This window comes from Biomphalaria glabrata, chromosome 3, assembly GCF_947242115.1.
Source record: "Biomphalaria glabrata chromosome 3, xgBioGlab47.1, whole genome shotgun sequence".
NCBI classification, from domain to species: domain Eukaryota; kingdom Metazoa; phylum Mollusca; class Gastropoda; family Planorbidae; genus Biomphalaria; species Biomphalaria glabrata.
This window is the reverse complement of record NC_074713.1, coordinates 26,553,228-26,662,630: the sequence shown is the minus strand read 5'-3', so window position 1 is coordinate 26,662,630 and position 109,403 is coordinate 26,553,228. Positions and strand designations below refer to the sequence as shown.

The 109,403-nt window shown below is 36.3% G+C and overlaps 3 protein-coding genes across 4 annotated transcripts; 2 read left to right on the top strand and 1 right to left on the bottom strand.

Moving 5' to 3' along the window:
* Positions 1-10,390: 10,390 nt before the first annotated feature.
* On the top strand, positions 10,391-24,583 carry LOC106057079 (uncharacterized). Its single transcript, XM_056024274.1, has 11 exons — positions 10,391-10,409; positions 14,106-14,190; positions 14,657-14,793; positions 16,260-16,417; positions 17,255-17,361; positions 18,101-18,253; positions 18,525-18,632; positions 19,260-19,496; positions 20,489-20,563; positions 20,748-20,828; positions 21,181-24,583. Exons 1-11 carry the CDS (start codon positions 10,407-10,409, stop codon positions 22,389-22,391), a joined length of 2,355 nt encoding a protein of 784 aa, XP_055880249.1. The 5' UTR covers positions 10,391-10,406; the 3' UTR covers positions 22,392-24,583.
* Positions 24,584-26,410: 1,827 nt separating this feature from the next.
* LOC106057078 (spastin-like) lies at positions 26,411-42,422 on the top strand. Of its 2 annotated transcripts, XM_013214125.2 has the most exons (15): positions 26,411-26,861; positions 28,470-28,553; positions 30,150-30,233; positions 31,318-31,524; positions 32,447-32,628; positions 33,253-33,379; positions 33,651-33,715; positions 33,994-34,068; positions 34,191-34,262; positions 35,181-35,256; positions 35,416-35,507; positions 37,164-37,243; positions 37,779-37,901; positions 38,838-38,949; positions 39,051-42,422. In XM_013214125.2, the coding sequence occupies exons 1-15, from the start codon at positions 26,468-26,470 to the stop codon at positions 39,171-39,173; spliced, it is 1,896 nt and encodes a 631-aa protein (XP_013069579.2). In that variant the 5' UTR covers positions 26,411-26,467; the 3' UTR covers positions 39,174-42,422. The 2 variants fall into 2 exon arrangements, with proteins under 2 accessions (XP_013069579.2, XP_013069581.2); XM_013214127.2 differs by lacking the exon at positions 31,318-31,524.
* A 9,187-nt stretch (positions 42,423-51,609) lies between these two features.
* Positions 51,610-104,736, bottom strand: LOC106057077 (carbohydrate sulfotransferase 5-like). The gene is made up of 9 exons (XM_056024273.1): positions 104,487-104,736; positions 67,653-67,753; positions 67,119-67,190; positions 63,129-63,247; positions 60,954-61,042; positions 59,691-59,906; positions 58,248-58,495; positions 57,375-57,536; positions 51,610-53,275 (listed from the first exon to the last, which is right to left on the bottom strand). Exons 1-9 carry the CDS (start codon positions 104,495-104,497, stop codon positions 53,067-53,069), a joined length of 1,227 nt encoding a protein of 408 aa, XP_055880248.1. The 5' UTR covers positions 104,498-104,736; the 3' UTR covers positions 51,610-53,066.
* Between the last annotated feature and the right edge of the window lie 4,667 nt (positions 104,737-109,403).

Sequence of the window (109,403 nt, the reverse complement as noted above, 5' to 3'; positions counted from 1 at the left end):
TGTTAAGGAAGATTTTGATTTTAAACCCCCCTCTAAAATTTACGACAAACCCCCTCTTCAATATAAAAAAAAGCTAATTACGCACTCAAAATGTTATGAGCGTAGCTAAATGGGTTTTGACTCAGTTTTGAGTTTAAACCCCACTTCAGCGGGGTTTGAAGGTAAAAAATACCTCTTTAATAATAAAAACAAAGCAAATTATACACTCAAAATGTTATGAGTGTAGTCAAAGGGTTTTGAGTTTAAACTCCCAAGTGGAGTTTGAAGCTAAAAAGTACCTCTTCAATATAAATAAAAGCAAATTACTCACTCTAAAATCTATGAGCGTAGCCAAAGGGGTTTTGAGTTTAAACCCCCCCCCCTCAGGGGGGTTTGAGGATAAAAAATACACCTTCAGTGTAAGAAAAAAAAAGCAAAAATTACGCACTCAAAATGCTATGAGCGTTGCCAAAAGGGGTTTTGAGTTTAAACCCCCATTCAGAGGGGTTTGATGCTAAAAATACCTCTTCAATATAAAAAAAAAAGCAAATTACATACTAAAATTATTTGAGCGTAGCCAATCCAATCGGGGGTTTTGAGTTTAAACCCCTGTTCTACAGATGGCTTTTTTTTTAAAGTTTAAAACCCCTCCAGATGGTTTCGAGTTTAAGATCCCCCTACAGAGCATTTTGAGGTGAAAACCCCCCAACAGATGATTTTGACGATAAAACTTCTCTTTTCGATATAAAATCTAAAGCAAACTACAGTCACTTAATTCCAAGGCGTATTCAAGAGAGGTTACACATTTTTAACCAGTGGCAGGGCTCCATTAATAAACTGCAGTGAATAGTCATCTGCCGAAATTGAAAAACACTAAATGTGGCTCAATAAAGATGGCTAAGACAGATTTTAGGAGTCAGATATAGAGATCGGGTCTAAATCAAGGAAATCCTATGCCGAACTGGGAGTCGACCCCTTAGTAAGATTGTGAGAGAGCGATGCATGAGGTTTGCGGGACATGTTCTCCGTCAAAATGAATTACGCATAAGAAGAGTTGCAATGATATCCTAGTACAACTTGACGCCACTCATTCATGGAGGTCCTCATGGCAGGTGGGAAGAGCCTTCAGACATTACCAGTGACAGATTTTTATGGAAACAGCTTGACGTCAAATGCTCCGAACGGCGCGGGAGGATCTAAGTCAGTAAGAATAGCACATTAGGTTTTTGAAATAAAACTTTTTAATAGCAGGAAAATGCAGTGTAGATACCTCAGAATATGCATTTTGTTGGCTTTCAATACCAGAAATAGTGAAAATCTTGGCTACGCCTATGCAGTGTCCGCCACAACCTCTAGCAGAGCCAAGTTATCTGTAAAGTAGTCTTCCAGTTTATGCTCATTATAGAGCGGAGGCATCTTTGATGGAATCGTTCCAGGAGCCATAGATGCCTTCTATAGAGCACCCAGGTCTCAGAATCTTACAAAAAGTGTGGTGAGAACCACAACTTTATAGGCTTTTTTTTTTTTTTTTTTTTGTAGCCACAGAGAGAGAAAGAGAGAGAAAGAGAGAGAGAGATGAAATTAAAATTTTACATATGGCGCTATTATCAACCAATCTTCGCATTTTGCTTTTACAGGTATTCTTCTTTTTCTAGCCAGCTTTTCGCTGCTGAGCTGTGAAATCTTATGCAGACGGTGACAAGGAAAAATAGTGTGCTGTTGGTTATGTTGGGCTGTTGTAGTGGTAGTAGGGTCTGTCTAAGGTGGATTAGGAAGGGGCATTTAAAGAGAATATGGTTTATGGTTTCATAAGGGTGGGCGCAGTGTCTTCAAAGGGGTAGGTGTGTGAGATTTGTTTTGTTAAGATGGTAATTTAACGGAGGCATGTGTCCTGTTCTAAGTTGGAAGATTGTAGATTGCTCTTTGTGGGGGAGGAAGTTAATACTCCTCTTTGTAATTGTTGAATAACTTTGACCTTATGGTAAGGTAGTTAGCTGGTCTATCTGGTTGTTCCATAGATGATCCAGCCTTTAATAGTTTATCGGCCTTTTCATTTCCCACGATGCCAATGTGTCCAGGGATCCAATGTTCTGTGATGTTGATATTCAAGTTTGACATTATCTGATGGATGATCACAACTAGTGTAGTCAACTCTCTTGGGCTGTTTGAGGAGCCGGTGTTAAGTTCTTGCAGAGTGGATTGTGAGTCTGTAAAGACAAAAATATCTGATGTTGATTGCACTCCTTCATACACTTTGTTCGAGGCAATCTGGTTGTATGGCATGCAATTCAGACACCATATACAGACGGGCAGCCTGCACAAACAGAATAGCGGCTTTCTACGCAAAAAGAGGTCAAGCCTCCGGGCTCCAAAATGATGGCAAAGTCTGGTATTCACTTCAATCTATTACGATGGTCCCGCCTACTCTCATTCCCTACTGCCATGAAGGAGATTTTAGCTAGGGAAGGGAATCGAACCCATCTTTTAAAGTTCCGGTTCGGTTCGGTCAGATTTAAGTTCGGATTCGGTTCGAGGTTATGAAATTAGGTAATAGCAAAAACTATGTATGTACATGTAATAATGTTCAATTCAATTTTTTTAGATAAAACAGTGATGCCAAACCTTACTCAGAAATTTCTGACACTCATGTCGCGGACCACATAACAGAAATGATACAAAATATATTAAATAAAAAATAAATAATTTTATTAAAACCCGTGGATAGAGTACTTAGACCATAAATTCATGGGACGTAGGAATTTTATCCGAAACCAACTTCTTAAAATCCCGCTGCATAGATGTGGCACCATGTCGAATCACTAAATCTAGGCGTTAGTCTGTGAGGCGAAGAAGTAACATTCCGCCCATTTGCACTGCTAAATGATGAGTTGCGATGTCGTTGAGAAGGCGCTTATGTCAGATTATACATGCGAAATCAACTTGTTTTTCTTGTAGTTTCTTATGTCAGCTTATACATGCGAAATCAACTTGTTTTTCTTGTAGTTTCTTATGTCAGCTTATACATGCGAAATCAACTTGTTTTTCTTGTAGTTTCTTATGTCAGCTTATACATGCGAAATCAACTTGTTTTTCTTGTAGTTTCTTATGTCAGCTTATACATGCGAAATCAACTTGTTTTTCTTGTAGTTTCTTATGTCAGATTATACATGCGAAATTAACTTGTTTTTCTTGTAGTTTCTTATGTCAGCTTATACATGCGAAATTAACTTGTTTTTCTTGTAGTTTCTTATGTCAGCTTATACATGCGAAATCAACTTGTTTTTCTTGTAGTTTCTTATGTCAGCTTATACATGCGAAATTAACTTGTTTTTCTTGTAGTTTCTTATGTCAGCTTATACATGCGAAATCAACTTGTTTTTCTTGTAGTTTCTTATGTCAGATTATACATGCGAAATCAACTTGTTTTTCTTGTAGTTTCTTATGTCAGCTTATACATGCGAAATTAACTTGTTTTTCTTGTAGTTTCTTATGTCAGCTTATACATGCGAAATCAACTTGTTTTTCTTGTAGTTTCTTATGTCAGCTTATACATGCGAAATCAACTTGTTTTTCTTGTAGTTTCTTATGTCAGCTTATACATGCGAAATCAACTTGTTTTTCTTGTAGTTTCTTATGTCAGATTATACATGCGAAATTAACTTGTTTTTCTTGTAGTTTCTTATGTCAGCTTATACATGCGAAATTAACTTGTTTTTCTTGTAGTTTCTTATGTCAGCTTATACATGCGAAATCAACTTGTTTTTCTTGTAGTTTCTTATGTCAGCTTATACATGCGAAATCAACTTGTTTTTCTTGTAGTTTCTTATGTCAGCTTATACATGCGAAATCAACTTGTTTTTCTTGTAGTTTCTTATGTCAGCTTATACATGCGAAATTAACTTGTTTTTCTTGTAGTTTCTTATGTCAGCTTATACATGCGAAATTAACTTGTTTTTCTTGTAGTTTCTTATGTCAGCTTATACATGCGAAATCAACTTGTTTTTCTTGTAGTTTCTTATGTCAGCTTATACATGCGAAATTAACTTGTTTTTCTTGTAGTTTCTTATGTCAGCTTATACATGCGAAATTAACTTGTTTTTCTTGTAGTTTCTTATGTCAGCTTATACATGCGAAATCAACTTGTTTTTCTTGTAGTTTCTTATGTCAGCTTATACATGCGAAATCAACTTGTTTTTCTTGTAGTTTCTTATGTCAGCTTATACATGCGAAATCAACTTGTTTTTCTTGTAGTTTCTTATGTCAGCTTATACATGCGAAATCAACTTGTTTTTCTTGTAGTTTCTTATGTCAGCTTATACATGCGAAATTAACTTGTTTTTCTTGTAGTTTCTTATGTCAGCTTATACATGCGAAATTAACTTGTTTTTCTTGTAGTTTCTTATGTCAGCTTATACATGCGAAATTAACTTGTTTTTCTTGTAGTTTCTTATGTCAGCTTATACATGCGAAATCAACTTGTTTTTCTTGTAGTTTCTTATGTCAGCTTATACATGCGAAATCAACTTGTTTTTCTTGTAGTTTCTTATGTCAGCTTATACATGCGAAATCAACTTGTTTTTCTTGTAGTTTCTTATGTCAGCTTATACATGCGAAATCAACTTGTTTTTCTTGTAGTTTCTTATGTCAGCTTATACATGCGAAATTAACTTGTTTTTCTTGTAGTTTCTTATGTCAGCTTATACATGCGAAATCAACTTGTTTTTCTTGTAGTTTCTTATGTCAGCTTATACATGCGAAATCAACTTGTTTTTCTTGTAGTTTCTTATGTCAGCTTATACATGCGAAATCAACTTGTTTTTCTTGTAGTTTCTTATGTCAGCTTATACATGCGAAATTAACTTGTTTTTCTTGTAGTTTCTTATGTCAGCTTATACATGCGAAATTAACTTGTTTTTCTTGTAGTTTCTTATGTCAGCTTATACATGCGAAATCAACTTGTTTTTCTTGTAGTTTCTTATGTCAGCTTATACATGCGAAATCAACTTGTTTTTCTTGTAGTTTCTTATGTCAGCTTATACATGCGAAATCAACTTGTTTTTCTTGTAGTTTCTTATGTCAGCTTATACATGCGAAATCAACTTGTTTTTCTTGTAGTTTCTTATGATCTCATTTAGATATGATGTGATGTCATTAAAAAGCTAAATCCATAACCATGAGGCACTTGTTTTCATTTCTCCATCATAAAAATACCAGTTTCATGTCTCAACAAGAATTCATTAGAACCTTTCCTCTACTTCACCAGCCAGCCCCCCCCCCCCCCCCCCCCGCACTTCACTGTAAAACAAAACGTCTTCATATTCGGACTTTATTTCTGTCAGAAAATTCTTTAAAATTTTGTAGTTCAACGCTTAACATGTTATAAAATTTACAGTGCTGAACACATCATCACATGGTACTTGATTCAAAACATAGACATATTTTGTCTAATAATTCTTGGCTGCCTTTTCGCGATGAGATCCAGCCATACTTCGGGTGGTATCAGTAGTCACTCCCATTAATATTTCCCAAAGAATAAAAACATCCTCCATGATGTCTGTAACTTTGTTTGAACAAGTCTTTCCCAGTGGGGGGGGGGGGCACACTCTTTAAAGCAGCTAGATCTATCTCTTCTGTGATTTAAAAATTGCTTTTGGTACCGCTAATAAGTAGCAAGAGTTGAGCGGTATCTGATATGTAAACAGTATGAACTCTGCTGCTCTATCACTTCATTTCTCTTAGTTTTAAATTAAGATTTTTATTTGTCATACAAAAAAGGGTGGTGGTTTCAACTGCATTCTTATTTTCATTTGACACATTTCTTTTAGCGCCCTCGAAACATGGCTTCATTTCATGACTTAACATTTGAGCAACTCTGTAGCCTATTTTTATCGCTGACTCATTTTCTTGTCCCTTCTTGCTAAATATTCGCGTGAATCCTCAATTCTCTAGACGTAACTTAGAGATGTTATCTTCGCGGCTCATACTACTAATGCCGTCATACTTGATTATGTTTTTTTTTTTCATAATGCTGTTTAACGTTACGTTTTATAGAAACAGCCACAAACAGCTCTATACAAATCAAACCTGTTGGCTTATTTTCATGCTCCACATTAAAGGTAAAGATCTGTCCAACTTTTCCTGGTACTGTCTACATTCAGAGTCTACTTTTCGAATCTCCCATTTCACGAACGTACAAATACTAAATGGTACGACGGCACCCATCGTGTGGATACCAAAGGAGGAAAGATGCACCCACAAGATGTCAAGGACACGGCCAGACCAAGAAAGCAGAATGTTCCAAGTATTTAGAATGACTGTCAAATCACGTCGCTGAAAACTTTTTTTTTCTTACTAAACCTTGATTCAGTTCGGTTAAGGTAAGGACAGTTCGTTCGGTTCAGTTCGTACTAAACCTTGATTCAGTTCGGTTAAGGTAAGGACAGTTCGTTCGGTTCAGTTCGTACTAAACCTTGATTCAGTTCGGTTAAGGTAAGGACAGTTCGTTCGGTTCAGTTCGTACTAAACCTTGATTCAGTTCGGTTAAGGTAAGGACAGTTCGTTCGGTTCAGTTCTTACTAAACCTTGATTCAGTTCGGTTAAGGTAAGGACAGTTCGTTCGGTTCAGTTCGTACTAAACCTTGATTCAGTTCGGTTAAGGTAAGGACAGTTCGTTCGGTTCAGTTCGTACTAAACCTTGATTCAGTTCGGTTAAGGTAAGGACAGTTCGTTCGGTTCAGTTCGTACTGATCAGTTTTAAAGATCGGGTTCGGTTCGGTCGTAAACTAAATGGAGTTCGGTTCGGGTTCGTTTCCCATCTCTAATTTTGGCTAACTTGACATGGATAATGCTGAACGAAGGTCCAAAAAAGTCAAGTCATTAAAGCTTTTTAGTATAATTTTAAAGGAGGGCGCAAATTATGCTACTGTGGTCACTAGAACAGACCTTTTTAAACGCAGTACAAATATCAGAACGCAAATATAACAATTTGTTAAGTCTCACTGTCTCCCCCAACCTTTTCCGGTATACACACTATAGAAGTTCTTGTGTAAGTGTTGCTAGTTTAGCCTTTCTATCGATTTAGAAACGCGTAATCAAGCTGGAAAAGGGGGGGGGGGGGTAAGTGAGCGGAAACGAGTCGAGAATTAAGTGTCTCCGGTCGACTGCGTGTGTGCTGCGTGCACAAGAGAGGACGTGGCGCTGTATCAAGAAACCGACATTTGGCGTGTCGCAATCTGCTAAAAATAGATCATTCCTACCTAAAAAAAAAAACAAAAAGTCTGAACCTGAAAGGATAGGCTGCAGTGTGCTACACAGTACCGCGCCATGTTACGTAAACACATTCATATGTGCAAACTTTGTCACAACATAGAACTTGTGTACGTTTGGGATGCTAAGCGTGGCAGGTCGAGACCGTTAGTCACGGATTGTTTCGTCGTGCAAAATGCATGTGGACATGGCCGGCCTTAGATAATTGGATGCCCTAGGCCCTAGACGAAATGAATGTGGTTGCCACAAATGAAATAGAAAATTACAAAATAAACAGCGACAAATTAAAATTACGCAATGTATACCTATAGTGTACTTCAACAATAATATTAGGAACAAGTTTCGCTATTTCTTCTCTAAAAAAGACAAATTGTTTATTGTCCTGTACGAGGCCCCCACCAATCGGAGGCCCTAGGCGGCTGCCTAATTTACATGCCTAAGGTCGGCCTTATCTATCTTATATGATACAGACGTTATTTAAAAAAAAAAAGATGATTACGTCCTACGCGTCATGCATTTAGTCATGCATATTAACCAATGACTTAAATTCTGCCAAGTCACTGGTTTTCCTGGCTAGCTCAGGCAACCCATTCCATGCCCTAATAGCGCTAGGGAAGAAAGAGCATTTGTACAAATTTGTCCTAGCATATGGAACGAGAAGTGTGCCTATAGCTTTGTATCTTTCTGAGTGTTTTATTCACTTTGTTTTTGTATTTGAAGATTATGGTTCAGTGTTATATGTATGATTGCCACTTTACTTTCAAGTCTTCTATCCTGAAGGCTTTCTAAATTTAGTGATTTTACTAAAGGTGTTACTCTAGTCAAATGTGAATATTCGTTTGTTATGAATCTCACTGCTCTATTTTGTGTCTGTTCCAGTTTCTTAATGCTTTCTTGAGTTGAGGGGTCCCAAACAGAAGATGCATATTCTGTTATTGGCCTAACCAAGGTTAAATAACATGTTAGTTTTATTTGATTTATAGAAATTTCTTTTAATAAACCCTAATGCTTTGTTTGAGTTTTTGAAAAAAAAATCGCCCCCCTTCCTTTTCAAAAGTTCTGGATTCGCTAGTGGTGGTGTGGCATACTATCACTGGCGGATCCAGGCTGGGAGGGCAGTAGGGTCGATCGCCCCCCCCCCTCGTCCACCCCTCCGCCCTTCCCACCTACACCCCGTGAGTGGGGGGGGGGGCGCGGTCCTACGTTTATTTAGAAATCATAGCTTAAGAACAAATTTAGTTGAATTACTATATAATTTTATATTATGTCGCTACACTTCTGATATCTTAGCCGATTCTGTGAGGTGGGTGGGGGGGCGATTGCTTCTACTGCCCTCCCCACTCTAGCCCTCTGAGTAGGGGGGTGGTCCTATTTTTATGGAGAAATCATAATTTGTTAACAAAATTAATTGAATATCTATATAATATAAGCTACATATTGATGTTTTTAACTCATTTGTATATTATGTCGCACACACACTCTGATCTCAAATTTTATCATTAGTAAATATAAATTGAAAAAGGGTTGTACCAGGTGGGAGGAGCGATACATACAATCACTTTCCGCCGATCGGACATACCAATATTTTTTTCCTTTTTGTATTTTAGTTAAGAAACTACAAAATTTAAAAAATAAGGTCACTGATATAATTTATATTTGCTATAAATTAAATTATTATATCGAAGAATTCGTTAATGCCAAATGCAATCATTAGCAGAAACTATAAAAAGGAGCGAAGATTAACGTTTTCTTTCTACCGCCCTCTTCCTTTCCAGATGAAAACATGACGTTTTAAAACACAATAGTCAAATATGGCTAGAGAGTTTATATAATTGCACACGAATTTATCTTAGTTATTTTAAGAAAGACTTTGCTTTGGAAAATTTATAATTCATATGAAATTTTCCGGTGTAAGAGTAACGATTGAGATGTTTTCTAAACCCAAATATTATTTTCCTAATCACCTTTTTCCAACCTTTACTCATACGAATATTTTTCTATTGTATAAAAAAAAAATTGGGACCATAACTCACAATTTATACTTGAATCCTAAAAATGCAAACAAATTAGGGTAGAATCTAATTGGTCCTTTTATATATGCTGTAAGCGCGTTTATGTTTAGGGCTAGGGTTTACTGGGCGTTAGGGTTAGGGTTTGGAAAAAAAATCACCCCCCCCACTCCAAAGTTCTGGATCCGCTAGTGCATAATATATAAATGGGTTGAAATATCAATAAGTAGGGGAACGACATAATATAAAGATTAGTAACGATAAATATATTAATAAGTAGCTTTCATCATATAGAAAAGTAACTAATTATCTTAACAACCAGACCACCCCCACCCACACTTGAAACTTAAGGGACGGGGTGAGGATTTATGGTATCGCCCTCTCCCACCCCACCACATACCAGAAGGGGAACGACATAATATTAATTAAGATTGTCAAAATATCAATAAGTAGCTTTTATCATATAGATCAGGGGTGGGCAAATTAAGACACGCGGGCCACATGCGGCCCGCCGGAGTGTTTTATGCGGCCCGCGGACACCTACTGAAATCAGATGTGTTCACAATATATACCTATAAAAATGCAAATATATTAAAAATAATTCTAAATATCTCTATAAATATTGAAACTGTCCCAATATAAACAATTTCAAGTAAATGAAGGTTAAGCTAATTGGCTCTACTTCAATACACTCAGTCAAAGACACAATCTCAGGCCAGTATTTATTCAATGCTATGAAGTACTGTGTTGAGTGTTGGGTATTGTTGTAACTCTAGGTTAGGCACTCAACGAAAAGGCAGGCAACTCAACACAGTTTAACAATAAATAAATAGTTGTGTTTATTCACTAGGGCAAATACATAACATCCTTCAGCTTCCTCAGAGTCTTACTACTAAGTATACCAGTCCTTTGCTACTTAACCTGAATGTGGACCAACGACAGCCTTCCCCGCTTCGCTCCAGGTCCCTACTACAACCTTCTGGCAGCACAAACGTTGGCCTCTTAGTTTCCCAAACATTCAGACTCTTCACAATCCCTGATGCACTGTTCTTCTCTCCATTCTAGTGTCTTCCTGTTTACGTTCAACAGTGCGCTAGTGCGCATCTCAATCACTGGTGCAAGGCAGGGTTACAACAGTATGATTGGAAGAAGATGGTAAGTGCAACAACTGATGGAACTCGATCTGTGACTGAGAAAAACTTTTTTTTTTTTAAATAAAGAATATCTTAACCATAAACTCTAAACAGGAAAGTTAGCACAAAGCTGCAGAAAATATTTATTTATCATTGGGTTACATTCTCTCGTAGCCCATGTTATTAGAGCTAGGGGGTCTTAAACACAGGCAGTTCCGAAAGTACTTGAATATTTAGAAACCAAACATTCCGATATATCCGCTGACTTAGAATAAAAAATCTCAAATAAGAAATTCTTATGTTCCTTGAAGGACATTGACTGCGACTTTGTTATTAATATTTCTAATGAAGAGTGTGAGACAGAGTTCATGTTTTTTCTTGGCAGCCATTGCAATGAGTTGTTTGCATATGAAATATTAGTGCATGTTAAATCTTTTCAAACAAGGTTTCAAATTTCTTCATGCAAGCAAGTGAAAACAGATTTAGTCATTTTTAGTCATTTTCCTTTGCTGAAAGGTGAAACTATTTCTACTGAAATGGTTAAAAGTATAAGACTGATTTAGATTCCTTAATCTCGGAATTTATAAAAGCAAATTTTAAGATGTCAAGAACCAGTTTTCAATACCATCAGCTCACCATTTAGCGCAGAAGCTGATTCAGATCCAGAGAACATAACTCCATGCAAATTATAACCTGAAAGGGATGTTCCAGTCAGTTCTTCCAAGAGAGTTTAATGGGTGCCAGAAGCTGTATTTCCACACTTTAAAACAAGAAGTTGCTGCTAAGCTTTCACATTATTTGGGTACACATACATCTGTGTAATTTGACAGCAGTCACGAGGATAACAATTAGTAAGCTAGTTCCACAGTTCCGGAACATTAGAACGAGTGTAAACAGCTAAATACTTAACATTATGTACAACTGTACATTTGTGGTGAAATGTGATGTAAAAAGACAATAGCAATTAAAAAAAAAAAATGTAAAATTAGTTTCAGAAATTGTTAACTCTTGTTGTAATTTCTCAATTAGGAGTGTGAAAAAAATAGTAAATGTATAATACATGAGCTATAAGTATATATACTCCTTCTTCCCTAGTGCTATTAGAGCATGGAATGGGTTGCCTGAGCTAGCCAGGAAAACCAGTGACTTGGCAGAATTTAAGTCATTGGTTAATATGCATGACTAAATGCATGACGCGTAGGACGTAATCATCTTCTTTTTTGAAGTAACGTCTGTATTATATAAGATAAGATAAGATATATATAACAATATAATAATATATATGCGGCCCCCCATTCTCAATTTTATTTTTTTTAATACGACCCTCGATACGAAAAGGTTGCCCACCCATGATAGATATTTAGCTAATTATGTTAACAAACTGTGATTTCTGTAAAAAAAAAAATGGATCGCCCCCCCCCCCAAAGGGTCGGGAGGGGGGCGGAATTGATGCAATCGTCCCATCCCACCTCACCAAATCGGCCAACATATTCAAGGGAAGGGGCGATATAATCCAAAAATAGGTTAAAATATAAATAATTAGTAGGCCTATATATTATTATTAACATAAGTAGGCTATTGAATTCGTATATAAATTGTATGATTTCTCTACTAAAATTCGGGTAGATCTACTCATTACGTTGTATATAGTAAATGGCGAATTTGGAGTTATCAATGGCCTAATACAGTGATGCCTAAATACGGCCACAATCGGCCGCCGAAAGGGCACAAAGTGTAGAAAATCGCCCCCCCCCCCCCCCAAAAAAAAAAGAAAAGTGTATCTTTCCCTATCTCTCACTTAATCTCTGATGGATTTGTATTAATTCCTGACAACATAATTATCACAGATAATTGAATTTAAAATTTAAAAAAAAAAAAAAAAAAAAAAAAAAAAGATTAGGCTACCCTTTCAAAGCCGCGAGCCTGTTAGCGTGAGAGCAACGATTGGTCAAGGTTATCATCTGGGAGGTATCTCTTTATAAATATGGGGAGGGGTTAGTGACTAAAACAATTACCCAGTTAGGATACATAGAAATGTGAAGCTTAGTTCTGAATCAGTGATCGATGCATGCATGTTACGTATATATCAAGGTGCAGCACTAGGTACCAAATATTGAATGAGAAAATGGAGAATTGAATATAGCAAACACAAAACCAAATCGATTTAAATATATTTTTAAAATTAGTATTAATAGTATTAGTAGTTTTTGCCAGTTCCTGCCCTTTGCCACCCATATATATTCGATCACATGACCCACAAAACGATCAAGATGCATTTTAGTTGGCGCTGCACAAATTGTTATTTAAATTAAAAAACAAATTTCTTTCCCCGCTGTATAGGTAAATGAGGTTAATAGATCTTGAATGTATTGATTTGAGAAGTTATGGCTATATGATGATGCTGGACTCTGACGTGGCTTTACTATGACGTGTATGCGATAAGGTTTCTATGTTCCCCCTCCCTTCATTTCATGTACTTGAAACAGACCTACAGAAACATGGGGCTGTTGAGTTAGATTTTAGTTAACTCTCGCTTCTTTTGGGTTTTCCCCCTTCTTTTTAGTGAGTAGCCAATGAAAATTTGCGGAACTAGTTGGAGCTGCCGTAGCCTGACGGGAATTTGACGTTTTCTAAATTTAGACGCGTTCTTGAGGAAAAACCCGAGGTCCAGCCATTTTGAGGACTGAAGAAATTACATCTCTGATTTTGAAAACTGACTTTCCCGACAGTAATTTTAAGATAAAATCTTGCTCCGCCTAAGGCTCATAACATTGTTATAGAAGTTGTTCTCACCTAAAAGTGGATTTAATTTCAAAGAAATGAAGCGAATTCGGGTAAGGTTTTAGTCTAGATCTAGATAGATGTCAAGGACAGTGTCACTAAAACTGGTTAAACTAATAACACATTAACAGTACAGTGTAAGTTAAGGACTAAGGCGGAATGCCCAATACCAGCCAATAGACCAATGCTCAAAGTATCGGGCGTTGCCGTTGGAAATAGGAGTTACTCGATGTTATTTGTATTTATTTTTAATAAATGCACCCAAAACATTTTAATGATTAATTTGAATTACAATTTTAATGAATAGATTTAGAATTTTTTTTTAGATCTATTACTCATTTACATTAGACTAGAAGACTAGAAATAGATCTATAATCTATTTTCTATATGAATATGATTTATGAATATGATAATAATAACTTATACTTATATTATAGATCTAGATCTATTAATCTATCCTAAATTATCAGTCAATAATAGTTAAATTAAAATAAATCTAGTCTAGAAAATAGATCAAGACTTAATTATTGCACAGCTAAGCTATGAGTATGATCTTGTAACATTCTTCTTCTTGTTCTAGATAATCATTAAATTATCTAGATTTTATAGATTCTTGATTATATTTATAGACTGAGAAATAGTCAAATAGATTAGATTCTAGAGATCTGAGTCTAGTCTTATCTCTAGAAAAATCTAGATGATTTACTATAATTTTTTAAATATACCATTTACTTTGTTATGATTTTAGTATATCTAGAATCTAGATCTAGAATATTGTATTTCTAAGAATATCTAGTAGACAGGGAATATAGAATATAGATAAAGATATCTAGTATCTAGTCTAGATATAATGTCTCTAATTTGTGATCCAAATCCAGGAAAGGCCCTCATTTAATAAGACTTAAAAAAAAATTATTTCGTTATTATACTTTTATAGGCTAACCCTACTCGGAATATAGCTACTAAGGCCAAGGTGATGAAAAAAGAAAATTATCATGAAGATGTATATAAAACAAATGAAGGTAAGAAAGTTTGGACATAAATCACAATGATTATTGTTTCAAGTGTATAATAAACTCTTTCAGTGCGGCATTACTCTCAGGGAATAACTTCTGTGGCACTGGTGAGTGTGTCATTACTCTCAAGGAGTAATTTAGTATATATATATATTTATTTCACTATCTTTTTAATGTTCACATTTTCTCTTTTTTTTTTTTTTTTTTTTCTGGACGTGAGAGTGATTGTTTTTTGTTTTGGTAGTAAATTGGATTTAGGACCAACACATTTAAACAAAAAGATAATAACATTGTGTTAGAGATTTCCCTTTTTAGTATAGATTTTCAAGTAGGTTTTTGAACAAGACTAGCTCATTGAAATATACTCTCCGCTAACAAAATTGTGTTCATTTCTTCTTCTTTACTATTACATAAAAGAAAAAAAAAGATTATATTTATACTTTAAATAAGTATTAAAATTTTCTTTTTAAAGTAACCAGCATATACCAGAATTCAGCTCAGCGGCCATCAGTTGAAATCACATCTTGCATCAGTTACCAAAAGTTTCGATACAGTGGTGAAAATAGACCTGGAAAAAAGTATCAAGAAAAAGAGTTCATGACCTTAAAGGTAAAAGTGTTACTTTTTTTTTTTTTTTTTACTTAATCTTTTGTAACTTGTTTTCTGTGATTTATCTTTTACTCTATAATAAATTTTTCATATCAAAATAAATTTAAAAATCTAGGTTTGATGCCGACTCTTGATTCCAGCAATTCAATTCTGGGATATTTCATGCCTTACCATGACTAAATCTTTTAAAGGCAGTTGCCCTTAAATTGTTTATAATGAATGAGTTTTACAATGAACATGTAGCTGTGTGTATGTGATTCTTAAGTAGCTCTGGCATTTGGTAAACATTTATTATAGTGCATAAATGTGCATAGAATTTTCTGATAATGCTTGTTTACTTTTAAAAAATGTCTATAAAATTGTTTCAAATTAAAAGTGTGAATTTAACATGCATCAAGTTTGGGGTTCTAACTCCAAATAATTTTACTCCAGAGTTTTGTTTGCTGAGCTAAGTGCAACACAGAAATCTTCTCCCCCAATTGTTCCACAAAAGTGCATATTGCACTGAGCATGCTAAACATGAAAGTTGCATAGATATAAAAGCAATTTAAAAAAAAAAAATCTCACATCTTGTCACATATACATGTACAACTATAGAACCATATAATGTGCAATAAGGCTCAAACTTTGAAGTCAAACTAATTTAACCTTTTTTTTTAAAACACAAATTGTGCAAAACCTTCATATTAGTTTAATGTCATTGAGGCTTCAGTTGAAATCTCTAGATGCCTAGTACTATCATCACAATCAAGGCATTCTACTTTCTACATGTCTCTTCTGTTCCTCTTTTTGATAATTCTCTACTTCACTCTAAATCCCCCATCTCAGGAGCTCTTTCGTTATTTTTTTAAATAGCATACATATATTATATATTCAGGGTTTCCACGGCCTCCTGAATCCTGAAATTTCAGGATGTCCTGGAGAGCTCATGGAATTTTAAAAAAAAAAAGTCCTGGAAACTAAAACTAAAACAGAAAGAGTTAGAAACTCCTTTATCCCACTTTCGGTAAGAGTATTATAAGGTCATCTGTCGTCATTGAGAAGTACATAGAATACATAGAAGTCTAATTCATAAAGCACTGGTTGTGAGTGTGTATGTGTTTCATGTGTGAATTGTTCATATTTGCATCAATATTGTTATTGTTACAGTAGTTGTAGTCAAACTGAATTTCCATATGACTGGACCAATAAAGATCTTTTCTAAATCTCCTGGAATTTTAAAATATCTCATTGAAGTTTAAAAAAACAGTATTAAAAAAAATTTAATACCATTGCAGCAGACAGGTCGACGCAGAAATAAATTCGAAATTGGAATTTCATTTTGACTTTTGTGCAGAAACCCTGTATATTATTATACTATTGAAATATTCCCAAAACAAAAAGTAATATGCACTCACCCCATAATGTCAAAGACATTGAACTGATGAATGTAGTACAATAAACAATAAATTTTATTCCATTTCCAGCTCAGTAATTTGTCTGACAAAGTTGTTCGTGTTGTCATAATTTGTACTGATGCTGACAACCGTGAGCTGATTCATCCTAACGGACTAGTGGGTAAAGATTGTCATGATGGGATATATGATAAAGAATACGCTGTAACCAAACCAAGCTTTCCCATAAAGTAAGGAATTTTAATTCTTTCTTGTTATTTAATGAATTTGAACTAATTTTTCTCTAAAATACTTTTTTTATTTTTTTACAAAGCAACTCACTCTGTCTATCGTAAACATTTTTGCACATTATTTCTCTCACACCCATTCTCTGATCAAATTGAAACTTTACACAATTATTTGTTGTACCTAACAAAACATGAACCAATAAAAAAATTAAGCAATTAATAAATTTAAGGTAATAAATTATTTTGTTTGGTCTCGAAAAATGGAAAAAAATGCTACTATTGAAGAGATGTTGCTGTATATTTGGAGTTATTTCTCTTATTACGTTTTGTGAAAGTTTTTTCTTTCCCTTCCCATTCTTGAATCAAGTTGAAATGTTGCAAAATTATTCATAGTCGATGACAATACATGAATCACTAAAAAAAATTAACCAATTAATAAATCAATAAATGGTAATAAATTAATTTTTTTTAAATAGAAAAAAGGGAGCATATTCCTGCATTATTGAGATATATGGCAGTTCTTCTCCTTAGATAAGCTTTGTTTTGTTTTTTTAAAGTTTTGATTTGATTATTCATGTTTTTGACATATTGATGCACTGCTCTAATTAGCACTTGGGAAGAAGGAGCATTTGTACACATTTTTCCTATCAAGGAATGTGCCTAAATATCTTTGTTGTCTTTTTGAGTACTTAATTAGGTTTTGTAATTTGAAGATATACAAATAATGTTGATTGGGTTCAAAATCTGCCTTTACACAGTGCCCTTAAAACCTTGATCACTTTGTGGGATCAAATTATAATGCAATAATATTTTTGGACTTTTTTTTGTTTACACTTGTAGAATACCTTACTTAAGAACAGAAAGAATCAAAACCAAAAAAAATGAACATGCCAAGATTCAAAAGGTCCTCAGTGAAAGAGCTTCACATCTGCCATCTCCTTACAAAGGTGAATTTCAATATAAGCTAAATGATATTTTATTAAAATATGTCAACATAAAAAGTTTACTGTTTTTCTTAGTGTTCTGTTATACTGCTTTTATGATTTGAATTACTATTTGCCTTTCTGTACTTGAAAAGTAACCTAGTTATATGTATAAAACCGAGATCAATAAGAGAAAAATCCTCTGTGGTGAAAATATCAACCTATCCCCCACCAACGGACTGTACTCGACTCAATTTCAGAATCTTTAAAGAGGTTTTCTTACCTGGCGAAAAAAAAAAAAGTTAAATAGTTTATTGGCTATTAGAAACAAATGGTGACCACGTTTTATCAAGAAAAAGATCAATTCAACTGTAAATACAATTCAAATACAATATTTGATAAACATCTTTTGTTGTACATGAATAGTCCTAATGATTTTATGAATGAAATTTGAAATTCACAAATCCAATATAATTATCCAATATCTAAAATAAGGATTTTTTTTTATCTGACCATGTTTTACTTCATTACTGAGTGTATTTTAGGCTTTATTTGAATTGTTAGGAAGAAGTAAATCCCCCTCCACTATTTTCCTGAAATAAATATTTTAATAGCTACAAAATAAACTTCTACATAAATACTTCCCACAAAATAAAGTGTAAAAGAATTCAAGATTTTTCTTATAAATAACCTTTTTCCTGTCATTATTAGCTGGATTGCAGAGAGTATAGAGTTAATATTTTTAAAATTTTCTTTTTTTTAGAACGCTGCTTATCCCAGTGCACAGACAAGTACACTTCATCCCGAAAGTTTGACACCACCAAAGTGTGTCTGGGTGTTATAGTGACAGTACAAAGCCACCAGGGACCTTTCAATGGATCACTTCATGCCATTAGTCATGTGGTCAGAAATGCCAGTAAGTGTATTTTGACATAATTGCTTTCTGTAATTTTAAAAAACTATAATTTGTTTGTCACATCCAATCATGTTTTAGTTTTTGACACAATAGACAGTAAATATGAAGGATGAAATCTAATGACAGGTGCTGCATCTTAAGGCATAGGATGATAAACTTACTTTTTTGCCTTTGTTTTCATAGTTATTGAATTGATATTTTTTCTTGATAAAACTTGATCATCTTTTGTTTCTAATAGCCATGACATCGTTTAACCTTTTTTATTTCTCAGGTGAGAAAACATCTTTAAAAATTCTGAAATTGAGTCAAGATGTAGTGTCTGTTGGTGGAGGACAGGTTGATATTTTCACCACGGAAGATGGTCCTCTTATTGAACCAGGTTTTTTTTTTTTTTTTTTTTTTTTTGAGTTTATTAATTTACTTCATAAGGGGTTTCCAGCTCTGATGTTATAATTTCAAAGAGGCCAATGGGGAGTCTTGTATCCTTAAATAAAAGTTTACTGTAAAACATATAATTGTCATTGATGACCTTAATATTGTGACATTAGCTTGCGCTTGGAAAAAGGTCCATGACCACTGTAATAAATATTAACATCTTAAACCCTTTGTCAGTCACATTGTCTTTCCTATTTGATTTACAAAGTTCAGGTGCTCTAGTTAATGCACAAGAATTACTGCAATAATACTTAAATATAGACAAATATTATTGTATTTGTATATGTGGGAAGCGTGGTCAAGAGGCTAAGTGCGTTTGAACTTGGCTTGGCTACCTATGAAAGGGGCTCGAGGTTCAACGTCTGACTCAGGCAGAGTTGTGTTTACTGAGTGCCTAAAGGCAGCACAGAAAACCTTCTCCCAGATAACACTCCCACCCCCCCCCCACCCCAAATATTAACTGGTCTTCAAATGAGATTGGACCATAGCACTCTGAGCATGCTATAAGCATGAAAGTAGCGCTATATAAAAGCCATAATTTATTTATTTTTTAATTTTTTTTTTCTTCCAGAAAAGTACATGATCTATGTCAGTGCCCCACTGTATACTGATACTAGTGCTCAATGGGAGTCAGAGAGACATTGCCCTACCAAAGATGAGATTCTCTACAAAAGAATCATTACATACAGTGTGCCAGCCTATGAGCCTAACCCTAGTTTAGATCAGCCCATTGAGGCTTTACTTCACCTGGAATGTCCACAAAGCAACCAGTACTGCAGCTATGTTTTTCACTATGGACCTAATGGAGGTATAAATTCTTAGCTTCAAAACATGAAGTTGATCTGGACAGGGAGTAATGTAGTCACCCATTTCAATAGAAAACTAAGATTTGTAACTGCTAAAAATAAGCTGACTTAACTTTCTCTCAAATTGTGTCAGATACCTAGTGTTTTGTTCCAAAATTTAATTTGGTTGATTTATGTCTGTGGCATTTTATGTCTTGAGTGATGATCTTTGTAACTTGTTGCGTGACTAAAGAGGCCAATCCTTGATACACAGCTGCGGGCACAGGTTGGGCATCTGTAATCACCAGGCGCTGTTGTACTTTCACCCTTCTTTCTACTGCTGTTGTGTATGGCATCTGCAATCCAGACCCTTCCTTTATGGTCAATATCTATATGGATCCATCCAGTGCCACTTTTTCCAATCTGTTAGTGTTGATTTTGTCTGTTGTTAATGTAGAGCTTTGGCAAAGGTTTCTGTATGTTCTGGATTTTTTGTTTTCTCCTTGATGTAATTTGAACAATTGAAGAGTTTTTGTGTATTAAGAAATTATGTTCATGATAAATGCTATTCTTTTGGTGGTCTGGCCACAAATACTGTGAATAAGAAATAATTTGGATTTGTATAATTAACATGTCCATGAATGAACATCTTAAGTTAATTTAAAATATTTTTTAAAAGTTAAAAGTGGCAAAAGCTTCCTTTCAAATAGTTTCCTAAACCGCTTTTTGTAAAAGGTTCATTCCAAAGGAATTCCCTTTGCTGCTTTTTTCAAAAGCTTTCTTTATAAGGACTTCATTATGCTGTTTTTTGTCAGACAGGATCAAGATAATTTTTGTTTAAGGAATGTTTGACTACATTATGAAAGAGTGGGCACAAATCTTAATAATTATTTTAATTGATTTTGGCAACAGACAATACACTATTATCAATACAATCAAGCACATAATTTCAATGTGGGCTTTAAAAGTTAAGAACTGTTAGTAACTCAGAAATGTTTTGTGCAAATATTTACAGGAATCATCATCGAGGACCAATCCTACAATAATAAATTTTATGACCATCAGGATATTAAACCATCAAAACTCAGATGTAAGTTGGCTACCTTCACATGCATCATTGATAGTTTGAAATCTATTATTTAAATTATTTTTTTTCTATATTCAAGTTTGTATTTTCTTAATGACTATATTTTGTTGAAAAAAAAAATGTTCTTGCTCTGCTACATTCAATTAACTATTCTTTAAAATTTTGGCTACAACTCAATTTCTTACAGTGAATCGAGATGTGTTTGAAAGTGATGCTAACATTGATACCATAAAAGCAAACCTGAAATCAAAATTGACATCTAGACAAGGTAGTGTGACTTGTTTTTAACATTTAAAAAAATTCTTTTTGCCTGTAAATAAATTTGAATTATTTGTTCTTAGGACTGAAGATAAACTATTTTAACTCTTCCAATTGCAACAAAAATTATAAAATTGTTTTGCTTTATTTTCTATTATTGATGCATTACTTTATCTTACAATAATATATAATAATGTTTTGGAAACAATTTAGTCTGGAAATTGAGGTTTGATTGAAAGTTCATTTAGGTAGAATAAATAACATATTTCTTTGTTGTACAATATTGATACTTATTAATACTATCTTTGTTGTACAATATTGATACTTATTAATACTATCTTTTTTCTGATGCCTTTTTTTAGAACAAATCTATATTGAAACACAGAGCGAATCTCAAACAGAGGGCAATCACTATATCATTCAAGATTCACAGAATTTTAATTCTCAGCACTCTGTTTTAATCCGCCATCAGGACCCCCAGACAGGAGAGAGCTCCTACCTACTTGACATGGATGCCAGCAGGGGCTTGAGCAATGGCATAAACAATGGCCAGCAATACAACATGCAACAATATTCACTTGAGAGAGTCAGTGAAAGTGATGCAGGCATAAAAATGGTGAGTGGTAAACAGACATCCTTTCCATCCTCCCCTGACATGGAAGTGGTTGCTACAGGCTTTTCTGAAGCTGTTCCGCCCAATACAACTGTACTGATTTACACCACCAATGGAGGATATCCTGAACATGGGGAGCAGGTGGTCATCCAGGAGCTCTCAGAGGAAGATTCTGTTGCAAGCTCTTCTAACATAGTCACAGATGAAGGGGTTGAAGTAAGAAATTCTCCGCCTAATACAGCTCACAATGGCCAGTCAGAACAAGTTGTCCGCCGAGAATCCATTACAGAGAAAACGATAAGTAGCAAAGAGAAAACTCAGCCTACGAATGGCACCAGTGCTGACAAATCTGAAAGGAATGCGAGTCAAAGTGTCTCAGACCATGTGATTCATGACTCAGATCGTCCAGTTGTGGCCAGAGGGTCCTACAGTGCCAGTAATGTTCATACAGGCGCTTCCACCGACAAGCCAGTGACTGACAGGCTCAGTCCTGTGCACACGTCGTCTCCATCAACCATTCCCCCCCTTCGAAGGATGCTCATCCATCACCCCAGCAAACTGTCTAGTGCCTCTGCCTGGGAGGTTGGCACTGAAGAAGACCAGTCAGAGTCTTATGATCTGATTAACTATGGCTATAGCAAGAAAGAGATCCTGGTCAAGCAAGAACAGTCTCAACCTGAGTCCCAGAAAAACAACCCTGGGACAGCTTACCAGCACCAGTACATCCCTAGCAAGCAGATTCATATTGTTGAAAACAGCAATAGCATTTCCAATAAAAATGTGACCAGGGAAGCAGAGGGTGGCAATAAACAAGACTCTAATGGTGGTCAGAAATTGGCCTCAATGGATTTCAATCTACAACAGGCCCTGGTAGAAAACTTGCCAACAATGAAGGTCATTGAACTGGCAGAAATCATAGAAAGAGGACTCCCTTCTACAACAGAACAGGTGGATGCTTGAAATTATTCTAGGAACCTTTATTGGTATGAACAAACATCAACATAAAAAACAAAAGAATTCACAATGTGCTGGAAACTTTTCCTTTAACATTAGTAATAAATGGTAAACTTATCAGACTCAGATATTTACAAATGATACAATTGACAAGTTATCTTTTTCTCCTTTTTTTTTAATCATGGTGCAAGCTAGTTGTTGAGTACAAGTGGGAATGTTACTTGTTAAGTACTACTGTGCAAACTTGTCATTTTATGGTACTATTTAGTATAGATGTGATATTATACATCTGAAGGATTTGTTTTTCTTACTTATGTTTTCCTGTGATGACCATTTTTAACTGTGAAACTATCTAAATCTAACTATGTATCATATATGTTACTTTCACATTTTTAACATTATTTTGAATGATCAATAGGACAAGAAGAATGTATTTAAATATATGTTTTATTCATATCTGTTGTGCCATTTATGTTGATGGTGTTTATAAATAATCATAGATTTTTTAAAATGCAGAAAACAAAGATTGGATAACTGTTTCTGGTGAGAATATTTTTGTAAGTTTTGTAGTGCCTGCTTGGCACAACTTGTTGCTGTTTAGCATTTTGAAAGTGGACTTTTCTGAGCTGAGCTTGGACAGTTATAATTTTCTAGTTTGTCTTTTTCTCCACAAATTATCTTAGCATAGGAACTGTCTTTTTCTCCAAACCCATGGACTAGGACATATTTTATGTTAAGTCTACACACTTTTTGTCTACATATATATATATATATATATATATAATATATATATATATATATATATATATATATATATATATATATATATATATATATATATATATATATGCTAAGTTGTTTCAGATTATAGTTTGAACCTTGATTTGACAAAACACATCTAGTTTATAAATAAAGTTACAATTAATAGTTACAAGTGTTGACATTAACATTTTCAGATGTAAGCCACATTTTCATTTATAAAGATGGTTGTTGCTACTTGATTGATATGAATGGTAACCTTTTCTTATTACCTTCTGTTTTGCTTGTAATTGTATATTAATTTTACTTCAAATCTCCCTGCATGTATATCTTCAATGCTCAATTCCAGTAAGGCTACTTGGAATGCACATTTAATGTGCTGACTGGCCTCATTCTGCGCTGTGTTTCTCATCCTATGTTATTTAGAGCCTGTACAACAAATCTTGAAAGTCATGCACTGAAGAAAATATCTGTGTTATGTCTCCTGGAAAACATTTTTTTTTTTTTTACATTCATAACCTTAATGAATAATGGAGCTGTTCTGCGAAGCACTGGTACTGTTGAAATACAATGCCTAAAATACATCTTTTAATCCTTTAAGGACCAATATTCATTTCCATACTTGCCTAATAGAAAGTGAATGTGCTGCTTAAAATGAGGCATTCAGTGTAGGAGAATTCCTTTCACAGAATGTTCTTTTTAAACTTGTATATACTGGCCAGATTTATGTTCTTTTTAAACTTGTATATACTGGCCAGATTTGTTCTGAACTATTCTGAACTTTTCAATAGGACCTCAGATTTGTATGAGACATTAAGTTTGACATTTTGTCTTGCATTCAGGCAATATATTTTTGTGTTAAATAAATAGATTTATCATTTATATATATATCTAGAATGAAATAAAATATATTGATATTTGGCTGTACCCAAATTTTTATTGCCCTGATTTTTCTTTGTTTTTTATAGTTCTTTTTGACATTTCTGAGGGTGAACCAACCAACTCTTGAATAAGCTACACACAATGTTTGAATTGTATGCATACATGTACGCAGCTATGACACAGAAAGAAATGGCTTTGTATGATTTAGTTATGCATATCTCCTAAATGAATGCTACCTCTTTACACATGCTCATTATTGTTCATGTCTAAGTTGTTAAAGTTGTACGTTTTTTTGTTGAACATTGAATGTTTCAGCATTCAGTATTTGTTTTGTTTATTTCAGTGTTTTAGTTGTATAGAAGATAATAGTTCACTTCCTATCCCATGCAGCTCATAGTGTTCTCACTCTCATTGGTTCATCTCAATTGATTGCAATAGAAGCTGTCTGTTGTTACATATATATATATATGCTATGTGTTGATAAAATAGTTGAACATTGTTTGTGTACATAAGTTGATATACTTTTGATTTTGACATATTAAAATTTAAACAAAATTCTTTCTAGTCACTCGTGTTTAAATTTGTATTTTTATTTCTTAAAATATCAAGACATTGGAAATAATTTATTTTGTTTAGAATTCTAAACCGTGTTTATTGCATTTGATTGTAGTTGTAACTAGATAGACCTACGGACAAAACAAAGCTTCAAATCTTAATCTTATAACTTATTTAAATGCGAATATATTTACTGTTGATTGGAATATTATACTTAAAGTCACACTACTTTAACTTTTGAATTGGCCTACTCATGATACTACTGCTGCACTGGTTTGTGTGAACTTTTTTTTTTTTTTTTTTTCATCTCTCATCTGATAAGCTGTGGGACATTGTTTAATTGGGTTTCGGGACTCATATCATTTTTTTTATTGAAAGTAAAAAAAATGTTACATATATAAATGATTAAATTACAGATATTGTCAAGACAGTGAATGACAAAATGAAGGATGGATATTAACATTCACCACGGAGTTCTGAGAATTTTATAAGATGAGAAAATCGTTCTTAAGGCTAAATATGCAATCGTTGCCTTCTTGGATGTCTCTGTCCTGTAACAAAAAAACACCACCACCTTTTTGGTTCAAGACTGAGAGGAGGGGCGCGAACGGGTACTGTCTCCCTTCAATTTACTAGATCCAGTTATCGACTTATATCCTAAGAATTAATTATCACGAGTTCATTATCTGTGAAGATCTGCTTCAATTCATTCGGTGACGATTTGCTTGGGGTGAAAAAAAAAGGTGGGGGTGGCTTTATACGAAACACGAGGTTAGTTGGCCTCCTTCAGTCGTAGAACGACTATGGTTCATCTCGCGCACTTCGTGACTGTGGAGCCCGATTTTGGAGAGACTCTCGAATCCCGTCCACAAATATCGCAGGTTAAAAAAGTTTGTTTGTAAAATGTTTTACATGTTTCGGATGTTCCTACAGAGTTGATAGTTTACTTCCTATTAGTCCAAACCTCCCGCAGGATGACGGGGGATGGGAGCGGGCAGGATTTGAACCCTCGACCATCGATAAATCCGAACGACAGTCCAGCGCACAAACCGCACGACCAGGCAGGTTAAGGTGGCTTTTGCTTCGGTAGCAGCTGGCCATTTTTCATAATGTATTTTTTTCTTCATGAGCTGAGACCCATGTTCTATCACTGTCCATAGCTTTCTTGGTCACTGTCTCTCTCCATCTGGTGCGGTCTAGAGCTAGATCTATGTCTTCCCAATTGTCAGTATTGATGTTCACTGGTTGAGGTCCAGTTTTATTACATCTATGTAACACGAGGTGTATAATATCAATAAGTAGCATATATTATTTAGAAATTTAGCTAAATCTTTATTTCATAAGTCTCGTCACCAAGAAGACTCTTGTATTTATTCATAGAAACAAAATCTATTGTATAAAGATTAATCTCTATAGTCTAATAGTCTATAGTCATAAGTCTAGGTATAGTTAACCGAGTTTCTATTATTCACTGTTTTTTTTATTCACCGAAGGAAATTAATAATTTTACATAGACTTAGAGATCTAGATCTTGAATCTAGATCTATTAATCTATAGATCTAGAATAATCTAGATTTTCCATTAGATCTAACGTTTCCAACTATTCTCTTTAGATTTTAGTTTAACCTTATTCTAGATCTATATAATAGTATATATTCCTTGAGATTTAGATCTAGGCTCTACGTTTAGTCACTCTAGAATCTGGATCTGTATAGATCTGAATCATTTTAGACTGGTCCGAATTTTTCATTTTTATTTGCTATTACGTAATCAGCTATACTTAGTAACGGGTTTCTCCTTTTGGACGAATCACCAGGCTATTGATCAAGAATCCCCTTCCCGTCAGTCCGTGCCATTGCTATGTAACATGGCGGATGGTTTAGATTATGCATCGCAAGGGACCCGGAGGACCGCGTCCTCCCTGGAAGAAAAAGGCAGAGAATAAAAATAAAATTGTGAAGAAAACCATATCAGTACACCATAGAAACCTTCGTTTATTCGCAACGCCTATCCTGGTCATCTTTGTACTTGTCCGCTCGTTAGCATATCAGTTTTTCTTAGCAATTGTTCTCATAAGTCAATACAGCAGACGAGCAATACGATACAGTTGGCCACCAAAAGCCCGATGTATCGAAGCGGCACCACCAGTTATGTCAAACTATGGCAGAGCGAAGAGTCCAGTTGGTCCTGGAGAACCGGCTTTGGCAAACCAAAAGAAATATCACAGAAAAGCATTTGAATACATTTCAAAAGCGTTGAAAATAGATGAGGAAGATGGAGGTAGTCTATATATAATAATATATAATATTATATATATATTAATTATTATATTATAATCATAGTCATAGTCTATACTTATAATACTATCGTAACTATGTCTATAGTCACTCTATAGTCTATATTATAGTTACAAGTAGTATACTCATAAGTATAGTATCTGTATAGTCTATATTATATATTACCATTATTATATATAATATTATATTATTATATTTATTATTATATAGATCTAGATCTATAACTTAGGCTTAGTCTTATTAAACTTATTATTATTATTAAAAACTTATTTTTATATAATTATTATAATATAATAAACGTATAAACCCTTAGCCTTAGAATCTAGAGTCGAGTTATGTAGAGTCTAGTCTTAGACTTAGACTATAGAATAATAGATCTACTATCTTAGTATCTAGATCTTAGTTGGATCTATAAATACATCTAAATCTAAGAGATCTAGATTTGATAAATCTATTATTTAAATGTTAATTGTTAACTATTCTTAAAGCCCAGTAACTTAATACATACACTACACATAGTCTAGACATCTATGTCTATGTATACTAGAGTAAAGATGCCTTATGCCTTATGCGAACAACCCCCCTTTTAGTATACCATAATGAACATCTCACCATATTTTTATCAATTCAATGCATCTTTATTTTGATGATTATTACAGAAATGCTGTGGTAGTACTGTGCATGATCAATTTTTCTAATTTTTAAGTCATTTAGTTTTGTATTCCTAGATGCAAGATTGTTTTTCTACTAGTACACTGGCATGTTTATTTGACCTCATGCACATGAATAGGGGTGCTTCCAGCACTAAGGCTACTCTATAGCCACATGGTGCATTTGCCAAGAAAGACCTAGTCTAGATCTATATATTTGACTTCAGGATTGTAAGGACATTTATATTACACTTCCGGTATATTCCATTATACCTATTCAGAGTTATAGGTGTTGTTCGATAAGTATACCATTTTAGAAAATGCTACAACATCAAACAACAATCTCCTTTTGAGTGTTCATGTATTTTTATGCAATGTTTTCTTTAAAGCAAAAATTAATGTAATTAGTAAATAGTTATTATCTAAAAGACAACAAAACACACAACCAATTTATAAATACATGCTTATTAAACATTATTTTTTTTATAAATGGAATTTTTTTTTTTACATAATTACTGCCATTTTACTGTTTGAAACGGCTTTGAAAGAAAAACAACAACTTTTGAATCTATGAGTGTGGGGTATTTGGGGCAGATACTGTGTGGGGGCTATTATGTTTATGTGATCATTACTTACTTGGGTATCATGTGCCATGATATGGCCAACACTTTGAGACTAACGGTATTAACTACTTCGTTCACTTTAATCAACTAACGTCAGGCACCCATTAATTAAATGAATTATGAGCCCAAAATAATAATAATTAAAAAACAACAAAACAACTTAGCATTGTTTAAATTTGTTAAATCATAATTCTAAAATGTTCTCTATTCTTTGAAGATCTATTTTTAAGTTTTTTACCAGTAATGAAGCATATAGGCATATTGATGTAGTTACTCTCTTAATGATTTCTTTCCTTTTTGTTTTATCTTCTACAACAGCCAGGAAAGATATAGCCATTGAACTTTACAACAAAGGCATAACAGAACTGGAAAAAGGCATTGCAGTAGAAGTTGAAGGACAAGGTAAATAATTATGTATTAACTACATTTTGACCTCCCTCAAACACACAGATGGTTGGAAGGTGTGAAGGGTGATACAAATAAGTAGAAGCACTTTAATTACAAATATTATTAAAAACCAGGGGATGAAGAAAAGAGAGGTTGTTAATGAGCATAATTATTCTTTTGATGCTAGTGGACCCAAAAGCCTTTTATTTAGCATTGTACCAGAGATCATTAATACCATCCATGCAGCATTATTTGTATTTTCAGGACAGACAGTATCAGTAGATTCTGGAATAGCTTTCTACAGATCTATGCTAAGTTCTAGGTTCTGAGTCAGTCAGACTTGTTTCTTCCATCTGAAATTGCAACCTTGAAAACTCGGAAAGCCATTGACAGACCTGCCTACCGTTATGCAAAATGCGTATTCGTTACGCAAAATCTCCCAAAAATGACCGTCAGTACGCAAATACGCATTTAACCCATCGCGTTATGCATTTCGTATCCTTTTTTTTCCCTCTCTTGACTAGCTTACAAGCGGTCACGGAGGTCACGCTAAGCCGTCCTGTTGGGGGACAGAAAATGTGGGGGAACACATTGTGTCCAGATCTATACGTTGATTGGTTCTTAAATGCAATTAGATTTAGTCTAGAAATGAAGAACGCGAGAGTGAGGGAGTGGCGGGTTGGTACCAGGTTGGTACCGTCATTTAGCTGATACACCAACATGACTTTTTTTTTTTTTTTTGTAAGTTCATTAGTAGAAATTAATTATAATGTTGAATCCCTGATTCCCGTATTCATTTGTATAGAAAAAAATATCGAAGTGCTATCAATTCAAAACCCATTGAGTGACATTGTAGATATCTAATCTAGATCTGGATTCTAGATCTAGAATCTAGATAACTTGTTATACAGGAATAGATCTAGCTAGACATTATGACTCATTACTTTATGTCATGATTCTCTACATTACTCTACAATCTAGATCCAATTTAGTTTTAGTATGATTTAGATTGACTAGATCTAGATCGATAACATCTACTACCATCTAGTCTAGATCTAGACTAGATTCTTAGTCTTAGAATAGAATAGATCAAGGATGAAGGTAGGCCTACGAAAGTTTGGAGTAGACCTACGTTTGTAGCGGATCCACAGCATCGGTAACACTCTTGAGCTCAGATCTAGAGTAGATTATATTCATTATATAGGTGTTGTTCACATAAAATAGGCCAATGCTGCCTGGTAGCTTTCAACTAATTTGAATCAGGTTTATGTCCTTAGAGGAATTCCAAATGCTCAAGTAATCTGGTAGCACATAAGTCACACTGACAGATCCTATATGTGGTGGAGACCTGAACAAGCTTTTATAGTTTAGTGCAGGACAGGCTGTTGCTCCTTCAGTTCCTATTAGGCTTGGTTCAGGTTATACTTTTACTTCTGAGCAGAGGAAGAGGAAACTGTCCAAGTTCATTATGTTTGTCCTATACTTTCCAAATGGCTATTCATTAGGCTAGAGAAGCTACTTGCTGTTTTTAAATTTGTTGTATTGTGTGAATGTATATTTTTTTTTTAAATGTGTATTTTTATTGGTTACTGCTATGTGTATTTTGAAAAGGGGAAACTTATGACAGGGCCCGTCGGCTGAAAGAGAAGATGCAAACAAACCTTGCTATGGTCAAAGAGAGGCTAGAGATATTGGGTAACTTTCTTTGTTGTCTAGTCCTAGGTTCATTAATATTGTACTTTGTTAAGTGTACTATTACAACTTAATATTACTTGTATGAATTCATATTGTCTAAATAATGCTTCCCTACTAATAATTTACATAGTATTACATACATCTAGCTTTCATTTCTACTGTGCTAGAACTTAAGTTTTAAGCATAACAGTTAGATGCTCATTTATAATTTTTTTTTTCATGAAAACTAGTGCCAAAAAACATGCTGTTTCCTAATTTACAATCAGTATGTTAAATTCATTACAAAACATTTTTTATCATCAGAATATGTTTTAAAATAAGTAAGTTTGAATAAATTTGTAACTACACATCTTGTTGATTTAATAAAAATACAAGTAAATTCATAAATTTCAATAGATATTCAAGTAAATTATTGATTAGATGTCCAACTTTATTTTAAAAGTTTAAGAAGAACACATTAATTATAGTGATTCTCATGTAACTGTGAAAAATGATTAAAAAAAATATTTTTGTTTTGTTTTGAATGTCCCTTATTCTGTTTTGTAGATTGCATGTCTATACAAGTATATGTTGGGGTGGAGTTGTATATTTGGTTGGGTTGTACATATGGCGAGATGAAATAGAAATCAACTGGATTTTATTTTTTAATATTTCTATTAAAAATATGGATACATTGAAGAATTTTCTAAAATGTGTAAAAAAGAAATAATGAAAATTTAGTCAATATAACCATATAATAAGAAATAATTACATTTTATATAATTTTAAAAATAATTTTATAGAAAAACTTCCTTTGACAAGCCATTGAATATTTAGAAGATATAAGCAAAACAATAATGATTCTTAATTCATTATAACCAATAAATTCATTTGTGTTAACTTAACCCTGATACATTTGTGTGTAAAATATTATTAACTAATTGCACCCTTTTTATGTTTTTATTTTTACATTTCACTCTGAGTCAATTTATTTTTAAAAGTTATTGCTATTTGTTTGCTTCAGTATGTATTAAGTTGATTAGAGTATATTGTATGCTTTTTTTTTTGTTTTTGTTTTCTTATGTCCTTTTGTTACTGTAAACAGAGAACCTTTTATCCAAATTGGCCTTGGAGAATTGTCTAAGCTCTGAAAGAAAATACTCACAAACTGATATTGGTAAAATAGGTTCACCTGTTGATGTCAGGTCACCTTCAAATGTCGGTCATAATGCCCTCAAAGATTTACCTTCTTGCAGCAAAACATTGTCTAAATATTCCGGTGAAAGACCAGGGACAAGTGATGTGTCTGAAGGTAGATTGCATGCTTCTTTGCCTTGTTTAATGTAGCTGTAATTGATGTACAGTGAATACTTTTGTTCTTTAGAAGTTTTGTATAGTAAGAGTTAGGCAGCTGTAAAACCTCTTGAATAGTTGGTGATAACAAGAGACAATCTAGTAGTAGTAGTTCAGAACATTTCTTTGTATTATATTCTCACTGCTGTTCAATTTATTGAAATCTTAAATGAAACAAAAAGTATCATGTTTGGCAGCTTAATTACTCAAGGAATTGTTGTAGAGGAAACCTTTTTTTTTTTTTTAGATTTTCTTTGTATCATTCAAATAAAGTTATGACACTGACTAGACTGTAATTGAGACTTTGGACTGGTAAGCTTAATATCAGTGCAGCTTGTTTGCTTTTTATTTTTTTAACTTTTAATGTAATGTGACTAGTGGATCTTAAACCATTCATCCTATTGTTTTCTTTTAGAAATTGGGCATCTGCATTTCTAAATCTTAAAAGGAAATAATATACCAGATATTATCTTATAGTGTATGGGTTATAGCTTAATGTGGGTATTTTTTTAATATTACTTTTTAGTTTTTAGTGTATGAAAAAGGGGAGATTACAAGTAGATGTTTATTTTATGACATAAGCCAGATAGTATGGAGACATAAATAAAACTAATTTTGCCTGGTCACTGAGACACTCCTCCAATAATAGAAAATTATGCAGAGCATTAAAAAAATTAAATTGTAACTACATTTTTATTTTTAAATAATAATTAATTACCCAGTTATGGTTTTGACTAAAAATACTCAACTAATCTACCTTATGTTCCACTAGATTATAAAGTATGTCAAATGGTATCTGAATGTAGATGATTAAGAATCAGAGGTCACATTATTTTGAATTCATCATATGCTGAATCTTATTGTAATTGTATTGAATATAGTGGCCCCTAAAGCCTGCAAAGCAAAAATGGCCATTAACAGAGGTGGTGGTTCTGGAGCAATCCCTTCAAGAGTTAGCAGTGCCACACCCAGGGAGAGAAAATCTTCAACATCATCTACTCCAGGGTCTTCCCCTGGAACTAGGCGACGACCAACTCATTTGAGACAAGCTTCACAACCTGATGTAAGCATATATCATCTTCAAATAGTTAACTTAAGTTAACAGAATCTAATCCTTAGGTTACCCAGTATTTCAAATGTGCCATAAAAATGTAAAAAGTACACTTGAAGAGTTATCTGAACCCTTTATAGGTCCTAAAGGCAGTAAAGTAGCATTCATACTTTCCTTCAGCTTCCATTTTTACCAGCTGACACATAATGCTCATAATATGAGCTTGTTGACTTGTAGTCTAAACATTCAGTATTTCAGTTTAAAAAAATCTTGAGTTACCACAAGCTGTAAAGTGCTTGGCTTCTGAACTGGGGGCCCTTGGTTTGAGTTCTCGTGAACACTGGGATTTTCTACTTCGGAATCTTTGGGCGCCTGAGTCCAGCCAGCTCTAATGGGTACCTGACATTAGTTAGGGAAAAGTAAAGGTGGTTGGTCATTGTGCTGGCCACATGACACCCTTGTTAACCATAGGCCACAGAAACAGATGACCTTTACATCATCTGCCCTATCTGAAAGGGGAACTTTACTTTACTGACCACACTTAAAACCATTGTGTTCCAGCTTTAAGGTAATGTCTTCTTAAATGTTTTTAATGCTAATATACTTATGAACATTTATTATCATCTGTCTAATTAGATTCGAACCCTAGCTCAGCAGAGAGACTTGAGCAACATCAAACTGAAAAATGTTGATAAGAAATTAGCTGATGTGATTTTGGGTGAAATATTGGACAGTGGACAAGAAATTCTGTTCTCAGATATTGGTAAGCCAGCTAATGGTGTCTTTACTATGGATGTTGTTTTTTTTTTTTTAGTTCTGAATGAGGGTTCTCATGAAATCCAGTTTGGAGGAAACAACATCTTGTAATCCTGACTATTTATAGTTATAGGTTATTAAAGCATGCCCAGGAAATTTTTATATTATCAAATTATAGGATGCTGAATTAATTTGTTTGAAATAACTTTATTTAGGTACTATTCTCACCATTCAAAATTAAATATATCAAGTATCAATTTTCACTTTTTTTTTGTCAGCTGGTCAGGAAACAGCTAAGCAAGCATTGCAGGAAATAGTTATATTACCTGCACTCAGACCAGAGGTTTGTGATCCATCATACTTTTGTTTTTCTTACTAACATGTCCAAAAATAAAAGATTTTTTTAACAAGTAAATTGGCAAACATTTCTTGTAGGAAAAACAAATCAAACTATTATTCCAGCTTAAAACTTAAACCCAATATATTGGTGAGGGGGGTGGGGGTAAATCCAAGGGGATTATACTATTATAAAGTCCATTAAAGCATATTACATTTGTTTGACTTAGCTTTTTGTTTTCATAGTGAACTATCTCTTGAGTGAACCCATGTTTCTTGTTCCAGTTGTTCACAGGGTTGAGAGCACCTGCCAGAGGTCTACTTTTATTTGGTCCTCCAGGGAATGGCAAAACTCTTTTGGTGAGCTTGACAATACATCATTTTGTCTTACCCTTAGTATAGTTTACTATGTATATATTATGTAGAGAATGTTAACTCTAGATACTTCATTGAGTGGATAACAAATGTAAATGTACTTTCAGGCCAAAGCTGTGGCTCATGAGTCTAAATCAGTTTTCTTCAACATTAGTGCATCCAGTCTCACTTCCAAATGGGTAACTGATATTGGCTTACTTGTAGTGTAAAGTATATTATGACAATATATTTATGTAGATAACATTGCAAAAACCATTTTAAACACGTGTGTGGATACCTTTGATGAGTTCATTTAGTGTAACATGTAGAATCAGATTCTGACTAACATGATGAAAGGTAGGGGAGAGAGCTAGGTTACCACTCATGAGCGTTCTGGACAAAAAGAATTCAGTGATAAAATCTATTCAGGATGTAGTGGTAGGGTAAATGCTTGAATATAAATATCTCAACCTTTTTCAACACATTTTAACAGCTCACCCCTTAATATCCTTAACAGAACTAGCAGCCCCTTATCATCTAAATTGAGCTGGCACTTTTCCATATTAGTGCTTGAGCAGATAAGAAGAGTAATAACTAATTTGTCTGTCACAATCGATCACACAAAAGCTGTTCAACTCAGCAAATAAAAGCTGAATAGAAGAAAAAGAATTTCTCTTAGTCTTAAGATTTGCTTTGAAAAAAAAAATGTTTTGATATATGCATTTGTCATCACCACGCTAAATGCTTAGCAATGCTCCTTGACTTTTGTGGACTCATCCCCCAGTCTTCTCTCAAAATTATTTGGGCCTTTTTCATACATGTCTTAATGTTATAGAACACTTGCTTTCAAATGCTTAACTACTTTTAAGAACATTTAAAACAACTTTTTCAAAATTACCTACATTAAGTTGACAATTTTTTAAATTTTTCTTTATTATTTAGGTAAAAACTTAACCTTTCTATGTGTGCTTTTCTTTTGTTTCTTATGGTTTATAAGCTTAAAGTATGCTTAATAATTGTGTTATATACATTAAATTATTATCATTATTATATGCTGTGGATTAATGAAATAAATATTAATAGTCTTCACCTATGAAATGACTGTGTGCATTTTTCAGGTCGGTGAAGGGGAGAAACTTGTAAGGACACTATTTACAGCAGCCAGACAACTTCAACCTTCCATTATTTTTATTGGTACTATTTTGTTACTTTTTTTTTTTTGGGGGGGGGGGGGGGGGGATCTGTATCATGTACTTTTGAAAAAGTTTAATAATTTTAAATGTATTCAACTATTGTGATAAAAATAAGTTAGGATCTTTTCCCTAATCTACGTTGACTAATTGTGTCCACCAGATGAAATAGACTCTTTGCTTTGTGAGAGAAGGGAAGGAGAGAATGATGCAAGTCGAAGGTTGAAGACAGAATTTTTAGTACAGTTTGATGGTGTAAGTCCAATAGTTTTCACTTTTAAAACACATTGTTTATCAGTCTTACATGTGAGTAGCACTAATTATACTTTCAGTGCCAGGCTAGTGTAATGTCTAACATGGGTCTTGAATTGTTTTTGATCACAAGATTGATTGAATGCGTCTTACTGTGTCATATTATTACTAATGTTGAGTTCATATTAACCAACAGACAATCTAAACATATACAAGATTGAAGTAACTGTGAACAGACTACAAATCAACTTTTGAAGCTTCAATTTAATGATTCAATTCAGAATGGGAACGACCCACTATCAGTCACTAACGTTATAGATGTTACCTCTATAAAAGCCTAGCATCAACTATTTCTTATCTTTACCTAAACTACAGTCTGACTTTGAATTAATCTTGTCATATTTGTGTGTTCACTGTCTTATCTCTATTTGTGTGTTCACTGTCTTATCTCTAAAATACAGTCTCACTTTGAATTAATCTTGTCATATTTGTGTGTTCACTGCAGTCACCTAAGGTGTGTCTCAACAGTAGGCAAACTGTTTCACTTTACAGTGTATTTATTTTTGACTACTAACTAAGTGTATTTTATAATTTTCCCTATAACTTTTACTACACAACATTTTGCATTTGTACATTGTTAGGAAGTCAAAAAATAAAGTTGAAAAAAAAATTTTGTTTTTATACATCTAGAATAACTGCTACCTAGATTTGTGGGATGCACTTTGGACTACCATTAGAATGGCCTTGAATTCTAACTCAGCATTTTGGGCTAGGATAGATAATCTTTCTTTCATGTGTTATTCAATAGCTGGTACATGTAAAAAGCTCAACATGCTTTAGATCAATGATTGTACTTACATGACTTAGTGCCCCTGACAACTAGTTATATTTTACCAAGAAGAGGTGGGGGTCATTTAGTGGTTTCTTTAATATTATTTGACTTAAGCCTTCAAAATGTACTTATATTCTTTGAATTTGATAAATGATTTAAAATAAAAACATATTTGAGGGTATTGCCTTGAAACTTTTTTCAAAGTAATCCTTACCTTTTTTTTTTTTTGAAAAGTGGTAAATTAGGTACCTGCCCAGGTAAAAATTGTTTTATGCCACATCTGAAGTAGTTAAGTGATTTGAAGAAATTTAGAAAAAAAAAATCATTAAAAAAAAATTGCCTTCTTAAAATTTTTAATTAATGTTAAAAATCATCCATACTTGGATCTCAGAAGAAGATAGGGTAATTATGTCTGTGACTAAGCAATTTGTATTTTTTTATAAAAGGTTGAGGACCCATAGTCAAATCATTATGGAAATTCTAGATTTCAATTTAATGGTTTGACAGATTGGTGCCAGTAAATTGCCATAACCTATGTTATACAGAAATAAATCAAGATTGTATACTTTGTCATTTTAAGAATAAATACCTAAGCTGATTTTTAAGTTTTTTTTTCAAATATCAGATGTCGCTAGGTAAATTGATAAAAAGAAAGTATATGAAGAGCCTTTTCTTTTTCAGATGATGAAGCTAGAGAAGGCATTCTTATCCTTAGCTTTTTTTTTTCCAGCCAAATGTTTGAATAATATTGGCAAAAAATGTCATTTAATAAGTTGACCAGAAAATTGTATACTATCTTTCAATATATGTTTTTATTACGTATTCAGGTGTCCAGCAGTTCTGAAGACAGAATTTTAGTGATGGGTGCAACCAATAGACCACAGGAACTGGATGATGCAGTTTTACGGTTAGTTTTGTCAACATTTTTTTTGACTTGTAAACTAATTAAATAAGGACATTACTACAAGTCTCATTTTAGTTGCACCAACAGATTTACAGCAAAATTGTTTAAGTCACATTGGTTTGCTACAAGTAAGTAATACAAGTTTCTATTATCAATAAGAAACTTAGTGATTCTTTTCATTCTTTGATTAACTTGTTGTTTTTTTTTAAATCCAAAAATGGAAATCTTTAATAAGTTACCTAGAAGTTGGTTTAAAACATTTAGTTTTTCTTCATTAAACAAATGACTATTAATCATATGTAAAAGTAAATTTGTATGCAATAGCTTTTTTCAAAATGTAAAACTTGTGTTTAGTTTTAAATTCAATTTGGTGGTTTTTATCTCCTTTTTTATCTCTGCTTTACGTTTGAACCACCAGTTATTTGTTAGTGTATTTACATTGATCCTATAGCACACCTACTTGAGCCTTTTGTTGTTTCTTCTTTTTTGAAAATATTTGTGTATTTAGTTCTTTCATTCTAGTCATTATTTGTTTCAGTCGTTTTCCAAAGAGGGTGTATGTGACAATGCCAGATTTACAAACAAGGCGTGTCATGTTAGCTCATCTTTTATCAAAACATGGAAGTCCATTGAATCAAAAAGAACTGGATACACTGGCCAAGTCAGTCATTTAATTACACTGTTATATTTTGTGGCAAATTATATTTATGTGTAGTCGATCCTCAAATTATAAATAGTCTTAATGTAAATGTGCTAAACTTATTTGGTACATTATGTGAATATGTTATTCTTACAGTTTCATACAACTTTTTACAAAGCTTATATCAACTCACTCTGTCTGACTGGTAAAAAGTTAATATAGCCTACATTATTTTTCCATCTAATTTCGGATCAAGCTGAAATTTCGCACAATTATTTCTTTTACCTGACAAAACAAAGTCAATAAAAAAATTAACCAATTATTTAATTAAATATTGGTAATTAATTATTTTGTTTGGTATCTCAAACAAGGGAAAGAAATTGTACTTGACTGATGTGGTGGTATAAGTTTAATTAGTTCCCTTTATACTTTTTTAGGATACAGCTTTAAAGTGTAAAGCTAACATCTATATATAACTATAAAACCTTCTATTTTCATAATTGATTTGTTTGTAAAGTGGTTTGTGTATTGGCTTGTGGAGGCTTTAGCCCTCCAGTTCAAATTCAGATTTTTTACCTTTTTTTTAATAAATGCACTTAAAAAGTGATTACCCAGATTAGCCCTTTTTTTTCTTCCCCTACCCCTTTCCAACTGGTCTAGACAAGTGATAAGATCATGGCGCATTGAGAAAGATAAAAGCATGAAATTGTGCTAAACAAAAACAAATTTATTATTGTTTGTCTAGATCTATTATAAATTTAAATACCTGACTGATCCTAACTAATTGATACAACTAGGCTTAATTTAAGCTTTTTTTTTTAGGAGTATTTTTTATGTTTCTCTTGTTTCTCACTCTATTTATCCTAAAGTACCACTGTTAAGTTAAACAACCCAATCTTTTCATGGTTGAATAAAATAAAATACTCAAAGAATAATAATTTTGTTTGTTGTGTGCAGGCAGACAGAGGGTTATTCTGGCAGTGATATGAATGCTTTGGCTAAAGATGCAGCTCTAGGGCCCATCAGGGAGTTGAGTCTTCATGAAGTAAAATCTATGGATGCAAACAAGGTACCTGTGACTTATTGTGAGATCAAAGTCAATTTAATTGCTGCTTGTTTTGAAATGAAAACTTCGAATAGGCAACAAAGTTCTTTCTCCTTTTGTTCCAGGTTCGACCTATACAAGCTTCAGATTTTAGGGAATCATTAAAGCGTATACGTCGTAGCGTGCCACTGGAGTCACTTGGCCGATATGAGGAGTGGAATCGAACATATGGGGATATAACAACATAGTCATTCTTTAGTCTTCAAGCCTAAAATTTGCATATTTTTTTATACAATAACCCTAGAAAGTTTGGGGATGTGTTCGTTGTACAAAAAGGGAATAAGCAATAGGAAGGTCATTGTTTGACTAAGTATTTATTGTAAAATGTTGCAGAATGAGAAATGTATCATCTGACTAGAAAGCTTATGATTTTCTTTGACTAAATGTGATTTCTTTTCTCATGTGAATATATTGTTTTGTCTTCAGGTGATAATTTATTGTTTTCTGTGTTTTTTACCACCACTTCTAGACCACATCATTGCCTCAAGCACCAACTGCATGCAGTGTTCTATCAACATCCATACATTGTGCTTTGAGCAATGAGAGTGCTTGAAACCAGTCTTTCAGTTGATATGTTCCAGTGATGAAATAAACCATTCAAGTTCTCATTCCAATCCATAATTATTTTGAACACATTGTTGCTCTGAAGTCATTGATCTTTTTAAATTTTTTTTTTTTTTTCATTACCCGGTTTTTGGCCCATGCATGAAACTAATTTAATTGTAACCACGGAAACAGTCGTACTAGATTTTATCTGCTTACTGCTTATAAATGATTTATGAAGATTTAACTGACAACAGCAGTTCAACCAGTAAAGTGGGACAGTGTTACAAATGACTATTAACATTGATATATATTGTAAGAGCTATATTTATATATTTTGAAGCATCACTTCCATTTATGTGCAACAGCTAATTTCACTAACATTTGAGAGGGTTCTCAGTATTGATTTGATTTGTTTCTGTTTTAGTTTCTACTCAACAGCTAAGTGCTGATTGGACTTCATCCCAGTGTCACAGTTATCTCTTCCAACAATCTGGGGACTTCTGTATTCATTAGTGTTCCCCTTGGTTTCCTTTACCAAAGACACTATGATAAGTCCTATGAATTGGACATTGGCAGCTTTTTTTTTTGTTACATTTTTTTTAACACTTATACTGCTATATAATATATGTAACTTTTCCAGTGCATTGCAGCTATTGCATTTTTGCCAGCTTATTGCAGCTATTGTCCAAAAGCTCAAATATCATTTTGTGTAAAAATTTACTCTTCCTTTCATTTTAGTCTATGGAAAAATGTCTTGTCAGTGGCATTGGTGGACAAAATAAAACAGTTCAATCATTTTATGTACAGAAACAGTCAAAAGGCTGAGTTGGAGTCACATTAGAGGAACTTTTTCTCACTGTGGTGAAATCATGTTTGTTTTGAGAAATTTTTTTTTAATATAGGGTTTAGTCTTTTATTTTGTTCTGTGGTACATTGCAGTGCTAATTGTATTTGCTTCACGCACAGGATTCAGATGTTTTATTCTTGTTCTCAGACATTTTTCAGTTCTTTGAAGAAACTTGCAGTCATAAGATTAAAGTCAAATATTGACTGCTACTGTGTATGGTACTAAGTTGAATTAAGCTCAATTGAAAATCTTTTTTTTTATTCTTAATACCAAAGCTTCTATAAGTAGTTTAGGCATTTCTAAGAGGTAATATGTTTGAATAGATTTTCCATTTTATGTTTTCATACACTATACACAAGTTCAAAAAACAGTGTAGTTTTTGTGCAAGGTTTTTGCTTTATTTAACACTCGATTAATTTGTTTGTTTGTTTTTTACACTGTCTTGTGGCCAAATCAAATAAGCTAACAAATTAGGATATTTATCTATTGGTTTATCATAAAAAATAGCTTATTGAGGTTGACTTGAAAAAAATATTCATTTTGAATCATACATTCACCTGCCATCTGTCTATATTTATTTACATTGTAAGCAGCCATTTTTCTTGTAAGAAACACATAGAGCCAGCAGACATTGTTGACATTGCCTTGAACTGGGAGGTTAGCTTGAGAGTTTCAGATGCAGATGTCAAACAGTGTTTAATTGACAAACTTATAAGTTTCTAGGAAATACATTTTTGTTAGTTTAATTTGCTGCTAGTATAAATTGAAAGTTTGCCTATGGCTGGTTCATTTTTTAAAAACTTTTTTTTTGATTTGGCATCTTTTCTCATCAATTTTAACAAATGCTTTATTTGTTTCAAGTCATCATTTCATCTACCTGATTGTAACAATGACAACAATCACTTTGAAAGTGTTCATGCATAAAACAAACGTTTTCAATTGTAAATATTATTTATTCCTAGAGCACTTTTAACTCTGTAGACATTTGTTCTTACTATTATTTGTTTTGTTTGAGTGTTATTTGTTTGGTTTGACTGTTCTGATTTGTAAGAATGATTTACAACTTTTTTTAAAATTTATTTGGAGAAATGTTTACAGATTTTTTAGATCATTGTTTTTGATACATACTGGTAGTTCACAAGTTTTTTACTTAAAAATCATTTGAATGATGTTTTTATTTTTCCTTTCCAATTACCTACAAATACATTTTTAACAAATCTTTACTAATACAGTACAGCTTAATTTGTACAAGTCAATAGAAATAAAATTGTATTTAATTCTGTATATGTATTATATAGTTAAAGGAATGGGAATAAAAAACAACATTGAAATGTAATTGTGATGGTATATGCTACTTGACATGTTCAGGTTAATTTGCCAAAATCTTAGTTATGTAATCTTTGATTTACTAGCAAATGTTGGCAAGTCCAACTCTTCATACATGGAGAACATCCACGTCATCATTTTGTTCTCACATGAAATAGTTCTAGTTGGAATGTATTTTATTTGTCACCTCTATTGCAGAAATGTGCATATACAATCAGAGTCTTTTTCTATTACAGTTGGATAGAAGTGTAGCTCTGTCTCTAGCTAGTGGATTTAGATTTCATATGTGTGTGTACATCATTTCCCTTACATATTGTGTCCAGTGTATCATCTGTGCCATACTTTGTTGTTTGCTCTAGCAGTATTCTTGACCTTGTAGTGATATCTTTTATTTTGATTAATGTGTTTCATTTTATGGACCAATAGTGTCACAGCACAGACTAAGATTGTCTTAGCTCATTATTGATTGGAATCTCTTCAAACTTCCATTCACTTTATATAGTAGACAACAGCTGGATGCTTCACATCATTAGCCTTGGACTGTTGTCAGAATCATACAAACACTGTCAATCATCATCCTCTGCCTGTCCTGCTTGAGGTTTGGCCTAGGATGAATTAATCTTCAATTCAGAAGGAACATATCAAAGCAACAAAACAATACTGATCTTTTTGATTAAGCTCACAGTTCTTAAGTTGAATATTTCAGGATCATTACCACTAGTGGAACCCCCCCCCCCCCCCCTTTTTTTCCATCTTAAGTAAAATGTGACTTAAAAGTCAAGTAAATTGTGTTCCAGCATCTCATTTGCTACATTGATATTTTGACAATTGTCTGTGTGTACATATTTTGTCTAGATATTTCATTGATTTATTCAACACTTCAGAATCAATTGACCACTACTATTAGTTTGTCAAAGTATGGAGGTCCAGGTAGGGGAGAAAGAGAAAGGTCAAGACAGCACAAAACTAAAAGCTTGACAAAATGATTCAGCTATGTCCAAACAATCTACACTCAAATAGGTCTTTTCTCACTTAGTTATCCATTATATACATACTTTTATTATGGGACAAGATGGCTGAAGGGTTAGAGCTGCTGAATCAATGGTCTTCACTTTTAATTGGGTAGAGACTAGGCTTTTGACTTCAGCTTGCACCAAGGGGAACTCTTGAGGCCAGTAGAAGGATTGAGTTGGTCACCTTGGTTGACTTAGTTTGTACTTTTTGTACCTTCACTTTTCTTGTTTAGGTCTGAAGTTACTAGTTGAGTTGAAAGCAATAAGTCTGCCATTTGACTAGTTAGTCTATAGAGTACTTCTTGAACTAGCAGTCATGACATTCAAAAAAAAATTAAACCAAGAGTCATGAAAAAATGTTCACTTTGAATTCTGTACAGCCAAAATGTTATATTTTTGTCAATACTCCTCTAATTTACTATGGGTGAGTTTGAAAATGTTTACATGTACACAATATATTTGGTGTTTATTTTCATAGACAATTTACAATAGTTTTTGTTTGGTGGATCTGCAACTATTTAAAGATCAGTCCAAAGTTAATGTGATGACTCGCATCTTCTTGTGCTATATATATTTAGCTCTCAATAAGCTGTAAGGAAACTTCATGACATTCAGTTGGAGATGTCCTATAGCTGTACTGAATGTTCCTCACAAGCTAATGCCACACTTAGACATGACAGATGGGCTCAGAAATTATGTCCCCCAGGAAGATGCCCGGGCCTAGAGACTGTCATTAAGTGTTGTTGTTTTAAAATATCTCTAGCAACTCAGTTCATTCTGTATCAATCTCTCTGTTGCATAGTCTTGTGGTCCTGCATGAAAGTTTGTTTGTTACCATAAAGCAGTGATGCTCAACCTTAATCAGCCAGCGGGCCATTTTAATTTCCAACACTTGTGTCGCATCAACAAAAAAGTAAAAAAGAAAAAAAAACATTTTTATTAGAAACCCGTGAATCTAGTGCTTACATTAAATTCATGAGTTTCACAAATCTGTTTATTATGTTCTGTAAAAAGAGTTAGCCTTTCTTTATAAAACAATTATGTAAGCTTTTCGGTACTAATCCATTTACCCTAACGAAGGAGAAAGATTTTTTTCCAAACTTTTTCTGTGGAAAGATGATTTTATACACTTTATGCTGGTGTTTTTGGTGGGCCGGATGTGGCCCGTGGGCCGTATTTTGGGCATCACTGCCTTAAAGCATTGAGGCCAAATTCCCATCATATTTTTGTGTGCATAATAAGATCATTGCCTTCTTTGTATGCATTATCTGTAGTGTCTAAGATTGGGAGTGGACTGGAGAATTAACATTTTTTTGTAATGATTTTAAATTCATAGTTTCTCCAACTAGTATGTTGATGCTGCTATGCAAAATGTTTCACCATTTGAGTAGACCAACACTAGATTGGACAAGATGGCTCACTTTCTATTGTGTATTGACCAACTATAGTAATGACATTTTGTTCTACACAAACCAAAAAATCCTTTGTGAACAAATGAATAAAAAACCTAGAACAGGTATTCCCATTAGTGAATGCAAATCTGTGTGCATCTTAGGAATTAAGATGTTTAGCTGCTCTTTCTTCAAAACATAGTTCATACACACGTTGTATTTCCATCACAAACATTGATATCCTCTAGAGATGTTTTTCTATATATGTGTCCTGGGTGAGAAGTGTATATTCAAAGAAACTGTATGTACACATTTCTCTATTTTCTGAATGTTTTGCTAAATATTGAATGTTATGTGTACATATAAATATTTTGTACAAACCAAAGTTTTGTTTCTAATTTCTCTGATTATCAAGTGACTTTTGTTTGGGTGATACAAGATGTGCAATCTGAAGTGATGATCTAGTTTCTCTTCAGGACCTTGTGTATAGATCTCAATACTGACAGGTTATAGTAACTCATTGTTAAGTTACATTAGGTCTGCTGCTGCTACCTGGCTACATAGTAATATAGGCCCCGCGCTAAGTCTAAGTGTAAATTATTAAGGTAACACTCTAACAACGTATATTCCAGAGGTCTCCTGATTTTCCATGAGCCCTTGGAAATCTCCTGAAATTGCAAAATATACGAAAAAGTCCTGGAACTCTGAAATTGTTAATATTAAAATCTGAAAATTCATACAAATCTGAAATATAGACAAAATTGTCATTTTGGGGTGTCATTCAATATGAAAAATGCCAATCCTACGCGCGATTTAAAAAATAAAACGGCATTAATCAAATTTAGATGATACTAGCCTGACATTACCCGCGGCCTGCGGGTCTAAGTTTGTGTTTACTAATGTAGTGGATTGGATTTAGATGTATGTTAAACTTAGCTAATGATCCTTTCAAGTTTTTGTCTCTTTCGCTACGAAAATAAAATTAGTTTTGCGAAAAATGGGTTTACCCGAAGCCAATACATTCATATCTATTAAAAACGAAAAGAGCGATATCTTTGTTAAATGAATGGGATTATAAAGTGAACAATTAAACGAAATAATTTTTAGTACGCGATTCATGAATGACTATAGATCTATCATCTAGGGCTATCTCAACTCGGCTTCGAAGCTTTTGTAAAAATAATGCTTTAGAAAACCAAATTTGAATGTTTATTTGATCAAAATATGAAATGAATGGACTATAATTAGTATGTTCATGTATTAAAGTATAAAACTATCTGTGCGAAGAGAAGTTTTATCATCTTAGAGTTGAATTAGAGTTTTAGATCTAGGGATGGAATTATAAAGTAAACAATTAAACGAATTAATTTTTAGTATGCGATTCATTACGGTATCGTCTAATGAAAGAATGTTCGTCAGGAAATCTGTAGTCACAGATATAAGGAACTAATTATGTAAAAATGCTTTTGAAACACAAAATTTAAGGTTAATTTTATTATATAATGAAATCAATGGATCTTCTTTTGTATTTTCATGTGTCAAAGTAAAAAAACTATCTGCGCAAAGTGTATTTCTTAAAATTAGATCTAGGTCTAAATCCTTTCGATCTTTTCTCATGTCAACATTGTAGACATGGCCTAGATTCATAAAATACTATAGCTGTAATAGAGTCGGACAACTTTATTTTTTTTTAGGGTCTTAAGTTTGTTTTAGGGCTACAATACATACACTACGGTCTAAGTTGGTACCCAAGAAACATTCCTGCCAAGTTTTATCAAGATTGGTCAAGCGGTTTTGGTGTCTATAAGTCACATACATATATATATACATACACCTCACATTCTACTTTATTGTATAGATGACTTCGATACACGCAAAGCTCGTAAAGTAGGTCAACTTAATTTGATCGTGAATTTGTACTTAGTAAAGAATGAATAATATGCAAAGATGAATTTATTTTCTAATACAAAATCTTAATTTTCACTTATTATCCTTATCCCTACTGAGATCTATATTTTTATAAAGGCTTTTAAAAAGCGATACTTACTCCCCCCCCCCCCCCTCCTTCCCCCATCCCTTTCTAACTGGTCTAGACAAGTGAAACGGTCATAGCGCAAAAAAAAAGCTAAAAACATGAAATCGCGCTAAATAAAATCAATTGGTAACAAGATTACATAGAGAGTTTGTGTCAGAGGCGGATCCTTGTCGGATCCACCTATTCGTAAGGAATATTCAAGACGTGATTTTAATTTGATTGTCAAAAGTAATAATATTTCAAAGATTTATTTGCCGTTGTATTTTTTTTTTCTGTATTACATGTTTCGGATGTTCTTTCAAAATTAAAGATAATTAACTTCCTTGTCCAAACCTCCCGCTGGACGACGGGGGATGGCAGCGAGCTGGGTATGAACCCGGGACCGTCGAGATAATCAGTCCAGCACGCTAACCGCACAACCAGACATTGCTGTTAACTTAATAACAAACTAATAGCCTATTATTGATAAAAGAGATATATTCCACATTACGGCATCACATCTACCGGATATGTATATGCCAGACGAGCGATTTTAGATAATCTTTCAGCATTGATTTCTAATTGTAAAAAAGAAGAAAATAATCGATATCTTGTAGCCCTAGTTTGATGTCTCAGCACAGTTAACAACAGAGCCATTGGCATTTTCATTTAAATGGAATTAGAATGAGGATGTAGATCTACCTAAACTAAACTTCTGATTTAGCACTCATAAGATCTATATCTACTAGATCTAGATCTAAAATACAAATTTGGAAAAATTTAGATGTAATATGTAATAAATAATGTTTAGCATTTCATTTAAAGAATTAATTCCATATGACGCCAAAGGAAGAAAATCCACTACGTCACACGGCCTAGTTAGACTAAAAAAATGCCTACATCAATACCAGCAAGTTATCGAGTGTTCATAGACATTGGTGCACCGAGTGAGTTCTTTTAGCATTTCATTTAATGAATTAACTCCATATGACGTCAAAGGAAATTTAAAATATCCACTACGTCACACGGCCTAGTTAGACTAAAAAATGCCTTCATCAATACGAACAATTTTTCGAGGGTTCATAGACATTGGTGCACCGAGTTTTTTAGCACTACATGTAAAGAATCCATTCATATGACGTCAAAAGAAAAGAAATCCATTACGTCACAATGGGATAGTACCAAAAAATGTCTTTATTAACACGAGTTATTTAACGACATTGGTGCACTGAGTTCTAATAGAATTTATTTAAAGAGGATAAAAGCCGCATTTTTTGTGCGTTTTGTCTGTCAATCAGTCTGTCCGTCATGTTAATATAAAAAAAAGAACTAAAAGCTATTGAAAATGTGATTAACCTTAAATTTTCGTTTCGAAACATCGAAATAGTTTTAAGTATGAACGCAATAGATTTAAGTATATATAATAGATTGCTCCGGATGTTTGTATAAATAGTAAGAGAAAAAGAGAATTCCAGATAAATGTAATAACGTTAATTAAGCTTTTGGTATGGTCTTGTATAAAAATAAGATGTACCACAGCCCTGTGGAGAGATTTTCATACCATACTTTGGTGTTTGGAAGTTGTTTTCCTTAAAAATCGGGACATAATATTAACGATAATTAGATTTTGTAACGTTTTAGCTAGAAAATTAAATGTACTGTAAGAGGGAAGTGAGATTTTACATAAAAATAGAGTTAAAATATTTTTTCATAAAAAATCCGGAATAACATTTTTTCGTAATTGCGAAGCTTATTTGTTTTATTAATTAGAAGACAGTTATTTGGCGTTAGTAGATTTTTCATATAAAATTCGGAAATTTTTCGCGACGATTAAAAAACTTTGTTAGGTTTCAGCAAGAAAATTAAATGTAAAATAAGTTTAAAAAGAGATTTTCAATAATCGTTTCTAGTAAATTACTTTCTTTTTTAAAAAATCCTGAACAACCTATTGTCGATATTTTTGAATATTTTTTTTTAAGATGAAAATACGGAACAATTTGATATCGATAATTAAACTATAGTAACGTATTGTCAAAGAATATAAGTGTATTATTAGTCAATTATGCGATTTCAAACAATCATTTGACATAATTCATTTTTTATAAAACAATAAATATCCGGAACATTTTTACAGTTAATTTTACAGTCAGTATAGAGATTTTGATTTAGCATTTATATATATGCTATTTACATAAAAAAAAACCGGAACAACATATAATTGATGATGTGTTTTTGCAACGTTTAAGCATGAAAATTAAATGTAATATAGGTTAGAAGAGCAAACAAACTTTCGTTGGCCGTGATTAGTTTTGCACAAAAACATTCGGAACAATCAACTATAGATACTTAAAGAGTAAATCAGATTTTCAATAGCTTATAGAGTTTTTTTTTTATTTAAACGTGACGGACAGACCGACCGACCGACAAAACAAGCCTCTTTTATTCTGATGGGGGCATTAAACAGAAAATAAATAAAATCTTATTATTTTTTAAATTTTGAAGGGAACTGATAGCACCATGGCTTGCAGATGCTTGTCACGCTAGTGTACGAAAGTCGCTGCATAATAAGTCCATTAAAAAAAATGTGCGTGATATTTACATACAAAGTACATTCTTAGCCTTTGTAAACAAACATAAATGTTTACTTATAATTTTATCAGCTAGAGTAGTCCTTAAGGGACTGCAGGCACGACATGGCCTAAATTGTGCCGATGTGCCTAAAATCAAAATCAAATCAAATCAACCAGAAAAAAACACATTTAACTATTATAGAAAAAAAAAAATATTTGTTGTGAACATTTCTTGTACATTTTATAAATATATTCGACTTTGTGATACTTAAAATACGCAAAATAGATAGCTACTTTGTTAACATATTGTAACATTGCCTCCCTTACATTTTCGTAATTGTTTTAGAATTGGAGAATTTTTATGAAAAAATCGCTTGCATAATTAATTTTATAAATTAAACGGTTTGCTTTTAGAAAACCAAAAGTAGCCGTTGCACCTAAACTTTTCAAGCTAAATCGCTTGGTGAAATAATATAGGCCTATTTCATTTCTCTTCTAGTTTTCGAGATCTGAGTGTGACAGCGACGGACATTTTGCACAAACCTAATAGCGGCTTTTCCCCTTACGGGCCCGTAAAAATATTTGTAATCGCGATTTATTATTTTTTGTCTTGATCTATTTTATATTTACATCCACGACTGATCAAAACTAATTGCTACAACTACGTTTTTTTTTTTAAAGGGATTATTTATTTATTGTTTTTAATGTATTTATTTATTGTTTTTAATGTATTTATTTATTGTTTTTAATGTATTTATTTATTGCTTTTAATTTATTTATTTATTGTTTTTAATTAATTTATTTATTGTTTTTAATTGATTTATTTATTGTTTTTAATTGATTTATTTATTGTTTTTAATTAATTTATTTATTGTTTTTAATTAATTTATTTATTGTTTTTAATTTATTTATTTATTGTTTTTAATTTATTTATTTATTGTTTTTAATTTATTTATTTATTGTTTTTAATTTCAACAGAGCTTATATCAACTTACTCCTTCTATCTGATCCAAATATTTCCTTTAGGCACTCAGTAAACACAACTTAGCTCGAGTCGGGTGTCGAACCTCGAGCTCCCTTGATAGGTAGCCACGTTCAAGCGTAGGCCTACTGTGGCCTCTCGGCCTCACATCCCACCAATTACTCATTGTCGATAACAACAGATGAATCGATTAAAAACTCTATTAGTCGTAATGAATTAATTTTGATGTAAAATGAATCAGGTAACGGGAGATAAGTCTTGCAATAATGCGAGATATGGCAGTGACTGAACCGTGCTTTCTACCCAAAGCGACTACATGCAAGATAGCAGATACAAGTCGCAAGACAGGATGATAACGTAGTATACCTATCTTAAGTTCCATCCAAAATAAAGGTCAACGAAAATGACCAATAAGATGACGAACTATATCCACTGACTTGACCAAGTCTAATTGACCATGTCCCACACTTAAAAAGTAAGGTCCACTTAATAACCAAACGGTTTATCCTTAATGGACAACAAACCTATATGGTCTGTAAGTAGGTCTAAATGATTAAATTAAAAATTAATTACATGAGTAATTAAAAAAAAAAGATTTAATATCACTCAATATAAGCAAGGCTTTGAAAAGAAATATTGTTCATATTAACAGAAATAACTAGTGACACATTTCAAAAAGACCTCCACACAAACACTATACATACATTGACATGCTAATTAAATGGCACGATGTCTTTATAGTGCCGGATGACAACGATGTCTTGGATGATGTTACGATGTGATTGTGTTGATCAGACAATGTGTTTCTGAATTTCGAATAGTTCTTTCTTTAAACACTCCAACACCTTCGTTGTGCCGGAGATAGAAACTATCAAGTGTCAACTCAAAACTGAGATCCTTATAACAAGAATAGAAAGTTGTTATTCTGGAACTTCGAATCACTTTAATAGTATAATAATAATAATAATAATAGCCTAATAATTATAGGCTACTAATAAGGCTTGTCCTGAATCTTTGTCCATCCTCTACACACGCTCAGGCTGGGAGATTTTAAGGATACAACTGGAAGAGGACGTTGAGACAATAGACCACATTCTTTATGAATGTCGCGTTGAGACAATAGACCACATTCTTTATGAATGTCGCGTTGAGACAATAGACCACATTCTTTATGAATGTCGCGTTATGCATGAAGGGCGAAAGAGACAAGGATTTGAAAAAGAGAAAACTGGTTCGTGTGTGCGGCGCTAGGGCTGTCCTTGTACGGGGGCAAGACGACCTTAAAATTCACTGCCTGCTTCCTTTCACGTGCTTTAAGGGAGCAATCTCAGCATGGTTGGTTACCAATGGGGTTTCTGATTAGGAAGAAATGAGTATTGGTTACTTCTGCTAACTGCAGTTGTAAATAGCTACTTTGAATTTCTTCTGTTCACTTGTAGGCTACCACTGACTGCAAACAGTTACTACTAGACGCTACTGTGTGATGTTGCTTGTTCAGGCTGTCTTGAGGTCAACTCTAGATGACTTGAATTTCAACCAATTACTCTGCAAGCGTTTGAGTTTTATTGTTCGGGTGTATTCAGTGTAGTTGATCAACAATACAGAATGAACAACACATCTATTTAACAAGTAAAGAGATGTAGTCAACGCTGATGAACAATTTATCCTATGTTTATTCTAAGAAAAGGCCACAATAAAAGTCTCTGTCAACTAAACACGTCGTTACCCTAGAGGATTCTATCGCTAACTGATTTTCCGGTCTCTAACACAAAATATCCCAAGCGTCACTAGTCCCGTTCAATATGAGTCTTCCATGGTGCATCGCTAAATAACTAAACTATAAATAAGGTGTCTAACAACTGCTATTTAAAAGAAACTAAAGTATATAAGCGTTTAATGGAATTAAAAAAGGAAGAAAAAAGGAACTTCTTTGACTGATTTATGTATTCTTTATTAAGCACAAAAGTTGAAATAAAAAAAAATAATGTCAAATGTGTGGAATGAATACAAGACAAATAGTTCATCTTTCACATACAATTTCTGATTTATTTATAAACAATATTATAATCATTTAAAATGCACATGATTTGTTTTTAAAGGAAATGACCAAAAGAACATTTCTTTCATAGAAATCTGAACAAATACAAAAGACTGGTCACAATGCCAGGCTTGGGAGAGTTTTATTGCCTACACCTATTTTTGAAAAGGTATAAATAGTATGGTACTTATTGTATTTTGGACTTCTCATTAAAGAATATTATTAAATTGTACAAAGATTAAGGATTTATGATGGTCTCTATTATTGCTGCTAGTTTATAGGAGAGTTGAATAACAATTCTTTTAGTAAAGTAAAAAAAAAGTAAAGTTTCCCCTTTCAGACCTTTCGATCTATGGGGGGGGGGGGGGGGCACGGTGGCTGAGTGGTTCAGCACTCGGCTTCCAAACCTGGGGTCCTGGGTTCGAATCTCAATGAAGACTGGGATTTTGAATTTCGGGAGTCCACCCTACTCTAATGGATACCTGACTTTAGTTGGGGAAAGTAGAATTCTTGTTGGCCTTGATTTAAACAACCAAAACTAGTTTGAATCAGAGACACAAAATTTTATTTTTTAAATTAGGTAATTAAAAAAAGAAGTGAATTTCTTGGTGTAGGTAACATCTCGCAAAGCCTATTAGATAAATAAAATATTAAGGACCACAATGCTTAACCTTGACATACATTTGCAGTTTGTGCGGAATTTTGTTTCAATTCAATCTACACACACTTTGTGTACAGTAGTCAATAGTGAAAGATTGGTCTTAGGAGAAGCAAACTTTCTCTTATTTGGCTGTGATGCAAGTCTTGGACCGCCATTAAGGCTCAAGGCTTACAGAGCTATGTAAGTGCAAAGTCAATTCTGTTAGTGACAAGTCATGTCTGTCATTGTTAAATCATCCCTGCTAGTGCTAAGTCATTTCTGTTTGTATAAGGCCAGTTCTATTAGTTTTACGTCATGTTTTAGTTTTGGTCTGCTAGTGTCACGTCATCTCTCTCCAATGATGACAATCATTAGGCAGGTAGCTTTTTAAGCAACGTGATCACGTGACATAACATTTTTGTTTGTACCAAGACTCTTAAAGGCAATTTGTGTATGTTCTAAGAACATGTTCTGTTACAAAATAAGTATTTTTTGTTACTTTGCCTATGCTTGTACACCAATTCTAGTTTAAGCCTTGGCCATTTCCATTGTCTCAAAGTCTCCTTTGACATTGTGAAAATTTGTGTTACACGCATATATCACTATATCACATTGATTTGATTTCACATTCACCACATTTCTTTGATATCTTTGTAATCAACCTTTACAAATGTGAAGACACTAAAGGGCATAAACATTTTCAGGAAGCGATCATTATGCGGTCATCAATCCATATCCATAGTTTTGGAGCCTGGCTGGTAGAGTGATGTCTCTCAGTTGGTTTTCGCGTGAGAATGTCAGGTAGCCCATACTGGTCAGCACATCCCTGCAGCTCTCATCTACTTGCTGGACTAGAGAGAAAGGAAGCTCCAGGCGCCAGCGATTGGCTGTAAGGAAGGGATCTTGACGAGAAGTTTGTTTCGCTGGGGAATAACAAAGAAAAAAAAATTGACGTGTAGTAGTATTTTGTGACTTTCCTTCAATCACTCGCCACCACCATTATTATTGTTTTAAATTGCGCTTTTATAATATGATGACCCGGGCATGCTACCCTGCCTCATAGTGGCGCCCGGGCATGCTACCCTGCCTCATAGTGGCGCCCGGGCATGCTACCCTGCCTCATAGTGGCGCCCGGGCATGCTACCCTGCCTCATAGTGGCGCCCGGCATGCTACCCTGCCTCATAGTGGCGCCCGGGCATGCTACCCTGCCTCATAGTGGCGCCCGGGCATGCTACCCTGCCTCATAGTGGCGCCCGGGTGGAAACGATCGTAGGAGGAAACGATTAGGCCAAAGGGTAGCTAAACAAGACTCCCGTGGGGGTGCCTAAAGGGGTGCGAGAGCATCCTCATTGCACTGCGCGGAGTTGTAAAAAAGCTCCAACAACCTTGTCACAATCCAGGCGCTGTTCCTCAAGGAGCGGTTACATCAATGGCGTGTCCCGCACGGTTAGCCTGGTATAGAAAAGGAAAATGGCGAGGGTCTTAGTGTACGCGGCCTCTTACCACGAGTCTGACCCACCCGTCAGACAGAACAGTTTACACTGTTCTCATTCAGGCAGGTGAAAGAGAGCTCTTGTTCACTTTTGCTGGCATAGAGTTCCAAGAAGAAGAAGAAGAAGAGAACATGATCAGTACCGTTTTGTTCAAATCTCTTTTTGTGGTCACGTGGAGGAAAGTGGTCTCTGGGAGAATGCTTTCCTTCTTCTCCACATCTCCCTTAGGCCATTGAATTGTTAGAGGGCGCCACACAAGATCTGTCCACCGTCTTTCTCAAGCCCTCTCTGTCCTTTGCCTTGGATAGAACTTCATTCCCTGACAGGCCTGTTTATTCTTTGAAGCTGTTTTCCCATCGCTTTCTCGGTCTTTTTCTTCTTTTTTTCCTGGTACTGTCCCCTGAAGAAGGTCTTAGCCAGCCCTGAAGACCTTGTGATGTGGCCAAAGAGTTTGAGTTTACGTTTTGTTTTTACAGTGATAGCAGGACATCGTGGGGTCCAATAGTTGTAAAATATCCTGTTTGTAATCTTTTCATTCGTGATGCGGTCTTTGTAAGTGACACCAAGGAACTTTCTGTAGCATCTTAGTTCCATTGCTAGTATCCTCTTCTCGGTATGCCTCATCAAACTTCAGTTTAAATACTCAATTAACAAAATCCCAATCTCCGTCTGATACAAAGCTCAAAACAGGGGCGGACTAGGTATCAAAATCGGCCCTGGCATTACCATATAAACCGGCCCACAAATGGCATGTCATATATTTTCGGTGTGGGGGGGAGGGGTTTAACCGCTTCCGCAATTTATATGTATTTATATATATTTATATGTATTTATATATATTTATATGTGTGTGTATATGTAATTAATCTTCATTACATTCTTATCTTTCATTTTTTTAAACGTTTTTTCTACTCTAGAATAATCTCTTCCTATAATTATTGAAAGGTAGTACACACCGCCAAGGTACAGCTACAGCTAGGAAGTCTGGGGGAGCGCCGTAAGCTCCCCCAGTGTGGTCCGGGGCGAAGCCCCAGATCCAAGCATTATTTCCGTTACTTTAAGCTTTAAAAAATGCATATTCTGAGGTATCTACAATGCAATTAGCCTGCTACTCTTCCGCTAAAAAATCAAAAACTAAATCTTCTATTCACTGGAGTCAAGCGACTGGTAGAAAATGGTAAAATGCTTTACTTTTGTATTGGAAGGGGGTGGGAAAACCACAAAACCACTTTTGGCTACGTTCATGAAATTTGGTGACTGTAGTATTCTTAAGTTGGCTGCACTGGGGAAGTAAGTAAACTTTCCACTTCAGACAATGAGATCTGAGGCTAGTGATGGTTTGAATTCCTTCCCTCTCAGCTACGCCCATGTGTTTTATCATAGGTGTAAGCCTAATTCTATTCAAAATATATAAAGTTTGATAATGCATCGAAAAATGGATGTATACTTTCGTAGGCTTACATAATAGTATTCTATTTATAGATCTACTTGTATGTAGTTTGAAAACTATAAACACTACAATAGCAGCCTTTATGAGTTTCAAACTTTTTGGTATTACTTATAGATTACAGACGTTTCTTCAAAAAAAAAAATTAGGTCCTACGCATTTCACGTATCAATCAAGTCATGCATGTTGATCTGTGACTTAAAATATGCTAAATCATTGGTTTTCCTGCCTGACAACCCATTCCTTTAAAGTGGAATCACCACAAATACAAAACTAGGGGTCTATCGAGCCGTCATCCTCCTCTATATTGCTCTATGCCTCAGAAACATGGATAGTGTACAGTTAACATGCAAAGAAACTGAATCACTTCCACATGACATGTCTGTGAAAAATACTTAATGTCAAATGGCAAGAAAAAATATCAGATACTGAAGTCTTTCAAAGAGCGGGTCTGCAAAGCATCCACACACCCTGATGCAGTCCCAACTGCGATCGGCAGGACACGTATGCAGAATGCATCCCTAAACGACTCTTGTATGGCCAACTAAGCGAAGGAAAGCGCTCTTAAGGTGGTCAAAGATAACGTTTCAGGGACACCCTCAAAGCTTCTCTCTAAGGCGTTCAGCATAGACCCATCCACCTGGGAGACAGAGGCACATGACAGAGCATCATGACGTCGCGCTATGAAAACCGGCGCACAGGTTGCTGAGGAAAAGAGAACAAAGCTGGAAGAAGAAAAAACGCCAGAGAAGAAAAGCAAGGCCAATGACACTAGCTCCAGTTGGAATAGCCTGCCTAGTGTGCGGCCGAACATTCCGGGCTCACATAGGTCTCACCTGCCACACGAGGAGACATAAAACAGAAGTGCAAAGCCCTCATCCCCCTGGATGACAAAGTGGTCATAATCGAACTACGATGGACGAACTATATATATTCCTTTAAAAGATAAGAGAAAGCAGAACGGTTAGAGAGGTACTTCTAAATGTGAAAAGCTCTTACTTCGTCCTAGTACATTCTCAAAAACGAGATTTGTACATTAAAATATAAATGATTCTAAATCTCCTTTCATTAAATATCGGATGTGACAGCGCTATATAAATTATTGTAATAATTTTCATCATCAATAACTTCATACTAAGCATAATGATAAGTTTGCCGTTAATCACAACGGTATAAAATTGATTTAGATCTTGATTTATGTTTTAATTAAATAATATTTTTTTTGTAAGCCTTAAGTGTAGTATTTTGAGATCTATTTTATTACAAATAAAAAACAAGAAACTTCCTCTTTCTTTTCAAATCGCAGAAAGTAGAACTTTATACCCATATTGAGCTATGAATAAGTTTTGTGGTTTGCAATTTCGCGGCTGTGTGTATGTGTTTTGTTAAAGAGCTAATTGTCTCCCCTTTTGCCGCATTATATCAATGTTTTCTAACTTAACCTCTCCCATCCCTCTTTTTCGTTAACTTTCAATGGAACCATCAAAAGACGGGGGAGGGAAGGAGCAAAACAAAAATAGGAGTGCCATCAAAGGCCCATGCCAACCAGCAAAATGATCAGGCCAAACAGTCTCGAAGACATCAAAGTGCTGTTGAAGGCCATGCCGCTCATGCATAGAAGAAAGTACGGTCTAACGTTTTACAAATGATAATACGTACAGTGTATAGTGTAATTCTTAAAATTATATTCTTGTTGAATTTCAAACAAAATTAACTGTAATAATAATTTAAAAAAACAACAACAACAAGAAAACATGTTCGGGCCTTTGTGTCTTGCTGCTGTCACTTTTTTTTAAAGTTGTCTGCATTGAATTTTTTTTTTAGTCGCTACCAGACCGGCCCATTTGGTACCGGCCCATTTGCCCGTTTGCCCATATAGCCAGTCCGCCCCTGGCTCAAAAGCTAAAGTTAATCAGTCTAACAGCTCAGGGGCTTTCAATAACAATCCCTTGAAATATGTTTTATATTTTATTTTATTTTATAACTATATTTAGTTCCTTTTATGAATAATAATCATTGCACTGCCCCACGTGACGTGCACGTGACTTGCACGTGACTTGCACGTGACTTGCATATCTTACCTGCCGTTTTCCCGTTGACTTGCACAGCCTCATGTTGGGTCACTCTGTGCACATAGTCTCGGACAGAGGGCAGCATCGTCAGACCCACAAACTTGTACATAAGCTCAGTCGTTTGAAGGGGCTCTTGGGCCAGATCTTCGTATCTGACTGTCAAAATTTTACCTATTTAAAAAAGAGAGGAAGCAAGTAGAAAGTTTAAAAACAAACACAAACAAAAAAATAAAAAATATAAAACAAAAAAAATGTAGGATTAAAAAACAAAACAAAAAACTAACAAAAAGCAACAAAATCTTTCACTCTCTCTCTCTCTCTTTATATATATATATATATATATATATATATTATATTGTATTGTATTGTATTATATATTTACTGTATTATATTATATTATATTATATTATGTATATAAATAATGTATATAGTCAGAGACAGAGAAAGAGAGGACTCAGAAGAGTTTATACGACAACTAAAAGGAATGACTAATTATTTCCACTTAGAGATGAAAATATTGTAAAAATTGAGCATCAGAACTAGTGAAACCATGGTCAACATTCCAATTAGTATTTTAAAGTCTAGTTCTGTGTTTTAGCAATATACAATAGTCAGTTGTCATATTAACATATCTTTTTATGTATGAGAATGCTAAGCAAACCTAAATTCTATAGTGTCTCATGAAAGATCCAAATATTTGTGATAAAACTGGTGATTAATGAAAAGATAAACTGTGGTTAACAGATTGTGCAAGCTTAGGGCAAAAAATGTGACCAATTAAAAAAACAACAACTATCAATCACGATCGTCTGCTGAGTAATAGCGGCACCTTCGACATAGAAATAGTCTTTCAACCAGATCAAAAGAGTGCTCTCCCCTCACCTAAGTGCTTGTGCGATATCTCCCGAGAGATCACGATATCTTCGTGAATGCGCCGACAAAAGCTGGTAAAATTTTTATGCATCTCGCCAAACTGCTTGTTGTTGAAGTTCATTCGTGACAAGAGAATGCCTCGCGGGTCACGCACCAGATGGATTATCTTCAAGGCGGGTTCCCGCTGCAGATAGATGTCGACCTCAGCCATGCTCAGCCGGACTACCTTCTGCAAGACTACGCTGGCAATTTGGCATCTGGAAAGGTTGACATTAAGACATTGAGATTATCTAGAAGAATATAAGTGAAACATGTTGAGACTTACTTTTTTTTTTAAGCTCTCCATTTTATGATGATTGGACTAGAGGAAGGGTTCTTGGACTAGAGGAAGGGTTCTTGGACTAGAGGAAGGGTTCTTGGACTAGAGGAAGGGTTCTTGGACTAGAAGAAGGGTTCTTGGACTAGAAGAAAGGTTCTTGGACTAGAGGAAGAGTTCTTGGACTAGAGGAAGGGTTCTTGGACTAGAAGAAAGGTTCTTGGACTAGAGGAAGGGTTCTTGGACTAGAGGAAGGGTTCTTAAAGTGTTCTGACAGAGAGATGACGTTAAAATAAATAAAAGTAAAGGTCCCCACTTTCGGACCTTGCGATTTATTTGAGGGGTGGGGGGCTTTGATAAAAAGTTAGTCTGTTTCCTTCTCCTAGGTTAACAAGGGTGCTATGTGGCCAGCCCAATCACCAAAATAAAAGCCGAGACACGCACATACAGGAACAACATTATGCTCATATAGCATGCTCCATACGTTCTGTCTAAATGAAGCGAACAACCATGGCTTGTCCCATCCGACCGCACCGTTTCTCATAGGTGTTATATGAGTGTTGATGGCCCTCTCACTTTTAGTGGCGGTACACAGTACGAAATCGTAGGAATCCCTCGTGATCTCGTCTTCGGCCTCAGGAAGGAGGAATCCAAATGTGGTTCATGGAGTCATGTCTCACGGAATCAATGATTAAATGATCAACTAGTTGATGGGGAACCTCGGAACAGAGGGATCGGGGTGAAGAGCCATCTCTCATTCCTGACAACTAGGTAAAATACTTTCCTTTAGTAAAAGGTCAAAATAGGGCCCTTAATGGACACTCGCGTAGGTCCAAACTCTGCTGGGATTAGGGTAAGGGATAAAGTATGAGTTGAATGATCCTAAATTATTTTGAAAAAAAATATTACCTCCACTACTGGGTTAAAATGTCATGGTCAAATTCAAGAAGAACATTAAGACCTGTTCAAAACTTTTTTTTTTAGATTAGTTTGTCATTTTAGCTCTCGTGTTTATGTTTGTAGTGCTATCCCAGCGCCTTGAGCTTACATCATGTTTGTTAACACCACTCTATATATTAAATTATTATTAAATAATGTAACCAAGACATAGAAACACAGTACAGACCAGTACCAACCTGTTCCTTACATCAGCTATGCAGTCTTCAGTCATATTGACTATATTACTTCTACTCCTGCCTTGAAGACACCCTGCAAAGTCCTGACTGTGGTGGACGTTGGTCAGAAATTCTGTGTTGTACTTGCTGATATTACAATGAAACATGAAGTCAAGAAAGTCCAGCGGTGGAGGAATAAACGTTTTTGTTTTGCGCCAAAATGATTTGGTTCGAAACCTGAGGGAAAGGCAGAAGTGAACAACTGATAAAGAGCTCAACCAACTCATGAATAATCTAATACCTGTAACAATGTGTGCGCATTTTTTCAATCCCACACACACTTTCTTCATCAATAGAAAAAAGAAGACTTTTAAAAAAACAAAGCTTATTTAAGGGACAAAAAAAACGCTAATTATTGCAATTTATCTGAAAATTACAGGATTTAGCTGTCTTTCTTCTATAAAAAACAAAATTAATTAATTAGTACTAAATGATTAAACAATTGGTTAGTTTTTGGATTGATTCGAGTATCATCATGGACTATGAATAATTATGCAAAATTTCAACTTGATCTGAGAATGGGAAATAAAAAAGGGATTAAATCCATTCACACATCCACATCTCTAATTAAGTAGCATTTATTCCCCTTATTTCCATATCAAACAAAATAATTAATCACTAACAATAAATTTTTTTTTTTTTTTTTTATAGATTCATGTCTAGTCAGGTTTCGAGAATGGGAAATTGGAGAATAAAACATGTTCAAACTTTTTATCAGACAGACAGAGTGAGTTGATCTAAGCTTTTAAAAACTGATAACCAAAAGTCAAGAACTGAAAACCAAAGTAAAAAAACAAACTATGAGCCAAAATTCAAATAATGACAGCCACAGTAAAACACACAGAGAATCATTCATATCAAGCAGAGAATTGGCAAATAGTAGTAATGCCTGTTATGTTGTTGTTGTTTTTTTGTTAGAACGTCGTGCTTATAGCCATTTTTGTATATATTTTTTTTTTCAATGACAAATGATATTTCTTATTTTTCAAATATTTTTTTTTTCCCATAAATTTCTTCTTCATTTGTTTTTTGGGTTACATTCCCTATAATCTTATTGCCCTATAACCTTATTGCCCTATAACATTACAATAATTTTTCATTTCTTCTTTTGTATTCGGTGTTTTTTCCCCTTTACTTCACCATCAAGATTTTATACACAATATCCATTGTGTTGTTCTGTTGATGTCTCATTGACCCGAATGCTCCATCATCTCGTAAGCTTACCTAAGCTCAAAACTTCTGTCTTTCCTTGGCACATAGTAATCCCACAGGTAGAGAAGAGGCTCGTAAACGTAGAAGACGTCTGGGTGAGCCTGGGGAAACAAGCTTTTGATGTCATTCACTGGAACCAATAGTAGAACACATGCTAACACAGGTCTTTGAGAACAAAGGTTATAATAGAAGACAATGGCTTGATTTCGTGATAGCAGACGATGTAATGGAAGACAACAAGATGATTCTGTGAGAGCAGACGATGTAATGGAAGACAACGAGATGATTCAGTGACAGCAGACGATGTAATGGAAGACAACAAGATGATTCTGTGAGAGCAGACGATGTAATGGAAGACAACAAGATGATTCAGTGACAGCAGACGATGTAATGGAAGACAACAAGATGATTCTGTGACAGCAGACGATGTAATGGAAGACAACGAGATGATTCTGTGAGAGCAGACGATGTAATGGAAGACAACGAGATGATTCTGTGAGAGCAGACGATGTAATGGAAGACAACAAGATGATTCTGTGAGAGCAGACGATGTAATGGAAGACAACAAGATGATTCTGTGAGAGCAGACGATGTAATGGAAGACAACGAGATGATTCTGTGAGAGCAGACGATGTAATGGAAGACAACAAGATGATTCTGTGAGAGCAGACGATGTAATGGAAGACAACGAAATGATTCAGTGACAGCAGACGATGTAATGGAAGACAACGAGATGATTCTGTGAGAGCAGACGATGTAATGGAAGACAACAAGATGATTCTGTGAGAGCAGACGATGTAATGGAAGACAACGAGATGATTCTGTGAGAGCAGACGATGTAATGGAAGACAACAAGATGATTCTGTGAGAGCAGACGATGTAATGGAAGACAACAAGATGATTCTGTGATAGCAGACGATGTAATGGAAGACAACAAGATGATTCTGTGAGAGCAGACGATGTAATGGAAGACAACAAGATGATTCTGTGAGAGCAGACGATGTAATGGAAGACAACAAGATGATTCTGTGAGAGCAGACGATGTAATGGAAGACAACAAGATGATTCTGTGAGAGCAGACGATGTAATGGAAGACAACAAGATGATTCTGTGAGAGCAGACGATGTAATGGAAGACAACAAGATGATTCTGTGAGAGCAGACGATGTAATGGAAGACAACAAGATGATTCTGTGAGAGCAGACGATGTAATGGAAGACAACAAGATGATTCTGTGAGAGCAGACGATGTAATGGAAGACAACAAGATGATTCTGTGAGAGCAGACGATGTAATGGAAGACAACAAGATGATTCTGTGAGAGCAGACGATGTAATGGAAGACAACAAGATGATTCTGTGAGAGCAGACGATGTAATGGAAGACAACAAGATGATTCTGTGATAGCAGACGATGTAATGGAAGACAACGAGATGATTCTGTGAGAGCAGACGATGTAATGGAAGACAACGAGATGATTCTGTGAGAGCAGACGATGTAATGGAAGACAACGAGATGATTCAGTGACAGCAGACGATTCAGAGCATTAATTTTAAATCTCTGATTCAAATTTATCAAAACATCGAAAAACTATCAGCCATTGCTAAAAAATGTGCCATTGTGGTTCTATATTTGCTGCTGTATCTCAGAATATTGCACTCCTCTTAAATCAACGATTTGAAGCCTCGGCATCATATTTTACAACGGTGTCTGAACATTTTGTATCTGTTAGTCAAAATGAGAATGAAAGTATCGATCTAGCTTCTCAAATACTTTCACATAGATATCTCGTGGATTTCGAACATAGTTTTGAACATAATTCATTGATTATCTGACATAAAAACATTGCAACCACCTGTCAATGTTGTAGATATGCCCAGGCTTCATCTCACTTATTCAAAGCCCTATAGCATATACAGAAATTGTTGAAACTATTTGAAAGTGAAATACGATTGGTTTAATGACATTTTGGGGAGAAACCTCTGTTCCAAACCTCACAGTCTCTTTTTTTCTTAAAAACACACATCATCAAATGCCTGCAGATGATTCCCAGAGCCAATCAAAACCTTCTTAACAACTACACTAATCGAACAGTCAATGATTCATCTCAAGTGGTAAACATTTAGAAAGAAGTGAGTTCTGCACATACAAAATGTATCAATTGGACACACACACACACACACAAAATACCTGCAGAAGATCTCCACAAAAAGTTGAGCCACTGCGCATGTAGCTCAAAACTATGACCTTGGTTCGAGGGGAAACATGCTTGTACTGCTTGGGCTCAAGGCTACTTGACCAGCTTGGCTCTATAAGTCAGAAGAGAAGAAAAAAAAAGGAAAGGTTATAAAAAATCATCCCTTTTACTTGATTAAGTAAACTAATTGCCTTTTTTTTTGCTTGTTACCTACTATAGACATAGTGTGTCACCATTTCTTAAGAAACCCCAAAGTTTATAGATCTATATGATTTAAGAATGTGAAAGCCCCGGGGCATAATTTTTATGGAGGCCCCTAAACTTTTTTTTTTTAAAGCTTTATTAAAAATCGAATTATTAATAAAACAAATATACTAATAATAATAATAAAGCATCTATATATAATTCTCTTCACGGTTCAGCCATTCCTGACACCACCAAGAAGTCATGGAAATATCATTCTTTTATTTTTGCAAGTGGGACTAGAGTTACCCCACGTATTTTTAGCGGCGAAAAAAAGAAGGGAGGGGGGGGGGAGAACAAGTAGTATTCACCCGTCACTAAATAGCTGGGCCAAACTGAGCAATTGTAGGGCCCTATGCGAAATGGATTTCGCGGGGTCCAGTTTGGATAAGGATACGGATAATAAGTGAAAATTAAGAGTTTGTATTAGAAAATAAATTCTTCTTTGCATTTTATTCATTCTTTACCACGTACAGAATTACTTTATAAGCCTTGCGTGTAGCGAAGTCATACAGTATATCATAAAAATTCTTTTTCCTACATAGATTACGCTCAGTAGCAAGAATTACCAAATGTTTCAATCTATCTTCGAGAATTGTTGACCTCAAGTAATTCTTCATTAGTTTGAGGGCGAGAAGCTACTTTCCACAATGACGGGTATTGTATAATAACCGTTTTTTTTATCGCGCGTAGGATTGGCGTTTTCCATATTTAATGACACCCCAAAATGAAAAATTTTGTCTAAATTTCAGGAGATTTTTATGAGTTTTCAAAAAATGTTATTTAATTTCAGGAGACTCTCAGGATTTTTACGTATATTTTGCAAATTTCAGTAGATTTCCAAGAGCTCCTGGTAAATCAGGAGGCCGCGGAAAATCTTTTATAAGTTATAAAATGGTTTAATTTAATAATTACGCCTAGGATTAGCGTGGGACCAATGAAAGTGCGGGGCCCAGTGCGGTCGCATAAGTCGCAGTGCCCTAAAGCGGCACTGCAAAATAGCGGCGTATGCTACGCCGTGGGTCGACTACTGACATAATAAAAAAAAAAGAGAGTACCTGTGAATTAAATTAAATTTTTCTTCATTAAAAATATACAATTATTTAATATGCATAGTTTAGAAGCAAAATATGTAAATTTGTAGGGTTTACACAATGAAGGAAATCCGGAGTACAAGAATACAAGAATACAAGCACACTATAGGCGAAAGCCCTACAATCACCACATATATTTGCCAGCTGTAATATTTAAAGTATTGTCTGTAAAAAATCGAGAAAAAAAAATTTCATGTAAACTTGCTGACAAGTCGAAATATGGTTTTTGTGACTATTCTGGGGGCCACTTTCTTGTGGCTGTAGCCACGTCCTCCCTCCCTTAAATCTGGCCTTGGTACATGTATTTGTTTACATGTGAGCTGTCGCTCCCAGAGCTTTTTTAAAAATGTATTTTTATTTTTTAAAATTACTTTTATAGGCTAGTGCTAAGCTGTATGCTCGCACTTCCGTCTACTTCTATGTTAGGTTTATATGGGTTATGACCGGGCTCTATAAATTGAAGGGATGCTGCAGTTCCTGCGGCCTTTACCTATGTGGACCACTGGTCAGTGGGTGGTCAGCGGCGTGATTTAGAAAGTTTTTTGTTGTAGTTCTCTGTTTGGACTGCCTGTGATAATTCCTGCTGCTGCAGGAAGTTGTTACTTCTGCTGTTGTTTCAACCTGCTGCTGTTTATGATTTGTTGTTAGGTTTAGATGAGATGTTGTATTTTGCATATATCAGGTTTGGTAGAGTTTTTTTTCGTGATTTATTGAGTTTATTTTGTGGTCGGGGTTAGCCTATACACTTTACTATTGATTTTATTTTGTTTATGTATTAATATTATAAAGTGTGTTTTGTTTTGTGGTATAAATTAAATTCGTTTCGTTATTTTTATTAGTTGTGTTGTGTTATCTGGTTGCTTAGGTGACTCTAGCCCAGTGGTCTTAGACTGAGGTACACCTGTATACTGTTTAAAACGTATTGTTAACATTTAGCTTTAGGCCTCTCTGGGAGGTGCTGTGGCTGAGCGCTAAAGCGCTTAACTGCCAAACCAGGGTCCCGGGTTCGAATCCTGCCGAAGACTGGGATTTTTATCTCGGGATCTTTGGGCACCTCTGAGTCCGCCCAGCTCTAATGGGTACCTGACATTAGTTGAGGAAAAGTACAGGCGGTTGTTCGTTGTGCTGACCACAGGACACTTTCGTAAACCGTAGGCCACAGAAACAGATGACCTTTACAACATCTGCCCACAAGGTCCGAAAGGGGAACTTTACTTTTTTTTTTACTAGGCCTCGCCAGACCGATATATATATATACAACTTCATACATTTCAAAGAGTAGGGAATGAAGCACTATTTTATCTCCTGGGTGGGTGAATGAACGTGTTTGAGTGATCGAATGTTTCATTGCAGGATTGAATGACTTTTTTTTTATTAGCCTAAACGAATGGGTGACATTTTCATAATTTGATTGTCAGACAGCGAAAGAACTTGTTTTTTTCATGGTCAGGAAGGATCATAATTGGTTTCAGTTCCACGACAACATTGAGGGCGTATAGTTCCTATTGTCTCATTAGGTCAAGATGGAGAGGCTCAGGGATGAACTCTAGCGGCGGAGATCCAGCGCCGTAGGACATAAAATCAGATTCGCGAAGCCTCAACAACAAGCCATCCTCCTCTTCTTCCCCTCTTCCAACTGACGCCACAATAAATACGATAGGTGCAGTTCGGAGTTTGTACTTTTAACATCTGACTATCACATCACACAGTACCCGTAGCCCCAGACCTAGTGCACCTTGAGCACCCCCGAAGGTGTTTAAAGGGAGATCAAAACACGGCACCCCCAGCAGGTTGGAACCCTCGACCTTTTCATCTGACACACACAAGAGAAAGAAACAAAAAAAACGCCATTAAGTTTCGGCAGCAGACGTGAGATACAAAGAGTAAAACCAATTTGTCTTACTCCGCTAACAAGTTGATCTTTAGGTTACCTTCAAGTAAGATCAACAGTTGAAACCTGCCAACTTCTAAACAACTGTGTTCCCAGTGAGACTTTTTAAAGCTAGTGTATCGTGATAGTGTAAACTATAAATAGACATGAATGTATGTTTTTTTTTTTTAAAATAACGTAGCACGTAGAAATAGATTTTCAAATTTTATTCAGAGATTGGGAACACTGAGAAGAGATTTGGTTAGGTCTACAATTAGGGCTACAGTTAAGGCTACAGTTAGGGCTACAATTAGGGCCACAGGGATACAGGTAGGGATATAGTTAGGGATACAGTTTGGGATACAGTTAGGGCTTGTAAGCTTAATTTAGACCAGCACCGATTTTCCTGAAAGTTGTACATTCCTAAACCCATGAAGAACTAGTAAACTGTTCTGTTTCTTATTTTTATGCCATATTCGCAAACACATTGAGATAAAGTTTTACAATAATTACAAGAGCCGTTCATTTTCAAGATATATATAATATATTGTTTAAAAAATGGTTTATTTTTATGAAGATTAAAAAAAAATAATTTTAAAATTAAAACTGTTCGCTATGCAGTTTAACTCAGCAAGCCACAAAAATGTGAAATTCGATTTTCCATAGCGCTTTTAGTTTTTGGTATTAAAACGTGACAGACTGGCAGAGAGATTACATAAAACTCAAAGCGTCTTTTTACCTTACTGGGGATCTAAAAAGCAAAACAGGAGGCTTACCTGTCTTATTGCTACACCTGGTTTCTGTGATGTGTCGAATGTAGGACATGGATGTTATGTTGAGATAGATAGCTGCAAAAACAAATACAACTTCCATTTCACAATTCCACCAATAACATGGACATGAAAAATTACATGGAAAAAATATCTTTAAATTGATGTCAAAACACATTCAACATACATCCTTTGATGTCAAAACACATTCAACATACATCCTTTAAACATCAGACAACATATAGTATGTATCTAGAGTAGGCCAAACTGTGCACGACACCATTGTACTAAAGCTGCAGTTGGATGTCATCAGCTTCTACTTTGAAGTAACGTCTGTATTTTAGAAGATAATACCAATGTACAGACTCTAGTCTACGTTACTATATCTTCTAGTAAGACTCTCTGCTTCTATCGGATAAGACCCACTCTTTTCCATAAAGTATCTTTTCACATTTTGATGCCAATCTAATTTAACAATACTTTCAAATACAAACTTCCATATACTTTTATTAATTAAATAAAACAATAAATGGGACTGACCCCTTGAGCCGGACAGCTGGACATGAATCTGCAGAGTGGACAAACAGATGAAAATCACTGACAGTGTCATCATCAAACATTGTTTTTTCCATGGGCTGGCTCTGGAAAATGTAAAAAAAAAAAAGATATCGATAGGTCGCTATCATAATGGGAACTAATCGATAGGTCGCTATCATGATGAGAACTAATCGATAGGTCGCTATCATGATGGGAACTAATCGATAGGTCGCTATCAGATGGGAACTAATCGATAGGTCGCTATCATAATGGGAACTAATCGATAGGTCGCTATCATAATGGGAACTAATCGATAGGTCGCTATCATAATGGGAACTAATCGTTAGGTCGCTATCATAATGGGAACTAATCGATAGGTCGCTATCATAATGGGAACTAATCGATAGGTCGCTATCATAATGGGAACTAATCGATAGGTCGCTATCATAATGGGAACTAATCGATAGGTCGCTATCATAATGGGAACTAATCGATAGGTCGCTATCATGATGGGAACTAATCGATAGGTCACTATCATAATGGGAACTAATCGATAGGTCGCTATCATGATGGGAACTAATCGATAGGTCGCTATCATGATGGGAACTAATCGTTAGGTCGCTATCATAATGGGAACTAATCGTTAGGTCGCTATCATAATGAGAACTAATCGATAGGTCGCTATCATGATGGGAACTAATCGATAGGTCGCTATCATAATGGGAACTAATCGATAGGTCGCTATCATAATGGGAGAACTCATACCCATTACACAGAAGACTCAGCCTCTGATACGCTTGATCAGTGAAATATACACGTATGTGATATGCTTGGCCGCTTTGGGATTTAGTGTAAGACGTCTAATGTAAGGGCGATACGCTTGGTTTGTGTATGATACGAGTGGTTTGCGTTTGATACGAGTGGTTCGTGTGTGGCTTGCGTGTTTGTCATAGTGCCCTTCGCGTGGTTTCTGTGTCCTACGCGTGTTTTCTGTATGCTGCGCCTGACTTGTGGACGATACGCGTGTTTTGTGTATGATACGCGTGGTGTGTGTGTGTGCAACGTGTGTCTTGTGTGTGAAACCCTTGGTTTGTATGTGTTACGCGGGGCTTGTGTATGATACACGGGGCTTGTGTATGATACACGGGGCTTGTGTATGATACACGGGGCTTGTGTATGACACACATAGTATGTGTGTAATATGCGTGGTAGATGTGTGATTAGCGAGATTCTTGTAAGATACGCACCGTTTGTGATATCGCTCTACGTGGTCTGTGCTTGATACGGGTGATTTATGTGTGATACTCTTGTCTTTGTATGATACGCCTGATTATCCTGATACTAGGGTACACATGGAGTGTGGCGTGTGTATGTTTATAGTTGGTATGAAACGTGTCTGTGATGTGTTTGACCCTAAAGTCTTAACTCTGGTTCTCTTTCTAAAAATGATTTGTTTGATCTTCAAAGACTCACGAGACTTCATTTACCTGTAAAGATTGACATATTTGCTCCTTGTGTAGGGGCTACCTGTTGTAGAGCCTAGATTGCCAGATGAACCAAAGGAAATGGGGCTATAATTTTTATGTTGAAGTGCAAGTGTTGGGTTGAGCAGATTTACTTTATAGTTTGTAGCGCCAGCCCAACGACCTTGTTGTGGGTTTATAAATATTGAGATTATATATGCAGTTATTATATTTTTCATGTTATATATTATGTTAACTGACCAGCACGACTAAAGCCCCCCCCCCCCACAAAAAAAAAACAACAACAACTTTTATCTACATAGCCTATGTGCTAAAAAATGTAAAGTTCCCCTTTCAGACCTTGTGATCTATGGGTCAGAGGATGTTATGGTCATCTGTTTCTTTGGCCTACGGTTTACGAGCAGGGTGTCATGTATCCAGCACAACGGCCTTTGCTTTCCTCAACTAAGGTCAGTTACCCATATGAGTTTGGTAGACTCAGGGGCGGTTTCAAAACCCTAGTATTCACCAAGCTTCGAAACCAGGACCCAATGTTCGGACTCCAAGCGCTTAGCCACTCAGCCACCGCCCCCACCGAGCACGTGTGCACTATGAGGTAAATTCTCCACTTTTTGGTTGTACGTCACAAGTGTGAGTAGCTTCGTGCTAGATTCCAACTCAGCCTCCTTTTGAAGACATATATTTAACTTCCTTTTTTTTTTTTGACTTCTTTTTTTTTTTGTCTATTAAGTCACCTTTATTTTTTTTTCTTGATTTGTCAATAAGATCAAGTGAGAATAGTGTGAGGCTTGTGTTGCGTAGTAACTATGACCCTCACATTACTAGATGTACATCTAGTGACACAAGATCCAAGTGTATGCCGGGGATTCGTGAAGTGGTGACAAACACATAACCACTTCTTAGGTACATTGAATAGTTGAATAGTAGGACTTAGAATTGTAAAATTAATAAGCATACACAATACATTATATAAACACTATATATACATATTTATGTATCAATTGATATAATAAGTTCTATCTGAATATGTATATAAATATATATATATATATATATTTGAATCATTTAGTTTGGATTAGTCATGTAAGACAATAAATCTATGTGATTAGAAATACTTTTTTTTTTTTTGTTAGCGCTATTTCATGCTTAAGCTTTCTAAATACGCAATGATCCAATCATTTCCCAGTTGGGAGAATGGACTCCCACACAGTCTTTCAGTTTTAGGCTACACCCTACAGAGAAGTACGTCACTTGTGTTCGGGGCACAGGTGTTTTGAATGTCGTGAAACGTCTGCACGTGAGAGAGTTAGGTCACACAGTGTCGCCCTCAGCTCGGTGCAAGGCAACTCTGAAGCATGCCCACACACAAACAGCCCCCACACCCGCACACACCCTCCCACGTACAAATAAAGCATTTTGTTGTGTTAGTATCCGTAATAGTCTGACTGATCAAGGAATTCAACTTTGTTCTCTTCTTATCTATATCTATATTTATATCTATATTTATATCTGTATTATATCTCTATCTATCTATCTATCTATCTATCTATCAATCTATCCCCTCTCAGATCACGCGGTCTATAAAGCAGATGATATAAAAGTCATATGATTTTGTGGCCAACGGTTAACGAGGGTGTCATGTGGCCAGCATGACGACCAACCAGGGGCGGACTGGGTATCAAAATCGGCCAGGGCATTACCATATAAACCGGCCCACAATTTGCATGTCATATATTTTCGGTTGGGGGGGGATTTTTACCCCACTCCGCAATTTATATATATATATATATTAGTGTGTGTCTATATGTAATTAACCTTCATTACATTCGGATCTTTCATTCTTTAAAACGTTTTTTTTTTCTAGCCTAGAATACTCTCTTCCTATAATTAGTGGAAAGACAGTCCGGGGGAGCGCTGTGAGCTCCTCCTAGTGGGATCCGGGGCGAAGCCCCGGAACAAAGAATTATTTCCGTTATTTTAAGCTTTAAAAATGCATATTCTGAGGTATCTACAGTGAAATTAGCCTGCTACTATTTCGCTAAATAAATTCAAAAACCAAATCTGCTATTCAATGGAGTCCAGCGACTGGTAGAAAATGGTAAAATGCTTTAGTTTTTGTACTGGAGGGGTAAGGGAAACCACAAAACCCCTTTTGGCTACGCTCATGAAATTTGGTGACTGTAGTTTGTTTAAGTTGGCTGCACTGAGCAGTAAGTAAAATTTCCCTTTCAGACAATGAGGTCTGAGGCATGTGATGGTTTGAAGACCCTCCCCTCCCGGCTACGCCCATCTGTTATATTATAGATGTAAGCCTAATTCTCTACAAATATATAAAGTTTGATAACGCATCGAAAACTGGATGTATGCATTCGTAGGATTACATAATGTATTCTATTTATACATGTATGTAGTCTGAAAACTATAAACAATACAATAGCAGCCTAATGAGTTTGAAGCTTTTTGGTATTACTTACAGATTACAGACGTTTCTTCAAAAAATAAAATTGCTACGTCTTACGCATTTCATGTGTCAATCTAGTCGTGTATGTTGATCTGTGACTTAAAATATGCTAAATCATTGGTTTTCCTGGCTGACTCAGGCAACCCATTCCATTAAAAGACAATGTGAAAAGCTCTTGCTTCCTCCTAGTACATTCTCAAAAACGCCATTTGTATACGAATATACCATGACCCATTATTGAAAATATAAACTCCTTTCATTAAATATCGGATGTGATAGCGCTATATGAATTATTGTAATTATTGTAATAATTTTCATCATTAATGACTTCATACTAAGTTGCTCGACCGACTAACCCACTTTTTAGTGGACGAGGTCTTATCTGAAAGCCAATGTGGTTTCAGAGCCGGTAGAGGTACATATGACATGATATTTGTTATGCAAAGAGCAGAACTTAAACCTATACGCTAACTTTGTGGGCCTCACCAAGGCTTTCGACACAGTCAGTCGCGATGGTTTGTGGAGGATTTTAGCTAGGCTGGGATGCCCACCTACGTTCCTTTCCATTCTCAAGCAGCTTCACGTGGGACAAAGAGGCCAGATCAGACACAATGGTGCCCTTTCTTATCACTTCCAAATAGAAAATGACGTGAAGCAGGGCTGTGTACTTGCTCCTACTCTATTCGCTATCTTCTTTGGCGTAATGCTGGATAAGAATATGCTCCAGGGAATACAAAAACAAAGGAGATGGTCATAACGGAGCTACTCTATGCCGATGATTGCGCCCTGCTAGCTTACAATGAGCATGATCTCCAGAACGCGGTAAACGAATTTGCATACGCTGCCGCCTCTTTCAGTCTATGTATAAACCTCGGGAAAACAGAAGTCATGTTCCAGAAGTCACCCAATAATACAAACTCAGCCCCAAGGATCACCGTAAACGGACAGCCCCTTAATGTGGTAGACCACTTCACATATCTAGGTAGTGTGACAAGTCAAAAACTCGCTGCCTGAGTCACTCAATTTTATCACAGCATTAATTATTATTTTTCATTATTTATTTATTTTATTTTAATTATTTGTCCATCCTACCCCTAAATCATTCACCCGCCACACCTTTTCCGCTCCAGGCTAGACTTAGTTGACCACATTGGAGATAGCTAAAGCGCGTCCTTTCATTTATCTGCCCTTGATCGGGGAAAGATAATCACACTATCTCCTTTGTCTTATCCGCCGGATGTCTGACTGACGGTCGCGGTTGACACCACCTTGGAGAAAATTAGGCCAGTCCTTTCATTTATCTTCCCTTGACCGGGGCAAAGATACGCTCAGACTCTTTGATCTCATCGGCAGGATGTCTGACGCCGCAATTGACTCCCCCCCCCCCTCTTGGGTGGAAGGTAGGTCACTCTCCCCCCCCCCCCCCACGTCTCTCTTTGATCTAAGAGATTACACGGGTCAACACACCGCGTGATACTCCAAGGTGCGGCTCTTGTCGGACTTCACCCACGTGTAAGCTAATTCTTAGCCTAGGACATTTCCTGTGTCCGCTCACATTTTCCAGGCCTTTGTATATAAAGTAAATTAAATAAAGTCAGACCCTCTCTTTCTCATTCGAGCTGAGCTATCGAGTCTGGACTATATCACTTATTCTTTCTCCTAGAGGAATACCTGGTGGTAAGCCGAACTTAATCACAAGTTCCATCTTAATTACTCTGTGTATATTTCTATTGGATTTTATCATGTGTATTTTGCCTAGTTCATTTATATTTAATTAGTGCATTGTGTATTTCTCACTGGCGTAAGTAGAAAACATGAACATGTCCTATGTATTTATTTATGTATTGCGTTAATCTATTAATGCTACGTTGCTCAATTGATCGTTGATGCAACCATGTATATATTTGTACATCTTAGTCTATTTCCTTTATCTCGGTTGACCGCCTTGATAATTTTACTAGCGCACTAACACTGCGTCTAGAAAAGAGATATGAGTTATCTCCCCTGTATTGAATTATCTCCCCTTTACTCATTTTACTCTAATGAGAGTTGCGACGCTTGAAGGGACATTCAAGCACGCTCCATTGTTCTCGACCCACGGTCATATGTAAACAAACCATCTGGGTCGCTGACCTCCGCCCATTCACCCCCCCCCCCCTTTTCTTTCTCTATCCACCTGTGTTGTTTGTTTGAGATTATTATTTCCCCTTCTATGTACATTTTTATATTATTACGTTCCCCTTTATGTACATTTTTATATTGCTACTATCTGCCATCTATTTTCCAAATCCCATTTGTCATCATCTCCCCTTTATGCTCTAAAGCAATTTTACCAATCTGACGAATGCACCTCAGTCGAGGGCATCGATAAGATGCATAAGAGACATGTCCTAACTTGTCTTTATTTATCCGCAGCCTCCCTCAGGTGTCTGCCTATTTATCGGATTACTTACCTGCCTATTTGCCTACTGGCCTATCTATGTGTTTAGTGCTAATCAGCGCTGCACTTGCCTAGTTGCTATCAAGAATCACCTATTGCCTAGTTACTGGATCAACGATCCATTTACCTGCAGTTGTGCTTAGTGCTATTCAGCGCTGCATTTGCCTACTGAGATCTACTCAACTCTACTACTTGGCGCTATCGGCATTGCCCGCCTATTCGACAGCCCACCTGTCAAGCTATTAGGCGCGACGTCCCTATAGAGTCAGATCTGTGCGAGACGTCATAGCTACGCCAACCCTCTGCAACTCACTGGACATATCCTGTTACTTACACTGCCCACGGCAGATCAGCTCTGCCCGCAGTAACCTTGTGCCCACGGTATCCGGCCACCCGCCATACTGTGCCCACTACAGATACTAGAACTTGGGACTGAGACTCCACAAGAACTATATCGCCGGCGTCCCTCTATCCGCTAGAGCGCCACCTCCAGCTGCAGAACCTCAAGCCAGGACCCAGCCAGCTGCGACATCAACAGGACAACCAGCTAAGTCAGAGGACAAAGTGACATACTCTCTTATTATGTGCAAGAGTGATGATTAAACATAGAATATACTAGAGATAGATGCAAACCCTCCCCCTTTTTATTATTATATGTATATTTATGTAAATAAATATCCTTTATTTTAACTTTTGTATCTATCTTTCATTGCTTTGTCTCGTTGCGTGTCTGCTCCCGATTCATATGCTGATAAGTGGGGGTGTGATAGCATTAAAAATAATCATCCCCTAGACATAAAACGTGCCAAACACACGTCACATTTCCCCACCTGTCACAGGTAGTATAGTGTCAAATGACGCCTCACTTTCAAGGGAAGTTGATAACAATCTGGCCAGGGCTAGTAGCGCCTTTGAACGCGTTCAGGCGAGAGTTTGGCGGAACAGATCGCTCCGCCTGCCTACAAAAATCAGTGTCTACGAGGAGGTGGTTCTCTCAACCCTTCTGTATCGCTCTGAGACATGAACACTATACAGGAAACATCTAAGACTTCTTGAGCGCTTATACCAAAGATGCTATCGCTCTATCATGGGCATACGGTCACAAGACCGCACTACAAACAGCGATGTCCTCTGCGAACGCCGGTATGGACAGTATAGAGGGACTTCTTTTGGTCCGACAGTTACGCTGGGTAGGGCGCGTATCCCGTATGGGAGACGAACGTATGCCAAAGGCAGTCTTTTTTTGGTGAGCTAAAAGGTGGTCGATGTAACAGAGGCGTCCCACGGAAACGCTTTAAAGACCAGCTTAGGCGTCAACTTTCCTTGGCTGGCGTAGAAGAGAGCACCTGGTTGAATGCGGCCTCAGAACGAGACAGGTGGAGGTCACTCACGAAGGCCGCAGGATACACATTTGAGAACAAAAGAAAATCTGCTGCCGAGGACAAACGCAGACGGTGAAAATATATCCTAAATCGACCACCTGCGGTCAATGGTTATGTTTGCCCTGGATGTGTCAAAATATGTTGGTCTGAGCTCGGGCTGCGCAGTTAAGGGAAATACTGCATTCCTCACTAATCTTCGGACTCGAAGTCTAGCCTTATTATTATTACTAAGCATAAATTTGCCATTAATTATAATAGTATAAAAATTGATTTAGATCTAGATTTATTTTTTTATTAAATATTTTAATGAAGTGTAGTATTTTTAGATCTATGTTATTAAAAATAAACAAAAAGAAACTTACTTTTTCTTATAAAATCGCGGAAAGAAGAGCTTTATACCCTTATTGAGCTGTGAATAAGTTGGGTGGTTTGCAATTTCGCGGCTGTGTGTATGTGTTAAAGTTAATTTCTAATTGTCGTGCCTATCTTTCTTTTTTTTTTTTGCTGCGTTATATCAATGTTTTCTAACTTAACCTCTCTCATCCCTCTTTTTGGTTAAATTTCATTGGAACCATTAAAAGACGGGGGAGGGAAGGAGCAAAACAAAATGGGATTGCCATCAAAGGCCCATGCCGACCAGCAAAATGATGAGGCCAAACACAGCCTCGAAGACATCAAAGCAGTCCATGCCGCTCGTTCATTGCAAATGATAACACATACAGTGTATAGTGTATTTTTTTTGTTGATATTCTTGATGAATTTCAAACAAAATTAATTGTAATAAGAATTTAAAAAAAAACAACAACAAGAAAACGTGTTCGGACCTTTGTGTCTTGCTGCTGTCACTTTTTTAAAAAGTTGTCTGCGTTAATTTTTTTTTCTTTGGTCGCGACCAGACCGGCCCATTTGGTACCGGCCCACCGGGCATTTGCCCGTTTGCCCATGTAGCCAGTCCGCCCCTGCGACCAACCGCGTTTAATTTTCCCAAATTAATGTTAGGTGCCCATTAGAGACGCCCTAAAGAAACCAAAAAAAAATCCTAGTCTTCACCGGGACTACAACCCGGGACCCTCCTTATAGAATAGTTCATTGTATCTTTATTTAAATACATTTTCTCTCTGTATTTATTCTGAATAAAAACTCCATACCCTTATAATAGCACAGACCATGACGGAGGTTTGCACTTTGAACTCTCCTAAATACAAATACAAAAATTCCTGGACATATTCAGTTTGTGTTTAAAGTGATATTATTTTATTGAAGCTCCTGTATGTTGCAAGCAGTAAGACGTTTCTACATATGCCAGTATATATATGGCTCCTTTTGTCTCGAAAGGCAATGGATGCGCCCAAGTGAGTCACTGGTTTTGGCTTAATCTTGAGACGGGGCAGAATCTGGTGTGGCTAATCAAGCCAATTCTAGAACGGCAGACTTTGCCACAATTCGTACATGTGTATGCCTCTGATTTAGGGCTAGCAGACAGGGCAGCTTTCTTTTTTTCCCTCTTGATTAAAGCCGCTTCAATTCTTTTGTTCTCAGCAAGGGTTGTCCCAGCACGCACAGTCTGTCTCCATGCACTCCGGTCTTTGGCTATGTTTTCCCACATACTTTCACTGATGCCTGAGGCTCTCATGTCTCGCTTGCAGACATCTCTATATGTTAGTCTTGGGCGGCCCTTGGGTCTGACTCCTTCCACAAGCTCAGCATATAAGATATCTTACGGGATTCTACCATCTGGCATGCGGGTGACATGTCCGAGCCAGCGTAATCTTCTTTGTGTCAGGAGAGCATACACGCTGTTCATATTGGCCAATCTCAAAACTTCCTGATTGGAGACATGGTCCCTCCAAGAGATGCCCATTATGCGTCTCAGGCAGCGCAAGTGGAAACTATTCAATCTGTGCTCTTGGTACATGTATGTTGACCAGCTTTCACTGCCATAAAGGAGCCAGTATATAAGTCAAAATGAATTCACTGTTTCCCGCCAAGGACATGTCATAACGTACAAGTTAGAACTATGAACCTAACCAGCAGGATGTTTGCACTTCCGGTTGTCTCGCATTCACAGGTATCTATGGTTACCTGGAGTGTTGACCTATTCCCTGGAGCACATTCTTATCCGTTGGATCAATTAAAATATACTCCAATATTGCTTACAATAGATTCTCCAGAGGCAGAATGTAACTGAGATAGTTGGTTTATTCTTGGAAAACTGCAAGAGAGGATTTTAACCTTTCAAGCCCTCAATTCAATGGAGCTTGGTGATGAGGAGGAGGAGGAGGAGGAGGAGGATGACTAATATGTCATACACTAAGAACGTCAACTTTTCTTTTTCCCCCCTTTACTTTTCTGCTTTTAAATGATGAAAAATTTTCTAAATTTAGTGGGAAAATAGTTTTAAAGTTGTCGCAAACCATCGTTTAATACCTTTTTATAAAAGTAATCTTAACTGTACTCTTGTTGTTGACGGTCGTTGACTTGTGGCTACAAACTGCTTGTAGACAACTCAACTGCTGTAGGCGCATTTTATTTTAACTTATAAAACTTGAAATAACTTAAATAACTTCTTTGTGAACTAAACTCAATAGAACTTTGATTACACTATAGACACATTCATCTTAAGATGAAACGAAATAAATTGATATTTTATACAAATCTAACTCGCAATAAAAACACGTCTTTACACTCTGGCATCGTCTGGCGTACATAACACAGCTTACGTCAGCACCACTTATCTGGCATCCTCCTACAAGACTAACAAAATAATGCGCTCTCTCTCTACAACTTACAATAAATACTCCCTTTCTTTATAATCACGTTGGAAACACGCCTTTGCTGTTATTAATCTAATTAGCCGGGTTCCAAAAAAAAAACCCTAAAAACTGGAGGCGTATAGAGATTGAAGAGATTTAGTGTATTTTTAAGCTTAGATGTGTTTAAGAATTTATTCTCTTTGTTTAGTATACCGGTATATCATAATTATGCAAGATAATCCCTAAACCAATACAATAACATTTTTTTCTAGAACAAATTTGAAGAGAAAGTGCAAATGTATGGGAGCCATATGCATTACAAAAAATAAAACTTTAAAAAAAAAGCTTTTTAGGACTAATAACGAATGCTGATGATTAGAGATTAATTAAAAGGGAGAGAATCAGTGTAGGCCACTCATAGTGGCCAATTAGGAATAAGCATATGTTATTTATTTGTCAGAGAGATAGTTAGGCACGAAGATGTCAGAGAGATAGGTAGGCACGAAGATGTCAGAAAGATAGGTAGGCACAAAGATGTCAGAGAGATAGTTAGGCACGAAGATGTCAGAGAGATAGGTAGGCACAAAGATGTCAGAGAGATAGGTAGGCACAAAGATGTCAGAGAGATAGGTAGGCACAAATATGTCAATGAGATAGTTAGGCACGAAGATGTCAGTGAGATAGGTAGGCACGAAGATGTCAGAAAGATAGGTAGGCACGAAGATGTCAATGAGATAGTTAGGCACGAAGATGTCAGAGAGATAGGTAGGCACAAAGATGTCAGAGAGATAGGTAGGCACGAAGATGTCAATGAGATAGTTAGGCACGAAGATGTCAGAGAGATAGTTAGGCACGAAGATGTCAGAGAGATAGGTAGGCACGAAGATGTCAGAGAGATAGGTAGGCACGAAGATGTCAATGAGATAGTTAGGCACGAAGATGTCAGAGAGATAGTTAGGCACGAAGATGTCAGAGAGATAGGTAGGCACGAAGATGTCAGAGAGATAGGTAGGCACAAAGATGTCAGAGAGATAGTTAGGCACGAAGATGTCAGAGAGATAGTTAGGCACGAAGATGTCAGAGAGATAGTTAGGCACGAAGATGTCAGAGAGATAGGTAGGCACGAAGATGTCAGAAAGATAGGTAGGCACGAATATGTCAATGAGATAGTTAGGCACGAAGTTGTCAGAGAGATAGGTAGGCACAAATATGTCAATGAGATAGTTAGGCACAAAGATGTCAGAGAGATAGGTAGGCACAAATATGTCAGTGAGATAGGTAGGCACGAAGATGTCAGTGAGATAGGTAGGCACCACCCATTCGACTAAAAAGCCACTAAAAGATTTGAAAAAAAAAACAGCCCTCGTATACTAATTATTTCATCGTGACATTACCTGAGATTCAGGAACAATGACTTTATTATATCTAGGTCACATTGACTTTCACATATTTCCAGATATGAAAGGAGTGCATATTTTATGTAATGAGACGCCCTGAGTGCATGTCTTATGATAAGACCATGCAAGCTAATGATATCTAATTTAGTACGCAAGGCAAGTGTATCCTATTCAACGCGACTTTCGAGTTTGTTTCGGTAAAATCTTCCGTTTTTTTTTAAATTCTTATCTCCGGTTGGGCTGGTAGTGACATTATTTTTGTGTGTACATTATCAAGCAGAGAATAGATGCGTTCTCTATAACCTTTTTCATCTCTCTCTCTCTCTCTTTCTCTCTCTCTCTCTCTTGTAATTATAATTCCAATAAAGAGAGAGAGAGAGAGAGAGAGAGAGAGAGAGAAAATGGAGTTAACACAAAACACAAAAAAAATTCAATAATTCAAACATTTTTTTTAAATTAAAATATTTTCCAGTGTTAAGTTAATCCTATAATTTATCTCTTTATTGAGTACAATAAGATCTGGTTTACATTGGACATCTCTTTAAGCAGTGCGAGATAATGTAAGGGCGATAAATTGTACAATGGTGAATGTCTGAATGATGTGTTGATAGTTTATAAAACAAACACCAAAAATCTATCAGGTCTTAGATACATTACTAACAGTTCCTCGGTTGAACAGTTGCTAGCCACCAGGGGACGCTTCAGTTTCAGATGTAAGTCTCTCTCAGAAGTTTCTGGAACGGGCGCTACACTTATTATTACAATGAAATTTGCGTGACAGTTAAAAATCACGTGGTCTGTTGGTGCCCAGAAATAGGACGTCGATTGAACAAAATTTTAAAATTAGTAGCACATAATTAAAAACCTAGAACAAACGGACACTGCGTCTTTTGGAGGGGGGGGGGGACCAACTGGAATCTAGTCCGGGGCTCTTTCACACTTTTTAGAAAAGGCATCTTGTTCACCTATTAGAAGGTTTTAGTCATGTGTATGTGGGGGCCCACTTCTACCCAGTTGTCAGGGGCCCAATTATTTCTCGTGGCTGGCCAGAAACACTCTCTAAGTAAGATTGATTTTTAAAACGCCATTATTTCCGAATTCGCACTAGGGGAAAACAAAAGCAATATATTTTGCTTACTCGAAATATTCGCGGGATTCAACCGAGACCTTTAGAGTTGTTTTAACACCTTGCAAATAAAGTCTTAATCCATTCACTCAGATATTTCACCTAGCAAGTAAAGTCTTAATCCATTCACTAAGATATTTCACCTAGCAAGTAAAGTCTTAATCCATTCACTCAGATATTTCACCTGGCAAGTAAAGTCTTAATACATTCACTCACTCAGATATTTCACCTGGCAAGTAAAGTCTTAATCCATTCTCTCAGATATTTCACCTGGCAAGTAAAGTCTTAATCCATTCACTCAGATATTTCACCTAGCAAGTAAAGTCTTAATCCATTCTCTCAGATATTTCACCTGGCAAGTAAAGTCTTAATCCATTCACTCAGATATTTCACCTGGCAAGTAAAGTCTTAATCCATTCACTCAGATATTTCACCTAGCAAGTAAAGTCTTAATCCATTCACTCAGATATTTCACCTAGCAAGTAAAGTCTTAATCCATTCACTCAGATATTTCACCTGGCAAGTAAAGTCTTAATACATTCACTCACTCAGATATTTCACCTGGCAAGTAAAGTCTTAATCCATTCTCTCAGATATTTCACCTGGCAAGTAAAGTCTTAATCCATTCACTCAGATATTTCACCTAGCAAGTAAAGTCTTAATCCATTCTCTCAGATATTTCACCTGGCAAGTAAAGTCTTAATCCATTCTCTCAGATATTTCACCTAGCAAGTAGTCTTAATCCATTCACTCAGATATTTCACCTTGCAAGTAGTCTTAATCCATTCACTCAGATATTTCACCTAGCAAGTAAAGTCTTAATACATTCCCTCAGATATTTCACCTGGCAAGTAGTCTTAATCCATTCACTCAGATATTTCATCTGCATGTACTCACCAAGACACACAAACACACATAAATCTCCACCAGTTAAACTACATACATGCCTATTTGGGGATACAGTACACTCGTACACATTCGCACGCACACACAGTATTCTTATGTCAAACGAGATAACGCAACATGTCCGATGCAGTCGTCTGCGCGGACCTGGCTGGAGTAGGATGCAGGACCACACCCATACATTCCACCCGTACATCGCAGAGAATGAAGGCTAGAAGAATAATTGTTACTGCTGAGGTAACATTGCACTGGTAGAGATCGTGAATACCACAACTTGTGATGGCGATTGATTGTGATCGATGATGCTGAAATGAGACCTTTTTTTTCGGGGGGGGGGGGGGAGCGGAACATTCCATATGTCCGTAGTAACATCAAGATCTTATTCCCAACACAAGGAATAGAAAATATTTTAGGTATAGACCTTTATGAATAAATTAATAATTGTTCTGTGGGTCTGAACAGTTTCCGACCTAACGATTGGTTGAAGTTTACTTTCAGGTCTCTGTAACCTTCTATGACATCTATTCACTTTGAGATGCACATCTACCAGCGTTTCTCCCCCCCCCCCCCTCAACACACTGTCCAGGACGTAGAGGACGAATTCCGTAAACTTGAAGTTGTCTTCGGACTACAGAGATGTTCCTCTAATGGGGAAGCCCTCACCTTTGCGAATTCTAATTGTATACAATGTAAACAGACTTTCATTCAAACAGACTTTCATTCAAACAGACTTTTATTCAAACAGACTTTCATTCAAACAGACTTTCATGTATTTCTCTATAATGTTTGTTTTGTTCAAAGATGATGAAATGAATTTCTCGTGGGAGGGGAGGGCGCCACCTAGTAAAATTTGTTTGACACACGCCACAGAGTCAAAGCTCATCGTCGACACCTCTAGCCACCCGAAGGGCACTCAACCCCCTCCCCCCCCCCCAGCTTGTAGATAACTTTAACTTTAGAACCATATAGTATCGATTTTTTAAATTTGATATCAGGTTAAATATTCTAGTTTTATGCTCAAGAAGTCCCACTGGATTTACACTTAGTTTTTGAGATATGTAGCCCCTCCCCCACCCCCCAACATAAGGCCGTTTCTTAATAATCATATTTCAAAATTATCGAAAATATCCCTGGAACCATTTTGTGGAAGCCCCAAAGCAAGTTGTACCCTAAGGCCTAAGCCAAAGCTTGTGTTGCTTATAAGATAAAATAATTTTATCGGTCCAAACAAAAGGGAATTCAGTTTGACCACAATTGTCCAGCTCAGCATGACCACTATTAGCTATAACAATAACAATAGAGATGCAAACACGTCTACAGTGACAGCAAGCCCACTCACAGCCATTTAGTTTTCTTCCAATTGAAGAATTTGTTTTCTCCAAACAAAAACACACACACATTTTTAGTGTGGGTCTAGGTGTTGTACACTATTCATTGCAGCGCATTGTTAACTTAAGAAAGTGCTCAGGCCACACCCTCTCGTCTGCTTCGAGTTTATCTGATCAGCTAAGTGCATGTCAAGTGAAGTCAGTGGACTTCAAGTCTGCATCCTTAAAGGCGAATGAACTAATTACTTCCGGCGTGACATTAAAATTAACAGGATGATGATAATACTTTTTTGTGGATTTGCCAGCTGAGAGAGTTCCCCTCCTCCCATCTCAACCGTAACGCTCATATTTTAATGCGGTATGTTGTTTCAAATATATTTTCATTACATAGCACAAGTACCTGATGAGTAAATTAGTTTCACACATGCTTCTCTCACCTGAGACCAGAAATGAATCTTAAATTTTACACAAGCATAAAATTTGGTGAAGTTAGAACTCAAAGCACTGCATGGTAAATGGTGAAGTTAGGACTCAAAGCACTGCATGGTCAATGGTGAAGTTTGAACTCAAAGCACTGCATGGTCAATGGTGAAGTTTGAACTCACTCAAAGCACTGCATGGTCACTGCATGGTCAAACTGCATGGTCACTGCATGGTTAATCCTTTCTTCAAGATCAAATTTCTTAGTTTTATCTTCTGTACTATGATCTCCTATAGGTCTCCCCATAAGACGACTTACTTACTTAGACTTAGATCCTCCAGCGACGTTCGGCTCATTGAGCTGCAAGCTGTCTACATATAAAGATCTGTCACTGGCAATATCTGAGGCCTCTTCCCACCTGGTATCCACTGCTCCACGGACGTAGCCGGGGGGGGGGGGGAAGGGTCGGAATTTAGTGAATGATTTTTTGCTGTGATTATGTTTATTTTAGGTGAGATTTTAATACTAAACCATCTCTTGCCCCAACGCAGCCAAGGGGGTTTTGAGTTTAAAACCCCTTACCAGGGGGGCTTTGCAGTTAAATCCAGCTCTTTTATAAAACAAAACAAAAACAAAAAATAATGCAGACGACAATCCCCAAATTCCAAGAGCATAGCCTAGGAAGATTTTGATTTTAAAACCCCCACCGAAATTAATAAGAATTCATCAGTCAGAGAGGTTTGAAACTAAAAAATTCCTCTTCAATATATAAAAAGACAATTACGCACTCAAAATGCTACGAGCGTAGCCAAAGGGGTTTTGAGTTTAAAACCCCCTTTAGCGGGGTTTGAAGCCAAAAAATACCTCTTCAATATAAAAAAAAATTAAATTACACACTAAAAATTCTATGAGCGTAGCCAACCCAAAGGTGATGTTGAGTAAAAACCCTCCTCCTCCAGATGACTTTTTTAAAAGTTTAAAACCCCTCCAGATGATTTTGAGGTTGAAAACCTCTCTCTTCAATATTATTCTAAAGCAAACTACAGTCACCAAATTTTAATTTGTTTTTAATTTGTTAACACCAGAGATTTTTTAGTTTAACACCCCTCCCCCACAACAGATGATTTTGACAATAAAACTTCCGTTTTCGGTATAAAATGTAAAGCAAACTACAGTCACTTAATTCCAAGAGCGTATTCAAGAGAGGTTACACATTTCTACTCGTGGCTGGGCTCCATTAATAAAGTGAAGTAAATAGTCATCTGCCGAAATTAAAAAGACTAAATATGGCTCAACAAAGATGGCTAAGACGTATTTTAGGAGTCAGTTATAGAGATCGGGTCTCAATCAAAAAAATCTTATGTCGATTTGGGAGTCGACCCCTCAGTAAGGTTGTGACAGAGCGTCGCATGAGGTTGGGGGGACATGTTCTCTGACAAAATGAATTACGCATAATAAAAAAATCCTGACTACGCCCATGCACTGCTCTGAGGTCCTCCATGACAGTGTGGCACCAAGTTTTACGAGGACGTCCATGTTTGCGCTTTTCCTTACTCCTAACACTACTTCGGCCAATGCAAGCTATGTGAGACTTAAAACATACAGCACTATGTCGGTGAATAAGCCACGTGACCTCATCATAGACTTTAAAACAAATGGCGAGCGTACTGTAACCTGGTCACGTAGGTCTGCATCAAAACTTGAGCATAAATAAACATGAGCGCGTAGAAATAAACAAAACACTGTAAATAAACAAAACCGAAAAACATTTGTCTCGCTGGAAATATTTTCTGACCAAACAACAGAAGCAAGAGAGTGAAGAAAGAACAAAATTAAAGTACATGCCTTGTAGGTCCTCTCTGGGCGTTTCATTTAGTTCATATTAGGCCTACACGGTTTTTTTTTGGGGAGGGGGGGGAGTTCATCTTCTAGAACTGGATTTTGAGGTTTCAATAATAAGTCTTAAGCCATAATCCTCGTCCCATATGCTTGGACAAATTTGTACAAATACTCCTTCTTCCCTAGTGCCATTAGAGCATGGAATAGGTTGCCTGTGCTAGCCAGGAAAACCAGTGACTTGATAGAATTTAAGTAAATTGGTTAAAATGCATGACTAGATGCATTACGCGTAGGACGTAACCATCTTTTTTTTTTAAAGTAACGTAAGTATTTTATAAGAGAAGATAAAAAAATGTCTCAGCTGCTTTCTAAAAATCTGATCTATAACTATTTTGTTCTCATAGTTAATCCAAACTTAAACCCATATACAAACGCTGTAGGTACAATCTCAAACAGCCAATTTAAAAATAACACTCTAAAAATAACGTTATGACCTAAAGATGGTGTATGAACTATGACTTTGACCTACATTTGTCACACTCCTAGCATCAACATTTCAAATAATGACATCAACAAGTTTTGTGTGATGTTGTTATCAAGAAAATAAAATCAAAAGATTTTTTGTTTATAAACATACACACTTGTCTGCTCAGTAGGAAACAAAAAAAAAAAACAACAAAAAAACAAAACAAAATATAAAAAAACTAGTCGACCGGCGGCGTAGCATACGCCGCTATTTTGCAGGGCCGGCTTTAGGCCACTGCAACCTATGCGACCGCAGTGGGCCCCACACTTTCATAGGAGCCGGACTTTCATAGGACCCGCGTTATTCTAGGTGTATAAATTATTAAATTAAATTATTCAATATGGAAAACGCCAATCCTACGCGGGCCGCTAATTAAATAACATCTGTTGCGTTTTATAAATCTGTTCCAGGAATTTGTTCACATACTCTATCTATCTCTATCTATCTATCTATCTATCTATCTATCTATCTATCTATCTATCTATCTATCTATCTATCTATCTATCTATCTATCTATCGTTCTTTTTTTCTTTCTCTCAATATGTCCAAGACAAGGCTCATAGTCAATTAAGCTTAACAAAACAGAATATAAAAAAAAAAAAATTGGACGGAGAATCCAGGATATGTTTCATTGTGCGAACAATATGTATATGTTTATATATATTTATAATTTTAGGTGTGGCTATCTTCTCATTATTTACTGTGTGGAAGATATTTGTAATATTTCGATATGTATAAGGCGTAGGGCGGACATTTTTAACTCTTCTAGTCGGCCATTGGTTGCAAATAATAATAATAACCTGTAAAAAGAAATAAAGTTGAATTGGGAAATAAAATCTGTGTATTCGGTGGTTTTTATGAGAGAGTGTAGTTGTGTGTGTGTGTAAGTGTGTGTTTGTGTGTAAGTGTGAGTGAATGGGAGAAAAAACTGTTTTTAAAGGAAGAACTAATTTGTTTACAAACGCGTTCTGTTGAGTTCAGAGCTAAACAGATCCGGACAATAGAAGGTTGGGCTGTATTAAGAGCTTAGATAACAACTCCTGATAACTACACGCGTAAACAGTGAGCGCCAGAAAGGGCATGACCTTCACCTGAGAGCACGACCTTCACCTGAGAGCACGACTCGTTTGTGTCCCCCCCATCCCGGCCCTATTTTTTTTTTCTTTCAGTAAAATATTATTTAAAGTTAAGCTTCTTACTTTCAATGGGCTCAAACTTTCTTTTTAAAAAATCTCAAGACTCGTGTTCAGATGAAAGTCTCGTGTTCAGATGAAAGTCTCTTTTTCAGATGAAAGTCTCGTGTTCAGATGAAAGTCTCGTGTTCAGATGAAAGTCTCGTGTTCAGATGAAAGTCTCGTGTTGTTTTTGATGGAGAGGTCATGTTGACCGAGTAGGGGAGACAACACACTATCAAGAGACATCTCACGAAAGAAAACAAACAAACTCCTTTGGTGTCAAAAGTTTGATTCCAAGAAAGATAATAGAGATGTCCATCTATGGCGAATAACTTCCAATATATCTATCTGGTGTCTCCAGTGTGCAGGATCAAGGAAGTGGTAATCACCTATGTATTTGTAAAAGTCTATATATCATTTCGCACATTTTTGAGAAACTCTCAACTCAAATTTCAAAGCTACAATGTTTGTAGCTTGTTTTGTCAATGGTTTTGTGCTTTAATTTTGTTTATTTTAGGTGAGATTTTAATTTTAACCCATCACTTGCCCCGGCGCCAACAAGGAGTGTTTTGAGCTTAAAATCCTCCTGGGGGGGGGGGGGTTAAGGTTAACCTCACCACCTGTTAATAAAAAAATAAAGCAAACGACAGTCACCAAACTGAGCATAGAGTTTTGATATTAAAACTCTACTCATCAATATGAATTTAAAGCGAACGTTACAGACTCCCAATCTACTCTGCAAGCACTTAACAGCAACACCTCAAACAGCCCAAGAGAGTTGACAACACTAATTGTGATAATCCACCAGATGATATCAAAATTAAATATCAATATCACACTACAGTGGATCCCTGGACACATTGGCATCATGGGAAATGAAAAGGCAGATAAGCTATCAAAGGCAGGTTCATCTATGGAACAACCAGACAGACCTGTAAGTTACCTCACCCTAAGGTCAATGTTAGTCAACAATCATAAAGAGGAGTGGCTCAACAAATGGGCATCAGGAAACACAGGCAGAGCCATGTACAAAGAAATGACTACGTCTAACAAACTGGACAGTATTAACTTCCTCTCCCGCAAAGAACAATCTACAATTTTCCAACTAAGAACAGGACACACACCACTATTAAATTACCACCTGAACAAAATAAACTCCATACAACTCCCCCTTTGCAGACACTGCGCCCACTCCTTTGAAACCGTAAACCATATCCTCTTTGAATGCCCCTCCCTAATCCACTTTAGGCAGACCCTACTTCCACTACAGCCCAACATAACCAACACCCTGTACGGCAGTGCTGAACAACTGAAGAAAACAGCACACTATTTTTCCTTGGCACAGTCTGCAAAAGAGCTCACAGCTCAGCAGCAAAATTTATGAGTTTAAAACCCCTTTCATGTGATTTTGAAAATTAAAACAGATGGTTTTGGCGATAAAATTCCATTTTTCCATAAAAAATCCAATTCAAGCCATAATGTCATGGAGGGTGGAACCTGGAAATTGGACAAGGATCTCGAAAAAAGGCTCTAACGATTTTCCTAGAAATTTAATATTTGGCCACACTGGAAAAAAACTTTAGTTTGACCTTTATAATTTATCAAAGAAATTTTAAATTTGGCTAGAGAACTAGGTCTAAAGCTAGATCCAACATCGGTTTTCAAAGGACAATTGAGTTCGGAAATTTTCCGAATGTAAGGCATGATTAATTCCAAAATGCAATAAATTAAAGCACATCGTCTTCTTAGATTAGATCTATGGGAAGTAGGAGAGGGAAATGGGGCGGGGTAAAAAAAAAAAATTTTTAGACAAATCTAACATTCATTAGTTATAAAGCGCAAAATAATTGTTCTAAAAGTTGTATAAAGGAGCTATTGTCCGAAACGCTAAAACCGCACCTGATGACACAAACCCTGGCGTCGCTTCCGACTACTGTACTATTGCAATCACCGATTCATGGGTCACACAAAGAAATCAGTCAGTGATTTCTCGAATGGTTGCCACAGTGTCAGAGTTCGGACTTCTGGTAAGGTGTTTCTTGACATTTGGGAATCTAGAGACCTGGTGTTCTTGTTATTTGACTCTACCTGCAGGTAGTGAGGTCAGCCTGAACGTCAGCTGTCACTACAGACCTGGATCATGATGGAAACGTGTTGTTTTGTTTGTTGCTGTTGCACATGGCCGCCATACTAAAATTTCGTTATAAAAAGGGGTACTGAAGGGGCGAATGGGGGAGTATATTTGATGAATAGAGGACATAGTTTCCTACAATAACTAGATGCATTTAGTTTCCTACAATAACTAGCTGCATTTAATTTCATGCAATAACTAGCTGCATTTAATTTCATGCAATAACTAGGTGCATTTAGTTTCATGCAATAACTAGCTGCATTTAATTTCATGCAATAACTTGCTGCATTGAGTTTCCTACAATAACTAGGTGCATTTAGTTTCCTGCAATAACTAGATGCATTTAGTTTCCTACAATAACTAGCTGCATTTAATTTCCTGCAATAACTAGCTGCATTGAGTTTCCTACAATAACTAGCTGCATTTAGTTTCCTGCAATAACTAGACGTTTTGGCGCCGCCGTTTTTGCCCCGCTGTTTTGGCGACGGGACGTTTTGGCGCGAGATATCATTTGACGATAATTTAATAAGCACGTAGCTTTTATAACAATGTTTATTTCACTCTACCATAATATTGTATGTATTGTGTGAATTCTAACACCGTTCAGCGAATTGTTGTTTTTTTTAATTATAAAGGTTTTGCTTATTTCATGAATATAGGCCTATAATAAGTCAGATTTCTGAATGGTAATGACATGCTATATGTGAGTTCTGCTAATCTCACTGGATGACATTTTTGGATTTCTTTCCAAAAGATTTTTTTGTTATTTGACATTAGTGTAATATACGAACTAGCTAAGTGTCACACTTTAATATAACAAAAACCATGTTAACATCTAAAGCTCTATTACGCTGAATGACGACAATAACTCCACACATAGTAAAGATCAAGACACGGAATGTGGTCAGTACAAAACTCTAACTGAATCCACAAATATAAACAAACACTATGGGCGACAATAGATAGAAACAAATTCACGACACTAAGATACTTTGAAAAGATATATTTTGAGAAATTGGGTAGGGGTGGTTTGGGTGACACATCTCGCATTGACGCAGGTAGAGTTAAACAAATGAAGACTAGACCAGCACCAAGCACTGGTCGTTGGCGTCATGAGTCTGGCGATCATCTCCTTGGGAATGGTCATTACATGTGACACCTATCCCGCCCCCTCTCTTCTGCTCACATTTCACTCCTTGTATATACTCTTTCCTCCATCCCTCCCCTCTCTCACGCGTAAGACGATAATCTGTTTCTAGCACTCCACTTGACATCCCTAGGTGCGAATTCATAATCCTTAATCTTAAATTCTGAGAGCGGCCCAATGTCTACCTCTCTCTTTCAATCTCTTCGCCCCTACGTCTTTATAAGCTCGCGTAGTTTGGACCAATTACTAATCATTTTTTTCCAGCACGCAGACAGACTAGAAAAACTTTCGCCATTTCATTCTATTATATTTCTAACTGAAAACCTGTGGCAGTCTATATAAACAATTTCGCATGAAGGATATCTCTATGTTTTCGATAAGTTTAATGCAAACCACTCTAAGAAGTTCTGGGTTGTGAACTTAAAAATGAATGTAGAGCTGCCTTTACATCTTACTCCGATAATCAACTGGTTTGAGGACACTTATAGTGGACCGCAGTACAACTCGACGATGTGCTCCTATGTGGTCTGTCTATCAGAGAACACTCAATGGAGATAATCGAACAAACAATTTTGTGGAAGCAGCACATCGGCGACTAGAAGCCGAGTTTGGAATGAGCCACCCAACCATATGGAAATTCATTGTCCAGAAAGGCGGAGACCTTATATATGAACAATATATCCGGGGAGACCAGCCGCCTTCTAAACGAAAAAAAGTATATTGACACAGACAAAAGAATCAATGTATTTGTACAAACTTATCAACAGAGGAACATCATTGAATACATCAAGGGACTTGCACAACTTTTAATGAACTCTTGAATTCCAGCGACTTAGGTAAATAACCATGGTGTCTATGTATACTTAATTTAAAGTATTTTGAGAAACATGGCACATGTATTATATTTTTACTTATAATTAGCAAGTGTTTGGTAAGTAAAGCTGGAGATACCATACAGTCATTAAGTAAACCAATGTTAATGTAAACAAATAATTGCATCAATTTTTAGTCTATCATCGTTTCATTTTGTTTTTGTTTTTTTTTTGTTTTGTTTTTAATTTTAAAGTAATATCTTAAAAAACTTTTTTGCAAAACATAGATATGAATAATTCTTTTAAAAGAAATAATACAATAAACGTACATAATGTATTTCACGCCAAAACGTCCCGTCGCCAAAACGGCTCGCGCCAAAACGACCTTCGCGCCAAAACGGCGGCGCCAAAACGTCCTGCTTCGACTAGATGCATTTAGTTTCCTGCAATATTGGTTACCCATAATAGTTGGTTGGGCATCCTCAAAATCTCAATTTTCAACTGGATTAGAACTCTACACCTCTTTGTTCGGAAGCCAAATGCTTTGCTACTCGAATTAAATAGTTAGGCAATAATGACACATTTTCTTTAAGGTAAACGCTCTTCTACTTTGAGTCACGCTTGACTGCACAGTAAACTTAATCAGAAACTATAGTAAACATGGCGTTACGAATGTCGGATCAAGACCTTTAAAGTTGTGTACATAATTACGCCGGTTAGCAGAAAATATGAAAAATAAAAAATAAATTTAAAAAAGCTGTAATTGTATCAATTACCAATTAGTTTGGATCAGTCATGTAATTCAATTTGTAATAGATTTAGACCACTACCGGATCCAGAACTTCGGAGTGAGGGGGGGGAGAATTTTTTTCAAACCCTAACCCTAACGGCCAGTAAACTCTAACCCTATGCCTAAACACACACACACACACACACACACACAGCATGTATATGAGAATAAAAAAAACAGCAGTGTTTCTCAACCTTCGTCAAAATCAATAACACAACAAAAAAGTCATGTTGGTGCCAAGCGTTTTCTTGCATTTTTCACTGACATCTACAGCTCATTATTCATCCTATTAAAAAGGCAGATCACATTTAGTAAAATAAAGTAACATGTTGGCGTGGGCCGATCCTGAAGCGTGACTGACAATCGTGGCACAAGTAGCGTAAATATATCTCTATTTGACGTATTCATCATAATATTGTCTTCAGGTTAAGCGAGACCTCCAGCAGTAGACCCAGTGGCGTAGCTAGAGTATATGATGCCTGGTGCGGTACCTCATCTGTTAAACATGGAACGCTACACTTAATAAACAACGCCAACACTATAACGCCAGATTCATGAGTGAATTTATTTACACACTCTGGTAACACACATGACACATAACATTCCAACATTCAGTCCCTTAGTCAAGGGGAATCATTCAAGCTACTCATATAAACAATGTCAACATTCATTACAATTTCTCTTTTCTTTTTCCTGCTCATTCTTACTTTCAACTTTAAAGGCAAAAAATCCAGAATCAGAAAAGAATGGAAAATCAACCGAGAAATAGGATAGTACATATTATTTTAACAAGTATTTTATACATGACAATAATACAATGTAAAAGAGTTGTGTAAAGCAAAATAACTTGAAAATCAAACAAATTACAAAAATCTGTTTTATTCATGTTTTTTTTTTTATTTTTTTTTTTTATTTTTTTTTTTTTTTTTTTTTTTTTTTATTTATTTTTTTTTTCATACTTTTTTTTTTTTTTTTTTTTTTTTTTTTTTTTTAAAAACAACATATGAAGAATAACAAAATGAAATAGTAGGCATATTCACATGACTAGGAATAATGATATATTACAACAAAAAATATGGCAGGGCTTTTTATACAAAGGTATATTTACATTACTAGAAATAAGAATATGGTGATTAAGGAAAAAAAAAGAAATAACAGTGCTGCTTACACAAACTCATCCGGGAGTCTTCCTTCTTGCAGTATGGTCAGAAGTAGAAGTCCTGATGCGCCCCGTTTGGTCGTCACATTAGCTGGTTGTGCTCTTCTTGGACACCAGCGAATTTCAATTCTATTAGTCCTGTGGGTCTCATTGATGGAAGCAATGTCAATACGCTGCCTTTTGTCTTCCACTAGCTTGGTGATCTGCAGCGCTTCAATGAAAAGTGTGATAGGCAACGACTGTTTTCTCAATACCACAGAGTTCTTCTATTACAGTTCTGTAAAAGATGGCAGACTCTAGGCCTTCTTGCAAGCCTAATGCCTCAGCAGCTATGGTAGATCTCACTACCCTTTTGATCTTCAAGGCTAGCCAAAAAATGGGACAATAATGCCCGTCTTTGTCTTTAATCCATACAATATGGGCACTTGTACTTCCTGTACCACCACTAAGATTACCCAAGGCGGCATCGCAGAACAGAAGCAGCTCCCAGTCTTCTTCAGGTTTTCCATTTAGACCTCTATACAATTGTATGGGTCTTAAGTCTTTGAGCTTTCCGATGGCTTTTATTGCTCGAATTAGGTCTGTAACCTCGGCTTTGTTTAACTTTGTGCTGAGTTCAACTAACTTAAAAGTCATATCAGGTCTGGGGCCTTGAACGACCCAATTTAACTGGCCAATGAGTTTTCGATACAAAGACTGTTCTGTATCATTCAACTGCAACTCCTTTAGCAAACATCTTGCTGGGTCTAACTTTGGGCGATCAAGTTTTTCGATGTACGCTGTGTGGTCCAGCATGATCCCATCTGTGTCGGATGTCGAATCCGATGTAATAAAAAATTCTCTCTTCTGTCTTTCCTGCCACAAATCGGTGACACACATAGTCTTCTCAAAAACGCCATTGCCAGCACGAAAAAAATCGTCGACGTGGCAACAAATTATGTCATATACAACTCCATCAGTCATTAATGTGAACAGTGCTGGATCAAAGCTTGACTGCAACCTAGTTCAATAAGCTCTTTTTTGACACTTAAATAAAACTGTCTTGCACCATCCTTGAGTCCATACTTAAGTTTCCAAATAACATTACTTGGAGTATTACTTTCTTTTTGAAGTATAATATACAGAATGGTATAATATAGACATAATATGTATCTCTCTATCTAGGGGCTTTCCATGTAAAAATTCAGATTTGATGTCTTTTGTTTTAATCAGCCACTGTTTACTAGACACAATTGACAAAAAAATTCTCATGGAACCCTTAGCAACAGTTGGACTATATTTTGGTATTAAGTCTTGCTCTTCAAATCCTCTTACAACTAGACATGCTTTTGGTGAACCATTTTTCTTTGTTATAACCCAACGTGTAGAACTAGCATTTTGTCCACAGTCTTCAACCTCTTCATATGTTTCAAACTGTTTTAATTTCAATAACTCCAATTGTTTGGCTTCATCTATCTCTTTGCTTGATTCAACCATTGATAAACATACATTGTCGCTGTTGCCTCCCCTTGAATATTTCCACTCAATTCGTTCAAGGTCAACACTTTTTCTTTCTTTGTCCACATGATTGTCTATGTTATACCAATACTTATACTTTCCCGTGGCTTTGCCTGCTCTTTCGAGAATGGTCCGTTGTTCTGATTTGGCCATTCTGTATTCTATTTGTTCATTTGGTTTCAAACAAGTTACAGAATGAATGTCTGTCCTTGTGTCACTTTCATCTCTAATAAGTTCACGATCTCCATCAAATATTTCGCTTACACCACTCTTGATGACGTCATGAATCATTTTTGTGTTCTCCTCATTATCTTCTGTACTCTCTTTCTCCTCCACGCTCGCTTTATAAATTTTGTTTGGTGCCACTCTGACAAACACACCGCCATGTCTCACAAAAACAACTTTTCCATCTTGAAATACCACCTTTCCGGGTCCTAACCATCTCTCTTTGCCTTCACGCTTGTAAAAAACTTTGTCACCATTTTGAAACACCTGCTTTGATGCTCGAAATTTAGAACGCAGGGCTCGTATTCTTTCACTTGACTCTAATTGAATGTAAGCTTTACGTGCCTCGCGGAGAGCGGGCAGTTGCTTATAAAAGGCTTCACTTGTTGTGCTACTCTCTAAAGCTGGTAGTTTTGCGTGAAGAATGCTTGGTAAATTAGGGTTTCTACCAAACACAAGCTGATGGCTACTATAACCATTTCTCATTTGCAAAGAGTTTTTAGCAATATTTGCCCAGAATAGAGTTTCCAGGTCTACGTCTGAAATTTCAGTCTCAAGTTTCATTAGCAAGTGCAGTATCCATTGACCTTTGTATTGTTTGAGATCCATTGCAACTTTTTTATTAAAGTCTCTGGCCATAGGGAAAGCCACTACAGATTGAGATGGTGTCTTAGCAATTACTTTGCATAGTTCACAGCTTCTTTCTATATCTGTTAATTCCTCTTCAAAACCCTCACCCCGAATGTTAGCATTTTGAAGTGAAGTCATAAATCTATCCCTTGTATGGTAAGCTAACTGCCTATGTAGTTTTCTAATAGTTACCTTGCGTTTTTCTGGGGATTCGTCGAATGCTTTTACTGTGTTGACCTTTTCAATATGAATAGTTTCTGTCTTGTCAATGGGAATACAATAATGGCCAGATGATGTTAAGTTTAAGGCAACCTCTCTCCCAAATATAACAGCTGTATCATTTTCTAAATTCATTTTTACTCCTGCTGACTTCATAGCAGATCTGGAGAGTAATAATGGTATGTCTGTTTCTACAGCATCAGTCACAAGTTTAACCTTCTTTCCAGCCACTGTGACAGGTAACTCATATTCACCTTTTGATTTTATTATTGTCCCACCACCAAACTTAAACATTCTGTGACCTTCTCTTAACTTCACTTTGTTGCGGTCCTCTTCATCTAAAGAGCCCAAAAATGCCTCCAACCATGTCATTCCACACACTGTACTACTGCATGCGCTGTCCAATACGGCACAGTTAAAAGCTTCGACACCTAATTGGGAAGTTTCATCTTTGTGATTTCCTGTGAACAAACAGGCTTCTTCTTCCTGGTCAACAACATTGACCCTCTTAGACATGTTTTCCCAACTGTCAGGGCACTTGGACAAAAGATGTCTGTATGATCCACATGATTTACATGTTAAGACATTTCCGTCGGGACCAACTGGGTTTATATTTTTCAAACTTCGTTGAGCTTTTGGGAATCCAAAACCTCGGGTGCCGCCCCTTCCTTGTCCTCCACCTCTCACTTGATGTCCGACTTTAGGCTTATAGTTACATTTTGTCTGATTTTCTCGTCTTCCAAAGCTACTGAAGTTCTCACGTCTTTGGTATCCCGCTGCCCATAAAGCTTCTTCATTATCAGCCAAAAACTTTGGCTCAAGTTTGATACATGCCTCTTGGTCCTTCAGTTTACTTTCTTCTCCCTTAAACTTTTTCAAAGACGACTTAGCTTCCTCATACAAGGTCTCTCGTTCGGCGAAATTCATTCCAGTCAAAACAAGCATCTTTTCGTTTCGAGTTATTCTTGCCTTCCTTAGTAACTTGAAGGCCAGAATCTCAGGTGGCAGTTTCATCTTTTTCTTCTCTATTCTACTATATTTTGTATCAAATTCTGCTATGAAATCCTGTATGGACTGGTTTTCCCCCTGTTTCAAATCTTCGAACTCGTCAAATTTGTGAATGCTATCTGCGAGGTCATCTTTGGCCAAGTTCTTGTCAAGAAACTGCAAAAGTCTCTCAAAGCCTTCCCGACACTTGAGCTCTGATAGGTCTAATTGTTCGAACACCTTGTCTCTTATCCCAGATGCACTGCTTTGTGGTAGTGAAAGGGCTATGGCTATAGCTCTTTTCTCTTCTTTCAGGTCAGTTATTTCATTCCATGCGAGTAACTCTTGTTTATACAATTCGTATGGCTTTTCTTTAATAAATGATGGAATCTCTATCCTAGTAGCCATTATTACTCCAAATTGGATCAATAAAGTAAATAATTTTACTTACAGCTCTGCTACCATTTGTTAAACATGGAACGCTACACTTAATAAACAACGCCAACACTATAACGCCAGATTCATGAGTGAATTTATTTACACACTCTGGTAACACACATGACACATAACATTCCAACATTCAGTCCCTTAGTCAAGGGGAATCATTCAAGCTACTCATATAAACAATGTCAACATCATCTTGATGCCCCCCCCCCCCAAAAAAAAAAAAACAACAACAACAACAACTAACTAATTAATAACATAGCAAAACCTGTTCAAAATAATATGTATTCATTAATCAAATATTGTTTATTCAAAAAAATCACTTTTACATAAACATACTACCAAATGAATTTTACGCGCTTTCTTGCTGGCAAAATTATCAATAATTTTATCGAAATCCATTTTTTTCCACCAACTCTTGTTCAATGGACAAAATGGCCAAATTAGTGAGTCGTAAATTTGTCATCATTGATCACAAGTAATTCTTGATCAGTTTAAGTTTGCAAAAACTTCGCATGTAGCGATGCTTACCGCAATAGTAAAAAATATGCGAATCATGATGACGATATTCGGGCTGAATCATCTAGCTGATATTTTTGTTATAAAATTCAAGAGCTCAACAGGTCCTTGTTTTGGAAGTTCGGAGGCTTCTTATGAAACTGAGACAAACTGTTGAAGCCTCTTTCACTCCAGCAGAAATTCGTTTTTATCAATGTCGCTAGGAGTACTATCGAGATTGATTTCGACCTGAGGATTTAATAGCTAGGAAGGCGACAAAAATTCATATCTATCTGCTACATTACATCATGAAGTTGCTCAAATCGGGTGATTATTTCTTGAACAATCCTGTCCAAGGTAGAATAAATTTCCCTTGGTTGCTCTTCTTTGTGTGTAAGTACAGAGTAGTCACTTTTCTCACCAGGCATCTTTTTCTTATGGCCATTACGTTTTTGAGGTTCTGTACTGATTCTCAGATCTGAACACACGCTTTCGGCAAAGGTAATGCTGGCTTCAGCGATGTCCTCTCGATTACTACTTTAAAATGTCTCTAATGTTTTTAGTTTTAGCAGTCTCGAATAGACAATCCTTGTTTTTTAAGGTAGACTTGCGCATCATTAATTTCAGTTAATACAGGAGCCCAAAATCCAAGATAGGTGAGAAAATTAAAAGACTGAACAGCAATCTATAATCCACCTGCTTCAGATCTAGTCGATGAATTTTCATCTCTGTTAGTTAATGTCTCCAGAGTTTGAGCAGGCAATGAATAGTGACTTCTAGAATACGTTTTTGGACACCGTAGTTTGGAGCTTTCATGACCGCAGCATTATCATAGCCTTGACCCCTGCAGTCCATTATGTCTAAGCCATCCGAACGCAGTTTCTCTATAATCATCTCAGCGATTCCAGCAGCATGCTTGTCCTTTGTGTCGATGAAGTCAATAAAAGACTCACTAACCTGCACCCTGTCATTATCCATGACAACGTACCGTAAAATTTGGGAAGTTTGATCCAGCTTTAAGATATCAGGTGTACTGTAAAAAATAATAGAGAAATATTTGGCTTGTTTTACTTGCTGTATTATTTGTTTTTTAGCGTGATCCCCCAATTTTGTAATAAATTCATTTTGTATTTGTGGAGACATGTATGTATTCGGTCTGGAACAAAGCTTAGTTCGAAGCACATGCTCCCTCAAGAGTGGATCGTACGTTGATAGTAATTTTACTAACTCTCCAGTTTTTCGTCTCTTGTATAATCAAATCTTGGGCCTTGTTGTCCATATTGTTTCCTACTCTCAGGCGAACTTCAAGTTACCTCCAAGCAAGCGATGACTGAATGTGAGCTCTGCTGGTCTCATGTTTTTCTATTTTCGGGGATAACCTCCACCACTCGTTGAATCCATCTTTGGATGTATATGAAGATTTGGTACTTGATCTTGCTGAGAAGAGTATGCAAATGAAGCAAAATAAGGATTCTTTTTTTTTTGGCGAATAACACATCCACTTTTTAAGAACTTTCTCGCCGTTTGACATTTGCCGGAAAAATCAAGCCTTTGAAAGCTTTCTAGCCTTTCCTTTTGCTGATTCTTGATGTCTATACGCCTCTCTGAATTGACTGTCCATACGCTGAACTGTTTCAGATCATTGAGTGACAAGGTGTATGCGAATATTATCTGTGATGACATCAAGCCAATCTCCAATGTCGTTCAGCCTAGAGTTTATTATCCTGCTTTCTGTATTGTTTACACTGTCTGATGGTTCAGCTTCCTCAGTATGAATTTTTGAGGAGTGTACTAAAGACATGCTTGTGTGCTGTCCTTTAGTCTCTCTAGAACCTGCGGTATTGAAGTATTTTCTTCTTTTTTCATCATTCAGGATGTCGGCCTAAATAATTTTTTTCTGGATTCAATGATAAACGTCTCATTTTGCTTTGTTGCTTTTAATTGTTCAGTTAATTCATACCCAAATAACAGCTCGTCTTTAGTCGGTGGACTCTGGCAACGATGTGACTTGAAATTGTCTCGATGCTTCTTTAGACTTAAGAAATTTAAGAAACGCACCTCACTGTGGTCAAAGAAACTGTTTTATGCGGATGACCTTGTTCTCTAGTCAACCGGGAAGAAAGCCGACCAAATACAGGCGGCATTTCAAGCAGACCTCCAAACCATCTCATAGTATTGCAACAAATGACAGATTCAGATAAACGTTGCCAAAACGACCTGGTCCCTGTTCAGCCTAGGGATCGACATTCTTAAGGCTTCATTCGAGCTTCAACTCGGTGGGCTGCGACTCCAACGTGAAAACACGCCAAAATAGAAAGTTGTCAATGCTCCAGCACGTCCAGGAAGTTGAAAGAAAAGCCTCGGAGAAGTTAGCGTTACTAAGAAAGCTGGCCAGCACAAAGTGGGGTTCCAAAGCTTACATGCTACGCACATTGTACTTAGGGGCAGTCAGATCACAAATTGAGTACAGCTATACAGTTTAAGTATATGCTAGTAAAACTGCCCTCGAATCACTCGACCGAGTACAATCACAGGCACTAGAGTTCAACAAACGCTGATGAAATCTTAACAAACGTGGCCCCTTTACATTTAAGGATGGAGAGGACGGTATCAAAATCATCTGGGCTCTCCACTGATAGAATTCCTATTAGAAGAATTAGTACTTGCACTCCGTGGAGGAGATTGCCAGCCCCACAAATAAGCATGTCCCTTATAGGGCAAGAGGGAGCCACCAAGAGGCGATTAACACCTGCCATACTCCAAAACTTGGCATCAGCTACACTAACCTCCTACCCATCAGATGCCATTTTCTGCTATACCGATGGGTCGGTAATGAGGGAGCCCGATAGATCTGAGTATGGGGCCCTTATAGACTACACTGACCGGACAGAACCAGAGATGCCGGTTTCTCCGTCTGAGCTTAAAAGGGTTTTGAGGCGCCAGCCAGACTAGTCAGTCTTGAGCACTGTTCATCATTTTGTTTACGTTACAGTATTACAATTAACTAGTTAGTTAAAAAAAACTCGTAGAAAACAAAGGTTAGCTTATTTAAAAATATTGACATTACAATGGAATTATTTCCAAAATTAAACTATTAAGAATCATAAAGATGAATAAACTAAGACAATTGTTTAGAGCTAGAGTTTAGAAATATATTTGTAAACTCAATATCTAGATTAAACCAATGGACTAAACAATGAAGTAAAAAAGGTTTGCCTATCTTCTTCTTCTTCTTTATATTACAGAGCATTGATCAGTGTAGTAACAACAGGTACCGTGTGTCCGAAATAAATATAGTAAATTAGATTCAAACTGTTCTATAGCTTACATTGTATTGAAGAAATAGTCAAGGAGATGAAACAAAATAGCGACATGACTAGTGTAGTTAGTTCATGTTTAAAAATACAGTAGTTCATGTTTGCTCGTGTCCATACAATTAGTCGTTTTTACTGAAATGTTCAGAGAAATAGGAAATTAATACACACTGGGGGAATTTTGGTGCCCCTCTCCACTTGGTGCCCTGTGCGGCCCGCACCACCCGCACATTGGTAGCTACGCCACTGAGTAGACCTGTTATGGTCAGCATAAGACACCAACAGAACGATAGTTAAACGCTAAAAAATATCTAGTTTCCAAGAATCTTTTTAATAATGTCTTAGGCATACTTGAAAAATATTCTACTATGAATGTATAGGCCCTTGGTACATTGCAAATACAATACCAATCTGTTTTTTAAAAAGATAAGATACCCCACAGATTTAGATTAAGAATTTGAGTATCGCCGCCGAAAAAAAATATATTCGAAAAATAATCTCTATATATAATTCTCTTCATGGCTCAAGTTGACACCAAGTAATGGAAAGATCACTCTTTTAATTCTGGAAGTTGGACGGACTAAAGTTACCCCACGTAATTTTAGAGGCGAAAAAAAAAGAGAGGGGTTAGAACAAGAAATATTCACCCGTCACTAAATAGCAGGGCCGGACTTAACCATTGTAACCAAGAAGTCATGGAAAGAGAACAAGTAATCTACTCTGTATTCACCCGTCACTAAATAGTAGGGCCGGACTTAATCATTGTGGGGCCCAATGCGAAACGGATTTCGCGGGGCCAAGTTTGGGTAGGGATACGGATAATAAGTGAAAATTAAGAGTTAGTATTAGAAAATAAATTCGTCTTTGCATTTTATTCATTTTTTACTACGTACAGAATTACTTTACGAGCCTAGCGTGTAGCGAAGACATACAGTATATCATAAAAATTCTATTTCCTACATAGAACACGCTCAATAGCAAGAATTACCAAATGTTTCAATCTATCTACGAGAATTGTTGACCTCAAGTAATTCTTCATTAGTTTTAGGCACGAGAAGCTTCTTTCACTAGATTCCACAATTACGGGTATTGCATAATGCCGTTTTTCGTTATTAAATTAAGTGGACCAATTAAATTCTACTCTAAATGTTTTGCATTTTAGGATTCAAGCATAAATTGTGAGTTATAGTCCCAACTTTATTTATGCAATAGAAAAGTATCAGATTGAGTAAAGGTTGGAAAAAGGCGACTAGGAAAAGAATATTTGGGTTTAGAAATAATGTCAATTGTTACTCTTATACTGAAAAATTTCGTATGAATTCTAAATTTTCCGAAAGAAATTCTTTCTTAAATAATTATGATAAATTCATGTGCAATTATATAAACTCTGTAGCCATATTTGATTACTCTGTTTTAAAACGTTACGTTTTCGTCTGGAAAGGGGAGGGGCGGTAGAGTGAAAACGATTAATTCTCGCTCCTATTTATAATTTCTGCGTAAGCTTGCATTTGGCATTAAATAATAGGCGGTGGGGCGACTCGATATAAGAATTTAATTTATAGCATATATAAACTATATTAGTGGCAGATTTTTTAAATGTTGCAATTCCTTAACTAAAATACAAAAAGAAAAGTATTAGTTTGTCTGATAGGCGGAGGGCCCAACTGGTACAACCATTTTTCATTTCATATTTACTACTAATAAAATTTGAGATGAGAGTGTTTGTGCGACATAATATACAAATGAATTCAAATATCAATATGTAGGATATATTATATATATATATATATTCAACTAATTTGTTCACAAATTATGATTTCTCCATAAAAATGGGACGTTCCGCCCGCAGTAGATTCAATCGCCTCACTTCCACCCCTCCTAATCGACCACGATACTAGAAGTGTAGCGACATAATATAGAAATTATATAGTAATTTAACTAAATTTGTTCACAAACTGTGATTTCTCCATAAAAGTAGGACCGCCCCCCCCCACTTAAAGGGTTTAGGTTGAAAGGGCAGTAGATGTATTCTCCCCCCCCCCCACCCCACCCAATCGGCCAACATGGGAACGACCTAATATAAAGATTTGTTAAAATATCTATAACAAGTTTTAATCCTATAGATATTTAATTGATTATGTTAACAAGCTGTGATTTCTACAAATAAATTGGACCGCCCCCCCACTTGAGAATTAATGGGGGGGGGGCGGGATTGATATTATCGCTCCCTCCCCACCCACCTATTCGGCCAACATACTAGAGGTGGGGGGAAATAATCTAAAAATACTTTGAAATATAAATAATTTGTATACATTATTAACATAAATATTAAATTCGTATACAAATTGTGTGACTTCTTTACTAAAATTCGGCCGAGTGTGGGGGGGGGGGGGATCTAGACCAACAACAATAAATCTACGTGATTAGAATTATTTTTAACAAATGTTTTGCTTAGCGCTATTTCATAGGCTCTGATCCTTTCACTTGTGTGGACCAGTTGGGAAAATGGGAAAAAAGGGGGGGGGGGGAAGAAAGAGATATCTGGATGAATTTTACCGTAATCGGTTTTTTAAAAGCATCCCCCCCCCCCAACAAAAAAGGGGGGAGGGGAAAAACCCGAATTCGAACTCATGGCTCAAGTCTCTATAAGCCGACATACTAACCATTGTACTAGTGAGGTGCTTTTGACTATAAAAGATAGTATAGTTATGTATTGTTTTGTTTCAAACTTACTTTAAAGCGGCAACATATAAAGGGAATAATTCAGCTTATACCACAACTTCAGTCAAGTACACTTTCTTTTTCCTTCTTCAAGATACCAAACAAAATAATTAATTACCAATAGTTAATTGGTTAATATTTCATTAATGATTCTTGTGTTGTCAGGTAAAAGAAATAATTTCAGCTTAATCCGAGACTGGACCAGACAGAAAGACAGATCAAATGAGTTAATATAAGCTTTATCAAAATTAGATCAAAAAGGGAGGAAGGGTCGACATTACTGTAGCATCTAACAAGCATGGTCAACAATAACTAGCATCTAACAAACGAAATATATACAGTACTTTAAAAAAGCGTTTATGATAAGGGAAAGAACCGCACATTTCCAACTATTTATCTCAATACTGTAAAAAAATCTTTTTTTTTTCTAAGATAAACTAAATTAATTCATTACCACTAATCAAGTAATTAAAATAGTATTTTTAATATTGATTCCTGTGTTGTTAGGGCCAGTGAATGATTGTGCAAAATTTCAACTTGATCCGAGAACGGGAAATTGGAGAAATAACGTGTACAAACGTTTTACCAGACAGACAGACAGACAGAGTGAGTTAATATAAACTTTGTAAAGAACATGTGTTTATGGAAGACTATAAAAGACAAACAAGGCGAGATATCGCTGTGCAAGTTTATTGGAGGCTCACACAAGTTAACCTTAACTTTTAATCAGCTCATAGTGTCTGTCAAGCTACTGACAGGAGTGAGCGATGTGATTATATTTGACATGATTTATTTTATCGCTAGAAGTGTATCCATTCTCTGGGAATGAGTTAGAAAGCATACACCTTCAATCAGCTTTACTACTGTATTATTTAAAAGAACTCGCGAGTGCATACGTCATTTTGAGAGACAAAGTCAAGTGAATAGAATGGCCACATCAAGTTTATCACCTCTCAAAACAATACCGCCAGACTTTTCAATATACGATTGATAAATAAATAACAAATAGCAATCAGATGCAAGCTTACCTTTTATACATCTTGTTCGTTTCCTAGCCTACACTCTAGGTCTATGAACAAGGTAGTAGCCATTGACTAGCCCATTTCTTTTTTTTTTTAGACCTTCATTCATCTACATCCACCTCCTCCGCCCCGCAACACAAAGGCTTGTCACCCAAGAACAAGAGTTGTAAGCGCCTCGCCCCACACGTAAAGCGCGCAGTGGAAATTAATGTCTTGCGATGCACTCACGCCCAACTATTGAAACTCCATGCTCCCTCCCCCCCCCCCCGCCCTCACCCTATCAAATTTTTCAGGCTACCCGTTTTAAGTTACGCTCGCCAGAGCCCCCCCCCCCCCTCTTCTCCCACGTCAGATAACATTATCCACAGTTATTAGAAAGCGGATGTTCTATTCATTATATTGAATTAACACTTAATTACTTCAACGCTCCTGTTTTTTTAAGCAGGTCTCAAACTAAGAAGTTTGGCCTTTAAACAGAGACCTTCACAGAGAGACTTTTTTTTCCCGTGACTCCTCCCACCCCCACCCTTATAAAGAGGGCTTCTTTTACGTTAACATGTCTGTATAATTAGGCAGCGCCCCAGCGGTGCTCAACGTTTCTCGACATGAGGGTCATGGACGCGTGTCAAGGGCCGCAAACAACATTGGAGTCTTGTAAAACCAATGTTTGCGCTGTATTAGACGCTTTAGACAGAAGTTCCAAGTGGACGGATAGCTCAACGCTACCGGCAAGATAGGACCGGATAGCCCAAAACAACGGGCAAGATAGCACCGGTAGCTCAACGCTACGTGCAAGATAGGACCGGTAGCTCAACGCTACGTGCAAGATAGGACCGGTAGCTCAACGCTACGTGCAAGATAGGACCGGTAGCTCAACGCTACGTGCAAGATAGGACCGGTAGCTCAACGCTAAGGGCAAGATAGGACCGGTAGCTCAACGCTACCGGCAAGATAGGACCGGTAGCTCAACGCTACGTGCAAGATAGGACCGGTAGCTCAACGCTACGTGCAAGATAGGACCGGTAGCTCAACGCTACGTGCAAGATAGGACCGGTAGCTCAACGCTAAGGGCAAGATAGGACCGGTAGCTCAACGCTAAGGGCAAGATAGGACCGGTAGCTCAACGCTAAGGGCAAGATAGGACCGGTAGCTCAACGCTACGTGCAAGATAGGGCCGGTAGCTCAACGCTACGTGCAAGATAGGACCGGTAGCTCAACGCTACGTGCAAGATAGGACCAGTAGCTCAACGCTACGTGCAAGATAGGACCGGTAGCTCAACGCTACGTGCAAGATAGGACCGGTAGCTCAACGCTAAGGGCAAGATAGGACCGGTAGCTCAACGCTAAGGGCAAGATAGGACCGGTAGCTCAACGCTACGTGCAAGATAGGACCGGTAGCTCAACGCTAAGGGCAAGATAGGACCGGTAGCTCAACGCTACGTGCAAGATAGGACCGGTAGCTCAACGCTAAGGGCAAGATAGGGCCGGTAGCTCAACGCTAAGGGCAAGATAGGACCGGTAGCTCAACGCTACGTGCAAGATAGGACCGGTAGCTCAACGCTACGTGCAAGATAGGACCGGTAGCTCAACGCTACGTGCAAGATAGGACCGGTAGCTCAACGCTAAGGGCAAGATAGGGCCGGTAGCTCAACGCTACGTGCAAGATAGGACCGGTAGCTCAACGCTACGTGCAAGATAGGACCGGTAGCTCAACGCTAAGGGCAAGATAGGGCCTCTGGCCGTAGTTTTGGCATCAGGTTTCCCAGTGAAAACTCACGTGCCAACTTTGCTTATAAAATTTAGTTAAAAAACATCCTTAAGTGAAACCACCAAACAAATCAATAAAAACCAGCTAAAAGTAAGACATCTTATTATTTAATATTCTCTCCTTTCGCCAATATGTCTTCATAAGTCCCAATTTCAGCTAAGAGAATACTGATCTTGAGTGATCGCAGATAAACAACCATTCATTAGAATCCAGTGGCGTAGCTATGGAGCGGGAATGGGGGGGGGCGAAAATGAGTATTCGATATTATGTTTGTTTTTTTTACATTAGATATTAAATATTACGCCAGTATATCATGCCATGATGTCAAATGTCAAAATGCAGGGCCACTAAAGAGGTCAAGCCCCCTGACCCACAAATGATGGCTTATCCCAAGCTACGCCACTGCATTAGAATCAGTAGCCTACATGCAAACAAAATAAAAAAAACAAAACTGCCATGCAATGGCTTTTTTTCGTCAAGTGCAACTGATGAAGATTGGACAGGACGTCTCTGGATAGGGAAACGCCTGTTCTATTTATAGCCCTCAGCCTCACCAACGTTTTACCACTGGCCAATGGTTTCACTTCCGTACATGATTGATGTACAAGTAACCCGGATAGTATTTGGTTATTTAAGTATGTTTTATGGTCGTAGACCAAAGTACTTGACATCAAAACATGAGTAGCTTCTTTCACAATTATTAGTTTTCAATTTGTTTTCAATGCAAAATGAACCAGGAAGGGATTTCTACGCATTGGGGACAGACATTCTATATATCTTTGCTGAACTAACCTATCATATGTACTATGCATATTATAAGATAAAATAAGATACTCAGTAATAAGATAGATAGTTTACGTCATGGGGAAGAAGGAAAAAAATTCGAAAAAAGGTTTTTACTTTCAAATCCGTGTGTACTGATCAAATGTTGAAGACTGAATCAAAGATTGTGGACTAACTTTTTCTACCTGTATGCTCCAATAGAGATGGTAGACTTAGGTCTACCTTTGCTACATGTATACTGCATTATAGACTGTAGAGTTAGGTCCACCTTAGTCCATATCGCAATATAGATTGTAGACTTAGGTTAACTTGTACTACCTGTATATTGTATTATAGATCATAGATTAGGCCACTAGGCCCACGTTTACTACCTGTATGTTGTATTACAGATCATAGACTAGGCCGCTAGGCCCACATTTACTACCTGTATGTTGTATTATAGACCATAGACTAGGCCACTAATCCCACATTTACTACCTGTATGTTGTATTATACATCATAGACTAGGCCACTAGGCCCACGTTTACTACCTGTATGTTGTATTATAAATCATAGACTAGGCCACTAGGCCCACGTTTACTACCTGTATGTTGTATTATAGATCATAGACTAGGCCCACGTTTACTACCTGTAGAGTGTATCAAAGACTGAAGACTTAGATCAACAGTAAGACAAATGGCATGCCAGATACTCTGGTTGGCACTCACAGTCAGTTTACTGTTAGGTTTGTCTATAGGGCGCAATTGTCGGCTATAAAGTCTTGTCAACTTTGACCTTTTGCCTCCGCCCTCAGGTAGGAGGCTGTATGGTTGTCTGGATTTCATAAACATGACATAGATCTAAGTAGTCATACAGTTCTCTCCCCTTGGCAGAACGATAGTCTGTCTTCCAATCAAATGAACGGTTCGACATGTACTGGAATAAAACAAAACAATAACTCTTGTGTCAATATGTTGAGTATTGTTGAGATGTGTGTCTATCTATCTTTCTATCTATTTTTGTCTCTCTCTCTCTCTCTCTATCTATCTATCTATCAATCTATATATCTATCTATCTATCTATTTATCTCTCTCTCTCTCTCTCTCTCTCTATATATATATATATATATATATATATATATTATATATATTATCTTACTTTGACATATATATAAATCCAATCCACTAGATTAGTAATACACAAAGTAAGCCCGCAGGCCGTGGTAACGTCCGGCTTGTCTATACTATAAAGCAGAAAGTAAGGCATATGACCTATCTTGATATATATCATGGGCGTAGCCAGGGAGGGTTGGGGTTCAACCTCCCCCCCCCCCCCCGAAATGAATCGGGGGATCGGTATTTAGTGACTGATTTTTTACTTTGATTTTTTTAAATTTTAGTTAAGATTATAATACTAAACCATCACTTGCTCCAGCGCAGCCAAGTGGGTTTTGAGTTTAAAACCCCTTACCACTCTTCTATACAACAAAACCCCCCAAAAAATAAAAATAATGCAATCCCCAAATTCCAAGAGCATGGCTAAGGAAGATTTTGATTTTAAAACCCCTTCCGAAATCTACGATAACCCCCCCTCTTCAATATAAGAATATCTATACATCAGTTACCAGATTCTATGAGCGTAGCCAAGAGGAGTTTTGTGTTTAAAATCCCCCATCCTGGGGGTTCGCAGCAAAAAAAAAACACCTCATCAATTTAAAAAAAGCAAATTACACACTCAAAATTCTAGGATTCTTTAGTTTAACCCCCACCCCTTTGGCGGGATATTAAGCTAAAAATACCTCTTCAATATAAAAAAAAAGCAAATTACAACCTAAAAACTCTATGAGCGTAGCTAAAGGGGTTTGGGTTTTGTTAAAAAAAAAACTCCAGAGATTTGTTAGTTTACCCCCCCCCCTCCAACAAATGATTTTGACGATAAAACTTCCCTTTTCGATATAAATTCTACATCAAACTACAGTCGCCTAATTCCAAGAGCGTTGCAAAGAGAGGTTACAAATGTCTACCAATGGCTGGGCTCATTAATAAAAAGCTGTGAATAGTCATCTGCCAAAATTGAAAAAGACTAAATGTGTCTCAACAAAGATGGCTAAGACGGATTTTAGAAGTCAGTTATAGAGATCGGGTCTCAATCAAGGAAACCCTATGCCGAACAAGGACCCCTTAGTAAGGTTGTAACAGAGCGTCGCATGAGGTTTGCGGGACATGTTCTCCGACAAAATAAGAGTTGCGAATACATGGAGGCCATTACGAGAAAATCGCAAACAGGGACATCCTTGTACAACTTGGCGCCACACTTTCTTGGAGGTCCTCAGAGCAGGTGGAAAGAGGCTTCAGACATTGCCAGTGACATAATTTTGTGGAAGTATCTTGTAG

What these genes read in the sequence shown, in the direction of transcription:
- LOC106057078 (XM_013214125.2), top strand. Translation starts at nt 26,468, where the DNA reads ATGCATCGCAAGGGACCCGGAGGACCGCGTCCTCCCTGGAAGAAAAAG. An exon ending in AATAGATGAGGAAGATGGAG is followed by an intron (nt 26,862 to 28,469) that starts GTAGTCTATATA and finishes CTTCTACAACAG; the next exon opens with CCAGGAAAGATATAGCCATT. An exon ending in CTGGATGATGCAGTTTTACG is followed by an intron (nt 37,244 to 37,778) that starts GTTAGTTTTGTC and finishes TATTTGTTTCAG; the next exon opens with TCGTTTTCCAAAGAGGGTGT.
- LOC106057079 (XM_056024274.1), top strand. An exon ending in AAACCAAGCTTTCCCATAAA is followed by an intron (nt 16,418 to 17,254) that starts GTAAGGAATTTT and finishes TTACACTTGTAG; the next exon opens with AATACCTTACTTAAGAACAG. An exon ending in TCTGCCATCTCCTTACAAAG is followed by an intron (nt 17,362 to 18,100) that starts GTGAATTTCAAT and finishes TCTTTTTTTTAG; the next exon opens with AACGCTGCTTATCCCAGTGC.
- LOC106057077 (XM_056024273.1), bottom strand. An exon ending in TTTGTGGAGATCTTCTGCAG is followed by an intron (nt 61,043 to 63,128) that starts GTATTTTGTGTG and finishes TTGTTTCCCCAG; the next exon opens with GCTCACCCAGACGTCTTCTA. An exon ending in GATATCGCACAAGCACTTAG is followed by an intron (nt 57,537 to 58,247) that starts GTGAGGGGAGAG and finishes TTTTTTAAATAG; the next exon opens with GTAAAATTTTGACAGTCAGA.